The sequence below is a fragment of the Gossypium hirsutum genome, chromosome A02, assembly GCF_007990345.1.
Source record: "Gossypium hirsutum isolate 1008001.06 chromosome A02, Gossypium_hirsutum_v2.1, whole genome shotgun sequence".
NCBI lineage: Eukaryota > Viridiplantae > Streptophyta > Magnoliopsida > Malvales > Malvaceae > Gossypium > Gossypium hirsutum.
The window spans coordinates 3620902-3751039 of record NC_053425.1 but is presented as its reverse complement, the minus strand read 5'-3'; the positions used below and the strand labels follow the sequence as shown (position 1 = coordinate 3751039).

Sequence of the window (130138 nt, the reverse complement as noted above, 5' to 3'; positions counted from 1 at the left end):
AGATATGATTAATAGCGGTTAGTACAAGATGGCCAGTGCTGAAAATAAATTTAAGGTAAAGCATAAACTCGTTTACTCGTGTCGTCGGTTCGGTTTACTTTTTTGTATCGAGTATGTTTTCTTCTAGGACTACCATAGCACGTATGAGTCTAGCTATACATGCCATAATGTTAATGTTTAAAAGGGTGATGACTTCTGACGGTTGAAATGTTTTTGTCTTGATTAGTAAATGGATCCCGGTGAAGAAAGAACCCTAGCGGATGACGTTGAGAGCGTAGCGGCTGCTCCTGCACAAGGGACGCCGCCTGTTGACCTCATCATTGCGAATAATCAAGGTGAGGGGCTAAACAAGCCTTCTTTACCATGATGAATGAGTGGGTCGCGCATATGCCCGAGCCAACCCGGCTGTCCAACAATTCCAATTTGATAATCCACCCCAAGGCCTGTAAGGCCATCAGTCGCTGATCCTGTGAGGCTGAGTAAGCCACCTGTAGACTTGATTAGGAAGCGTGGGGCCGAGGAGTTCAAGGCCATAGTAACTGATGACGCCGAAAGGGCCGAGTTCTGGCTTGATAACACCATTCGGGTGTTCGATGATTGTCATGCACACCCGATGAATGTCTAAAATGTGCTGTATCTTTGTTGCGAGACTCAGCCTACTATTGGTGGAGGACCTTGATTTCCATAGTCCCGAACGAGCGAGTAACTTGGGACTTCTTTCAACGGAATTCCGGAAGAAATTTATTAGCCAACGGTTCATTGACCAGAAGCGTAAGGAGTTCTTGGAACTCAAGCAAGGCCGTATGACTGTATTGAATACGACATGAATTCGTAAGACTAGTAGGTATGCCCGGGAGTGTGTAGCTGATGAGGTTGCTATGTGCAAAAGATTCGAGGAAGGATTGAATGAAGATTTAAGCTACTAACGGGTATTTTGGAAATAAAGGAATTCGTAACACTAGTCGAACGAGCCTGCAAGGCGGAGGAACTGGAAAGGAGAAGAGGAAGGCTGAATTTGAAGCTAGAGATTATCGTAAAAGATCGACGGGTAAGTTTCGTTCTCAGCAGTGAAGAAGTTCAGGAGGACATTAATAAGTCGAGGGCGACTGCGGGAATTTCCATCAGGGCAAGACCATCGATGGCTCCCGAACTACTTCGGTAGCTAGTGTGGGCAATAATCGTCACGAGAAACCTGAATGTCCCAATGTGGAAGACGACACCTAGGTGAATGTTGGGGCAAGTCTACTAACAGGGCCTGTTACGGATGCGGTTCGAAGGACCACTTCATTAGAGATTGCACGGAGCTGGATGAGAAGAATAAGATTCAAGGTGCAAGACCTAGTGGAGTGACATCTAGAGGTAGACCACCGAGAATTAGGAGGCAGGGGTGGTAGTCAGAGGGGGCCTCTGATACGGCCGATCACGCCGAGAACCGTACTCCTGCTAGAGCATATGCCATTCGCGCACGAGAGGAGGCATTCTCCCCCGACGTCATCACTGGTACCTTCACTCTCTTTGATACTAATGTGATTGCATTGATTGACCCTGGTTCTACTCATTCATATGTATGCGAAACCTTAGCAACCAGTAAGACTCTACCTGTTGAGTCTACTGAGCTCGTAATTCGAGTATCAAACCCTTTGGGTCAATGCGTACTTGTTGATAAAGTGTGTAAGAGATGCCTCTAATAATCCAGAATCCTGTTTTCCGGCTGATTTGATGCTTTTGCCATTCGACGAGTTTGATGTTATTCTTGGTTTGGATTGGTTAACCGCGCATGATGCGGTTGTGAATTGCAAAGCAGACTATCGATTTGAGGTGCGCAAATAACGAATAATCCGAGTTGAGTCTGCGGACTTAAGGGGTTGCCAGCTGTATATCACAATGTTGGCCAGAAATATGTAAGGAAAGGGTGCGAAGCATACCTCGCGTATGTACTTGATGACAAGGAGTTAGAAAAGAAACCCGAATCGGTGCCGGTGGTCTGTGAATACCCGGATGTTTTTCCTGAAGAGTTACCGGGTTTGCCACCTGTTCGGGAGGTAGAGTTTGGTATTGAGCTTGTACCTGGAACTACGCCTATTTCGATCGCTCCGTATCGTATGGCACTAACCGAGTTAAAAGAGTTGAAAGCTCAGTTGCAAGAATTGACGGATAGAGGTGTCGCTCGACCGAGTTTCTCACCTTGGGGTGCACCAGTATTGTTCGTGAAAAGAAGGACGGAACCATGAGGTTGTGCATTGATTATCGTCAACTGAATAAAGTGACGATAAAGAATAAATATCCGTTGCCGCGTATTGATGATCTGTTCGATCAATTAAAGGGGCATCGGTGTTTTCAAAGATAGATTTGAGATCGGGTTATTATCAGTTGCGGATTCGAGATTCGGACGTACCCAAAACTGCTTTCAGAACGAGGTACGGTCACTATGAGTTCTTAGTGATGCCGTTTGGGCTCACTAATGCCCCTGCGGTGTTTATGGATTTGATGAATCGGATCTTTAGGCCGTATTTGGATCGGTTCGTAGTTGTGTTTATTGATGACATCTTGGTCTATTCAAGAGATGAGGCCGAACATGCTGAGCATCTGAGGCTAGTGTTGCAAATTTTGCGGGATAAGCAGTTATATGCTAAGTTCAGTAAGTGTGAGTTCTGGCTAAGAGAGGTTAGCTTCTTGGGTCATGTGGTATCCGCATCGGGTATTCGGGTTGACCCGAGCAAAATTTCAGCCATACTTAACTGGAAGCCTCCGAGAAATGTTACCGAAGTCCGGAGCTTTCTAGGGCTCGCCGGTTATTACCGACGATTTGTCAAAGGTTTCTCGATGATAGCCACACCAATGACGAAGCTACTTCAGAAGGATGTTAAGTTCGAATGGACGGAGAAATGTCAGAAAAGCTTCGATCAACTGAAAACTCATTTGACTGAAGCTCCAATTTTGGTACAACCCGAATCGGGTAAAGAGTTTGTCGTTTATAGTGACGCATCCCTACTCGGGTTGGGTTGCGTATTGATGCAAGAAGGTCGAGTTGTGGCCTATGCGTCGAGACAATTGAAACCACACGAGAGAAATTATCCGACCCATGATCTCGAACTAGCCGCCATTGTGTTTGCATTGAAAATATGGCGACATTATTTGTTTAGTGAGAAGTGCCATGTGTTTTCGGATCACAAAAGTCTCAAATATTTGATGACTCAACGGGACTTGAATCTGCGACAAAGACGTTGGCTTGAATTGTTGAAAGATTACGAGCTTGTCATTGATTACCACCCGGGAAAGGCTAATGTGGTTGCGGACGCCTTAAGCCAGAAATCACTGTTTGCTTTGCGAGCGATGAATGTACACTTGTCTGTTCTACCTGACAATGTGTTAGTAGCTGAATTAAAAGCCAAACCATTATTGACTTATCAAATTCATGAAGCTCAGAAAGTCGATGATGAATTGGTTGCAAAACGAGCTGAGTGTGTTCCGAACAAGGAATGGGAGTTTCAGATTGATGATGATGGTTGTTTGAGGTTTAGAAGTCGTTTGTGCGTTCCAAGGAATTCGGAACTCATTCCGATGATCCTGAACGAAGCCCATTGTAGCCGAATGTCAATTCACCCGGGGAGCACGAAATGTACAACGACTTGAAACGTCGGTTTTGGTGGCATGGTATGAAGCGAGACATCTCCGACTTTGTTTCGAGATGTTTAATATGTCAACAAGTGAAAGCGGAACATCAAGTGCCTTCAGGGTTACTTCAGCCGATCATGATACCCGAGTGGAAATGGGACCGAGTCACAATGGACTTTGTGTCCGGACTGCCATTGTCCGCAAGTAAGAAGGATGCGATTTGGGTTGTTGTTGATAGGCTGACTAAGTCGGCTCACTTTATCCCCGTGCGTACGGATTTTTCATTGGATAAACTAGCCGAATTGTATGTTACTCAGATTGTGAGATTACATGGAGTACCTATTTCTATCGTGTCGGATAGAGATCCGAGATTCACCTCGCGATTTTGGAAGAAATTGCAAGAAGCTCTGGGTACCAAGCTGCATTTTAGCACCGCTTTTCATCCCCAAACCGATGGTCAATCCGAGCGGATAATTCAGATACTCGAGGACATGCTGAGATGCTGCATCCTTGAGTTTAGTGGTTCATGGGAACGGTATGTACCTTTGATTGAATTCGCTTACAACAATAGTTTTCAATCAAGTATTAAGATGGCACCTTACGAGGCTTTGTACGGTCGTAAATGCCGTACACCATTGTTTTGGACCGAGCTCGGTGAAAGTAAAATTTTCGGAGTTGATTTGATTAAAGATGCCGAACAGAAAGTAAAAGTAATCCGTGAAAGTTTGAAGGCAGCCACAGATCGTCAGAAATCGTATGCGGATCTGAAACGGAAGGACATTGAATATCAGGTGGGAGATAAAGTGTTCCTTAAAGTTTCGCCTTGGAAAAAGGTACTTAGGTTTGGCCGTAAGGGCAAGTTGAGCCCGAGATTCATTGGGCCGTACGAAATCTCCGAACGAGTGGGGCCAGTTGCGTATAGATTGATTTTGCCCCCTGAGCTTGAAAGATTCACGATGTCTTTCATGTTTCGATGCTTCGACGCTATCGATCTGATCCGTCGCATATAATTAGCCCATCAGAGGTTGAAATTCAAGCCGATATGAGTTATGAAGAAGAACCGATACGTATCCTAGCTCGTGAGGTGAAAGAGTTGCGAAACAAAAGGGTTCCGTTGGTTAAGGTGTTGTGGCTCAAACACGGGATCGAGGAAGCAACTTGGGAACCCGAGAGCTCGATGAAAGAACGATATCCAAACCTATTTACTGGTAAGATTTTCGAGGACGAAAATTTCTTAAGTGGGGGAGAGTTGTGACAGCCCAAAATTGACCCTAGTCGGGAAGTGGTTTTGGGACCGCTAAACTGAGTCACCGAAAGGTTTGAATGTGATGTTTATTGTCTAGAATATGTAATCATGAATGTGTAAAAATTTCAAGCTTCGATTTAGTCGATTGCATGTGAATTTAGTCAATAGGACTTATATGAGAAAATTTAAAAATGTGATAGGTCAATGCATGAGGACCTATTAGTGCATGTGGAAGAAAAAGGGGACTTGCATGTCAAATTCCCCCTCCCTAATATGTAGTGGCCGGCCATGCTATAGGTGGAAACATGTCTCCAACATGTTATGCTAGTGATGCATGTTAAGAAAATAAAATAATAAGCATGGTGATTAAAAAAATGAAAGGAAGGGTGATGGAAAAAAAAATAACATGGTCTCACCCCCCTTGTTGCCGTGAATTGAAGAAAGAAAAAAAAAGAGTTCATTCTTGAACATCCTTGGCCGAATAGAGGAAGAAAGGAGGGGGAAAAAGGCTTGAGAAAATCGGCTATGGTGGTTGCTAGACTAAGGTATGTTTGATGTTGTCTTTGAGATGCATGCATGTTTTAAATAGCCCATGTTTAAACCTTGAATCTTGTTGATAACATGAGCAATCGGTCATGAGAAAGGGTTCAAGGAATGGTTGTTGTTCATGTTATTTGGATGAGAAATGGTGAGTTTTGTTGTTTCATGTTAAAGTTAGGTGAATGATGATAGAGGAGTGTTTGAACTATAAAAAAAATAATAAATTGGCTACCTTGTTATGAGCTAGGGCCGAATGTGGGTTTGGTTGTGTTTGAATATTACATGCTTGGTAGAATGGTGGATGAAGGTGCCGAATGTATGTTGGATTGATAGAGTCTCCAAATTGATTTTATGTGTGTATGCATGACCGAATATACGTGGTCACATGAGTAAGGAAATGAGTTATTTGATATGTGGTAAAAGTTAAGTACTAAATCGAAGGTTGCTAAAATTGCCATTTCTTAGCCGAATATGTGCTTGATCAATGAAGGAATTGTTGAAGAACATAGGTGAACTTGGTGAGGGCAATCGGCCTAGTGTATAAATGATATGAAGATTTTAGGAAATTGTTTTGGTTAGGTGTATGTATGATTAAGTATATTCGGCAATATACTTAAAGTGGGTACATGATATTACATTATAATTATTGAGCTTGAGTATATGGATATGTGTATATGTGGTCATATAATGACATCTTGGTTTGAAAATTTAATGATGTGTGATTGCCGAATGTGATAAATAAATTCATGTTATTGAGTTAAATATTGAATACTCTTATTTGTATTATTTAAGCTCAAGAACCTAAAGAAGAGGCGTCCAACAAGGGGGAATCGAAGGTCATCGAGTAGCCGACTCGGAATTATTTTACCCAACATAAAGTAAGTCATTAAGCATGTAGTGGGTAGTATTTCAAATGGTCATAATGTGTATGTATTGATGCTGATTGGAATGAATAAATATACATATATATATGCATGTACGTATGTGATGATGAAATTGTTGAATGAATGAAAAGAGGTAAGATGTACTGAGTTGTTGATCTCGGCACTAAACGTGCGGGATAACCATTTATGACCATGAGATGGGCGCTAAGTGCGCGGGATTAAATTGTACAGCACTAAGGGTGCAATTTGACTATGTTGCACTCAGTGTGCGAAATGAATATGATGCACTAAGTGTGCGAATTGACCATGCGGCACTAAGTGTGCGAGTCTAACTATGTAGCACTAAGTGTGCGATTTGATTACGTGGCACTAAGTGTGCGAGTTGATTATATAGCACTGAGTGTGCGGGCTCAATATACATTCGTGAATTATTATGGACACTATGTGTGCGACACTATTGAGTCGATCGCGGACAGCGGGTCGGGTAAGTGTCTTGAGTACGTGGCTAATAGGTGCTATGCTTATACTTGGTGTTGAGCTCGGTAAGTTCGAACCTATGTGACTAATATTCTTGAAGTCACATACATAAGTTTTATCGTAGGATGGGTGAAAGGCCGTATAGTCGTTTGATTGTAACGAAAACAAATCGATTTATGAAATTGCTTCAATGTCCTATTGATGAGTATATAGAATGTGAATGCATGAATTGATATGAAATTGAATTGATAAGTTGGAGGAACTATGGTATGGTTCGGTATGGATGGAGTAAATTGTCTCGTTTCATTTTGTTTCCTCTTGTGATAATGTTGTTGATAGATGGTAGTGCATTGCTTATGACTTACTGAGTTATAAACTCACTCGATGTTTCCTTGTCACCCACTATAGGTTGCTTGGACTCATCTATTTTTGCGGGGTCGGGCCGTCATTGAAGTCATCACACCGGATAGCAAGTTTTGGTACTTTCTTCTTAGTGTGTTTAGAAGATCATTTTGGCATGTATAAGCTAGTACGTTGTGTTTGAATTATGGCATGTAAACTTTAAGCCATGCGAAAATGGCACGAATGTTCGATTGAATTGGATCAAGGGTAGGCATGAAATGGACCTAGTTACTTTCGTAACAGATGCTGGCAGCAGCAGTGTCATGAGATTGAAAAATCACTAAAATAGTGGGAGTGGAATTAATTGATGAATAAATTATGTAATCGAAGCTCGATGAGTCTGCTTTCATGAGGAAGCAACGAAAAGATCATATGGGCAGTATATTAAGAGATAATCAGATTTTAGTGGGACAGGGCCAGAACGGTTTCTGGATTCCCTGCTCCGACTTTGGAAATTCATTATAAATTAACCAGAGATAATTAGGGGTCGTACCATATATGTGCAGATTCCTCTCTGAGTCTAGATTTCATAGAAACAAACGGCAACAGTATTGAAGCCCCGTGCAGGGAGATATCCCAGTCGTAATGGGAAAAGGTCAGTGTAGTCGACCCCTGCAACTTGGGGGACTTCGACTAATAAACTGTACTAATTGGCCCAACCAAAAATTCTAGAAAAAAATACATAGATGGGCACATGAGTCTAGTTTCTGGGAAAAATTACGAAACTGATTTTCGAGTTACGAAACTCAAGATATGATTTTTAAAGCGGCTAGTACACAGATTGGGCAGTGTCTGGAAAATAAATTTTGTAAGGGGTTAAAGCCAGTTAACACCTCGTGTTCGACTCCGGTGTCGGTTTCGGGTTCGGGGTGTTACAATCTACTATGGGTAAAACTGTAAATTTTCCACTTTTAAAGTTATTTCAGTAATTTATCTATTTTAGGGTTTTTCATGCATATTCCTACTTTTCACGTACTAACAGAATCACGTACCGAGAGTTCTTACCGAATTGGGTCCGTTGGCCCATCATTTCAATTTTGGCCTGTTGGCCCAAAAATATCGAGGGCACAGAAATCATGCACTTTGCAGTCCAAATTTTGCAACTTACCAAAAACATTAATCGATTTACCTCACGAGCATTCGCACACTTGCAAATCTACAAAATACCGGTTTTCGACATTTCGATATTTTCGACTTTTGCCGATCCAGACTAAGAAAGAGGGTGTTAGTTGCACACCTGTTTGCGACGATATGCTGACGAGATCCACACACGAACCGCCTACAATTGGATTACTAACACGTTAATCTAACTATTCAAATACAAACTACGTATTAACCCCTTACAATATTCGGCCAACCACACCTACAGATCATAGTAAGCTTATAAGAAATCAATAAGCAACTCATTAACAAATTTTTGTCAATGTTTACCATATAATCATAATTTCACTGCAAGCTGTCTTCCTGAGCAACAGTCACTAAATCATTTATAACTGGAGCTACGAAACTCCAAATCAAGTGTCATTAATTTTCCCTGAAAATAGACTCATATATCTTATATCCATAAAATTTTCAGAATTTTTGGTTTGGCCAATCAATACCAGATTTTTCTCAAAGTTTCGCATGTTTCACTGTTTGACTAATCTGACCACTCTTCATTACGAATCAGATTTCTCATTGTACAGAATTCAAAATATGTTCTCGTTTATTTCATTTGAAACTAGACTCAACAAGCTTTAATTACATAATTTATTTAGCTTCTAATTCATCTCCCACAATTTATGGTGATTTTCCAAAGTCACGTTACTGCTGCTGTCCCAAACAGATTTATTACCAAATTCACTCTTTCACGCATAACTTGCATGCATGTTATTTAAACATGTATATCACCAATCAATCATCACATATCTATGATTTTACTTAAGTATAATCTCCATTTCATCATTTTAAAGCACAACATGTTAGCCGATTTTTCCCCTTAGCATCGAAGGCACATGCATGCTTATTTGTTTGGCTCAACTTCACCTATCTTTCATTTTTCATCAAAAGAACATGAAACAACAACCATTTCCTTCATTTTAATTCATGACTAAATGCTCACAACACAACTAAAAACCAAAATATGCTTCAAGAGTTAAGGTAGAATCAATAAGAACTCATGAACCTCAAAATAAGCAAACTACCAAGAACTTACCTTCAATTTTTCTTCCCCAAGTGACCGAACATTCAAGAGCTTTCTCCTCTCCTTTCTCTTCTCTAACTTTAGGCTATGATAAACAAATATGGACAAAACTTTGTTCTTTTCATCCCTTTTTTTTAATAAAATTTCATATTTCATCCATTTAATTCTTTAATACAAAAGACATGAAATTCCCATCATGGAACATTTACCTAACCCATTATCATGGAACATTTACCTAACCCATTATCAATTTGTATCAATTTGTACCATAAATTATGGATATCAAGTGCACATTTTGTCTACAACAACATGAGGACCAGCCACTACATGTAAAATAGGAGATTTGTCATGCAAATCCTCCTATTTTGCACTCCTATTTATTTGGCCACTTCAATTTAGCCTATAGCATTTTCAAACATTTTCACATAGGTCCTATTTCATAATTTCACCCCCTTTTTCTTATGGAACAAAAATTAACTAAAATTTCCGGATTCTATCTTAAGCTTGGGCCTTCTAGAGGCCCACTAACATAATTAAACCTATGCCAACATTCACAGAATTCCCGAAAATTGGGGCGTTACACTTATCCATGAAGAGTTTGATCAAAATGAAGCTGATTTTATTTGTAACATTCCACTGGCCAGGGACCTTATCCGGCACTATGTTAACTACAAGCTTCTTATTGGCTAAAGATCAAGCTATGGACGGCATGGACATGTATGAAGAAAGCTGTGAAACACAAATTGTGCCTAACAAAGTTAAAGCTTTTTGGGTGAAAAAGCTTGTTATGGGAACCTTCCTACTGCTGCAAAAGCTATCCTCATTGTTGCTTAAAGTGGACAGTTCTTGGAAAGGTATGGTTCGAACAGAATGTGACCTCTATTGTTGACTGGTTTAAAGAGGTTGCCCAAGTTTTAAACCAATGAAATGTTTGATACTTTCATTATTTTTAATATGGGTATGGGAGTGTGATGGTAAAATGTAAAGTGAGATCTAGAGCTAGTAAAACAAGTCGAGCTTGAAAGTTTGTTAATGTCAATTTGAGTCTGAAAATGTTTAAACTTAAGAAAATTTAAGTTCGAAAAAACTCGAGATCAAGAAAGCCCAAGCCTGAGTTGATTCTAACTTGAAAAAAGTTCAATTTAAATCCGACCGTTTGCCAACTCTAATGAGATCGAGGTCCTATAGCAGATTAGACCTGTTCATAGACTTGAAGGCCCATTTGAAATTTGAAAGGATTTGAAAAAAAATATTAGGCTTGAAAAATGTGATTGAACAAAAAAAAATGCCTATTTAAAATGTGGGATGAACTCGGGTTTAAACATTTAAGGCCCCAATCTTTTTTTTTTAATTTATAATATTTTATATTATGTTATATATTATATAATTTATAACACATAAAAACTAAATCTATAGTAATATATAATACTATATAATGTAAATATTAAAAAAATGTTAAGACAATTTAATTATAAAATTTAATAAATAAACACTACATAAAATTATTAAATATTAAATTAAAATAATACAAGCCATTTGAGTTTTAGCTCGATTGGCATGGGCTCGAGTGTGTTGAAGTGCATTATTCTCTTATTTATGGGTTGAGGAGTGACTATAAGTTTAGTTCTAAGCATTATATTAAAAAGAGCAGATATAAGTAAAATTTATAATAATATTATTCAAAAAATTTTTTAAAAATACAACATATTTTTTAATTAAAAAAATATTGTTAGATTTAAGTAAAAGTTTAGGCTCATATTCTGGGTCGAGCTAGGTTTGAGCAAGAATAAAATGTGTTAATATCAAGTTTAGGCTCGGCCCTACCGGACCTTAATAGCAAGCTTCATCATATAGATTAATACATAACTTATAATTAGAATTGATGAAACGACTCTAATCGAGATGAATTAAGGTTACAGTTTAAAATTTGAACCTAAATCTTTTCAATAATATAATATATCTTACTATTACATTTAACATTAATTAATTTTTCACAATTTAATTATAAATTAATTATTGAATAAATGAAAGTTATTTCAAATTTTCTTTTAATGTATGAAACATAGTCAATTCAAAATTCGATGACTATTTTCTAAAAGAAAAAAGAGAAAAAGAGAGCCCAATGTTTATTCTAATAGGGGCAAAAAAAGTTCAATCAAGGCAAGAAATAGGGAAATATCGTGCCCGGCCGGTTTTAGATACTACTTTAATATTTTCTTCAAATTACAATTTTGATCCTTCTATTATCTTAAAAATTAAAATTTAATCTTATAACTTAGTTTTACATAGTTTAATCTCATTTTTTTTTATAAAATATCATGAGTTAGAGTAAACATTTTTCTTTTCTAAGTTGATGAATTAACATGAATTTAAAAAAAAATTAACTTTGACCAATGTTTTTATAATTGGTCTAGTAGTTGAATTGATCCGAGCAGTTGGTCCAGTTTGATTAAATAAATTATTAAAAAATTTATTAAAATAAAAATATTAGAAATAGAAAAATATAGTTCAATCGCGATTCAATTGGTTTTTAGACCAATTCACTCGGTCCATACTGGTTTAAAAGTCAATCGATTCAACCTCCTCTGAACTAGTGTATCGACCTATTCCTGATCGATTGATTGATCGATCTGATTATAACAACCTTGATTTCAACATAAAATAAATAGTCCATGTTTGGGATTATGAGTTGGAAAGGATTTTTCTAAAAGAATCCATGACCATATGTTAACGAGGTATTAATTATTCGGATTAATTAATTACATTATATAAATAGATAAACCGAATTATAATAAAATAAAATACAAAAGATGAATCCCAAATTTATAGTATAGTATAAGGACCAAAACTAAAAATTTACCTTCCTTTTCTTTAAGAAGACAAGACCATAACGGAAAGAAAAGGAAAGGAAGGAAAAAAAAAAGCTCCGCTCTTTTTTTGCTAAATCTCCAAAATACCCCTGATCCACACTGTTTCTTTTCAAATCACTGGTCTCATTTCCGATAATAAACCTTTTCCTCTCTTTGGTTTTCCTTCTTGATGGAGCTTCAGAGGTGCGAGGAACAGGGCCTGCAAGAACGAAAGGGGCAAAAACGGAAACTGGAGGAAGAAATTCAAGAGGATAGAGATGCTACTCCGCTACCTACCGGCGACGCCCGCCGTGCTCTCTTGGCCGAAGTCACCGCTCAGGTTAAGGTCCTCGACTGCGCCTTCTCCTGGCACGAATCCGATCGCGCCGCCGCCAAGCGTGCCACTCACGTGCTCGCTGAGCTCGCAAAGAACGGTAAATATTTTTGAAATCTCCAGCTTCCGATCTCAGTCTTATTTACACCTTTTTTTAATTTTGCTCTGTTTTTCACTTTTTTTTTGAATTTTTGGTATTAGATATGACTAGTAAAAATGTAGGATATTCGGTACTATCCGATCTTGTTTTATTTTTGGAAATTCGGATAATGGAATATTTTTTTTTAATTCGAATAGAAGATTTACGTTTTAGATTCCGATTTATAAAATACGAAAAAAAAATTATAGTTGCGGAGAAGTTCGAGCCTTCTCAAGTAGTCTTTATTACTAAAAATTTAAGCTAGTAATCCAATATTAGAAATTGTAATGATAACATTTACTTAAAGTTAAATTGTCAAGCGTAATGAAACATAATAATGTTTTAATAGATACTTAATCCGGAATTATTTTTATTATTTATCTTTTTGTATCTTAGAAGTAGACTGTTGTTAATTATGAGTGAATTTGAACTTCAAATTTCTTTATTGTTTGATTTTATCTTTTAACTGCTTTCTATATTCAAACAGATAATGCTATCTAAATCGGATCTGGATAGTAATACTAATATTTTCTATCATAATGGGATTCGCATACAGATGCTCTAATAGTAAACATCCGAACAGCTGCCATCCCTTTTCAGGATGATTGGTAATAAATGTTTTCTTCTTTTAATATTCTCTTTTGCAGAGGAAGTTGTTAATGTGGTAGTTGAAGGTGGTGCGATTCCAGCTCTAGTTAAGCATCTGCAAGCACCTTTGTCTGATGAAGGTGACCTAAGCTTGAAGCCTTTTGAACACGAGGTTGAAAAAGGAAGTGCTTTCGCTTTGGGACTTCTTGCTGTAAAGGTGATTTTATTGAATATTTATATTTTTACAAAAGTAGTCATTATTTATATAGTTTAGTATTTATTGTAGTTAAAGACTTAAAGTTTTGAATTATATATTGGAAATTTTCTTCTTTCATGGTATGCATGATTTTTTTTTTTTAATTTCTTGTTAGTAGCATTAGTAAATATATGAAGTTTTCTGTAAAATGTTATTTTGGTTAAAAAGTATGTTACATAAGCTGATTTTAAACTTCCAGAAAGTTTGAGGTGTGAAAAGAAAATGATTCTGGTGCATAGAGACGGCATCTGTTCATGCTATTATTATGCAGAAAATACTATCTAGATTTATTGATTTTATTGCTAAGCCACCAAAGCTTGGTTATGTATTTAGTCTTGTAATTTTCTTTGGTTTTACATGATTTATGTTATGCTAGTGACGCAAATGCAAATAAATTTAGCATTCACTATTGTTAATCACTGAATCTGCTATTTATTACCTTTGCTGGTAACAGCCAGAACATCAGCAACTTATAGTTGATTCTGGGGCCTTGTCGCATCTTGTGAATTTGTTGAGGCGATACAAGGATAGTTCTACTTCTCGTGCTGTTATCAGTGTCATTAGAAGAGCGGCTGATGCTATCACCAACCTTGCTCATGAGAATAGCAGCATTAAAACCCGTGTCAGGTTTGCTAAAATTGTGCTGTTTTTATTTCAAGTTATTTGTTTAACTTCATGTTTATTCCAATAACTATCTTGATTTGTTTGACAGAATGGAAGGTGGAATTCCACCTCTTGTTGAGTTGCTTGAATTTACTGACACAAAGGTGCAAAGAGCAGCTGCTGGGGCATTACGAACCCTGGCATTCAAAAATGATGAAAACAAGAATCAGGTAACTGACCTGCCTTTGGAAGTTGAATTTGATAAAATTGCCTTCAATGTTTAGTTAATGGAGTGAATACTATGGCTTTGCAGATCGTTGAATGCAATGCTCTTCCTACTCTCATCTCGATGCTGAGATCAGATGATGCTGCCATACACTATGAAGCGGTAGAATTTTATTGAAACACAAGATAATTTTGCAAATTCCACTGGGTTTTAGTAATTTTTACCAGCTGTAGCGTTAAAAAAAAATCTCGTCACCTTGTAGGTTGGTGTGATTGGCAATCTGGTGCATTCATCACCAAACATAAAAAGGGAAGTTCTCGCTGCTGGGGCTTTGCAACCTGTCATTGGTTTGCTTACGTATGTTACTATGCTTCAGTTTTTTACTTTTCTTTTACTTGTTATAGCATGAGTTTTTAGTTGTTACTTTTGGGCTCTTCTCTTGTGTTGCAGTTTATCAAGGTTCTCCCTTATTAATTAATTTGTTTTGTTGGAAAACAGCTCCTGCTGCTCAGAAAGCCAAAGAGAGGCTGCTTTGCTACTTGGGCAATTTGCCGCAACCGATTCTGATTGCAAGGTGAAGAGTGGATTTTCTTTTATACTTTACTAGGTTTAAGATACTTCTTCCTTGTTGACTCTGAAATTACTTTCCAAACATTTGAAAGAATTTTGCTTTTCATATAATTTCTGCTGTCCTTGTAGTGATTAAGAGGAGCAGTGATCCCCATGTTTACTTAATTTCCCTTGACCATTACTTTTTCATTGTTGCTTCTTTTTGACATGCGCTCTGATTGCAGGTTCATATTGTACAAAGGGGTGCTGTCAGACCCTTGATTGAAATGCTTCACTCTCCTGATATACAGCTCAAAGAGATGTCAGCCTTTGCTTTGGGGAGGTTGGCACAGGTTATTATTGTTATTTTCTTGACCGTATCATTTCAAGTTTTTATCAATGCTGTAAAGGATGTGTAATGGGCTTTATCTTCATACCCTGCTGATCTTTGTCCTTTTTCCCGAGCTAGTAATTTATTTACTCCAAATATTTACTTTTTTATAAAAAAGACTGAAGTTAATTTTACGGATTTTTCCCTGTTTTGAAAAAACTAGTTTACACAAAATTGGTTCCATCAAATGGACTGCTTGTTCTCGTGATTTTGCGGTTGTTATAAGTTGTGCGATGATCATGGCTTTGCAGGAAAATAGCCCATCATCTCAATCCTTGTTTTCCACCGAATTAACTATCCTGCATCTCAAACTTTTCAGGATATGTTTTGCATCTTCCCAAAAGGCACAATCTGATTTGTTTTCTCCATGGTTTTTCTTGTTTAGGCGGTTTCTTTTACACTCAGTGAGGCCTTTTCTAGATGTGTAGGTTTAAAATTTCCAATAATTGTTGTCCTATGCTGCCGAGAAACTTAGTACTCAACTAAAGTTCTTGTTTCTATAAACTGGAACTAGCAGATAGCTCAATCACTAAAAAACAATTTTTGGTGTCAGGACATGCACAATCAAGCTGGTATTGCACATATGGGTGGTTTGGTTCCTTTGTTGAAGCTTCTAGATTCAAAGAATGGATCTTTGCAACACAATGCTGCATTTGCTCTTTATGGTCTTGCAGATAATGAGGTATGGTACCTTGTTATAGTTGTGACCTGGGAAATTTGTTCTTCTTTTTCTTTTTTGGAGTAACACTGTTTTATTATATTTTTATTTGCCATAGGATAATGTATCCGACTTTATTAGGGTGGGTGGTGTCCAACGGCTGCAAGATGGAGAATTTATTGTTCAAGTATGTCAACCCTTTCAGATATTGCCTCATACTATCCCCTTAGTTTTCATGCTGCTAATTACTTAATTGCTGCATTATATCCACAAGAGCTCAAAACTTTCCCTTCCCACTCTGTGTTTTTATTCGTTTTAACTGATTAAATATTGGAACTGGTATTGTTAGGCGACAAAAGACTGTGTAGCCAAGACGTTGAAAAGACTAGAGGAGAAGATTCATGGGCGAGTAAGCATTTTCATTCCTTTAACATCCTTTACCCTTATTTATTTAGTATATTTTCTGTTTGGGCTGTTGAATGACCTAGCTCTTTGTTGCTCTTTTATGTTTTAGGTCTCATTAAATGTGTATCTTTACTCTCTGATGTTTTTGGTTTTAATTATCTTCTGTAGGTTTTGAATCATTTGCTGTATCTGATGCGCGTAGCCGAGAAGCCTGTCCAAAGACGAGTGGCTTTTGCTCTAGCTCATCTTTGTTCTCCTGATGATCAGAGAACTATATTCATTGATAATAATGGTCATATCCTTTTACCCTTCTTCCGTTATCCCAAAATCATTCATTCATATTGCATTAATGGAGCACACATGTTGTGTTTTTGTTGCTTCGGGAGGTTGATTATTCTCTATTTTCATGCAGGACTTGAGTTGCTTCTTGGGCTTCTTGGTTCTACGAACCCTAAACAGCAACTTGATGGTGCTGTAGCTCTGTACAAGTTGGCCAACAAAGCTATGACGCTTTCTCCTATGGATGCTGCTCCCCCTTCTCCAACACCACAGGCAAGTTTGAAAAAGTTGGTTAATATAGTCCCATGCATTTCGAAATGTACTCAGGAACCAAATGAAAAACCAATAATCGTGATTATAAGAGTTCTTTTTACAGATTTTTTTCGATGTTTGTTTATGTGATCATTTCAAACTGCAGAAATGGAATGAAAGCTTTCTGTTAATTAGTTCAGATGTAGGGGAATACTTTATGCTTTTGGAAGTTATATATTAAGCTTCTGTTATATCATATGATTTAATGCAGGTCTATTTGGGGGAGCAATACGTCAACAATGCTACATTATCTGATGTTACTTTCCTAGTTGAAGGTTGTTTAACAATCCGCTTGCTTAAAGCTTTGATACTTGCTATGGAGAAACATTCAATGGTGGAAGAAATACAGCTTTTGTTTTAATTAAGATTTTTTCCTCTTTTCTTTTGCAGGTAGGCGGTTCTATGCGCACAGAATCTGCCTTCTTGCTTCTTCAGATGCATTTCGTGCTATGTTTGATGGTGGTTATCGGGTGAGTTCCCTTCTGTGGTGTTTTAATGTTCCAGTTGGTTGTCCTTCCTCTTCCAGATCGGTGCCTAGGGTTTCTTACCCCCTTGGTGTTCGGGTTAAAATTATGTTCTTATTTTGGACTTTGTTAAAAGTATTAGTACTCTAATTCTAAGTTTAGCTTTGAACTTAAAATGTAGCTGGCTTATTTTGCAGGAAAAAGATGCAAGGGATATTGAAATTCCAAACATTAGATGGGAGGTTTTCGAGTTGATGATGCGGTATTACAAATTCTTCGATCTGGATATATAAACAATGGATTTACTTCATTTTGTTTATTTTGATCATCATTTTATGTAGTTGACTTCGTTTCTTTGTACAGATTTATATACACTGGATCAGTAGATGTTTCATTGGATATTGCACAAGATCTGCTCGGAGCTGCTGATCAATATCTTTTGGAAGGGCTTAAGCGACTCTGTGAGTACACCATTGCACAGGTAAGCTAAAAATAAGGTTGTCTATATATAGATATTTCGAATCCTTTTGCTGCTTTGAAATCTGGAATTGATGTTTGATTACATCTATGCTTGGGTTGAAGGATGTAACCCTGGACAACGTTTCTAGCATGTACGAACTCTCCGAAGCTTTTCATGCTATATCACTGAGGCACACTTGCATTTTGTTTATCTTGGAGCATTTCTCTCAATTGAGCGACAGACCCGGGTATGTATTTCAGCCACATCTCTGCATTTAGCAGTACAAAGAACATCATACAGTAGTTAACTACTTGTTTTTGTCATCATACAGTATTTAACTACTTGTTTTAGTCATCCGTGTGCGTGATAATTCCTTGATAAATTCTTTCAGTCAGTGTAGTACCATCAGTTAGAATTTTGGAATGATAAAAGTGAATTTGGGCTATTTGAAGTAGGGTTGACCGTCATGTTGGTATCGATTTTGTGTTTTTGCATATTAAAATCTATGACCGACAGCTGAAAGTTTTCACTCATGCTAAATATTATCGCAGGCACTCACATCTGATCCAGCGTATAGTTCCAGAGATCCGCAATTACTTCGCGAAAGCGCTTACGAATCCTAACCCACATAACCAGCGGCTGTAGAAGGCTGGTTTTTAACTCATCTCTAACAAGATACGTTGATGTATAGAAATGTAGTAGATGTGGAGCCAATTGAAGGTTCTCTAATTCGTTTCTTTGTAGCACGGTTCGTAATCGTTACCGATGCCCGAGTTGTTTCGTGGTGTTTGTAGAAAACAAGGTGTAAGTTTCTCGTTTTAATTCATTGTCTTGTCTGCATTTAGATGTTTACACGAACAAAAACCTGTATCACGATTTGTTAGTTATTGGACTTTGCTTTATTAACTTCTGTGTATATCCTTACGTCGAATCTGATCGGAACTAGGGCATATATTGTTTCATAAACTAACAAGATCTGTAGCTTTAAAAGGTTTACACACAGTATCTTTGAGGATCACTTTCAAAAGATAGGTGTAATGATATGGTCTACAAAAGTTAGAACCTAAGGTTATGTTATATGGTTTACAAAAGTATGATTGGATGCATATATGAATCTTGTTTTGGAGGGTCGATTCTTGATCGGTCCTCCAACAACTGAAGGTATTGTCTTTTGGGAATTGTCTTCTTATTCTGTTGAGAGCTGGTATGTGGTAAACGATTGTCTTGAGGGTCTAGTTCACAGAGTTGGGAGTGCCTTGACTGTGCATGGGTGTACAGTCACTCACCAAGGGGAAGTGGTACCACCTTCCCCAAAAGGTGACCTATATGATATAGGTTATGGGTTCAAACCCTATCTAAGGGTAAGGCGCTCAAGCCCCCTTGATGGGTGATGGTATGCCTATGTGCAGCCGATGCACTCTTGGCTCTGTGAACCAAGTTTTTAAGGTAGCCGCTCTCAGCACACTAACTATCGATCAAGTACGCGACTATTTTGTGATTTTTTATAATTGAGTGATAAAAAAAAATTTATTAATTGTTAGTGACCATTTTGTATAGTTGTGTGATAAAAGAAAGTTGAAATATAGCCTACTCAAAAACCTTTACGTCGTGTTAAAAATGGGTAAACTACACCCATGATAACTAAACTATTAGTAATCTTATTTTTAGTCTCTTAACTTCAAAAAGTTACATAATGATTATTGAATAATTCAAAAATTTTTATTTAAATCATTAAACTATTCAAAAATTTGTAAATCATTGAGATGTTAAGTTTTATTTTTAAAGACCAAGTAGTTAATTCCAAATAACAATTCAACGATCAGTATAATTGAGTAATTCCCATTGACAAGTAAAGCATATTTTAAATGAATCAAACCGTCTTTTAGAAAAAAATTATTTAAATTTTAATTTGTAAAATACATAATGTTTAAAATTATTTGATAAAAAATTAAACCATAGAAGATAACTTTCAATTGATGGGTGCAAACGAAAAAGACTAACTTATTTTAAACTCAATTATGAGATATTTTTATAATTTCATAAGTGAGAGAGCAATTAAAAGTCGCACCAAATTAATAGAATGCTTAAATACAAATACTAAATTGCATACCATATAAATGCGTCAAATATATCTCAATTATTAATACCATTCATTGACAAGACGTGCCATGTGCGGCCCGCAAGTGAAAAGAATATGTTGAAATGTTGTCAAGTTCCGTTGATTAAATGCTGCACTATTTTTGAGTTCTTCAATACAAAGCAACCTTTCAGTTATATACATTAGAAAGAAAAAAAAAAGTACATTCCATTAAAGCAGCCATCATATAATGGCTAAGGCCTAAAAGGAAGGGCGATAGCAAAATAGAAAATACATTAGGAAATAAAATTAATAAAAAAATTTCACACTAAAAGAAATAAGGGGCTTGAAAATCACATTTAGGGACGGACTTTACAAGAAGAAACTGTGGAAATGGAGTCAAAATCTATGAAAATAATAGAGGTGTTGTCCTTTGTGCGCTGAGTTCTAGCCTCATTCAACATGACTTCAGCAATCTTCTCTGCCAAATTCTCCGTTTCTGTCGAATGTCTCTCCCTCGCCTACACAGTCAATTATAAGATCAGGTTAAAATATAAATTTGTTGTTTCAGTTTCAGGTCATTCAGGTTCGGTTATCGGTTTTTCAGGTCAAGTCATTTCTAATACGGGTAATTTCAGTTTTGAGTTGTTTCAGTCTCAGGTCATTCAGATTTGCCTATTGATTTTCCAGAGCTAGTAATTTCAGGTTTTGGCACTCAAGATTGGGTATTTCGGGTATGAATCATTCCGCCTTCAGATTATTTCAGATTCAAGTAATCTTTGGTTTGAATCTTTTCTGGATTCAGGTTGGGCAGGTTCAAGTTGCTGACTTTGTACGGTTAAATCGGGTAGGAAGATTCGGGTTAATCAAGTTGGGACCACAAGTCTAGAAACTGTATATTGTATATAATGTTACAATAATAACAATAATACCTGTACAACTAACTGAATTGCCTTCTTAAAGCTAACAACATCCCACAATCCATCACTGCAATCAGTGCACAAATCAGATCCACATTTCAACTATGTCAAACAAAATGTCCAAATAATAAAAAAGAGTCCAAACAAGAAAAACACGAGAAGGCTGGTTAGGAAAGGTAAATAAAACAAAAAGGTGTTAATGACAAGCTACAATGGATCATATTATGCGAGCTAAACCCAAAAATGTAGATAAAACATGGCTTTAGTGACAGACTATATTTACCCGGACTCGGAAGTTAATGTCTGTTGAGGGGAGGTCGACTTCTTCCAGAGAAATCTTCAAAGTGTCATCTATCGAAAGCCGACAGCTAAATCAAATGTTACCATGCTCCTCTCAAGCACTTGGACTCTCACTAGAGTCGAGAGATAAAACCCCGACTAGGGACAGCACCAAACCATTGAAGGGTTAGTCGGCTCCCAACAAATGACATCTAAAAGACATTTCCGGAAGGAGATGGCCTCTACTCAACAAATGCTTCCCTCAAGACGACCTATAAGCTATAGGTTGGGGGTTCAAACCCTACCATAGGCAAACGTCCACATTTCCTTTGGTAGGTGACTATGCACTGATTTTGACAAGGTGTCCTGCTGTATGAACCTATCACCTCAGGCACTAGGGCTTTCTAGAGTCGGGAGACAACGCCAACTAGGGGACAATACCGACCCGTAGAGAGGTCCACTGGCTCCCAACGGATGACAATTACAAAACTCCAAAACGAGTTGGCCTCCCCTCAACAATGTCTAATATGGATATCCTTTTGATATAGGTATGCTCAAAATATTTTTATGGGTTTTTCATAGATTTGGAAGATCAATCCCTCTATACTAATGTACAAATCTATGTCAGACACAAATGCTTTAGGAAAAATGAAGAGTCCAGATAAAGTAGATGACAAAATACCACTAAAACAATGGCAATACATTTTAGCGTACAAAAATTCCCAACAGTGACAGATAAATAGAATCACCTTGCCAGTAGTGCAAATGCGCCACTTGATTTTTTGAGATGCACGACTTGACTTATATAAGGCTCGGAACTAAAGCGAGAATCTTGCTGTTTCACAAATTTGTCTCCAAGCATCCTAGCGAGGTTCAAACCTGAAATGGAATGGTCAAATATGCAAATGATGTACCTTAATTTTGCGATGCTGCTGAATCCTGACCGAAATGGCTAGATGCTGAAATTTGCACTTACCACATAACCGTGTTTCCCCATCTTTTAATGGTTCCCCTATTCCTTCAATTCGGAGTCTTTCAGAACAACTCGTTACTTTATGGTCTTCAGTCATCTTAATCTGTTTACCGTCCATGCTGTCATTAAAATTGTATTGGGTCATAAGTACAATAACAGAAGCTATCATCATAATAACCATTTTGTTTTTAAATAGACGATGAGAAGATAAGAAAATTATACCAAAAAATAGAAAAAGGGACAGAATTCTGCACAAGGTAAGACAGAAATAAGATAGATTGACAGTACAAGAAGCATCCGGCAAAGCAATCAAACTACAATTGTCACTATTATCAGTACTTCAATATAAAGGCATGGTTAGATGAATCGGAGACTAGAATGACAGCACTTAAGGTATGTTTGTTTGAGTGGAAAAGAAGGATGAAAACGGGGAATGAAAAAAAAGAAAAGAAAATATACTTTGAATGTCTTTGGTAGGAATAAAAAGTGAGAGAAAATAAAATAAAAGAGATTATTATTTTCTATCATTTTTCCAATTGAAATGATAAGAGGCAAGAAAATGAGAGATGTAAGTTAGTTCAAAATTATACATTTTTCCAAAGTTCCATTTCTTTCCTCTTATTTTTCAACTCTACCAAGCAATGAATGAAAAAAATATACTTTTTCTTTCTATTTTCCCATTTTTCCTACCAAACACACACCAATGGAAAGAACACATATATTTTCTACCTTTCTATTTTTCTACTCCAATTTTCCATATTTTCCATTTTCTTTCTATTCTACCTAGCAAAACCTTAGCACAAGTAGCTTCTAACATATGCCAATAGCTGTCTTTATGAATTGCTGAAAGCAACCCATCCTGTATTTTTAACTTTCAAATCACAATATTCCTAAGAATAGCAGACAACTAATTCTGAGTGAACCCATATTTTACACAATGGAATTTGATCGTAAAATAACAGTCACCTTACAGCTCCTACGACTTGGAATAATAAGAATAGAAACACTTACTTTATAAAACATGCAGAATCTCCAACATTTGCACATTGTGCAAAAAAGTTTTCATCAGCATCAGCCCAAACCAGAAGCAGTGTCGCTGTACAGCCCTGCAAGTAAAAAACTATGATGATATACAAAAAAAACCAATTTCAACGAAGGCAGAAAAAAAGGTCCATAATTGAAAATAAACAATTAAATCTAGTGAAGACCAAAAGGCCATGAAATGTCCAAAGAAGTGAAAATGCAATAGCTAGAATATTTATATTATTATTCAACAATAAAGAGTTCTAGCATAGTACAAACCATTACAAAAAGGGAAAGGATAAATACAACATACAAAGGCGTTCTATGCTACATGCACTCTTCATTTTCCTTAAAATATCTAGGTCTGGTGCCTGCGTTCGACACATTTGGACATGAGTATAGACTATCATCTTCCAAGTAAATGGAAAAACTTCGAAAAAGTTTAAGTACACTTGTGTCGGACACATACCCATATCTGATACCCCCGTGTCCAGGTTAACATAGAGGATATTAAGGTGCATTCCGATGCACTATGAGAGATTAGCCAATGAAAGGGCAAACAGAACCGCAAAGTAAATAAGATAAAACAGGGGAAGGAAAAACCTCATAATAGTTATTCATAGAAGCTTCTGTCTGAGAGAATGCATCTCTGAGAACATCAGAGGCATCTTGTTCTGACACAACCCTCTCTCTTTTTACAGAGTCCGTTAAAATGGTAGCAACCATCTCAGGCAGAATCCTAGACATCAAATTCTTCAAATTTTAGTAAAATAGTTCCTTAAAAATCAAAATAATGGCTAACAAAAGGCAGAATTACTAGTATTTTGTCCTATCAGAAACCTTAGATCTGAAATTCAAAGCTTCAAACTACAGGAGAAGAGCAATACAGGCATTCAGTATGGAACTTGCCAATTTAGAAGAAGCACGAGACAACACAGAAGAACATGTATATACAAGTATCAAAGAGTACAAAAGAAAAACAAACTCTAAAAAATATGAGGACAACATTAATTTTGTATAGCCATAACACTCCATCTGTGGATACGGTGGGAAAACAAGCACATTACTAGTCACAAACCCTGGCAAGAACACACTCAAGATGAGAACAGAAGACTAACTTGCTTGCAGATTTAGCTGCACCAACGCCACCATGTCCATCACAGATACCAAAAACTCCAAACTGCAATATCAGCACAAAGAAAATATCGAATTCTGTTGCTTCTGGTAGAAGCAGAAAAATATCAACTAAAATATCAAAAATTGAAAACCTGATTAATGCCAGGAAGAGGCCAATGATAATAGCAAACATCTTCCATTGGAAGCTTCTTTCCTCCTCGACGCAATGACATAGGGTCTGAAGTCATACCAACTCCAAAAGGGACCAGACGCTCATTGTGGGATGAAATATGGACCTGTTACAGGAGAAAAATAAAAAAGCAATCAGTAAAAATAGCTTCAAATCCAATATGCCATGCATTACAAACAAAAATGGTCATATTATATGCACTGACTGCATAAAGAAATTACTTAAACAACAAAAGAATCCATCAGAAAACTCAAGCAGTTAAGTGAACAATCATGTCCACAATCCCATTACCATAAATGATCTTCTCTTATTGATTGGACAACAATCTATCTATCATAACTGATTTGCACCATTGCTGTTCAGTTCCTCAATTTATCTTAGCAACATAGAAGAATAGTTATGGAACATAAGCAGATGAGAGTTCCTTGGGAATAAATAAAAAAATTTCAACAAATAGAATTAAAAAAAAAGTTAAGTATTTTTAGAATGTCAAATGTATATATTGCTTGTGGCATTTGACACAATTTCTTAAAAGGTACTTAACATTAGTGAGATGATCCTGAGTACAAAAAGGAAAGAAAGGAAGTCATTTCCAAACTCATGTTCCCAGATTACGACAATCTCGTCAAACTGCTAAAATAAAATTTTACTAGTTTGCAAATACTCCAATATCCTGAAGAAGTGAATAAAGAGAAGATCTTGTTCATGCAAACTCCAATACATATAGATATATTACAATTTATCTAGAAAAGTTGACATTTTTAAAAGCAAAAGTGCCAGAACTACAAGTAAATTGAAAAGCAGTTGGCTTACATAAATGTTTGAGGTTGTGCCAACTGTTATTGTGTCTCCACTTGCAAGTTCCACTGGGTCACCCCATAGCCTACTTCCAGGATCAGGATGATGAATTGGACAAGAATTCAACAGTGTTCCATTCAGACTACCCATGTCCACCAGCTCCCATCTCAATTTCTATAAAGTTTGTACACATTTAAAACACTTAGTGAACCATACATACATAATGCAACAAAATGCAAATCATGTCATTCAACTTATAAGGAGTTTACATTTAAATTCCAAGTTATCATTGCATGCTTTCCAGAAACCTCATAATCCTTTAATAATAAATAACTTGGAGGAACTCTTCCAAGGGTCAATGGTAGCCTTGCAGTGCTTGTTGACAGTACAGAACAATGAAGTCCACAAGAAGGACCCGAGACAACCTGAAGAGAGAGGCAACTTCCTGCACTTCTAACAGAAAGATATAATTACATGCTTCACATATTCAGTCTAATAGAAATAGACCAACATATTAATCTCCTTATAGAAAAGGAAAATTACTTTGATCACTGATAGCGTCAGTGTTGGGCACAGACTCTTGTGGTCTATCATTTTCCGTGCCAAATCTCAAGTTTTGACTTTGGTTTTCTGGTCTACCATGTGTTTGCAGTTCAACTAAGTGCTCTGTCACCACTCGACGCTTTAGTGTCTGACCAACCAAAATACCATCTAAAGGATCAGATACATCTCCAACCACGCTATCACCTGTACAGAGCAAAACATTAGCATTCGTGGTTGCCTAAGCCGAATAGTCATAAGTATAAAGAGAAAATTAACAAAAGATGGAGGCATAAAAGTTAATACCCAGAGCCAAACGGCGAGATGCAGAGGAAAGCCGTTGTTTGTGAACAAGTCCCTGAGTACGAGGTGGCCGCAGAAGAGCTGCATTTAGGTGACACTCTCCATCTAAATCATAGTTTCTTGTCAAATCATTGCTTTGATCTTGAGCCAGATCTACATCATTTGATACAAGAGGTCTCTCCAACTCACCAACCTGGAATAAATGTAAACTGTCAAATATATGACGACCATAAGAGTTTCAAACAGAAACAAACCATAAAAGTTTCTGGGTTTTTCCTTCTTTTTTTTTTTGGGGGGGGGGGGTGGGGGGTGGACTAAAAGGAAAGAAAATAATAACGATACACAAATGTTATCACAAGTTTCAGATTTAGATAAAGAAAAACTCGGCAAGTTTAAAGAAAGATCCCAAGTCTTCCTTCCATAACATGCAGTTTGTGTTTGGATTGATAGGAGAAAAGTTAAAGAGAAACAGAGAGAAATCAACTAAAGTGAAATTTAATTTCAATAAAGTTGTGTTTTGATATATGACAGAAGAAATGAAGAAGATGATGAGTAAATTATATGATATCAGGATTGTTGCTCCATCTTTTACTTAAATAAGAGGATATAATTGGAAAATCAGTCTATTGGCTGGTTGGTTTCATTACTTCCAATCCAAATTTCTCACTTACTGAGAGTTCAAAAACGAATTATAAGATAAATTGTAAATGAAAATGAAATTAACCACTTTTCTCTTCTTGCAAGCTTTTGCATCCAAGCAATAGAAATCAACAAAGGACTTGATGGAAAGTGTGGAATGTCACTTCTTAATACTAATGTTTGATAAAAAATTTATTCCTTCCATTGAAAAGGAAAAACACAAATCCTAAACTACCATAATGGATGCATAAATATTTCTAAAAATGATAACTTAAAAAGTACCCTTAGGATAGGCATTTATTCTTAGCAAATACGCATTAAGTGGTCAGTTATTGTCAACAAACTCAGAATGAATGTCATGGATCTCTGAGCATATTACCTACCATATTAAATCCACCAAATTACTTGCCATAACTGATATTCATTGTTGAAATCTACAATTTCAAAACAGCTGGTGAAGAAGAGTACATATCAAACGTCATATCCAGTACTCAAGAATCAAATTGACATTTCAAACAACTAATATAAAACAGATAACATTTTACACATCAATCATCTTTTGATCCACTTGAAAAGTGGATACTCCTCTAACATCAATACAAAAACTACGAACAGGCTGCATTGATTCATTGCACACAAAGTAGCTAACATATGAATCAACCTAATAATCTTCTAGAAAATCAATCTCAAAATCAACGTGCAAGAAAAAAAAACTGTAACCACCAGAAATTATCAAATATGTACTAACAAATAAGACCTCAAAAAAAAAAATACAGCTCTACCTAAGCTCAAAAGGAATGATCCGCAATCTCGAATTTACAATCATACAAAAACAATGCTGATGAAATAACTAATGAGATTTCTCTTAAGATCTAAAGAAAACTTTGCGTCAGAAAAAATGAAATAAATCTTTTGATCCGCTTGAAAACCATATACTTCTCTAACATCAATATAAAATCTCGAATAGGCCGCATTGATTCACTGCACATGAAACAGCTAATATACGAATCAACCTAATGATTTTCCAGTAAATCAGTCTCGAAATTAACTTTTTTTTTTTTAAAAAATTGTAACTACCAGAAATCATCAAAAATGCATATTAACAAATAAGACCTCAAAGAAAAAAACAAATCCAGTTCCACCTAAGCTCAAAAGGCGATGATCCGGAATCTCGAATTTACAATCATTAAAAATGAAATAGATTTCTCTTACGATCCAAAGAAATAACACTTCGCGTCATAAAATTTTAACAAAAAAAGAAAAAAAAAAGAAGGGAAGATGATATTGAGGATGGAAATGAACGGAGAGAAGGAGGTGTACCTTGATAGCGCGACAGCGAGAGGGGTAGGAGAAGAAGCGCCATGGTTTGAAGGCGAAGACAACGATGATGATGATGATGATGATGATAAGGATCAACATAAGGAGAAGAAGGGTGAAAACGACAATGCTTTGTAGCATCGCCATCGTCGTCTCGCGCTCTCTCTCGTCATAGATTTCGGATTGGGCTTCCCTCTTGGCGTGAACCTCGCTTTGAATTGGTCGCCTCCTACCTCACTGCCTCCAATTTCTTTTTGCTTTAATTGTGTTTTTTCCCCTGAACGTCTGTGATAAAAATTTATCCAATTGATATATTTTATGAATTATTTATCAATATGGTTTTTCTTCCCCCACAAACGTTTGTATTTGGATAGGGCTGGCTTTTTTTTTTTTTTTTTATGTTCGGGTCTGTGCAAAAAAAGTAGTTAATATTTTAGATTGATCTGAGATAGCGGTGGAATTTCAACACTGTTAAGCTTGAGCTCAATATTTTACTTGAGTTCGATTCAATATATATTTTTAAGTTTGAACTCGATTAATTTCATTTACAAATTTTTATACTTAAACTCAAATTTAAGTTTTAATTTAAAAATTAAGCATAAAGTTAATTATATATATTAAGCGTATTAATATAATTTAACAATATAAAAATATAAAAAAGTGACTCAATCGATAATTAGAACTTGAGTTCAACTCAATAATTAATTGAAGATTATTACATCTAATAATCTATTATACAAAAATAAATGTGAAATTAATTTGATAAACTTACAAGATCATTTAATATGAAACCGGTTTTGATTTATTGGTATGAGACAATATCACATAATGAAAATTGTCCACTTTTCACTACCTAAATTCTTCATAACGTAGGGAAACATGAATATTAATGGGTTTGGTTTTTAATCCATTATGGGCTAACCCAATTTAATACTTTCAACTTTATTGAGTTGAGTTCGAGTTTTTTTAAATTAAACTCAAGTAGTTTGTATATACTGATATTTCATTTATATTTTTAATTGAGTTTCGTCATAAGAAATGAGTGTAAATATCTTATTTAATATCGACTCAAATTTAACCCGACTCATTACCATATCTAATTGTGATTACTTTGCTATTTTTCTAAAAGCACAAAGTTAGATACAAGTGTTTGTTCTCTCTTAGCATGTTTTCCCATCGAGGCGTTAGTTGCCTAGGTGTCTGGTGGCTAATGTATTATTGAGTTTTGGTCTAATTACTTTTGTGTAAATGAAACACTCATGTTCGTAAGTTATTTAAGATTTATTCTAAAAAATTTAAATTTAATTCGATAATTATTGAGTTGAGATCAAATTATCAATTGAGTCAAATTCAAGCCTACTAATATTTAACTTGCACAGTTCACGACTCTTATCGGATTTTTTTATATTTTTATATTATTAAATTCGATATTAACCTTAATATATTATTAAACTTAAATACAAAATTGACAAACAAATTCAATTTAGCTCAAACTTAAAATAAATGTTTGATTGAATAAAAGCAAAATTGAGTAAAATTTGACTCATATTTTAGATTTAATTAACTTTAAAGAATAGTGAGTTTACTATTATATTTAGAAGTGCTTTTTAAACCAAAAGCAACCATAATTATAATATTATAAAAAAATTGAAAAGGTTGGCTTTTGGCTTGTGATCATTTATTTATATTAATTACAAATTATAAATATAATATATATTTAAATTAAATTTACAAATAATTTATATTAATTATTTAAAATATATTTGAAATTATATTAATATATCACAAATTGTAATATAACTTAAACTGCATATTTGTTAACGAGTTAAAATATATTATAAGTTTTTGTATTTTTTATAAATTTAAAATATAATATCTATACTTTTATTTTTAATTTTTTTTTAGATTTTAAAATTTAGGTACAATTGCTAAATAATGTTTTATCTTGGTTTTGTTATAATGTTATAACGAATATTTATTTTATTTTTTATCATATTTATATTAGATTCAGATCGATAAAAATCAAACAATCAAATAAAATTAAACTCAAAATTTCGCTGATAAAATTATTTTGTTCAATTCAAATTTATTATAATATCTTAAAAAGTATAGAAAAATTAAATTAAAAATTAAATTTCAAATTTAAGGAAAATACTATTTTAACCATGTCCATATCAAAATAATATCTGTACTATAATCTAGTGGCAGTATCACCCCCATACACACCAAAAGGGACCGAAGAAGATGGCGTAAGCCAAGAGGCCATATTATTTACTTTTTGTAAATTTAGATTTTAAAATATATATATATATTTAGAAATTTATTCTATTTATTTTTTATATTTTAAAATTTAGGTGTAACTGTTAAGATTATTAAAATTATTTTACTAAATTTAAGATCATTATAATGTTATTTTTTAAGTTAAATGGCTATTAAGTAATTATTTCTTTTTATTTCAAAATGTCACACCAATAAATTTAAGAAAAAAATCGACAATATTAAAAATTAGACCTGAATTTTGAAAATTAAAGGGATAAATTCCTAAAAATAAATTTATAGGGACTAAATTCAAAAGTTATGAAAATTCTAAAGACTTGTACCATATTTTAACCTTTTCTATTAAGCAGAATTAAAGATAGGAGATAAATGAAAAGTGGTCAAATTGTGCTATTAGTTCCTATACTTTGCACAAACTATGGATTTAATTTTTGTATTTTAGTATGATATGTTTTACTCTCTCTAGTTTTGGAATTAGTCAATTTTAATCTTTATACTTTACGAATTTCAATATTTTAGTTCTGACCCACAATAGCGGTTAAATTCATTTAGTTAAATTCTTCTATTAATCTTGTGCTATATGTAAAGTTGTAGATTTTTCATATTTTTCAATTGGACCGAACTTAGTCCCTACAATTTTTGAATCTCAAAATTTCATTATTGACACAAACAACAACTATTAAATCTATTAACTAACTTTTTCTTAAAGTATTACGTAGATAACATAATGATACACAGTGAATAATATATTTGCCACCTCAACATTTGGAAGTAATCTAACTTATTGAATTTAACCTATATCGTTTAGTCAGACTCGACTTTCAAAATTCGATAACAAAGACTAAATCTACAATTTATATATAATACAAGGACTGATAACAAAATTTAACCTTGGTAAGCAGAATCAAAGTTAGGAGAAAAAGGACACACACACACAAAAAAAAGGCATAAAAAATTAGCCTCCATTTCTCCTTTCATTTTCCCAAAACTTCCTTCTCAACATCTTTCTTTCTTTTACAATTGACCAACTTGGAACTCTGTATAAATCCATATCCATCTTCCCAAAATCTTGAGTTTCATACTCTCTCTTTTTTTTTTCTCCAATTGAAAAAGAAAAGAGCTGTACAAATTTTGATGCTAAGAAGATAGAGCTAAAAACGATGGCGTTTGATCTAGAATCTTTGGCAGAGGCAACATCAGGAGCCATTGGAGCTCTTGTCAGCACCTCCATTTTATACCCACTTGATACTTGTAAAACCAAGTATCAAGCTGAAGTTAGAGCTCACCATCAACAAAAATACAGGTCCATTGTTTTAGATTTTTTTTTGTTTTCGGGTCCCACCTGAAAATTTTTGGATATTTTAATTTACTACCTTTTTTTTTAATGATTGTTTGGGATTTTATTGGAAGACTAAATGATTTAGGATTGGGAAGTTTAATTTTTTGAGAAATTTTTTTATTTGGGTTTGACTTGTTTTCGGTAATTTAATCATAATTTGTTGCAGTTCTAGAATTAAAGAGCTGCTTTGATTTGGTGTTTTGATATATATGCATTGATTCATACAGGAACACTGCTGATGTTTTGTGGGAAGCTATAGCTAACGGTCAATTTCTTTCATTGTACCAAGGTCTTGGGACCAAAAATTTGCAGTCTTTTATTTCACAGTTCATCTATTTTTATGGATATAGCTTCTTTAAAAGGCTGTACTTGAAGAAAACTGGAAACAAGACTATTGGGACTAAAGCAAATTTGATTGTTGGTGTTGCTGCTGGGGCATGTACTGTTATAATTACACAGGTACTGATGTTTTGATTGTTGTGTATATGTGTATATATAGGCATATGTATATATGTATGATCAGAACATTACTTGGGAGTTTGGTTTGCATGTGAGCCATTTAAGAACTTTGTATTCACTAATAGAACTGTGATAACCATGTAATGAATCTTGTTCAGTTATTAGATGGAATTATATACTAAAACCATTGCTTTCTTTTGGAAACCGGAAGTCGAAACTTGTTTGTTTAGCTACCAATGAGGCCTGGTTGTGGTGGCAAAGATTGAGGCCTTGAGTGCCCAAGTTCGAGTGCCACCTTGGGAAAATTATGTGTAAGCTAACTAGCTAGTTAGTTTGAGTTGAATTAAGTTATTCAGTTCAGTGCTTGCAATGATTGATTCTTATCAGAATTGTTGATATAATTAGTTAGTTGTAACTTCGAAAAGGGCGAAAATAATCTTGTTTGTTTAGCTAGAAAAAGGACTTAATCCTTGAAAAAATCAATCCATTCACATTTCTTGAATTCAAAAGGAAAAGGATACATAGCTATCATCCATAATAGATTCTTTAGCTACAATGTATGGGAATTCGTATTTCCATGCAAGCTTCCATATCCTCCTTGTATGTTTTATGGTTCCCTTATTATGCCTAATGAACATCCCAATTTTGTGTTACTATTGGATATTGGGATCTAACTTTAATATACACCAGCCCTTGGATACAGCATCCTCGAGAATGCAGACAAGCAAATTCGGGAAATCCAAAGGACTTTGGAAGTTGCTTTCGGAGAGCTCTTTGAGTGAAGCATTTGATGCTCTTGGCATATCTCTTCTCCTCACTACAAATCCATCTATTCAGGTTCTTGACCATGCCTTCTGCAATATAGGGTTGTATTAATAGCAAGTATATTGAGTGTAGTTGAATTGTAAACCGATTTCAAGATCCCAAATATCGTATCGTTTTAGCATCATTTTGTTTTCAGTTGATGGGAAAAATTAGGATATGACATTACAATGTCTTAAACTTAATTTTCTGCAGTATACTGCATTTGATCAATTGAAACAAAGGCTACTTAAGAGGCAGCTAAAGGAGAAAACCAGTAGAAACTCATCCCCCGAAGCTCTTTCAGCTTTCTCTGCATTTGTACTCGGTGCAGTCGCAAAGTGTATCGCAACTTTCGTGACTTACCCTGCTATAAGGTACTTTGTCAATTCTATCTGGGATCCTCTAGCATGACGTCGAACTGGATAATGTAGACCTCCTTTCTTGGCAGGTGTAAGATCACGATTCAGGCTGCAGACTTGGATGACAACAATGAAACTGAGGAAGCTGAATCAAAAAAACAAAAGACGGTTTCGGGGGCACTCTATACAATATGGAAAAGGGAAGGGCTGCTCGGTTTTTACAAAGGAATAGAAGCACAAATCTTGAAGACCGTTCTAAGCTCGGCATTGCTTCTAATGATAAAGGAGAAGATCTCAAAGACCACATGGGTCTTATTGCTTGCACTTAGAAGGTATCTTTTCATGACCCAAACTAGATTAAAGAGTGCTTAATGAAACTTTTTTAAAGATTCATGTTTCAACAACAATAAGTTGTTCTAAACAGTACAATTGTTTAAAGATTGTAAGCAGCCTGGAAGTAAACTTCGTTTTCTAGATAGCTTCAACTTGGATTATTTTCGATTTTACGATCAATTGTCAAGTTATATACCTACGTTCGAGTACCATCTATGTAAACCAGGTTTAATCGTGAGTTGAATTGTTTGTACGAATTAAATATTCAATTTAGAGCTTATATACCTATGTTCGAGTACCATCTATGCAAACCATGTTTAATGGTAAGTCGAGTTAGTTTTACGAATTAATTATTCAGCTTGAGCTTCCTTGTGCATCCAAGGATAGCTTTTAGTGCAAGTAATTATAACTTTTAAATTCATAATCAAGAATTTGAGGGTATCTAAGTAAAAGTACCATAGAGGCCCTTATACTAGAAGTTAGATTGTATTTTGTCATCTCTTCTCAAAAAATGAGAAAATTAATACATGTACGTTAAATATAAGAGCAAATTTATCATTCTATTAAAAATTAGTCTTTGTATGACAATATGCAATATACGTAGCACGCCGCACGTCACTGTCTTATTGTTTCGTCAGCCATGTTAATTTTTAATAGTATAAATGAGTGAAAATTTTAATTGAAATTACTAGTTTGCTCTTTGATTCAGGGTGCAGAGATTAATTTGTCCACTTTTTGCGTAGTGGGTAAAATGAAATCTAATTCTAGTACAAGAGCCTCTATGATACTTTTACTTAGTATATGAGTATCCCACATCTAATGATGATGATTTTGTGAAAAGTTTTTTGTTAATAATTTTTTTTTCGGATGTAAAATTGAAATAACTCGAAAAGATTCGAATGAAAAATGATTGTCAAAACTTTGTACGAACTTGAAATAACTTGAAAATATCGTAAAACACGTACAAACCTGAAATGTCTCAAACTTAATATGCTTAAGGTCGGACACGAAATAATCCAAGGTCTAAAATATCTCATTATTTTTAACCAGACAAAACCCACACCGAAAACAATAAGAAATTACCTATCTAACCCGGAATCATATGAAAATTTTCCCAAAAAGGGAAAAAAATAATCCAAGCTTATTAGTACATGAAAACATATGATTTTTGTGTAGTCTTTAAAGGATTAGCTGCTCATAACATGTAGAAAGCAGCCATGAGGAGCAATAGAAGGTGATAAATTATGATTATCTCGGAAACTGAATTGGCCGCACTAGTAGTAGCAGTAGTAGTAGCCGTAGCGTAGTTTCCTTCAGCTGTATTGGTTGTTAGGACAACAACTATCCAGTCTCCTTCGGAACCGATCCCGATTCCTGTATACTTGGTTTCATTGAGGTTTTCAGAGTATTGAGACTGCGTAAAATTAGTGAGCACAAGACTAGGAGCCAGGTTCGGAACACAAGCAGGCATTACTGCTCCGTCCCTTGTGACAGAAACATTCAAATGGCATTTGGCTAAAATGTTTGGATAGTTGGCAAACTGTGGTTCGGTGCCTGGGACTGTGTTGGCGCCTGTGGAGTTTGTGCAAGGTTGGTTCTTGAATTCTTCGGCTAGTTCATAAGCAAGGCACTCGGCGTTCTCATTTGTTGTTAGGCTTGTCAAGTTTAACGAAGCTCGGTAACTATTGATGCCTTTAAGAAGATCATCTTCCTCATCTGTTGATTGTCGAGACGAAATCTGATGATTAGATACGTATTGCAGATGCTAACAAAGTAAATGCAAGACAGTGCAACTCATGAAGTTACTCAAAAATCGAACCGATTAATCCATAACAAGGCGAGTCATGTTACAGTATACGAGAAAAACATTTCTTATATCAACATGATTCATTCAACTTCACAAACACTTTCCTCATGAACATCATCTTAGAATGGGGGAACTAGTAACTGTTTTCTGCAGTCAGAGAGTAACACGAAAACTTCTAGTTCCAAGAGAGAACTGAAGGACTGGCAATCTCAAACCCAGATTCTAGCAATATGGCAACACACAACATACATTTACACGAATCAAGAGAAAGTAACTGAGAGAACAATAATAGCAGAACCGACCTTCCGAAGACCCTGACATACACATCAATTATGGCAAAACAAAAACAAGTTCAATCTAGGAGATCTGCTCAAGATCCTTCGAGTGGGGGCCTATATGAACCACAATTTGCTAGTTCATGTTAGCCTATTTCAGATTAGGAGCTCTCTTCAACAAGCTCCATATACATATATCGTAAATCAAAGGTTCTTTACAAGATAAGAACCATAACAAGGGCAAGACATTATCGATAGAAGTAGGTTTTCCCGTGAACCGCCGGAAATACAATCCGTAACTCTTTAACATACTTCAGTTTCAGACAAAACAGGAGAGCTATAAAGATGATGCCGATAATTGCCTTGCGGTTGTTCTCATTAGCTAGATTTTCTCACTGACCGGACATACCCAAAACGGCATTACACTTTAAGTTCAAACCAAGCTTTGAATGTAAATACTTGAACCTATTACCTCAAATCTTCTTTTAAGGGACTGAAATAACACTAAGTATGAACTTCCACAAGTTGCTAAGCCAGTAAATTTCTAACAAAGTTCTAATGCCGGATCTATTCAATGTCGATATAGATCAAGTTTGTCATGTAACTTTATGTTCTAATCCGACGAAGAACAAGAAACAAGTAACGATGACAAGCAGGATGAATTGCAACTATCCATATTCTTCAAACAACAAAAGACCAACAAAGAAAGGCTATAACAGAACACCAATTGAAACACATTTAGGTAAATAATTAGACAAAAAAAAACCGACTAGATGCATCCAAATGGGTTCATAAATATGGATTTGCAAGCAGAACATATAAGAAAAAATGGGAAAAAAATAGCTAATACCTGCATTGAATAACCACTTAAGAAGAGTAAAATTTACACAGATTTCAGAGAAATTAACAAGGTCAATGGTCAAACAACACTGCTTAAGCAACAAAGCAAAGCACCCAGATCCAGAAAGTTAAAAGAAGCAAAAAAAGAAGAAAGGTTACCATTGTCACAGAAAACAGGGGAGATGATGAAGAGAATTGAAAGGAGCAATGGGAAGAAAAAAAAGATCTTTGAAAATGCCATTGCTTGATGATGATGGTGAGGATGGCGAGATATTTGAGATGGGAAGTTTTTGTCTGAAAGGAGAGTGTGTCTGAGGTGGAAGCTGTGTCTGAAAGACGAGGTATGACCAAGAGGGACCGACACAGAGATCACAACAGAGTTTTCAGACCTTAGCCATTCCTTTTGGGGTAAACTACACTCCAACCACTAAATTATTAATAAGTTTACGATTTGGTCATTCAATTTCAAACGGGTACAAAATCATCATTGAACTATTTGAAAATTTTCAATTAAATTATTAAACTATTTGAATATTTTTATTTTAGTAACTAGGTTGTTAAGTTTTTTTTTTTTCAAAATCTGGCTAGTGAGCTCCAAGTGACGATTTGTCAATAGAATCGATTTGATAGTTAGTGTCAGAAATCAGATAAGAAAGTTGTTTAAATTTCAGTCTGCATATTTGTGAATTTTAAAGATGTTTTATTAAAAAAATTGATTAAATTGTAAAAAAAAAAGGAAGAAGAACTTTCGATTGATGCAAGCGATGTGAATAAAGAAGCCATATAACAATAATTTTAACAACTCAATGACTTAAAATGAAAGTTTTTAAATAATTTAATGACCATTTTGTAATTTTTTTAAACTTTAATGATCAACACATAAACTTATTAATAATTTAGTGATCTTAAATGTAATTAAAAAAACCATATATTTATTTAAAAAGATCACATGGGCAGTACTTTAATTTCATTTGTTAGAGATTTACAACAACCTATGAAATAATTCTTTTTAACATTTATTTAATAACTGTAATGTGATTCATTCAAAGGGGTATTCTTCGATCCAATACATATAATTGGGAAGGCTTGGTTTTGCTAGAGACATTGTTCCCTTCTTAAAACGCTCCAATCTGGAGGTGGATGAACCTAGAAAACCGACCATCTCATTTTGTCTCTCAACTTAAACGAGAGTTCGAGTGCTTAAGGTTAGTATGTGACCTTAGATGTCATTTAAAGATTTAAGAGTTCAAATCTTACTAAGGACGTGATGCACGCGTCCTCTTGGTAGGTAGTCGTGCACCACACATGACCTGATCTGATGAGGCACTCTCACTTTATGAACTTAGTCTCAAGTACTCAGACTCTCATCAGAGCCGAGAAACAAAATTCTAACCCAACCTGTTGAACCCAGACATACAACAATTCAAAAACTGCTTTGAATGGAGTCAATCTCTCCCCAACATTCCTCAATAACATCTTCTCTCCGTGTCATACTTCGAGGTTAATAAATTTACAAACCATGGCTTTTTGTTGGATGTTAATGCATAGGGATTCAACATTCAAATTAGCGGGTATTGGTAGCCATTTATCATCTCTAATCCAAGTCATAAAGTCATTCTTAATTCTTCATCTTGCACTATTCAAGAACGATTTTAACATTCCGAAGACTACTCTTAAATAAAAAGGGTTATAGCCCCACTTAAGACTCCATAAAAGAGTTGTTTAAGAAATAGTAAGCTTTTAGAACCTTGTAGTATAAAGAATTCATTTGATGGGTATGTCAGCTATCCTTATTTAGCAATTACCATAAGGTTGAATAGGTATGTTTCTCGAAATCCAATACCACTCATAACTTTTGGTTTGCAAACTTTATTCCATTTGAGCCAATAGATGCCTTTACCCTTATCTTTGATTTGTCACCAATAACCATACACCATCCTAGTAATCTCGACACAGAGTTTCAAGGAAGAGTAAGCATTGTACAGTATACATGAGGATAGCTTGTAAAACAACTTTTATAAAAATTTCTCTTCCATTGAAAGAAAGAAATTTGTCGAACCAACCTCAACTCTATCTCTAACTTTATTAATAAGATTCTTAAAAATACTTTTCTTTTCATGATCTGTTGGGAGTCTAAGGTACATCTCTAAATTAAAAATTCTTTAGACCCGAACAAATTCTGAATCTCTTATGTATACATAAGGATAGCTTGTAAAACAACTTTTATAAAAATTTCTCTTCCATTGAAAGCAAGAAATTTGTCGAACCAACCTCAACTCTATTTCTAACTTTATTAATAAGATTTTTAAAGATACTTTTCTTTTCATGATTTGTTGAAAGTCTGAGGTACATCTCTAAATTAAAAATTCTTTAGACCCGAACAGATTCTGAATCTCTTATCTTTCATGAGTTTTTTTTATTTGAGTTAAAAAACAACATCAATTTCTCATTGTTGATTTTTTATCGTAAGTTATCCTCCTAAGTTTTTAACATACCCATGTGTTTTTCCTTACTAACCTTATATGTTGTAGCAAACCTTAGACTATCATCAGCAAAGAGTAAGTGATTGACCTACAAGCCATTTTGGCATGCTTGACTCTCCATTCATCCTTGAAATCATAATATTTCTTAAGCAAAGACAAGTAAAAAAAAAAAAAAGAAACAATGGGAGGGGATCTCCTTATTTGAGCCCTCACAAACATGTGAAGCCTTCAGTAATGTTGTCGTTAAGGATAAAAGAGTAAACTTTACTCATTTTGTACGTCATAAGCTTTATTCATATCAAACTTTTATAATATATATATATTTTTCTTTTCTTCTTTGATTTAATAAAGTGCGTAAGTTCATAAGCTAACATAACATTATCCATAATTATTCTTCTCTAGAAAAAAGTATTTTGATTTTCATTAATGCATCGTAAAAGAATTGATTTAAGTTTGTTGACAATAACCTCTGAAACAACTTTGTAAATCACGTTACAAAGATTAATAAATTTGAAGCAGGTTGTGTTACAAATATTATCAACCTTTGGAATCAAAAAAATTAAGGTTTGATTGAATCCTCACAAATTAAAGCCCCCAAAGTGTTCACATAATCATTTCCAATGAAATTTCAAAACTCATGATAAAACATAGCATACATAGGGGATCTATTTAAAGTCCCAAAGCGTTCACATAATCATTTCCAATGGAATTTTGAAACTTATGATAAAACGTAGCATACATAGGAGCGAAGCTAAAAATATTTTAGAGACCGAGATTAAGTTATGTGTTTTTATGATAGCTAAAATATATCTCACTTGTTATTAACTCACGTATTTATAACTTTCAAAAATATTAAATTAAATTTTAACATTTTTAAAAACTGAACTATAATTTTACTATAAATTAATTTATAAATTTTGAAGAGTTTTTAAAATAAAAATTTTTCATTTTAAGAAATCATAGCTCCTACCTACCTCTTTATTCGCCTCACCAAAGATAAAAATAAATTGAAGTAATATAATGTTTTCTTTTTAAGATAAGATAGAACATATTATTAAGCTTTTTTTTTCATAAAATTATTTTTCTATATCTATGAAAAATTAAATTTCTTTGTTTTTGCCTTTTTGGAACTCTTGATTTTACATTAAACAGTAACAACAAACTTACATGGAACAAATTTTTAATATAAATTTTTATGAATGAATACATTTTATTAATTTTATTAGTTTGAAAAAAATGTACAAAAATGTATTAAATGACAAGAATTCACGTGGTACATATATAATAATAATGTATATATAAACAAAACAAAATAAGTAAATTACCAAAATCATTTAAAAGACAAAAGTTAAAAACTTCTTTTCCCTTCAATGATTACCGGCAGGTTCCAGGTTGTTGATGGATTGATGTGGTCGGTTCAAAAATTGTATTATATATTGTCTTTTTTTTTTTCATTAAAGCCAAGTATAATTAATAAAAATTGTCCCTGTTAGCTGAATTAAAATAGATATTATTATTAATACAAGGAAATATAAGTTCAAGTATATTAAAATATATTATTCTTTTATTTCAACAGGAAACTTCGTTTTTCAATTGGCCACTGCTTGAGTGGAGGCATTCATCGTGGAGGGGATGCGAGTTCTTCGATAAAAAGAGTGAGAAATATTTCTTGAAAAGGAGTTGAAAATTGATTGTGTAATCTTTGATATTATCTTGATCCTACGAGCAGACATGGATTTGAATATTTGAAGACAGAAAGGAGCTTTAAAATTTATCAAATAATAAATATATTATTTAACTCAAGTAAATTATGAGTAGAGTGACAAAATATTTGCATTTAAGTATAAAATTGACATTTATTTCAAATTTAATTACTTGATAACACTTACATTTTACATTTCATAATAAATAAATATGTTATTTACTATGAAAAACTATCCACTAAATTCTTCAACGAAATATGTCTAAAAATTATTTATTTTATTTATTTTATATATAATTAAAAATTCTATTATACGCGTACGCATATGAAAATCAAGAATTTATAGTATAGATATGTATTTAAAAATAACACATGGTAAACAATGAAACGTATGATTTGAAGCTAATTAATCATAATAATATATGAAATATATATTATATTAAAATAAAAAATATTAAATTATAAGAAAAATGAAATTTAAACACACAAATACATGAGATAAACAATGCTAAATGCAGTACAATAATTTGTAATGGCTTTATCATTAATTGTAAATTAGTGTCGAATTGACTTGTAATACAAATTCAATCAACAACATTATTAATACTAAAAATCCTATCACACACGTATGCATGTGGAAACCATGTATTTAGAACACAGGTGTGTTAAAAACAATATACAATAAATAATTAAACATAAACACAAGTGTGTGTTAAGAAAATTGAAATACTTTACTTAAAAATTATTATTAGTATAACGAAAAAGAATTTATTTATAAATCCATTAAACACGAGTTTAATCTCTAGATATGTTAATTTTAATTCTTTTATTTAGAAATTATAGTAAAGTATGAAAAGACAAAAAAAAAACTATTAAAATGAAGTATATAAAAGTAAAGAAATAATCATATGAAACTTTTACCACTTTCCTATTAAAAAATAAAAAAAATATAAAATTACACTTTCCTATTAAAAAAATAAAAAAAATATAAAATTACAGTTTGATATAATTATTCCTCTTACCCTATATACTCTATTTACATCCTACTAAAAAGCTGTCACAATCATAAAATACCAAATATCACAGCCATTGCACACATATTTAGTGCTCACCAGCTATCAAATCACTAACATTTTTTATTCATTTATTATACAAAATTAATACGAAAAAAAATTAAAAAGAAAAAATAATTACATTTGTTTTTCTCCAAGGATACCCAATTCAATGGTATAAATTTGTCATACAACTTTATTCCCAAAATTGAGGGTCCTTCAATCAAATATTATCTAAAAAAAAAAAGGTAATATTACATTATCTAACACTGCCAAAATGATGGACCAACAACCTGTGATCCTATTCCAAAATTCATTGTAAAAATTTCTTCTATCTTTCTGTATGGGTGATGGTGTATTTAAATTAAGAGGTTTCAACAATGGAGAATCACACGCCTTTGTTGCTTCATAATGTTGATGATGAGTTGAATATGTGATTGGTAGATTGCTTGAGGAACATGGCATAGAGTAGCTCGTTCCATGAGTCGGGCACTCCGGGTAAGCACCAGTGACTGCAGTCTTGCCGATGAATCGGTGCCGGGCTTTCCTTGGAACCTAAATAGTATAGCGACGCGTGCCCGTCTTTCCTTGGTGCTGTCATTTGAGTGATGTTTAATATGTCAAATTTTATTCTGTGGGATGTGTTTGAGTGAGGTGATAACACGTCCTTTACTATTTCGAGAAGTTCCCAAGTTTCCGATGGCACTAATGTTGTTCCCAGCTCCGGCAACGTCTCGAGGTGGCAGCTTCCCCCGGTTTTCCAATCCCCTCCTCTGCAAAAGTCATACGAAATTGCGCCGTGAACTTCACGGTCGATTTTTGACCTCAAATGTTCGATTCTTTAAAACAAGGATGCAAAATAAATAAAACTGACAAACCTGAAATGTACGGGAGCGAAAGTGCGGAAGTAGACCTTGGTCTTACTCATATTCACCTCGTTGCGTAGCCACTGCATCACAGTCTCCAAAGACCTTTGATACGCATGTTCTATGGTCATCTCGGTTTCAATTTTTTCCCCGACTTGAAAGTAACATCCCCTGACACAAACAAATGAGAAGTTTTTAATATAGATTAATTAGTTCCTTCCACCTACATCAACCATACATTAACATATGATTACTACAAGCACCTCAGTTTCTATTCACGATCGGGCCTTCTCCGTCATACCATTCCTCCTTTTCATGTATGGTATAAGAAACAAAATCCAAACCAACATACATTGAACTAATATGCAACCCAAATCAACAACAGAGAAGATGTAGGGTCCGTTGTTAAATGTTGAAATTGTCATTTAAAATGGACCCATGCATGCATGCAGGCCACCAAAGTTCAAAACTACCTTCTCTGTTTAGTTTCATCTACAATATATATGGGACCCTCTTAGATATCACATTGGCACCTAAGATACATACATACATGCATGCATGGTCCTACTAAGGTAGAAGCAGATTTCATACTTGAAAGTATAGAAGAAAAAAAGCTCTTTCCAAAAGCAAAGTTGTTGAGCTGTCACCATACCATGCATTATCATTTCAATTAAAACCCTAAATTTCTCATTCTGAATGTAAAAGTTATCAACCATAAGGGCCCTCCATTTATCCTAATCTACAAAAGCTGCACCCATTCAGTCATTTTCACCATAGCATGCTTGAGAAAGACTCATCTTTAATTGCATAATTTTACTAACATATTAAAGCATAAATCGGATACCAACCCGATAATGTGTTCAATCAAATCAACCTGCTTATAAATAACAATATATAGATTAGAAGATGATAAGGAATATCAAGAGGAAGGAATGAAAATAGTTTACCCTCTAACGGTCTTCTCGTAGTTCCACCAATGGCCGGTGTTGAAGACTAACAAATCGGCATCTTTCCACCTAAATGAATTCCAATCCATTCGATCCAACTTAAGGGTTGTCTTGATGTTTTGCGGAGACCCAGCAGGCGGCCTGCTTTGTACGACAAGGAAAGGAGATCGATAGTACTCAACAGTACAATTGTAATCCTTGAACTTGAATATCAAGAACCCTTTATGCTTTGTAATCGGATTGCCATTCACTTCATATATTGAATCTTTATTAGCAACTGCAGAAGCAAGCATGCAGAGGAGTGATTCCCATTGGTTTCTTCCAATGGAATCGCCCACGAAAACCAAACGCTGGTTCCGCAACATCTCTAACATCACTTTTCCATCAAACCTGCAGTTTACAAAAGAATGCCATTAAAGAGCTTCAGTCAATTAACCAGGAACTCTTGGTGAAGAACCGACACACCCTCAAGGTTTTGTCTCTCGGCTTTGAAGAGAGTTTAAGGGCGCCTCTTGAAGCCATTGAAGAGTGAGAGCACATGGAAATTCATGGCCACTAAAGATCAAGCAAATGGAGGGTGGTTCGACCCCAAGACCTCTAGCATATAGAGGTCTGTATCTTACAAGTCATAGGTTCGAACCATGCCATGTGCTAGGTTTTAAACGGCCATGATACCATACACTAGACGCCCCTAAGCTCTCCTTAGAGCCGGAGGAAAAACATTTCAGGGTGCATTCAACGCAACAATACAATACCTTTCCATAATCGACACGATATACTGTAATCAAAACTAGTATTAGAAAACAAGGTTTAAATGTGAAAACAAAATCAATTACTACACAAATAGAAAGCCAATTTTGTCATCATTGTTTAATTTTAAAAAGGCTATAGATAAGTCCACGATTGAGGCTTATCTACCGTATAAAATGGCCACGAAAACAACATGAATGGAACAAAACAGAAACCAACAAGGATGATATTGATATAAATGTAAAAAGACAAAAACTTTATCAAAAATCACGGGAAACCACATCACAGATTGACTTTACCATCAACCATTTCTTAATCAAATTTGCTTTGCATATCAAATAGGAACCAAATGAAACGGGGGTCATTTTCATTGTGCAGAGAGTTTCTAATACTTCATGATTAAGCCACTAAACCGATAAAATTATTGAAGGAAAATAAGCACTGCATATCAAATAATGAAGAACAATAAGAACCTGGGGAGGTTACAATGCTTAGGCTGCCATCTCCATTTAGTGTAGAACAAATCTGGCCGTCCATTTTCAGTACACCTAAACCCTTCATCAAGAAAGCTACAATCACGAGATTCATAAAGGGGGTACGTTTCATCCCAGACCCAATCACCATCAAACACGTCACATCCTTCACCTTCAAAACTCAAGAAATCAACTCTTTTAACAATCTCACTTGAAGAAGAAGAAGAAGACCCATCTAGTTTAAGCCACATGAATCTATCTGACTGAGTTGGAACCCTATACCCTTTAACCACAGCTCTATAATCCAAGTAAAAGAAACAACAAATCACACAAACAGCAGCAAGAAAGAAGCCAAGAACCCCAACAGACGGCTCAAAGAGCCGTAATCTCTTGAAGCTGGGCATGGGTTCATTGTCTTCCTGCTGAGAAGGACCTTTACACATTTGAAAAAACTAAAAGGAACTTGAATCTGGGTATTGTTTAATTCGAAAAAATGATGAAAACCCAAAGAGAGAAAAGAACAGTCAAAGGGGAAGGAAAGGGGATTAAGGTTTAAAGAGCATAGAAGTGTGCTTTTCAAGCAAAATAGAGCATTTTCATGTCCAATGGTGATGAACCATATTTCTTTTCTTTTTTTTTTTGGCTTTTGGGTTCTCTTTGCTTGGTAGGTCAGTTTTGTTTATAAGTTATAAATGATGGGCAACAACAAAGAGAGAGAGAAAAGGATCAAAAATTTAAAAAAAAAATGGGTGTCGATGAAGCAAGGAAGCATTCATGGTGGAGTTAATATACTTTCTTTATCTTCTATCAGTTTTCTTTTCTTTCCTTTTTTTCAGAGAATCATAAAAACAAGAACTTGTAAGCTACTGGGAAAATGGATTCGTTCGAAATTCAAGAATCAAAAAACAACAAAACAAATTCATAAAAAAATAAAAGGGAGAGAGAGAGAGAGAGAGAGAGAGAGAGAAATTGTTGGTTTAAAAACATGGGGTCTAATAAAGATGGAGTTTTTCTTTTTTTCAGTTTCAATGTTTTTTGAAAGGTTTAGTAGTGGTAGAGAGTGGGGAGTGGGGACTTGATTTGCTTTTATTTCTTTTATTCAAAATATGCCGTTACTCCATATACTTTGGCATAATTAGAGATTTAGTCCCTACATTTAAAAATCAAATTAAATCTTTTTTATTTGAAAATCTAAGTCTAATTGCTAAAATTATGTTAAATTTGCAATTAAAATTTACCAATTTTAGTATATTGATTTGGCTACTCTCATATGATGTAACGTAGAAGGAAAGAAAAGACTTTTTTTTAGAGATTCGAGATAAATTTATAAAATTTTAGTGAGGTTAAAATTAAAAATTAGAAATTTAAATAAAATTAAAATTGAAAGTTTTAAAAAAATTTAGCGTTAAAAATAATTTTATCATTTAACTAAGTGAGCCGAGGCCCCTTGAACAATGAAAATATCAAATATTTCGATGAAAAATATTAATAATTGAACCATAATGTTTATATACAGAAATATGATTATAAGGATTAAATCTTAAATTTTGCTAAATTATAAGGATTAAATGGATATTTAAACTTTATCTTTTCCATTTTACTGAGGTAACGGATAGGATTGAATCCCAGTTTCCACTGAGCACGTGGAGGACAACTATACCTCATTCAATCTTTCTCAGGTTATGTCTCAACATTTATCCTAATTGGTTCGTGGACCGCACGTGCAACAGAGGAGGGTGACAAGTGGTGGCCTCATTACAATGATGGTTAGTCGGTTAAATTACAGTCAGAGGGACGGAGAGACAGACGAGAGAGGTTGCCACGTTGGCATTGAAAAGAAGGCAAAAAATGAGTGTAGAATTTTCTTTGCTAAATGGGAATCTTGTTTGTCTATTCATTTGTCAACAATATTTAGGTATCCTTTAGCCTATACTTACTTTTTTTTTTCTTTCAAATTATGGTTTTAGTACTTTTACTATTATTAATTTTATTTATAAAAAATTGAGATTTTTTTGGTCCTTAATTGAAAATTTAGTGTAATTTTAAAGGTTAAATTTGAAACTAACTTTTATACTAATATTTTTTTTATAAATTAAATAGGATTATTAATAAGAATCAAACTTTAATACTTACTCAAAGTGTTCATAAGTACTTAATCAATTATTACAGTCATTTAATATAAAAAAATATTATGTAATTTCTGATTACCATTTTTTTGAAAGTTTATAAGTATAAATATTAGTACACATATTGGTCATAACCATCCTTATGCCCAATATGTCTCCTTCATTATTGGATCTATTTCGCTAAATCTTAGGGAACAGATGAGTCACTTACCCCAAATAATTAGGTCATTCCAGCAAGACATTCATCTCTTATCATTTACATATCTTGTTGTCTAGTCATTTTATATTGTATTATCGATCTAACAATGAATTGTATAAAGGATCAGCCAGTCAAAGATGATACGTGGTAAGAAAAGACTAAACTATATAAATACTCAGAATATACTTGCTCCTCACTCTAGAACTTTTACTACAGTATCTTATTCACCCTCTCAACTAGTCCTCCGTTTCAACCTCTCTACTCTACTAAAAATTGTATAACTCTTTGCCCAAAGAAGGTGAATCATTGCTTGTCTCCTCTTCCCCACTTTTCGGTATCAACAAACTCAATATAATCATAAGTATAATACAATTGCAAATACATGTATGCAGGGGCGAAGCCAGAACAAAATTTTAGGGGGGCCGAATAAATTTTTTTTATAGTCTATATCTCTATAATTTTTAAAAGATTAAATTAAATTTTTATAATTTTAGGAGGGCTAAAGTGTAATTTTACCTTTAGTAATTTAAAATTTTTAAAAAAATCAAGGGCATAAATTGAAATTTTCTATTTTAGGGGGGCTAGGGCTCCTGCCAGCCCCCCTACATCCTCCTCTGCATGTATGAACAACTATAAAATATAATCATACCGATACAAAACACAAATTAATAAAAAAATAGAATATAATCAAATAAAATTCATACATAACAAGTGTGCATGATGAAATTAGAAATTGACACGTGATGAGATTTGAACCCAAACAGTTAAAAATTGAAAACCTTGACCTTTACTAACAATACCAAAACTTTATTAACCTAATTAAAGCATTTGTGATTGGGATGTTTCTATTAGAGTATTTTTAATAAAAAGAAAATGTTTCTTTATTAATAAAAATTAAAAAGTCATTAATATAAGTTTAATTAACCTACTTTTGCTTTCAATATAAGTTTAATTATATATAGTCAACTTAACTTAGTTGTTTCTATTTGAGTTGTTCATGGGTCAGGTCGGGTCCTGACAAAATTTTAAGCCTGATTGATAGGTTCGAGTTCGGCCCAATCTAAAAATTGGACTTAAATTTTTGTCCAAGCCCCACCCAAATTAAAGCTTGTAATATCGATCCTCAATCAATTTTTCTTTAATTTTCAAATATTGAACCTTAAAACGATATTGATACTAGGCAAGGTATCGATACTTTTGTGAAAGGTATTGATACTTTGTTAAGGTATCCAAGCTGGGCCGGGCTGAGCTCAGGTAAAAAAAAGCTTGCTGGAGACTCGACCCGTTTTTTAAACGGGCCTTATTTTTTTACCCAAATCCTCCCACTTTTTGAACAAGACCCAACCAAACCCATAAACAAGTCTAACTTCTATTACAATTAAAGATTTTCTTAAGTTTTGTTTTGAAACTTTTTAATTATTTGGGTGAAGAAAGTGATGTTTTGGTAGAGTTTTTACTTTTAACATGTACAAGTTAACAAGGTGTACATTAGGTGAGTTGCTATATTTTTAAGGGATTTTGTGCAATAAAATTTATTTGCTTAAATTATAATCACGGAATTAAATAATTATTTTCAACAATCAATTTAATCCAAGTCAACTAACCAATCAAAATAAATTTTAGAGAGGAAATTTCAAAATTCTTAAATTTATTTATAATTTAGTCCTTGAAGTATACATGTGTTGTATTTAAAATTTTTCTTAACCATTATATTTTTTAGTCCCTAATTTAACAGGTATTAAAAAAAATAAGTTTAAGCTATTTTGGCCAATAAAAAAGTGTCACGTAACATTCTCTCATAAAAAATATATTTTTCTTTTTGATTTAATCAAACTTAGAGTTAGAACCAGATTAAATTTTAAATAGGAGCTTAAGGTTGTTGAATTCATAGTAGTTGGTATTATTTTGTTATTGATTGTACGAGTTGATACGAACTTTGAAATGATTAATTTTTATGAATCATAAAACAAACATGAATTTTATATTACTTAAAAAATATTTTTAAGTTTAAAATCATATTATAAGTACCTTGCTATGAGACCACTTAAACCTCGCCAAAAACGATACCTCAACAAAGTTAAACCTCGCCAAAAACGATACCTCAACAAAGTTAAAAGATACAAGAGCACATATTCAGGATACTTGAAATCCCTTAAGAGTTATCTTGCCAAAGACTGGTGTTAAGCCTTACTTTTCATGACTTACACATAGACCTCACTTAGCCTATTTTCATCACATCACTGCTCACCTAGAAGTTATTGTGCCTCCTCAGTGGCTGACCATGATGAGACCTATGTTATACACATGTTAAGACCTCAAGTTAAGAGAATGTCATATGCACCTATAAATTCTTCACTCCAACCTAGAGAAGGAATCATCCTCTTCTTTTTCCTTCTTCAACCTCTTTTATTCCTCTCCTCTCACTTAAGAATCAAATCTCAAACTCTATCATCTTCTACTCACAGCTCTCTAGATGTCATTTGGTGAACTGTCATCTCATTTTTCTCATCTTTTTTCTCATCAATAGATCACAACTTTGATTTTTTTTTCCTAATAGCATGTGTAAATTAATATTGATTGGCCTTCAGGAAAGTCTATTTTTCTTATTTTCTTTTTGAAATATACCAAAAATAACTTAATATAATTTATTTATTTGTAAATTTTGTTAAAACCATATAAATATAATAATATTTTTCTTCTTTAAATAACACACTTGTTAAGAATAAATACAAAAAATCAAAAACATAAGGTTGTTGTCAAAGGTAAGGATTGTAACACCCGAATCCGAACCGATTTACTCCAAATGGAATTGATTTTGTTTTTCTTTTTTTGAAAAGTGGATATAGGGTGGGGTAAGGTGGATTTTTTTTAGACGATGAGTATAGAGTAATTAAGGTTATTGCTTGTCTCGTCTTGCCCTACCCCATTCCACTTTATGAAATTACCATGTTATTCTTGTGTATATATAATTATTAAAAGAGTAAAAATGTAATGTCTTATTGACTGGCTCTCACAACCCTCGTGAACAATGAGAGAAATCAACACTAGTACAAATATAACTATCGTAGCCTACTGCAAGTGTGACAGGTTAATTATAATTGTAGTGTTACAATGGAACATCGTAATATTCTAATGATCGAATTCAAAAGAATCAGCGATTTCTATTAAAAAATGCATGTAAGAAAGGAGTCTAGCAAGCTACTCACTAATTTCTATAGTACAACAATGTATAATTGGATTTTAATTAAACTAACTAACTATCTAGCACTAAAGAAGATTAAATCGTAGAGCATACAAAGTTATAAAACTAACGATTTAATTAGCAAAAATGGTTGGTTGACTTCAACATGGTTGATTAACAATTGAATTAAGGATCTAAATTACGTAAACTCCTCAGATTTACCTCTTGATCTCAGTCTTATCAAGTTAGACAAATTAGTTCGATTTATCTCTTGATATTGTTCGACTAACTTAGGATTAACAAATTGGTTATTAATAAGATCTCCTCTTGGTTTCACTTATCTTAATTTTTCCTTAGGTGCGTCAATCCTAAGTTTTGATGTTAGTCCGATTTAGTCCAATTTATTACAATTTAGTTCCTGACTCAAAAGTTAGATTAGCCACATTTCCATCAACCAACCTTTTTAAGTTTAGTTACCCATACTCCTACTTAAGCAAACAAGAACACAATAATAGCATAAAATGTGCATAAATAGAAAATACAATAAAAATAAAAATAAAAATAAAAATAGGGTTTTTCTCGAAAAAGCTTAAAAGTAAACAACAATGGCAGCAATGGTGAAGTAAACTAACACTACTAAAGAATAGATTTCTAATAGTAAAACTAAAATGAAACTGAGTTACATTGAAACTAAAGAGTGAACTGAATTTACAAAGAGTTTTTAAAGCATTAAATAAGGTCAATAAAGCTAAGCTACATTAACAAATACTTAGTTACAACTAATACCCTAAATCTATATCTAAAATCTTAAGAAAAATAAAGAAGAAAACTGTTCTAACCCTAAGCTAAAGAAGAGAGGAAACCTAAACTAAAAGCTCTACTTTCTTCAATCAATTTTGGGCTTTTTAAAGATGGTTACAACCCTATTTTTATGATCAAAATGTACTTGGACGTTTTTTATTTGATTGGTGCTTCGGGTGAACAAAAACTACCCCTGATGTCATTTTTTGTCCTTTCAAGATTGTGATGTCGCGATACCTAAGTAAGGATGTCGCGACATCGTCGACAGTCTGCAAATTAAGGGTTGGGGGGTTGGATTTTGTTGCTTCATGGGAAAAGCCCTCATCGTGACGTCATGCGTGTTTCATGTCCCGGGAGCTTTGTTCTCTTCATTTCATGTCTGTCTGTGGTATTGCGACTTTCATGCTTCGATGTCGTGATACCCCTTCCTTTGGTGATGTTTTCGCTCATGTTCGGGTCACCATTGAGCTTCTACAACACTCAATCAACCATTAGGGTCCAATTGGTGCATTTGACCAAGTTGGATCTCATAATAAGTACAAAATGCACACTAATAACTTATTAATGCGAAAGGTTAAACTAATTAAAAGCACAATAAAGACATCAAAATTGCTCGAGAATAAGCGTATTAAGTATAATAGAGAACCTAATTTGACATATCAAATTACGACAGATCACTTATAAAAAAAATATTAAAGGTAAGTAGGAAAAAATTAAATTGAAATGAAATGAAGTGAGGCAGAGCTAGGTAAGTAAGTCTTGGTCCTTTGGTCAAAAGGAAAATTTTAATTAATAGTCTCTCTCGAGTATAGATTATTAATTTTAAGCTTTTTATTCATTTGAATAATGGAAAAATTTTATAATTTTGGCCCCTCAAAATTTTAAATTTTTATCTTGACCCCTTGATAGTATGCTAAAGTAAACAATAGGGACTAAATTTCGAATTAGACCAGGAAACAACACTAGAATTTGATCCTCCTTTTTATCGGCGCACCCTGTTTTGTCCGACCCAATCTAACCGCAAATACACAAAAAAGTATACATTACGTGTTAAAAATCCAATTTGAAAAAAAAAAAAATTCAGCTAATAACTGAAGGCTGAAGAGTAAGAGAGAGGGCTGAAGCTGATCCATTTTTCATCCATAATTTACATCTATAATTTCAGGTGAATTTTTGCATAAAGTTTCAATTTTTTTTAATTAAAGTTGCTTTTGATCAGTACTTTGTGAAAATTGGAATTTATATTTGTTAATTTTAATAGCTGATGCATGTATATATATTGTTTATTGTGGTTCACAGTTTAGAAAAAAATAATTTGCAGCCTTTTCTTGATTGCTGATGTTTGTTAAGCATGGAATGAATTCTGGGTTTTCATCTTTAGCTTCATCAGTTGTTTTAAGGAGGCAACAGTTTCTTATAAGATCTCTAAAGGGGTACAGTGTCAGTGACAAAATAAGAATGGAAGCTGTGAAATGCTTGAGTGGAGGAGCCTCTTTAGAGGCTAATGCTGAGTCTGTTTTGAGAGCAATTACCCCATCACTTGACCCTACTAGACATAAAGGCCAAGCTGGTAAGCCCTCTCCAATAATAGGTCACCTCTCTTTTTTATGTATTTGTTTTAGGGTTTAGGGTTTAAGGCCAAGCTGGTTGAAGTTACTTGAGGTTTTAAGAATGTCTTTAATTGAATTGGATTTGATATGGGAATCCATTTCTTTTACAGGGAAGATAGCTGTTGTCGGAGGGTGTCGTGAATATACCGGTGCACCTTACTTTGCTGCTATTTCAGCTTTGAAGATTGTTAGTGAATATATATACCGGTTTCCATTCTAGCATTGTATCTATAAATGAACCTTCGGTTTAATCGAATGTGAATATCTTTTTCTTCCCCTTGCAGGGCGCAGATTTGTCGCATGTTTTCTGTACAGAAGGGGCTGCCACAGTTATAAAAAGTTACAGTCCTGAGTTGATAGTGCACCCTATTTTAGAAGAGTCATATAATATTAGGTGATCTCTGTCTCCATTTGCAAATTAATCTTTCAATAAAAATTGGTTTAATTTCTGACTGTTGTGCTGTTTCAATGTGAAAGTGGTGTTAATGATGAGGGCAAAAGAGATATCTCAAAGAAGATTCTTTCCGAGTTTGATAAATGGATGGAAAGATTTGATTGTCTGGTTGTTGGTCCGGGACTTGGAAGGGACCCATTTCTTCTGGTGTGCTTTTCTCACTTAAGATACATGCATATGCATTTTTTATTTCTAAATACTTTTGAGTACCTTTTCAATCTAGTTTGTAGTTGTGTACGAGGAATGTGCATGTTAGATGGAAGCTTTTCAGTTTTTCCTTAATTCTATTTGGGGAATGTTCAAGTAGTATCGTGGTCATTTTTCCAGCTTGTACTTATGAGAATTTAGCTTTTAGCTTTCATGGATAAAAACATGCGATATATGGCAATACTTAATGGTCCAAATGCTGTTAAAATGCATCTTTTTGTGGAGTTACATTTGTCCATTGATTGTGAACATGTTTGTTCTTTTGTTTAGCTGACCATTAACCGGAATGTATATGACAATTTTGCTTTAACTCTGAAGGGTCATAATACTGTTTGGCTTTGGTCATAGCCGACTTAGTAATGCCATGCTTGGTTCATTGACCGAGAATTGTCAATGCATATGCTTTAAACCCAAGCAAAGCCTTTGCGGAATGCAAAATTCTTATATTAATCTCGAGGAAAAATGGTTTCTAACCCTCCCCCCCTCTAACGTGAAATGAATAAACCTTTTTCTCGGAATATATGATTAGAGCTAAGTGCAAGTGACTTGTTCCTTGACAAGCTAGATATTTTCGATGCAAATATTCTGCAATTGTTCTTGGTGACTGCATGGATTCCTAGGAATAGCTCTTTCATAATCACTTTCATTTTGCGTAATCTTTTCAGGAATGTGTGAGCAAAATCATGACACGTGCAAGGCAATCAAATGTTCCAATAGTTGTAGATGGGGTATGTAATCAGTAAATACGAGTATGCGGCATTGTCTGGTGAAATTTCATGCTACATACCAGTTTCTATCTTGATTTCCTTTTAATTACCGTTATTTCCTAGGACGGACTCTTCCTTGTGACAAACAGTATCGAGCTTGTTAGTGGCTATCGCTTAGCTGTCTTGACTCCGAATGTGATTGAATATAAGCGCCTGGTTCAGAAAGTTCTAGGTTGTGATGTAAACGATCAAAACACTCATGGGGAACTGCTCTCTCTTTCGAAACAGTATATTCCTTTTGCAAGTTCTCTTTTTTCACATTTCCCCCCGTATATGCATTTAAAGCAACGATAATTTATTATTGTCAAGATATTTTCTTTGTCATGAATATATAGGATCTAAACCTTTTTTTTTTTTTTCCTTTGTGGTGAAAGCCTCGGAGATTTCCAGTTATTATTATATCTTCTGTCAGTATATCAACATTGTTCAAACAAACCAGCATGCTTATGGATTTATCTTATAGCTGTCGGGCTGTTGAGATTCACTCTGCATATTGTTTTTATCCAAAGCATTGGTTAGGAAAGAAAACCGATTACGTCCGTAACATATAGTGACAATAGAGAACGTCTCTGCATTTTTCTTAGGTATAGTCAATGTAAGTAAGAGCTATTTATACAAGCAGTGTAGTATATCCCTTTAGAATTCTTTCACTTTTGAATGATGGACTTAGAATATCGAGACCACCTTCTTTGGATTTTCATTTGTAGTGTTGCATTTGCTATACTATGTACTCATGCAATAAATTTTATTGCAATATCCCGAAAATTTTCTAATTTGAAGTGCCCCTATTGGTTAGGATCGGTGGTGTGACGATCTTAAGGAAAGGAAAGTCTGACCTCATTAGTGATGGTGAAAAAGGTATGGAACCCTGACTCATAAATGTATTATTCTCTAAAAACTATGCTCTTTATTACAACATGAGTCAGGAACGGATTTCTGAAGCACCCTATATATGTTTTTTGTTTGGAATGCTACACTTTTTGTTTTATATAGTCCAATCGGTAAGCATTTATGGATCTCCACGGCGCTGTGGTGGCCAAGGTGATATTCTTTCTGGAAGGTAATTGATTCATTACGATTTCCTTTCAGTTTGTGCATTGTACATTCCATTTGATCATTTTGGCTTTTCTACCAGTGTTGCGGTATTTTTATCTTGGGCTCGTCAATGCAATCTGGCCGCCGAAAGGGAATCAACTATCAGGTAGTTCTGGCTCCAGCTAACTCACTGTCATTGCTCTTATCTTCTCTACTACATGTTCGTTGATTGTTTTCTTAAAATACGGTGTCACTACAGTCGAACAAATCCAACCGTGTTGGGTTGCATTGCTGGCTCAGCTTTATTGAGGAAGGCTGCAGCTCTTGCTTTTGAGCATAAAAAAAGGTCAACTCTTACTACCGATATCATCGAACACTTGGGGCAAAGGTACACTCTCCTATCATGAGTATCAGTTTAAAGTGAAATAAAATTTCAATCTTACCAGTTACTTCCGAACAATGCAGCTTGGAAGCGATTTCTCCAGTATCTTGATAATAGACACCAACACAGATATCTGTCCCCGTATGCACTCAGAAGGCTGTTTCGATGACAAAAGTATAGCGCGCTAAAAACTTTTCTTTCATGTAATGGAATATAATAATATTTCAGTGTTTGCATGGAATGTTGATGAACATAATGTAAAAGGTGAGAGGATTCTATTATAGGTTGGAGAGCAATGAAGATCTCTACTATTTTATCTTGAGGTGATTAAAGTACCTTGGTCCTTAACCCGTTGACCATTTGGGTACTTTCACTTTCTAGCGTCACATCGCAAGCCAATATTGTCTTCTTTTGAGTACCTGCAAGTCTCTCAAGATCCCTCCATTCGGTCTGGCAGGGCAGGTGGGTACTTGAAGAAGACAATACCAGTTTGTGATCACTATGCCAACACAGTGCAACTACCCAGGGAAATGATAGTATTAGGTTGGTCGGTGAGTCGTGACGGTTGTACAGGCATGTCAAAAACATCAACAATAAAGATGAATGAATTCACCTATGTTGGTCCGATTTAACATTCATAGTTATAGATATGATTTTCCAAATATATGAAAAACATGTCACTTCGAATTTTACAAAAGCAAAAGTATCTTTGAACTGTTACACTAAATAGATAAAACTAAATTGTAATGCAATATAGCAATGCACTGATATGTTGTAGAATTCAATCACATACTGATGTACTACGGATATGATGATCAATTCACTTGCACTGTCCTTTAAGCTCTTAAGTAGACATTAAGATCACATTTATGAATCCGGAGGCGGTTGCTGCTGCTGCTGTGGCGGCCATACTGGCTGACCGGCATAAGGGCCAGACTTTTGGCCATAAAAGTTGGGATCCATCACCGGCTTACCTACAGTCATACCCGGAGCACCAGCCTGGGGAGCAAGCTGAGGCGGCATGTAGTAGTAAGGAAGACCATCAGCCAGTCCTTCAACTCTCGGAACAGATGCGAGAACCTCATCTTTTATATCCTCTCTCGGGACGATATCAACCAGAAAATCGAATATATCGGTCCTCGTAATTGCTGCTCCGATGTCATTCTTCTGAAGGGTCCTCCTCTTGTTTTCCTCGGTGTGATTCCATGACCTCAGTGTCAACTCGAGAATGAACATTTCACATGCCCTGGCAAACACGACCGGAGCTTCGGCTGATATCATCCTAACATCCTCATCTGCCTTCATGATCTTCTTAATCCTGGCCAACGGTAAGCTATGGTTTTTAAAATCCGTAGCCTGCTCAATTTCTTGATACTGATTCGCCCAAAAGCGCTGGAGTTGTTGTTGCAATTGCTGCTGTTGTTGTTGGTGGATATGCTGATAAGCAAGTTGCTGTTGTGCCAGCTGGGCCGATGAAGCAGAGGGGCCAGCAGGCTGAGTAGGAGGACGGACTGAACAGACTGATCCAGGAGTCGAGGTTCCCATCATTTGATTCGGTTGATAACCGGTTATTCCATAAGGAACTGCCGCTGCACTACCAACTATGCCCATTGCAGAAGTCTGCCCATGGCCTTGCTGATCCATAACCACAAACTGCAGAGAAAACCAAAACTACTTGGAAATACAATGATGGCAGAGGACTGCTTTAACAACAATATAACCACAAATTACTATCCTAAAAGAAAATAAAGTGTATAAAAATGGATTTCCAGAACCTAGAGAACTTGAATAAGAATCACTTTTGATCTTTGATGGAAATCAAATTACCAAAATGTCTTTTAACTAATTCATACTCAATGGTGAAAGAAAATGGTAAGAATAGCAGACAATCAAGAGATTTCCGGTATTTAACAGGTAAAAACTCAATAGTTAGAAATCCTACATCACCATTTGTCAAGTTGCTGATCTGGGTTTAGTTATGTTTTACAAGCTTATTCTTCGAGTCTAGCTAGTACAAATAGAAGGCTGAACTTAAACATATTTAGTTGCAAGTCCTAAGCCTAAAGCATCATGATACCGGAATTAAACACTTGGGACAAATCAGGGAAAAAACATCTATCTTTGGTTAAGCATTTGCCGGTTATAGCTGCAACAATAGATCAATTTTGGACAAGTTAGTTATAGCTAGGACTATGGACTGAATCCGGTATTTAACTACTGACAAATCAGGGAAAAAACATCCATCTTTGGTTAAGCATTTGCCAGTTATAGCTGCGACGATAGATCAAATTTGGACAAGTTAGTTATAACTAGGACTACGGACTGAATCCGGTATTTAAATAGTAAAAACTCAGTAGTAACAAATCCTAGCTTATAAATGCAGTGCGATTGTCAAGTTGCTGAATCTCAGTTTAGTTACCTTTTTACAAAATTGTTCGTTTGAGTGACTAAAGTTTTTGCTAGCACAGATAGAAAGCTGAACTTAGACATATGTTACAAGCCTAAAGCCTCATGATAACGAAGCTAAAGTCCTTATCCATGACAGAAGCCTATCTAGTTGTATGGATTAAATTCAGATGCCGAAAAAGTTGGCTAGATACATTTGACAACAAAAGAAACAATATATTGATGTCAGAGTTAGATTGCTGTCGTTTCCTTGTAAATTCCGCTAATCAATCCTAATTCATAATCCAAAAGCATGGAAACAGTCTAAATATTCTAAAATAACATGAAATTAATTCGAATCATTCAAGAACCAAAACATCAAAACCAAACCAAAACATGCACAGAAGTTATACATAACTACATAAATTATGAATAAAATCAAAACCAAATGAAATTGCTTTAACAAATCTATATTTAAGAAAACATCAAAAAACTAAAAAATTCAACGGAAAATTTAACGATGATCGAAGAAATAAGTTGAGCTATAAAATTAGAACTGTAAAGAAAAAAAAAAGGAAAAAAATCGTACCTTATGCTGCTGCTCGTTGTTTGGCTTTGGATCAGTTGATTTTGTTCATAAATTGGAACCCTAAATGGGAAAAAGAAATTTGAGAGAAAGGGAAATTATTGGTCGATTAGTGGAGAGAAGAAGCTGAAGACTGTGTCATTATTATTATTATTAAAAGAAGTGAGCAACTTTCACTATCTCTCCCACTCACAACGCGCGTTGACTTTCAGTTTGACTTTCTTTGTCTTGCCTTTTTTACCCCTCCTTTTCTTTCCTAATCTAATTATAGTTTTTTTTTTTTTTTGTGAATTGAAAAAATCTATATTGATTGTACTATAAAATGTAAATCAAATTTAGCGCTTAATGTATATATATTTTATAAAATAGCAGAATAAATTGAGAAATTGAATACTCAAATTTAATGTAGAAAAATCACTCCAAAGAGAAGGATAAAAAAACCACGGGTAAAAATAATTTTACTATAATGACAAAAGAACGAAAAGTACAAAAGATGGAGATAAAATAATTTAGACTGATAAGAGTTTGATTAAAACAAATAAACAGAGTTTAACTGAAAGATTATTTCTCAAATTTGATTGAAACAGGAGTCATACTCAACAAATATCCACCTTGACTCATATTTTCACAATGCTATCTTTGCCAATGCTCACCACGAGCCTATCTTGAACTATGCAGGAAATTAACTGAGTCGAATACATTTTATATTTGCCTAAATTTGATATGGCCTAAAATATGGGCTTAAAATTTTGCCTTACCCCCCTCATATTTATAAATAATTAACCCAATCCTATTTTGGACTCACCCATATTATTTTTATAAATAAAGATATATTTATATTATTTTTAATTTAATATTTAATTATTTTATATATTTTTATATATTAAATTTTATTTATATTCATCTTAACACTTTTTAATGTTCACAAATCTATAATAATATTATAGATTTAATTTTTATGTGTTATATATTATTCCAAAATAGGGAGGGATCCACTTAGATTGATGTAAACCTAAAGTCGTTTTACACCCTTTCGTATATTTCTGCAAGATTAATCTTTTAACAATCCAACCGTTAAATTTATCAATATAATTCTACTTATCAATATTAATTGAATAGTTGAACTTTTTTATATAAAACAAATAGTTAAAATTTTGTATTTTACGTTAAAATTAGCGGGCATGGTCCATATAAATGGAATATGAAATTTGATGGTTGGAATATATGAAAGAGTGTAACACGACTTTAGTTTTACATTAGTCTAAGTGGATCTCTCCCCTTACATAATATAAAACATTATAAACTAAATAAATGGGTTGGGTCAAGCCAAGCTCGGCCCTTAAATGTTCAAGTCGTAACTCGACCTATATTTTAAACGGGCTTAATTTTTTTGCCTAAACCCATTTTTTAGGTCTAATATTATTGTTCAAATCCTCCCAAATTTCAAGTGAGCATTTGGGCTTGGGTGAGTAACTCGACCATGAACAAGTATAAATTTATACCTAAACTCGTAAAAGATGGATTTAGAAGTGCATTTGGTTCAATAAATGTAAGATGGCCTTTGATAATAGAATTATTATGTACAATTACTTAGCACATTATTGGGTATTTTAATTACCATATTTGGCTCATTTGATTGAAATTTATGATTTTATTATTTGATTAACGAAATGTAAGATTATCTAAGAAACACATTTTCATAAGCTCTCCTAGTAATAAAATTTATTTATTTTTAAACAAGTTTAGTTCTTTTAATGTTTATTAGTCTCGATTTCCATAAATTTATCATAAATTATGATGATTATTTTTTTATTACAATTTATATATTAATAAGTAAATATATGATGTTGAAATAAATTTATAAATCACAAGTATAACAATTGATGAATCTTAAAATAATAATTTAAAATAATGTAATAATCAATAATAAACAAGATTAAGAATAATGATTTTTATTAGACTTATATTTTATTTAAATAAAAATTAAATTGATTAATACAATAAAAGCAAAGGGTAAATTTGTCTAAAATGTAAGATTCTAGTTGAAATGTAATACAGTCAACCCTCTTTGTAACAATCATATGCTAAAACAACATTTTGTTATAATAGTCAAGTTTCTAGTAGAGCCAATTTTTTAAATTTTATTTTAACCTTCCATAATAGTTTTTCACTTATAACATCAACATTCATAGTTATGAAGTACATTATTTATTAAATTAATTTTCTATAACAACATATTGTTTAAAATTTTAAGTAAAATTATAGCTATTTCATATAAGCAAGCCTATTAACTTTAATTTATTAAATAAAAACGATCTTAATTAAAATATTATTTTAATAAAATGTTCAATTTTCAGATGAAAAGTTCTATTAGTCATATTTTATTAAATGAAAATAATCTTCAATGAGTGAAATTAAATATATCAATTTAATAAACTATTAAGTTCTTTAACATTGATTGAGTCTTAGCTTAATTGGCATCGATATTGTTGCCAGTGTAGAAGGATATGGGTTCGAGTGCGTTGAAGTATATTATCCTCCTATTTAAGAGTTGTAAAGAGACTACGGGTCCTAAAGAATAAGTAGTATTGAGACTACCCTAAATTTCGAAATTTGTCACTGGATATCACATAATTAAAGTTTATCAGCATGTCCCGCGAAAGTATAATTGACTGATAGATTACATAGCCAAAGTTATTCTTAGTGATCTTAATAAATTATCGACTTTTGAAGACTTACTGGATCATGTTGAATCTTTGTATGAAGAAAATGCTCATCAACAAATGGTTACTATAAGCTTCTATCAGCCTTATTGTAGGCAGTTGTTTTCTATAAATAAATAAAAAAAAGGTTATCGGACCCGCCATTACAGCTAAACTTTCCCTCAAAAGATGGATTCCTTCATTGGTTTCAGGATAGAAGATAAACAACTTGTTTTTAAATATACTCATATAAAGACATTAGATATGCTCCAAATTCTTGATTCTATCATGCAACATAAAAATTCCATCCATAATTTATAAGATAATAATAATATTAAAGATAATTTAGGTTGAAATAGAATTGTAAAAAATAATAATTAATAATTAAATATATATAAAAATTGAATTAATAGATATTAATTCGCCAATAAATAATTTTAATAGTTTTATTTATAAAAAAAATGTTGTATTAATTCGACAAGTAGAGTTAAGAAATTGCTACTGTCTCATTTATTTTATATACATTTTTATTTGGGATAAATATATTTTTTTGTTCTTGAACTTGCAATTAGTTTCACTTTGGTATCTCTACCTTTTTTTTTGTCCACGGTAGTACTTAAACTTGACGACTATGTCCATTTTGGTCCCTTAACTTGAATAATGTAAAAGTTTAATGACCGTGCCACATCATCATTTGAAAATTAAATAATTTTTAGTACTTTAATAACCAGATTGGTGGTTGAACAGATCAAACCATATTTTATCGATTCAACCAATTTGATTGGTTCGGACACTAGACCAACAATAATTAAATAAATAATTAAAAATTTATAAAAAATTAAGCTTATTCAATATGTTTAACTATCGATTTTTGTCTTGGTTTTCGATTTTAGTACCCCTTTGTCCAGCTTGTTATATCAATCGGTTCTCGATCCGTCTAATCCAATCCTGTTCCAGTAACACAGGTCACATAATCAAATATTGACAAAATCCAAATTCATGGAATTTTCTTGCTAAGTTTAAAGACTAAAGTGGATCAAAAGGAAAATACATTTATCAAAAGCAAAAATTTATATTATTCTTTTTTATGTTTAATATTTTAATATGCTCGATTGAACACTTATCATCATCCCAACACTGCATGTAAAGTTTAAAAAGTCGGTTTACCAAATATCTTTCTTTAATTTAATTAGTAAATGCATTTCCTTAATTGTTCAAAAGAATAATCATATTCCAAATGCCAATATAACGAGGATACTATCATGGGCCCCCGCAACCTCCTTTATTGAGTCACGACCAGAGCATCTAAGCTAAGAATAATCGCCAGCTTGGTAGGACCTGATGCCACGTGTCGCATCTTCATTCTTTAGATTATTAACGTATGCCTTATTTTTTTAATACGAAAAATTAACCCAATAAAACTGAAAAAATGTCAGAAAAATAAAGAACAGAATCAACGAGATACGTGTTTACGATAATGCCCTCGTTTTATATAATGGTTTAATTTCATCAAACGTCACCCGAAGTCCCAAACTATAGTTGGGCTTAGATTCTAAATTAATTTTTAAACTTCAAAATGTTCTCAAAGTATCAGTATAATATAAATTAAGTCCTTCAATCATTATGATGCAAGCTTGAGTGTTAAATAGACTTGTTCATCACCCAAGCCACCAAAAGGCTCATCTGAAAAATGAGAGAGTTTAGACAAAAATATAAACTCAAAAAAATGGGCTTGAACGAGCCTCAGGTAAGATTTTTGACTCGAGCCTAGTTCGAATTTACAAAAAACAAAAAAATTGCTATTAATTTTTTACTGTTTTGCTATCATTTTTTACTTAGCCCAGAGTAACCCATGAACAATTTTAATGCTAAATGCTAATCTGGATTTGACAATATAATATATTTAAAACACATAGCCATGTTATTTATTACATGAATAACTTAAATATAATATAAAGAACAGTGGCATTAATATTTACAATTTTTTAAACATGTTAATTATAAATTGTTCATGCCATACATACAAATATGTTTATGATTCGGTCCACATGTTTTAAATAGGGTTAATAAATTATTCGGTATTTTAAATTTTTTTTGTCCCAATTTGATACTTAAGCTTGATTTTAATGTTTACTTTGGTACATGGATTTTTCAATTTGATACTTAAGTTTTTCTTTTTGTCCTAGCTAAGTACTTGAGTTTGGCTTCGATATTTTATTTAGTACCCTAGCTTTTTTTTTGTCCCAATTAAGTACCTAGGTCTTTTTATTAAAACACACGCGTCAAACGTTCATTGGGTCACATGAAATCATTTGGTATGATCTAGGCACCAAATTGAATATTAAAGACAAATTCAAGTATAAAATGATATAATTAACCTTTTAAATATGATAGCCCGCAAATCTGAGCTAAAATTTAGAGTTCTTTAGCGTTCAATTTGATGCATAGCCATAGACTAACACAAAGACTTTGAGGATTTAATTAAGATATTTTGAAGTTCAGGGACTAATATATAATTTAGATTAAACTACTGAGGACATTTAATGAAATTAACCCATATATTTGTATTTATTTCCTATAAATGCAATTGCGTCCCCGCCCATTTTTGTTTATTCATTCCTATATTCGAGCTCTGTATAGATTCTTCTAGTTCCGACCAAAAAAAGAATTGCTCATCTTTCCTTCAGAGAATATTTGTTTTGAGTGAAAAAAAAAATGTTGGGAGTATTCAGCGGAGCGATAGTGTCCCCGCCGGACGAGCTGGTGGCTGCCGGTTGCAGGACGCCGTCGCCTAAGATAACGGCGGACGCTCTTGTGAAACGGTTCATCGAGGCAAACCCCTCCACCGTGTCTATGCAGATCGGAGATCATGTCCAATTCGCTTATTCTCACCGTAACGAGTCTGCTTTACTTCCCAGGTAAAAAATATCAATCACGTTGGATCTTGACCATTGGATCATTTAATGATCAATAAGGCTAAGAAACCGTCATGATTTTAATTTATTTCATATGTTTAAGTGAGATTAAGAGCAAAATTGTTCGAATTTAAAAATTTTATCTCTAGCTTCTTAAGTTGATCAAAGCAGTGTTCACTGTTTCAATTAAAATATCATTATTTACAATATAATTTTAGTTACTAATAAAATTTTGTTCATGAAAATTTTCATCTGTAGCTTCTTAAGTTGATCTAAAGCTTCGTAATCCCTGAAGATTTTTTAAAGGAACTGAGAAATTTATTGTGATTAATTTAATTAATCGGAGGCTGACGATTGTTTTCTAGATAAACAAATAGAAAATTATAAGTATTACGTAATGCTTAGCGTTCAATTTATTCTGTTTTTTAAAACAGATTCAACAGCCAATTATATGCCTGACATTAAAATTTTAGCACTTTTCCATAAAATTTGTAATAAATGATTTTTAAATATTTTTGTATGAACTTAAATTTGAATTGATGTCACGTAATAGATGTTAAGAAAATTGATATATACAATATTATATTTATTTAAAAATAAAAATTTAATTTAATTTAGATATTTAAAAATATTAAAATATTATATTATTTTTATAGATATTTTTAAAATATATATTTAAAACAACTGTTATTTAGTTAAACTTTCTATCATTTAGTTAAATTTTGCACATCACACCCATTAAATAGATTATTTTAATAATTTTATATAAATTATTAAGAGAGATTAATGTTATCGTAATAATATTTTTTATTTATAATATATATTAAAATTTTTAATTAAATTGGTGATAAATTAACTCAAATCGTATCTTTAAGTGGAAGATTGATTTATGTTATAGATTCATTTATTTATAAATTAAAATTTAAGAACTTATTAAAATATAATTAAAAAGATTTAGAGAAAAAGTTAAAAATTAAAACTTATTTATGTGTGCACAAATATTTAAGTTTTTTAAAATTTAAAATAATACAATTTAAAAGATTTTCTATTAGTTCAACATATATAAAGTTATAATAATTAGAATAGAATCATTACACGTGTTGATTTAAATAAAGAATTTTGTATGTAGAATAGTAGTTTAGATATTTTTCAATTGAATTGGTGTTCATTTGACTTGTGATACTGATTTAATTAGTAGAGACAAATTTGAGCTTTCAAATGAAAAAATTACCATATAAGTTACTATTAAATGATTAAATTAAAATTAATTTATGATAAAATTGTATTTTGGCCTCCAAAATGAAAAAAATTATGTTTAATCCTTTAAAAATGATGAAATCATAAATTAATACATTATAAAATTATGCTTTGATATTTGAAAATTTTATTATTCAATTTTGGTCCATTAAAAAAAATCTGTGGATTTGCCCATGTCAACTAGGAACTTAAATATAACGTGGTTATAAAAGAAGAGAGAAAAAACATGTAAAAATATCGCAGAGACACTTGTATAAGGAGTTGAATTGCATTTTACTCTTTTTTATTAAAAAGATGAGTAAATTAACCCTTGTATGATAGAAAAAAATGTGTAAATTGGTCATTTTGTTAAATATTTTATTTGTATTGTTGTAAGTGATGATTTGATTTTTTCAAAATAAAATTATGTAAGTAAGATAAATTAAAGGATAAATAAAATTAAAGAAATTATGTTTTCATTTTTCCATTTATCCAAAATTTTTAATATATCATGTTGAATTTTTCGTTTTCTAAAATAAAAATAAATTTCATGTTGGATTTTTTTTTTCACATCATCATTTAATTGTGGATTTTTAACAAAAAAAAATTAATTTATAATTATTTTTAAAGTATAGAGATTAATTAATTAATTTTTATTTATAGTCAATAAAATATCAACAAATTATAGCGAACATAAAATTCATTTTAGTGGAAGTCCTTTTTCCGTAAAACTATAGACTCAGATGACACAATCACATCTATATTTGTTTTGCGGACCACAGAACCAGATAACTCGGTCCAACGTAAAGTCATTATGATTTTTCATTTTCCTTGGTGGGTGGAGAGGGGTCCGGTGATTGGTTTACGTGTGGCCATATGTTGATGACATTGAAATATGGATTTTGAATTGGATTTTTTAGATTTAATTTCAACCATACACGTGTCTAACATCCAGGACATCTGATTGTAACTTATGAGTATAGTCACCACTAGTAATAGTGGAGAGCCAGATGAATTGGTACATAAAATTGCTATTTCTTTATTTTATGATATTGATAGGAATAAAATTTGGATTAGTATCCTATAAGCGAAGTGTTTTCAATTTCCCAAAAAAAACTAATAATTTGATACATAATTTTTAATTTTTTAATATTTATATTATTATTTAAATATTGAATTAGTTTTATAAATCAAAATTATTTTAATTTAATTTATTTTTAAAAAATTAATAAATAATTTGATATATAATGAGATTGAACTCGTGATATTTTAGTAATAAAATTTTAATTTTACCATTCAATCAAACTTTTGTTTTGAAATAGTTTATACATTTTAATTTTATTTATATACTTTATTACCTCCACCAATAATAGTTGATTGAATATTCTTAATTTGAAGTATTTATTTATTTAATTTAATTTTATTCAAAATATAATTTTATTTTTTCATTTAATATCATACATATTATATATATTGTTATTAATTGGTTTCAAATTATATGTTATTTTTTAAACTGCATAATAAATTTTTTGGTCCTCCGACTTTATAAAAAAAATCATTTTAAACTTTCATTTAATTTTTTTATCTCTTTTAGATCTTGAATTTGTATTTTGTCAAATCACCTCAAAATAGATGGAAAAAATTAACATTTGTTAACTTTACTGATGTAGTATATATGTGGATTACTATATAGATGACACACTAGCATTTAATTAATTTTTTAAAATTTAAAACTATTTATTTTTTATAATTTTATAATAATTTTAAAATTTTAAAAAAGTAATTAAATAGTGATATATCATTCTAAATGTATGCAACATCAACAAAGTTAAAGAAAATTAACTTTTTTATTTAGTTTGAGTGATTTGATAAAAAAATTAGTTTAAGAGTTAAAAAAGACAAAATTAAATATAAGGCTAAAATAATTGTTTTGTAACGTTAGAGGGCCAAATAAATTATTATGCCTTTTTAAATACACCTCTATATTTTAAATATGCTGATTTACTTTTTAATTTAATTTAATTTTATATTTATTATATATAAAGTTGTTTTTTCTTTTTCAAATTTCTTGCATGGCAATGACCTGTGGTGGGTGGGGGTGATAAATTGATCTGGATAGCATAAAGGATAAGGTTGCCCAAATAGGATTGGGACCCACGTGGTGGCCAGTGATTTGAGGCCAAAAGGGGGAGTGATATGCTTGTTAGGTTATTGAAAAGTTGAAATTATTTTATCCACCTTTATTATCATATTATTTATTGCATATTTTTAATTATTTAATGATATTTTAATAATTTTTTTATATCATTTATATATAATTTTAGTAATTTTTTTATTTTGAATTCAAATCTCGAATCCAATTCTGAGTCCAAATACTAAACTTGAAACTTAAAACTCTAAACCTTAAATTAACTTTAGAGTTTTAAGTTAAGGTTTGAGGTTTGTATTTGGGGTTTTGGATTCTGAATTCAAAATTTGGGATTCGGGATTGAAAATAAAAAAATTTACCAACATTGTGTATGAATGACATGGACAAAATTGTTGAAATATGATTAAATAATTGGAAAGGAACTATGAATGATGTGGTGGAAATGATTTATAAAATAAATTTTCATTGAGGAGATAACGGTTAGGTTTTAATATAATAATAAATTATATTTAATTATGAATTTCATCTTTTTATTTTATAAAAAAATGAGAAATTGGTCTAATTATCAGTAATATATGAATTTGAACTTCTAACTTTTATTAATTTATTAAGTATAAATTATTAAATTGTTGATTTTTTAAGTAAATAATTTTATGATGAAATTTTAATGTTTTATCCAATGGGACTAACTTTTTCAATTTCATAAAATACGTTAATGGCAGGTCATTCGCGGTGAAAGATGAAATATTCTGCATGTTTGAGGGGGCACTTGATAACTTAGGGAGTTTAAAGCAGCAATATGGACTTGGTAAGTCAGCAACAGAGGTGGTATTGGTGATAGAAGCTTACAAGGCTCTTCGTGACAGAGCACCTTACCCTCCTAGCCATATGGTTGCCCATCTTAATGGATCCTTTTCTTTCATTGTCTTTGACAACTCCACCTCCACCTTGTTTGTGGCTTCTGTAAGTTCAATTACTCTCTCTCCTTAATCTTTAGGTGTTGTTTTAAACCTATTAATTTTGATCTAAATTTTAAAAAAATATTAGATACACTCAAATTTATATACGATTTTACTTAATTAGACAACAATTTAAATTTTTTTAACCTAAATTTAGATTAGAGGCGGAGACAAAAAATTGTTTTAAATGCCTCTTGTTTTTGTCCGTGGTCTAGATTAATTTAATGGTGGACTTGAAGTAACTAAAACATTTAATGACTTGTATGCGTAATGACCTGGCTTGAAACTTTAAAACCTCAAACAAGTGGTCTGAATTTAATTTTAAAATTTACTTAAACCCTAAAGTTGATTAAATCTCAAATTGTTTGAATAAAGATGATTTAATAATTTTTAATATCTTGTTGAAGAGAGGTCGACTCCTTTTCAAAAAAAATTTCAAAGTTATGTCCGTTTGGAGCTAGTAGACCTTTAAATGGGTTGGTATTGTCCCCCAGTCGAGTTGGGGGTTTTATCTCTCAACTCTATTGAAAGCTCAAGCTAAATGTAAGGTTCATAGAGTAGGAGCATTTTATTGAATCGGATGATGCATGGCACATGATCACCTACCAATAAGATCCAAGAAAGTGCTCTTGTTTTATAAACCATACCTTTAGTACTTATACTCTCAATAGAATTAATAGACAAAACCCTTAGCTTGAAGATAATACTAACCCCATGGACAAACAACACTTTAAAATTTTTTCTAAAAAAAGTCCTCCTTTTAAATCCGTTGACAAGTTGGATATTAATTTGAGAAATGTTTGGGGGTGGGATGATATTGGCAGGATCAATTTGGTAAGGTTCCTCTTTGCTGGGGAATCACGGCTGACGGACATGTGGCCTTTGCTGATAATGTTGATTTGCTGAAAGGTGCCTGTGGCAAATCTCTTGCTTCTTTCCCTCAAGGTGGCTCCCCTAAAACCTTTTTTTTTTTTTTTCATTTACAGTGAATTTGACAATCACTAATTAATTAAGTTCATTTTTCCACAGCCTGTTTCTTCTCCACAGCAGTTGGAGAACTAATGAGCTATGAAAACCCTAAGAACAAAATCACTGCTGTTCCTGCTAAAGACGAGGAGATGTGGGGTGCTACATATAAGGTAACATGATTTTATAAATATACATATATATTGCCTCGAGTTTAGGTTTTAATGAAATACTTGTGTTTGATGCATTAATATTGAAATATGACTTTCAAAAATATTTTAAATTATATATAAAAAATTAAAATATTTTGATTATATCTATCTCAGACAAATATTTATGTTCGATACTTATATTTAAATATAAATAATAAAAAAGTTGGTCCCAAAATTTATGGTGTACATAGGAGTATGGTACATGTGATACCAACAGAAATTGGTTCACCAAAAAGGTGGTTTAAAGGTTGAACAAAAAAAGGAAAAAGAAGAAAAAAAGGTGGTTTAAACTTTAAAGCTTCTTATCTTTTGTTGATAGCAGAAGAAGAATGGTACCCTATGAATAAAAGTAAAGGGGCCACTACAACTTGTACTTTACTTGTATCATTATATGCATCACATATATTCCTACGTAAAGGAACCTTTAGTAATGAATTTAGCAATTTTTTTTCAGTTTACTCCTTTAACTTTTTTTATCTATACTAAATTTAAAATTTAATAATTTTTTTAAAAAATTAATCTTTAAATTTGAATTTCATTAAAGCATGTCATGGCACTTTGAGAGTGTATCACCTCATCACTTAATTTTTAAAATAAATAGTTTCTATTTATTGAAAAATATTTGTAACTTGTTTACAAATAACAAAATGGTAAGGTATTATGGAGATCCCTCTAGTATGAGTCGAATTGTATTTTATTTTTTTTATTAGTCTTTGTACGTTAGATCAAAGATCAGATTGATTTTGTTGTTAAAAATTTTATCCGTTTGTACTATTAGAAAGTGACGTGACCGACGGAATAATCAAACAATGACACGTAGCGTGTCATGTGTACTTTATGCTAACGTACAAAGATCAGTTTTTAACAATAAAAATAGACGAAAACTTCAGTAAAAATGACCAATTTATTTTTTGATCTAACGTAAATGGGACAAAAGCACGTGCAGTGTCATGTATATATCATGCTGATGTAAAACGACCAATTTTTAATGGTGCAAACGGATGAAATTAATGTTGTGTGTGTTGGATTGTAAATTGCAGGTGGAAGGGCCAACAGTTGTTGCAGGCACCGAGTCTCCTATGCTCAGTTTCTAAATCCATGTGAGAAATGGTAGTAACTCTGTTTGTAACTATACTTATTATATCGTTGTTGTTGAATATAATATATAGGGTTTTGATCTTCTGTACAGCTCAAACTTGTAGTGTAATAAAAGTTTGAGGGTCCTAAATTTGATATAGACCTTATTAAATAAGAAGACTACAAAGGGACTTCATTTTCTACATCGTGTATCTAATTTTCTTTTTGATGGAAAAAATATTATATCACTTTGTTGTTCTTTTTTTCTTTAGTAGAATATTTTATTATATAGAAAAGTCAATTATATTATAATTATTAACGAATAATCTATTGTATAGATATAATTTTGTATGTCAAATTATCATATAAAACAATATAATCTTATAAAAGGATATTCATTAAAAGATATATTGTTACGAAAAAAAGTTACGAAAAGATATAAAGAAAATTTTCATTAGTTAAATTTTCACAATTCTGTTTGGGGTGTTGGAGGTTTTGTTTTATCTTGGAAATATATTAAAGCTTTAAGTAAAGTGTTTTATTTATCTCAAAATTGTTATATTTTATTAATATTATATTTACTTTTCTTATTTGCATATTAATTTAAATTTAATAATAATGTGAGTGACGCAATAATAATTAACATAATAAGTAGTTTAATATTATTTTAAAATATAAAATATGTAATTAAATTTGAAAAATAAAAAAGATGGGGAAATAAGAAGGGGTTAATGTTGCAATATTCCTATCCTCTTTTGTTGGTGAGTTTGGGCCTTTGTTGGCTGACACTTAACACTCAAATTTTTTTTTTAATTAGATAAAGGAGTGTCGGCCATCAGTGTGCTAGCACTCTAATTTTTTTAAAAATATTAGTATATATTTATACCAATATGATACGGTTTAAAAAAAACATACATGAGTGTTGACCATCTAATGTCTAAAACCCCAAAAAATATTTTTTTAACAGAAAAAATAGTGACACCGACCATCTAATTCCCATAACTTAATTTTATTATTCATTTCAGGTTATTTAGATGATTGTTTTTAAATTAAGGTCATTTAAGTAATTAATTTTTTTGGGGTTATTTGGATAAAATAGCCTAACTCTACTATATTTATTCCTAAAAATACAAAAAAGAATCACCTTATTCAAATTGGATCGAGCTAAACTTACTAAAGTCTAATTTAAAAATGTTTCTTAAAAAGAGGATGAACTAAAATTTTCAGCTTTTAAAAAATGTGCTTTTGGTTAATTTTTAACTTAGTTTGGAAGAATACTTCTAGGACAAAAAATGCTTCTGACAAGTATTCCTAACCCGACCCTAAGTCGATGGATAGCTCAATTCTTAAAAAAAAATTATAAAATATTATTTCCTTGTATTTTATGAAGAAATAAGTTTTATACTCTTTTTCCATTTTTGAGGGAAAATACACATCCCTTGATAGAAAAGGATGTTTTAGCCTTTTAGGCTTTTGTCCAACCACAAATATGAACCCATCAAATTTTAGGGCCAAAAGAAAAAAAATGTTTCAATTTGGTCGTAAAAAATTCTCAAAACAAAAACCCATCAAGGCTTTGGGCATTTGTAATTTTCTTTTTTCTCCAATGGCAGTACTTTGGTCATCTTCTTCAATTTCACTACCGCTTCCCTCCCTTCAGCCTCCAATACCCTCCACAATCACCTCAAAATGCTCCATCTCCAATCCCCATATCCCCAAAACCTTTAGAATAGGCTTCCCATATTTGACCCATCAACCCCTTTGCTGTTCTTACTCCACTTCTCAATCAGAACCTCCTACTTCTCCTTCCACTGGGGTTTTCATCAAAGGTTTAACAAAAAAAGTTTCATGATTTGTGTTTTTTTTTTTTTGGATTTTTGGTTGTAATCATTTCATGCAGCTAACCTGTTTGTGTTTTTGTCTGCCTACATTTTTGTTATCTTAGGATTGCCTCAGTCAACAGCTGAAGGACGTCTCAAGAAAGTGTTTTCACAGTTTGGGGAGGTTAAAGAAGGTGAAAACTTATTAATTTCTTAAGAATGTTACTTAATTTGAATCATTTTATGTTCATCCATGGAATAGTTCTAAATTCTAGGAAAGGTGGTGTTTTTTTTTTCTATCTAATTAAGATTCTAGAAATATATTTTTGAATAGACTCATGTCCTTGAGACAGATTGTTGCTATGTTAGTCCATACATATCCAGACATGGATATGGGGTACGATCTTCCAAATATATGGACAAACTTAGAAAAAAATTTAACATATTCATGTTGAATACGGACCCTTATCAAACACTCATCCTCGAGTCAAAGTGACATAGGATTATTTTGTAGTAGATATTGCTTGAATAAAATGTTATTTATGGAGAAGAACTAGTGGCAAAAGAATTTAGTATAGGCATAAAGCATAATTTTGTTTCTGAATGTGACAGTTTTCCCATTTTAATCCTTGAATTCTTTTTATTTGTATTAGTATTGGAACTTCTGAACTTTTTCCAATCTGATCCCTAAATTTGGATTTCATTAAAAGGATAACGTGACACTTTTAGATTGTACTACATCATCACATGGAAGCTTTAAATTTTTTGTAAAATCTACATAAAGTACAAAAAACTATTCATAATATCAAAATGTCACGTCATTATACCTTAATAGGATCCAAGTTCAAAGACCAAATTGAGAAAAGTTATTAAGTTTTGAGCCTAATGTAGACAGAAAAAGTTCATGGACCAAGGTGGTAAAGGTTGCCAAGTTCAGGGACTAAATGTTAAGCATTGTTATTTTCATCCAGATGGAGATGAACTTCAGGTTCTTTTATATCGTGGCTCTTTCTTCAATTGTTTTGTATGATATTGCAGTCCATGTTGTGAGGGAAAGAGTATCCAAGCAGTCTCTAGGATCCGCTTTCGTTTGGTTCGATAACGAGGAGTCTGTGCGACTAGCTGTTAACGAGTTGAATGGGAAGGTAGCATTTCTGGCAATTATGGTGACACTCATCTCATGGTTCCCTCCCCCATCTCACATTCATCATTACCGAATTGTTTAGTTTTTCGATGGCAGGTTCGTTTCGGTTAAAATTGCTGTACCTGGATTGTCGAAGAAACGGGGAAGGACAACACCGTACAAGTTCTAAACTTTCCATGGATCATTTTATGCCGACAAAATAGCAAAATGGCCTTGATTTATTGACAGATATGGATAGCATCGACAGGTAAGAACTAAATCAAGTGCTCAAGGAGGTGATACGCAGTCTTTACCATTCTGAACACTTGAAGTTTTAGTGTACAGATTACACAAATGCAAAAGACTAGGGTTGGATTAGGGGTCTAAGTGTTGCATTAGGGTATGCTCGATTTATTTCGGGCTATTTTCATATATTTGAAAGATCATATAGCAATCTTGTATCTGTTTATCTGTCTGACATAGGTGTCGGACACGAGTATTATACGAGTAAAAAAACCCGGGTTAATATAACCCTAAAGCAAGGTGAGTTAAAATATTAAATCCTATATCATGACTTTCCATTGTAGAGATAGTTTGTGTAGTACTTCCATTTTCTTTTTCATAATTTCATATCTGAGTTACCTTTTATAATTCCAAATATTTCTTATAATTACTTTTTAATTTATGGTAAGGAAAATTTTTCAGTTTTGTCATGGGAATTTTATGATAGTAAATTAGGTTATTTATTATAATTTATAAGGTTAAAATATGTTTTTCTTGCTTTATGTTCTTTCCTTTTCTGTCTTTTTCCCCTTTCTTACTGGTTAGATCACCTATTATTGATTCGATTAATTTGTCCAGTTTAATTAAATAAATTATTTAAAAAATCATAAAAATTATTACAAAAATAGAAAAAACATGTTCAACCGGTTTTTAATCTGGTTTAATGTACCAGTTCGCGAGTTAATTAATCTAATGCTTTTTTTTTTCGGATTAGTACCTCAATCGATTTCCGGTTCAATCTAGTTTTGAAAATCATGGTGATGACAGACTTTTTTTTCTCAGAACTCAGCCTCTTGACGATGGATGGAGTGTCTTGGTAGGTTGGGTTCAGAGATTTGACCTGTGGTTGGGGATTTGTTGTTATGCTTTGCATTTACATTGTGAGCTTGGTTACAATTGGACTGTTCTTGTAATGTTCTATGCTGGCTTTGGCTACCAATATTATGTGCGTACGCATAAATTATCCTATTTTGGGTAGCTTGTTCAGCTCAACTTGGCCTGACCTAGGCTAAAAATTCTGGTAAAATCACCTCTCTAGTCCTCAAATTTCGATATTAAGCAATTTTCCCATTGTTAGCTTATAATTTATTAGTTTTATTATATTTTTCTAAATTGGGTTAATGTCATTTACTCGTAAAACAAACAAAACTAGTTTAAGCATTTTATTTACTTTTTTTTTAGAATAAATTACAATCACAATTATAATTAGAATGCAATGGGAATAACTACAATTATTATTTATTATCATAATGAATTATTAGACAAATAATCAGAACTCTAAAATAATTTATACATGATGAAACTTTGAACTTAATACTATATTCTACTTGTTGAATTTTTAAACTCTACAAGTAAGATTTAAACGGTGATACTTGTTACATTTAAATGTAGTAAAAAAAATATGTGAGAGTATTTGGAATTTACTTGTAGAGATAAAATTTTTAGGGTAAATTGCACTTAAGTTTACTAGATTATTAGTAAGTTTACATTTCAGTTATTCAATTTCAAAAAGTTACAAAATGATTATTGAAGTATTTGAAAGCTTTCATTTAAGTGAATAGGCTGTTAAAATCACTGCTATAACCGCTTGTACTAATCGAAAGCTTTTCTTCCCTTTCTTTTATGTAGTTAAGTTTTTTTTCATGAAACAACTTTGAAAATCATGAATTTACGAATTAAAATCCAAACAATTTTCTTCTCTAATCTCCAAGACTAACCTTTAGATCGATTTGGATATAAGATATGCCTTGTTACTCGTTTATGGTACTGATCCATCGCACCAATCTTCAAATCGTCGCTTGTAGCTCGCTAATCAAACTTTAAAATAAAACTTAAATCTTAATGACTTAAATAAAAACTTTCAAAAATTTAAGTGACTTAAATGAAAACTTGTGAATAATTTAGTAATCATTTTGTAATTTTTTAAAGTTGAGTGACCAAGAGGTAAACTTAATAATAATTTATTAAACTTGTATTTTCCTAAAAGGTAAATTAATAATTGTATATTAGATCAAAGATTAAATTAGTTTTTTATTAAAATTTTTATTTATTTTTATTATTAAAAACTTACTTGAAAAATTGCAATTTCATTCATAATATAAATAGGGGATAAAGAGCTTTATAAATTAGGTAGAATTGTTCCATTTCACCCACGTGTTTCTAACTAACCAAGCATCACCGTTGATTCAGTTCTCACCGGTATTTTCACCGAATCCCGTGAAAACGACCTAGTAAAACCTTCTCATACCGCCACGTGTCCTCATATGATTCCCTCCTTTTTTTGTTCAGTTTATATACACCAATGAAATAAATTTGAAAAAAAGAGTTTTTTTTTGTTTTGTTTTTGTTTTTGCTGTTTATCGTTCTCTCTTCTGGACTGTTCCCTGGTGATTGAAAAACAAGCCACAATGCAACCGATAAATTCTGTGTTGGTGGCGGGGATGCTGTCGAGGACTGCGACGACGACGGAATCCGTCAAAGGATTGGAATCCGTTGGGGGAGGTTTGCCGTTCGGATCTCTATGGTGGTTCATATACGCTGGCTTTTCTTGTTTTTTCGTACTCTTTGCGGGGATGATGTCAGGTCTCACTCTCGGACTCATGTCCCTCGGTCTCGTCGAGCTCGAGATTCTACAAAGAAGCGGCACTCCCACTGAGAAAAAACAAGCTGGTAGAAGGCATTACTTTTTATTATTATTATTTGAAAATGATGTGAAGAAATGGTTCCGTTTTGAAGTTTTGATTATTATTAGATTGGATTTGAGATCTTGTTGTTGTTGATGATGATGATGATGTTTTTAGCTGCTATTTTGCCGGTGGTTCAAAAACAGCATCAGCTTTTGGTGACTTTGCTTCTTTGCAATGCTGTTGCTATGGAGGTAAAAATTGATTTAACGACTTTTTTAGTTTAATTAAATAAGAATTTAAGTCGAATTATGACCTTTGTTTGTTAATTTATTTCATTCTCTGATGCAATAGTACTTGATTAAAAAAAGTTATCTAATACGAATGATTAGATGTTTTAAATCACAAAATGAATTTTTGAGTTGATAATTGAGGTTAATGTGGTTGCTTTACGTGCAAGTTAGACAAACTTTGCATGTGGACTCCATCAACCCATGTGGTAATAAACAAGGACGTGATTGAATGGAAAGGTTTTAACAGTAAAAAATATAATTATAGCAATAATAGCTGCCGATGGGAACAGCAATGAACAGGGGAGAAAAACGAAATGGGAAAGATGGCATCTGTGATGACTGATGAGTAACACTGAGAGTTAATGGTGTCAGGCTAAAGTTAATATTAAATGGGTTTAATCGTGGGATTCGGCATTTAGGTTAAATTTTATAATAAAAAGAAGGAAGTCCAAAATTTAGGTTTAATCCAAAATTTTTAATCCAAAGTTTGAGCCAAAGTTCTTATTTTTTAATCCAAATTTCAGTTTCCAGTTCATTTGTCAGTTCAAATCGGTTTTTACAATATAGTTATATTATATTGATTGAATCGTGGGATCAGTCGATTTCCGGTTCAACCAGTTAAATCCGATTCAACGAGATTGCCCACCGCCACCATGTACTTTTTGCTTGAATTTGGTTATAAGAATGGGATTGGTTTAGCCTAAAGTTGTTAAGAATTGGTAGTTGGTTCTTTTTCTAATGTTGATATTTAACTGATGTACCTTAGTAATTAGCTTGTTAGAAACATAGGATTGTTGTTTTATTTATGCTTCCAACGGGGGTTGATGCTAGGAAATGATAATGAAGATGCTCTATGAGTAGCTATTACATTTACTGATAATCTTCAAGAATGGTTGACTTTCTTTGACAGCTTTGATATTTCCATTTTGCAGGCCCTTCCTATATACCTGGATAAGCTTTTCAATGAGTATGTTGCTATCATACTTTCAGTGACCTTTGTTCTAGCATTTGGTGAGGTAGGCTCTTCTAACTTTTGTACTACATTAATTTGGCATCAATCCGTGAATCCTTGACTATGACTGTTCCTTTTAACTTTTTAAGGTTATACCACAAGCACTTTGCACCAGATATGGGCTTGCTATTGGTGCAAATTTATCAGGACTGGTGCGGGTCTTAATGATTCTTTGCTTTCCAATAGCTTATCCCGTTGGAAAGGTATGATAGGTTTGCACTCTGTTAACTCCCTACTGTAAAAACTTTATTATACACTAGACTTGAGTATTATGTAGTTTCTTAGAAATCACGGAGCGGATCGATGCAAAATCCATGTAACAGCTTGGGTTTTGCGGAAGGAAAGAGAGAAAGGAAAAAAAGAAGTTTTGAGTTTGAACATAGTATCTATAAGAGTTGATTTGTCTTCTCATTTGTGTATGTTTTCCAGGTTCTGGATTGGATGTTGGGGCATAATGAAGCACTATTTAGGCGGGCTCAACTAAAAGCTCTTGTCTCCATCCACAGCCAGGAGGTAAATACAATATGATACTGAAGAAATTTTCCATTGCATTCCATGTCTCTTTCTTCATATCATGATGTAGATTGTTTCTTGAACTAATTATTTAGGCTGGAAAGGGAGGAGAGCTCACTCATGATGAGACCACAATTATTAGTGGAGCACTAGATTTGACTGAAAAGGTATGCACCTCAATGAAACTAATGTCATTGATGGCCATATGTAATATTGATGACAAAATTAACTAACATAGAATTTTCATGCTAATGTCTGGGATCTGTTTGAAACAATTTCAGCATCTTTTAACTTTTTGGTCCCTGTTTTGTTGTAATTATTTGGACAGACGGCTGAGGAGGCTATGACACCTATAGAATCAACTTTCTCTTTAGATGTCAATTCAAAGTTGGACTGGTAATTTTGCTCCTCAATTCATTTTGTAGTTAATATAAGAAGGATTAATACATCTGTTGGACCTTCGATAGCGCGTTGATATTGTCTTTTTGTCAGCACGATGCTCTAACAACATTAATCCATCATTATAAGTGCTACATTAAGTGCAGTTGTGTTTACTAGCATTGATTGTTGCTTTTGTTTCTCATGCATTCCTAAATGTTTAACCTCAAGTTCAATTTACCTCAGGGAGGCAATGGGTAAGATCCTTGCACGAGGTCATAGCCGAGTCCCGGTATACTCGGGGAATCCCAAAAACATTATTGGACTTTTGCTGGTATGTGTTAATTTGATGGAGTCTCTCATCGGAAGGTTGGCTGATCTTGTTGGTTATTTTTACTCATTCTTTATCTCAAATGTCTTGTTTGAAAATTGGAATAAGGTGAAAAGCCTTCTAACTGTGCGTCCAGAAACTGAGACACCAGTCAGTGCTGTTTCCATCCGTAGAATTCCAAGGTTTGTTAGTTTTCATAAATTCTTTTCTAATTTTCTTTTTATAATTTTTATCGAAGTCACCCGACCAGCAAAAACTCAAATTCAGCTTAACTTAATTTGATCACAAAAGTCAACAATTCGAATCTATCCAACTCAAACCCAAATTACCTAAACTTGAAAAGATCCAACTCGAAATGACTAAAATAGAAACAACCTGAACTTGCAATGATTTAAACCTGAAATTATCAAAATTTGAGATAACTAGAATCTAGAATGGCGAGAAACCCAAATCATCCAAATCTAGAACAACCTGAACTTGAAACTGACCTGAGATAAAATGTCCTTAAGAATTTTTACTTTTGATCTGTTACAGATGAACTTGAACCAAAATAAATCCAACTCACCGAATTGACAAATCCGAGAAACTCAAATGTTCTTGACTCAAAACAATCTGAACTTGAAATTGACCAAAATCTAAAAAGTTTTAGGGTTTGATTTGATTCAGACTTACCTTACCTAAAACCAATCCGATTCATCCAATTATAACTAAAAATAAAAAATGAGGTGGCATCTAATTCATGAATGGACGTTTTCAACAGGGTTCCATCTGACATGCCTTTGTATGATATATTGAATGAGTTTCAAAAGGGCAGCAGTCATATGGCAGCTGTTGTTAGAGGCAACTCTAAGAATGCTTCTGCTACAGTTGATGGAGAAAAAAGTGAAGAAAACAATAGAGTCTCCAATGCAGCAGAATCCCAACTGACTACTCCTTTGCTTCCCAAACAAGACGAGAAGCCAGAGTCCGTAACTGTTGACATTGACAAGTCTTTCAAGCCTCCTTTATGCAAGTATGATGCTGCAACAAATGGACCGTCTATGACATCAGAGGATATTGAAGATGGTGAAGTTATTGGTATTATCACCCTAGAAGATGTTTTTGAAGAACTTCTACAGGTAAATTGAAGTCTTCTAAACTCGAACTCGAAAATTAGATCTTTTCAATTCAATCTGATTTGATAACTCAAACTTATCTAACCCAAATATGAAATCACCCGAACAAAAATTGACAGTCTGCCTAATTTAGATGGATTAGATCCAAAACAATCTGATTTGTCTGATTGATAAGTCTAGTTAATGTTATCTTGTTTTATTCTTGACTGTGTTTAATGTTAATGAGCTGTTGGATTTCTTTACAAAACACAGGAGGAGATAGTGGATGAAACAGATGAATATGTCGATGTGCATAAAAGGTAAATTGGTGTGCTACAACTTCCAATATTCTCTTTGGTTACCTCCAAAAGAATAAAAATGTGTAACAATGGATATGCTATATGTATATTGCAGAATCCGTGTTGCTGCAGCTGCTGCTGCTTCATCAGTGGCACGAGCACCGTCAAGCCGGCGGCTGACCGTTCAGAAAGGAGTGGTAAGCAAACATATTAAAATGCTTTGAAACAAATTATTCAAAAAGGAAAAAAAAGAAAAAGAAAACATTGATGGGTTGATTCTTGTGTTTCTATAGGAAATACAAAGTAAACAAGGACAAGGACATGCCCCAAAAAAGCTTGTGTAAGGTGATATCTTACCCCACAAGGTAATAGGACCAGCTGAGAACAAGTGCCCGAGGTACGAGTTCTGTTTTTAATTTTGGTTTCTAACACTGCAAGGGTGGAAAAAGGAAAAGGAACATAAAAAAGCCTTGTTCATTAAGTTTGGTTCCTATGTCTAGAAATAAATTTCTTGTGCTTAATGGTTGATCTAAATTTACATGCAGGACACGAAACATGTAATTAAAAATCCAAGATTTTATTTATTTATTTTTTTTTGGGTGATGATATATCGAATTGGCCCTTGGGTTACTTTGGTTTGCCTCATGAACTGAATTTACTTGGGTTACTTTGGTAGCGTGAATTTCTCCATTGCTCCTCATTGACTCATTCTTTCAAACCATAATATTGCCTACATATTGGTCTGCCATGTAGGCTTGTTTAAGCTTTAACAATCCACATATATATATATATATATATATACCAAGGTAAGAGAAAAGGGTTATCTAAGTTTAAACTCAAGATCAGATATCAACAAAGACTTAAATAAGGTAAGTCATTTATCACTACATTAGTGGTTAGTTGATCATTTTAGATTTAGGTCAATTTCGAATCAGATTTTTCATTCAAGTTTTTCAGATTTGGGGCATTTTAAGTTTTGTCATCGGGGAACACTCAAATTCAATTATTTTGAGTTTGAGCTATTTTCGATTTAGCCCATTTTTAAGATTAAGTTGAATGGATTCGAATTATTTATATTTAATAATCATATTTAATCCGGTTAAGTATGAATTTAAATTAATATGATTAAATTTTCGATTTAAAATCTAAATTTACAAACATATAATTATATATAAACTCATGAAAAATTCTTTTTTCCTCTTGCAATGACAAAGTCTTCCTTAAACTTTCTTTTCCCAATACAATCGAAGAGGGAAGTGGTTACATATAAAAATTGTATCTAAGTTGGTGATCACTATGGTGCAAACTATTTGAGTGGTAACCAAAATAGGAACCAAAGTCACATGGTCTGTTAGAATGAAAAAGTTAAAAAACAGTAACAACCATTATCACATAAAATGAAGAGAGGAAACCTTAAACTCAACAACTTTATCTCTTTATGAAAGTGTTTCATCCAAACTACCAAAAAAAAAAAAGGGAATTTGTTTGTAAAGAGGTAAAGTAGGCTCAGTTCGGGGGTTCCTCTTTTCATTTTAGATGATAACGATTGAAACAATCGAAGATTTACCTATTTCAAAATTTCCATGTGATATGATTGATTCTTTATAATTGCTTTTTTAACTATTTTTCATTTAACAATTTGTATCATTTTGATTTCCCAACTCTTTAAATAAATAAATATCTGACAATAATATTAATACTAATCGAACTAATACACAATAAAATAAGAAAAATTATATTTAAATAAATAGTAAAGAGTTAAAAAGTTACTAATTAAATGCACAAACAAGTACAAGTAGGTGATCATCATTTAAATCCTAAGAGCTAACACATATGAATTTTTCCATAGGGATGATTGGTGAAGCAGATTACTCATTTTTGGAAAGGGGTTGTTAAGTTTAAGAAAAAAAAACATTCATTCACAACAAAACCAACATGAAAAATGCTAGAAAAGGCAAAAAAAAAAAAGAAAAAAAAAGAAGCATGATAATTTTACAATATATTTTACAAAAATCAGTATACATTCTAGTTTCTAACTAGCCTAAGCCAAAAATTTCAACTCTTACCTCGTTAGAAGCTACAACTTTTAAGTATATAACGCCTGCTGAATCTAAAAAGGAAGCGAAAAAAAGAGAACAACAACAGTAATTTGAGCTTTCCATTGTTGAAACACATAGTTATTAATCCTCCCAACGTAGAAGCAACACAGTGCATCTCCATATAATGTAGAACCTTGTTCGCTGCTCTTTCACCAACCTCGAGCACCTCCGCCATAGCCGAAGCTTAGGGATCCCTGTGACTTTAGGGCTGCAACCAGATGCTGCCATGTTCAAGCAGAGACTCGACATGTATATATATATATGATTATAAAGGTATTTGAAAACTTTGGGTTTATGGTGTTTTTATGATTGTTGAAGCTGGGTTTTGTGTGTTTGTTTATGGGAACATGGGACTATATATAGAGAGAAGGGAAGGGAAGGGTGTGTGTGTGTGTGTGAGCGAGAGAGATGGTATGTACTTTGGGTGATTGGAGAGAGACAAGTGTTGGCTAAATGTGGGTTAAGATGGAGAAGGCCCCTTTCAATCTGTGCTTGACAAATCAACCCTGGAATATGCATTCACTTGTACTATATATGAAATGGAATTCTTTTACCCATACACAGTAAACTATTGTTTGTATATGAAATGGCAAAATTGATGTTTTGAAGTTAATTTGATTAAAGATGGGTTGGATGGACGGTAGAGTGTGGTGTGTTTAGTTTACTTTTTATTTCACGCTACAATATTTAATCTCATTATCACTACTATTTTTATACTAATTACAGGTAAATGCATCATCTATCCAATCTCACTCTAAATATCATTTTACCTTAATTTAATTTGAATTTTAAATTTCTTTTGATTAGTAGATTGAGTCTTAACTCGATCGGCATCAGTATTGTTGTTAGTGTAGGAAGATATAAGTTTGAGTGCGCTAAAACATATCCTTCTATTTAAGGGTTGGGAGGGGTTTTAGTTAACTTTAGACATCGTATAAAAAAACAGATGATAAAGAACATATAATGAATTGATCTTTAGAAAAAAATTATTATTTTGAGTTTGATTTTTTCGGATTTAAATTATTTTAGATTCATATCATATTATTTATATCTTTTATCATATTGTCTTGGATTCAAGTCATTTTAAACCTAGATCGGTATTTTTTTGAGATTAAATAAAGTTAAATTAAATTTAAATTTGAAAAATAATTGTATCATGATTGATATTTTTATTAAGTATTTTAATAAAACATCTATTTAAATATAGATTTGACATTTAATGATAGACAACTAAAAATGGATATCACAGTTTGACTTGATTGTTTTATAACTATTTAAAAGCTATATCCCAAACTTACGTGATTTCTCAATTTAGAATATAAGAAGTTTGGTTATAAAATAAAGGTCAAATCCAGCTATTAGTCCCTTGTAATGTATATAAGTTGTGGATTTAGTCCATGTATTTTAATTTGATCAAATTTTAATCTTTGTATTTTTTGAACTGATCAATTTTAGTCCCTATAGTTTTGAATTTTGAAATTTATGTCATGACCAAATAGTAGTGGTTGAATCCGTTTGGTTAAAATTTGCTATTAGTCATGTACTATGCGTAAAGTTTGTAGATTTACCTCATATTCTTCAATGTGATCATTCTTAGTTTTAATATTTTTTGAAATTTAAAATTTCAAGCTTGATGCAAATGGTGACAACCATTAAACCTACTTATCGACCTTTGTGAGTTATATATAGAAATAACAAATTGACATTGTATTACATTTGTATTAATATGTTTGTTGCATAAAATTTTAAAATTCAAAAAGTAAATGAACTAAAAATGTTCAAATTAAAATATAAAGATTAAATTCACAACTTACGTATAATATTATACAAAGACAAATAATATAATTTAACCTAAAATAACTAAGTCTTGTCGTCAATGATGTGCTCAAGTGGCAACCTCTCGAGTGTTGTCATCATGACCTTGTTGTACAATAACTATGATATCATGTGTTTACTTTTCAACAATCACGATATTTGCTTGTTTAAGTATTACGAGCCACTTTCGCTCAATGAATTTGCTAGGGTTCTTGGCTAGGAAAGAAGAACAATTTTCAATCAAATGCAATATCTAACTCATGTGATGTACCCTTAGCCTGCGAGTCTGTAAGGCTCTTGATAGAATCGAATCACATCAACCGTCAAATTTAGTTTGAAGAAAAGATTACAATAGTATTTAGAATCAACTATACATTATTATATAAACATGACAAATTTACTTCAAATGTTTTTTTTAAAGAAAAAAAAATACTTAAAATGTTAATTAAATACTAATTTAAATTATGTAATTTTTTATTTATTTATAAAAATATATAAAAAGATAAAAAAAAACACCCTCACAGTGTTAGTGTAATTAACTCAGTTGGATAATTTTTGTTAATTTATACATTTATACATTACTTCAATAATTACAATATAAAAGTCTTGACTTGAGTAAACCGGTAGTTAAATTTTTTTTCAAATACTCGTTTTGCATGAATTTAAATTGTGTCACCCTTATTTCCCACCCTTAATATTGTATCGAAAAAATAATTACAACATACAAGTGAAAATATTATGTATTTTTTTATAATTTTTTAATTTAAAATTAATAATTATTTTTTTAAATAAAATATTTTGAAAGAAAATTTAATTGTTAAAGGGCATGGCTCCTAGAGCATATGGCTCCAGCTATGCCTCCCCCTGTCTGTATAACAATTATTTGTCCCAATTACTGTTTTGTAAGTGAACATAAGTAGACCCACCATTAATCATTTTTTATAGTTTGGTTTTTATTATTAATAGAATTTTTATAATTATTTTATGTTTCACAGTAAATAATTTAAAAATGAAAATAAAATTATTATCATAAAGATTATTTATATCTTCAATTATAATAAGGGACGAAATTAGAAATTTTTTTAGGACTTGATTAAAAACCTACCTCATTTGATTTAAGACTCGACTCTTAATATAAATAATGTTATAATATACTTTAAGTTCGTATACTTTTCATACATTTAGAATTTACCTCATCTACGTTTATTTTTAGGAATTTATAGTTCATCTACTTTTTGAATTTAAAAATTCAAGTTTAATTGATAACATCAGTAGTTTTTTTTATTAAATTTGTTGGGGTAGCATTTTGAAATAGAAAAATATTAATCACTTGGTAGTCATGTAAGAAAAAAAAATGACGCGGTGATGAACCTAAATTTCACGGAAGAAGTTTAATTGTGTTAACAATTGGAGGTAAAAGTATCATAGAGGCCTCTATACTAGGAATTAAATTGCAGTTTAGCCTTTTTACTAAAAAATGAGTAAATTAGTCATTATACGTTAGATTAAAAAGCAAACTGGTTGTTTCTGTTAACAATTTCATCCATTTTACTGTTAAAAACTGGTATGGTTGACGAGTGTCACACAATTACACATGGCATGCCATGTGTATCTCATTCTAATGCATAGAACCAGTTTTTAGTAATAGAAATGGATAGAATTTTTAACATAGGATCAACTTGCTCTTTGATCTAATATACAAAAACTAATTTACCCATTTTTTAAGTAGGAAAGAAAAATTATGGTAAAAGTACCATGAAAGCCCTTGTATTAGGAGTTGGATTGTATTCTATCCCGTCTACTAAAAAAGGGGCAAATTAGTCCTTGAATGTTTTTTTTGATGTTTTAGTCATTGTATGTTAGGTTAAAGAGCAAAGGGTTCTTTTGTTAAAAATTTTATCAATTTGTACTATTAAAAACTGGTCCCTCTATGTCCGCATGAGATACACGTGGCATACCACGTTTAATTGTTTGACTATTCCGTTAGTCACGCTAATTTTTAACAGTAGAAATGGATGAAATTTATAACAAAAGAATCACTTTACTATTTAATCTAACATACAAAAACTACTTTACTTAATTTTTTTAGTAAAAGGAACAAAATGCAATCTGACTAATAATATAGGGATCTCTATAGTAATTTTATCAAAAAAATGCAATCTAGCTTTTAGTACAACGATTCCCATAGTACTTTTATCACAATTGGATTTATGTTCTTAAAATTGAAATGTAAATGAACCAAATTCCCAAAAATAAAAGTACAAAAACAAAATTACAAATATATGAATAGTATAAAAATTCAAAAGGTAAAAAGACCTCTCTAGTCCCTCTCAATTTCAAAATCAAGCAAATTGGTCCTTCTCAAAAAATAATCTTTTTTTAATTTCAAAAGTGAGCAATTAAGGACAATTAATTACGACATTAATGTCTTCCGTCAAAAGTTTCGCCCCCCAACTCTATAGAGAGTCATGTACGGTTCACAGAGGCAGGCACCTTGACCATACGTAGACGTACGATCACTCACCAAGAGACTCTCCATGTTGGGGGTACAATACTTTCCGTTATTGAGGGATTGAATCGACGTCCACAAGAACAACAATTTGAATACCACTATCAGAAGAACCGATTCTCCTTAACAGCAAAAGATTAAATTACTTTGATATTTTTTAAAGGAACTATTTTTCTCAATATTGAGGGTAGTAGAGAGATTTTTTTTAAAATTCAAAACCAGTCTTATGTTATTAAGGGCCAGTTCTTCGTTGCTTTTGAAAACTACTTTTGAAAAGTGCTTTTGAGAAGTACTTTTGAGAAGTGCTTTGAAAAAATTTAAGTGTTTGATATTGCTGTCAAAAAGTACTGTTGAAAAGTAAAATGTCCATTTTAGACATGATATTATAAAGTAACAAATATGTATTTAAATAATGTTCAAATTAGTTAATATCATGATATTTTAGTAAAAATATAAAAAAAATAATTTATTATAACTTATTGTTAATATTTTAATGTATAATATTAATTTTAAATATTTCTAAGTAATTAATATTAATTATTTATTAAATTTAATTAGAATATATAAACTATATTTAAATATTTAAATATAATAATTAAATATTTGTAATTAGATATTGACACAATTGTATTATTTTAAAAAATATTTTTTATTTTTAATTAATGCTTTTAACATATTTGTAAAACTCATATTAAATAACCAAGAAAGAGAACACAAAATAATAGCATCAAATACATTTTAAGTCAAAAAGTAAGGTTAAAAAGGTAAAATAACAGCCAAAAGTGCTTTTTGGCTGAAAAAGCTAAAATTTACTGCTTTTTCATCTCTAAAAAAACTAATCCCAAAAGTTAAAAAAGTTGCCCTAATGATATGTATTCTTCATTACTTTTAAGAGAAAAAAACTTATTTTAGAAAAAGTCTATCCCAAAAGCAAGGGAGAACACACCTAAGTGTGAGTTTGGATGGGCGGTGCGTTTACCTGCGGTTAGTGTAAAAACAGCGGTGGCGGTGAGATTAGATACTGTAGCGATACTGTAGCATGAGACAAAAAGTAAGCTAAACGCACGGCACCGCACCCAATCGCCCATCCAAACCCACCCTAAGTCAGATCTGGTTAGATTTCTTTTGCTAACCCAAAATTGTAGACCAAGATTCCACTGACAATGAAGGGTCCACTTCCTAGTTTCTACCATTGGAACACAACAGAATCACGTGCGCAGTTTCTCTCTCATTTTCCCAAGCTGCTGCTTTGATTCAACTTCAACAGTATATACACCTTTTTTATTTTAATCAAATTACAAAAATCTTGCCGGCCATTGATGAATTGATTGCCAAGCTTTTCTTAACCAGTTCTCACATTAAGCTTATCAAACATCAAACATTATCTCCTACAGTTTCCATAAACCCTACATTTTCTTTTTTATCCTTTTGTGAGACCCCCATTTTCTTTAAGCTCCCTCAAGGCCAAAGACAAGATTTGTTGGATACCCCATTGACCCCAAAATTTATTAATTAATTACTCAAATTGTGGCTCATAATATATGCTTCCATGAGAAAGAAGCATTTATTATTGTAGAGTTCCTGGTTGGACCACTAATAGATTATGAATTTTTAACAACAATATTTTTGTTTGGTTGCTTAATTCCATGTATTAGTTTAGGGTTTGAATTTAGGGTTTGAGGTTTAGTGGTAGGGTCAAATATTTTTATTTAGGGTTAAAATAAGTTTTAACATTGTATTAACTTATATTTTTATGATTTTTAAAGTGATTATATTGAAATATTTATCATTTTTTTAGTCAAGGCTCCTACCTTCCTGACCAATCTTTCGGTTTTTATTGGCATAGGTAATTCATGCATTTTTATTTGAAAAATATGGCATTTACTTACTATCCTCAAAGTATTAATATTGTATTAGGTCCTTTCTTCAGCTTAGCTATTAATCTAGGTGTTAAATGTCAGTTTGGATTTAAGCTAAGCATATTTAGAAAATGTAGATCAAATTGTAAACATATGTATACTTATGGCATTGATAGTTTAGATCTAAAAAGACATTATGAATAGATTTTAAAAAGGCTAACACATTAGATACGAGCAACTTATGAAGTAGGTGCACACTTCAGATACGATCTGAGTTGTCATAGAATGCCTAGATTAGTGTCCAGGTTGACGAAGAACTTGATTGATATAATATTAATACTTTAACGATTCAATCAATTAAAATGTTTCGAAACTCTAAAACTAATTTAAAAGATGGATTATAATTTAAAGATGTCTAATCCAATTAGACAAAAAAAAAATGAAATGGCAATGTGCTAAATGCCAATTTCACATATGGATATGCATTGTAGAAGGGTGATTGTCCTCTATCACATTATAACAAATCAAGGCCTTGATAAGCTGCACACTTCCTTTATATCCCAATGTCAAGCTCAAGGTGGATTGTCAATGTTAGTTGACACTTTTTTATCCCTATCTTATTTATACATGATAAAAGATAATGAAAGCTACATTTGTTGTACCCTAACTTTTAGTTTACTGATTAAAGGTGTTCACTTTTATATATATCATAGAATCAAATCGTAAAAAATACTTATTAATTAATAGTGTCTGTGATAATAATTTTTTTTATCTATAAAACTTGAATCTAAAACTTTACTTAAAAAAATTGAACTCTTTGCTACTCGAACTAACTCACATCGAGACATGTTTGTTGGAGTTAATTGGTCCATAAGTGTTATCCTTAAGCTTCAATAATGATTACAACTAAAGATTTAGGGTCACACCCTGATAGTCAAATCATGTCCCATTGCCATGCAAAAGGATAGCAAGGAAAACCCCAATAACCTTATCTTAAAAACCAAAGTATATAAAAGATAAGATCTTTAATACTAACTTATAAAACAATGTGGCCCTTTTTAAACAGAAATTTGATCAACCGAGTCCAGCTAACAATGAATGAGACCATGTTGGGACCTTATTGTGATTAGGCCAATAGACACCATACGTGTGGACCAAAGAAATGTAATACACGTTAGACATATATGTAATCACAATGTAAGCATACATGTAGTGGAAAAAAAAAATCAAGAGATTATGCTTTACTAAAGGAGAAAATCTCCAAGTACTTATTTGTGTTCCATTTTGTTGGGAGATTGGATAGCCAATAATAGGAGGCAAGTGGTTTTTATCCTAAATGTTGAATGTGACTATGTGAGACCCCAAGATAACAACATTCAAATTTTCTCAAAAAGGAAAAATAAATTTTGGGTCCCTTTAAATGGATAGTGCATTTATTTACAATTAGTGTAAAAGTAGCGATGACGATAATATTAGATTATATTATAGCAAAATTATAACGTGAAATAAAAAAAAAACTAAACGCATCATACTAAAAGTAAACGTTCATCCAAAAGAACCTTTCATTAAATAAGAAATTGTACATAATAGAAAAAAATTTAAAAAAAAACTAGAATCCAATAAGCTTAAAAAAATAGAAGTATAAAAGGGACACAAACCTTAGCCTAGTCTCATGAAAATGACATATATTGAATTTTTAAAATTTAAAAGTGATCAACAATATAAATTTTTTAATAAATACAGTAAAAATATTAAGTTAAATTATTAATAATTAAGAACTAAAGTTGGAATTGTACTATTTTTACCAAAGAGTTTTACTTTAAACACTTTGACATGAAGAGGTAAAAGTTTACAATTTTACAGCACCCAATCTTGTAAAATTGAATTTTAACCTATTTATTAGAACCAACATTCAAAAAAACTTAGATTTTACTAAAATGTAGTCGATTGAGTCTTAGTTTGATTGGCATAGACATTGTCATCAATATAGGAGGACGTGGACTCGAGTGTACTGAAGTGCATTATCCTATTATTTAAGGGTTGAAAAGGGGTTATGGATAGTTCTAAGTATTATGTCAAAAAGAGCAGATATGAACAGAATTTATAATGAAATTATTTTTAAAAAAATCCACTAAAATGTAAAAAAATTTAACTTGAATAGAGTAGAATTTAGAATTATTTAAATTAAAAAAACTCAAGCTCTTAAAATACTTTAACCCGATTGAAATTTTAAATAAAAATAATTAAAATTTATTTTTTTCCAAAGAATAAATTTCAGTATCAATCTTAATAATATTTTTAAGTAATTATCTAAAAAATTAATTTAATACTATTTGGTGCTAACAAGTATTTGCTGTAAGTGGGGTGTACAGCCCAAAAATGGTGTAAGCCCAAAATAGGCTCAACTACATTAGAGCTTACTTTAGGAAAGCTCATTGAATATCCAATCCAATTTAAATGATAAAGCAAAATACAACATAAGAGAAAATAGTTTTCCAAAATTAATTTCCAATTATTCAATCCAGTCCAATCACGATAAAACTGTTCATGGGCTAGGCTACTTACCTAGGCCCAAAAGTCCATTTGAAATTTAGAAGGGTTTAGGTAAAAATATTAGACTCAGAAAATAGGCTTAGATAAAAGAATTAGGCCCGTTTAAAATATGGGTTGGGCCTAGAATCAAATGGATTGGTCATCGAATCAGTCGAACGAGGAATCGATTGGGGTACTAGTCTAGAGAAATGAATTAGACCGATTGACGCAGGAACCAAAATGGACTGGTTGAATCGAGCTAAAAATTTAGATTGTTTTTTAATAATTATTTAATCAAATTGGACAATTGAATCGATAACTTGATCAATTCAACCATCCGTCTATTTTAAAAATCTTGGTGTAAATAAATAGTTGGATTTTTTGAGTTAAGTGAAGTAAAACTTTTACAAATGAAATAATTAAAATTAACTACTTAGCAAAAACTACTTGTAAAATTTAAAATTCAATTAATCACGGGAGAAAAATTCAACTAATCAAAGGAGATACATTAAATGATAAGAATCTTTCTTAACTCAAACCGGTGGTCGAGGGTTTGATCTTCTCTGAAATGAAGCTGCTTTAAATTTGTGGCAAGCATGTACCCCTTAATATAAACTTGGGTAATCTATAAAAATAGTCACTTTTGTTTGGCTCAGATTACATTTTAGTCACTTATGTTTGAAATGTTATATTTTAGTCACTTATGTTATTATTTTGTTATGAAGTGATCACTCTATCGTTAAGTTCCGTTATCTCTCTAACGGTAATCCTACGTGGCAGTCTAACTAGATTTTAGGTGCCAACTTGAATTACTAAATGGGATAAAAATAGATTTTTAATTAAAAATTTTAATTAAACCTAAACCTTAACTAAAAAAACTATTCATTTCCTCTTTTTAATTTTTCTTCCTTTTCTTTTGTTCAATGGGTTTTTTTTTTCATTTGACTGGAAAAACTATTATTAAGATCAAAATAGTTGAAATCAAATTGACTGCTTCATAAAGATTCAATGGAGGGTTCAAATATGTCTTCTTTGCATTTTTCTATCTCTTTTACTTAATACTGAAAAAAAATTGGATTTTTTTATTGTTTAATGAAAACCCTAAATTAAAATTTTTGATATTTTCTTCTACTTTTTGAAATTGTTTGTGAACATGAATTTTATGAACTTGAGGAAACGATTCAATGATATGAAATATCTACTCGACCATGATGGATTTACTTGGGATGAGAAGCAACAGATGATAATTGTTGATGACCATCTCTAGGCCATTTATCTGAAGGTGCTGCTTGACCAAATTTTCTTCCGCACAAAATTTGTAATGTCGCTAATCTTAGCTTACATGTGTCTTCTGCAGCAACACCCTGATGCTCGATCATAGCAGACCAGAAGATATACCTGAACCTTCCATTGAATCCATCTTTATGAAGTAGTCAATTTGATTTCAACTAATTTGATCTTAATAATAGTTTTTCCAGTCAAATGAAAAAAAAAATCCATTGAACAAAAGAAGAGACAGAAGAAAAATAAAAAAGAGGAGATAACACTTTTTTTAGTTAAAGTTTAGGTTTAAAATTTTTAATTAATTATTCACCAAAAAAATTTTTAATTAATTAAATTTTTTAAATTAAAAATCTATTTTCATCCCATTTAAAATTTAAGTTGGTACCTAAAATCTAGTTGGACTGCCACGTAGAATTATCGTTAAAGAGATAACGGAATTTAATGGTAGAGTAATCACTTCGTAATAAAATAATAACATAAGTGACTAAAACATAATATTTCAAACATAAATGACTAAAATGTAACCTGAAGCAAACAAAAATGACTATTTGTATAGATTATCCTATAAACTTATATAGAGTAGAGACATTGAGAAATAAAAAAAAAATTCAACTTATTACAAAACAAAATTAACATTAATTAAATAAAAACGTTTTAACAGTTTAATCCCATTTTGTTTAATTTATTTTGAAGTTGATATTAGCAACATTCTAGTTAAAAAAAGAAAACCAGAATTCTCAACTGTTCGTCACCCCTTCTGTCATCTCCCCAGCTACCAGTCAATCATTTAATTTTCCTTTTTATCTTTATTTTTTAATTTCCTAATAATTACTTGAATTCAATTAGTTTTTCCGATTCTTAGATTGAGGGAGTTTGAGAGAGATGTCGTGCTTAGCTTCTTGCTGTGCTGCGTCCACATGTGGCCTTTGCTCAACGGTGGCGTCTGGGATCTCCAGGAAATCAGCCAGGCTTGCTTATTGTGGTCTCTTTGGGCTTTCCCTTGTCGTTTCTTGGATTCTTCGAGAAGTTGGTGCACCTCTTTTGGAGAAGTTACCTTGTAATTTTTCCCTTTCTTCTTTCCTCTGATCATATGACGTTTACCATATGTTTAATTCTTACTTCTTTCAGGGATTTGGGGGTTTCTTTTGGCATTAATTTTTGAAAATAAGAATCGGTTCTTCAAAGCTTTTGGAATTTGCTTGTTGTGTATTTCGAATATTGATGTTAGGTGATAAGTATATTTATTAGAAGTTTGGATAGTGGAAGCTGGGCTATTCATGAATGCAATTATTGACATATTGGAACCTTAGCTTCTAAGTTAAATTTTGATGTAAAAATGATTTTCTCCCCTCATTGGCATTTGGCTTGCTAAGTAGGTTTTGAATTGTGGAGTGAAGAAACAGTGAATTTACTTATTGAATTATAGGAGTTGTGATCTGTAGACAAGTTTTCTGAGTTTTCTTTATATTGCTTTGTATGCTATTACCAATCTAAGCCATTGTAAGCATGACTGTTTTGAGTGTTAAGGATGTGAGTTCATATTGATAGAATTAAATGGGGGCTTTAATGTTTGTATCCTGTACGTTGGCTAATCATTCTTTAGTTGAGTCATTGAACTCTGTTTATTGTTTTTGTTTTTATGATAAATTTAATACAAATAATAACAGAGTATTTGGAAGAACCTGGATCTTGGTTCACTTGGTTCATTTAGCAATCTTCATATAAAAAATTAACATATAGTTTGGATTGCACTGCTTATTCTAACTCAAGTACCAGACAGAATCAACTATGCTTTTATGCTATCTAACTATTTGGACATCATTGTGTTGATATTCTGATATTGTACAATTGGTCTCATCTTTTATGTTCTATTGGGTTCTTGACATTTAATAAACTATTTTGTATTAATAATTACCCTATTGCTCCAAAAGATCATAACAAATCAATGCGCTATCTCCTGAATACATGAATTTTTGGGTACGTTTAACTACTTTTTCTATTCTGTGTTGTACAAGTAATATATAATCACATGTTTTCTCATGTTTTCTTGGCAGGGATAAACAGTTCTACTCAGACAAAAACATGGTATCAAGAACAGGCAGTACTTCGTGTCAGCTTGGGGAATTTCCTGTTTTTTGCTATACTAGCTCTAATAATGATTGGTGTCAAGGACCAAAATGACAGACGTGATTCATGGCATCATGGTGGATGGATTGCAAAGATGGTGATCTGGATTTTGCTTGTGATCCTTATGTTCTTCCTTCCCAATGTTGTCATCACAGTCTATGGTTAGTTTTGCTCCTTAAGCTCAATTATTAAAATCTTCCTCAATCTGGAGGTCTGTAAGTTCACGTAGTTATGGAGACACTCTTTTTTCATTTTTTTCTTTTAAATGGACTTTGTTGTTCCTTATTTTCATACACTAATGGCATGTCTGGCAAGTAAGGATAGCTAACTCTTCCAAGACCCAACAATGCAGGAGGCTCATGCAATGGATTGCATTGAACCTGCCTAATAACATGCTGCAAGCTTGTGTTACAAAGAACTTTTTTTTTGCTCTATGCAACTACATGAAACAATATTTAGGTTTTACTGCTAACTATTTCCCAGCTTTGCGTAGTGTTATCTGTTATAAAGATAAAACTGATTAAGATTATAACATAAGAAAAAGACTGTTCTTTTGGAATGTTACATGAATTATCAGTGTGATCAAATATTATGTCTATGAAGTAATTATCCAGAATATATGTGTTTTTAAAGGCATAATTAATCACCAAAAATTTAATTCAATAGGATTAATTTGAGAGGTGCCATTTCTTATGTGCCATTAAATTCCCAGATTCAGAAAGAAAGGGAACAAGGCAGGCATATCTTCTTCGTTTCATTGAATTATGATGCTTTCTCTTGGGGCTATGTTGAATTAAATTTCTTGACTTCTTAGTCTTTTATGCGTGTGTAAATATTTTCATAAGATATGATACTGAAATTCGCAACTAACCTGGTAAACTTGCTATACTTTCAGAAATACTATCAAAATTTGGTGCTGGCGTGTTTTTATTGGTTCAAGTGATTATATTACTTGATTTTACGCACTCATGGAATGATGCCTGGGTTGAAAAAGATGAACAGAAATGGTTGGCTCAGTTCCAGTGGTTCATTATTGTTCTCCATTGTTTCTGTTATTGATTACTAAGGTTTAAATTCTATTCCTTCAGGTATATTGCTCTACTTGCTGTATCAATTGGTTGCTACCTTGCAGCATTTGCGTTCTCTGGCATTTTGTTTATATGGTTCAACCCTTCTGGTCATGACTGTGGTCTCAATGTCTTCTTTATTGTCATGACAATGGTTCTGGCATTTTCTTTTGGAATTATAGCTTTGCATCCTGCGGTAAGAATAAGCTTGTTTTTCTATTTATTGCTTTTACATGATCAACTGACCTGCTGCAAACAACTTGAGTTGATAAGACAAATATATATTTATTAAATCATTTAAAGAGGAGGTTACTGTAGAATGACAAGAAAATTGGACATTATCTGGTTAGCTCCTTAGGCTATCTCCTAGTTTACTCAGTTTTTGAAACTTTTATCTTTTATAATTTTATAATAAGAAAAATGGAGCTATGATCCTCTTGGTAAAACTACCCAAGTCCCAGATTTCTTAACTTTCAAAGCTATTCATTATTATGTATACCAAGCCTCCAAGGGACAGTTCACACCATAAATACGAAAAGCTTGCTGCATAAATCTTCCGTTGGAAAATTTGCATATACATGTAAGACATAACAGCGTAACAAGTCTAACCTTGGGCTTTGGCAGGCTTGTAGTGTTTAGTGATATTGAACTTATGAAAATATTTTAGATTTTTGCAACTGACAACATAATTGCAATTGAAAATCTTTAACAGGTGAATGGCAGTCTTTTGCCTGCTTCTGTGATATCAGTTTACTGTGCTTATGTGTGCTACACGGGTCTCTCCAGCGAACCTAGAGATTATGTATGCAATGGTCTCCATAATAAAGCCTCAGCTGTTTCACTTAGTACTCTTATTCTTGGGATGCTCACAACAGTTCTCTCAGTTATCTATTCTGCTCTTCGTGCTGGATCCTCAACGACATTTTTATCACCACCATCTTCCCCAAAAGCAGGTACTCAAAATAATGCAATACTTGTAATCTTTTAAAGTCCTCTGAAACTGCGTAAGTCGAAGATATTTATACAAGTATTCCATCTATTTCCTGAAACTTCCCTGCTGACATTTTCAGATGCCTAAGCTAGTGCATTCTATTTTTTTTTTACATGATTCATTTTTTTTGACAATTATGTTTTGTTTTCTATTCCCTTGGGTGAAATATTGTGATACTCAGAAGTAGACTTGAGAATAAGGCCAAATTGCTATTGATAGATCATTTAATTATGCTACAATTGACCATGTATTGAGACAATAATATAAAGTGGCTGCTGAACTTGCTTATCTGGTACCTTTTTCTGAATACCAGTTGTTTTGCTATTTTTTTTTCATATGACATTTAATGCAAATTTACTAAAACCAAGTGGCTATATCTGCAGTTTATTACACTTCAACCAGTTATTAATTCACAATTTTCTTTGTCTGTGCTTCTTGTAAATTGTAATTATCACAAGATATAATGCTTCAAACGTAGAACCAATGAATGAAGGTAGATTCCACCCTGTTTTCAAGATGAATTAAACAACAATTTCCCTGCAGCCTCTCGATGACACTATCTGAACAGGCTATAACCTTGAATGCCATTTGATAAGCTTCTGCATTTCAAAAGGTAGAAAGTAGAAACCACTTTAATTAGGAGATTAAAACCTTGTGGTGCAGGTACAAAGAAACCGCTTTTAGAAGGGGACGATGTTGAAGAAGGCAAGGAAACAAAGGAGAAAGAAGCTCGACCAGTTAGTTATTCCTATTCATTCTTCCACCTGATCTTTGCCTTGGCAAGCATGTACTCTGCTATGCTTCTTTCCGGATGGACCAGCTCATCTGACAGCTCAGATCTTGTAGATGTTGGCTGGACATCAGTCTGGGTTCGAATCTGCACCGAATGGGTTACTGCTGCACTCTACATTTGGACCCTTGTGGCACCTTTGATTATCCCCGACCGTGAGTTCCTCTAGGCTTTTATCTCAGCAGCATATCTAGCTATTCTAGAAGCTATTAGCATCTAAATAGTATATAAAGCTACTCATTTCTTAGAACTATCAAATGTTCTGTTGACTTTCCTTCCTTTTGTTGGAAAGCAATGGTTGTAGATAGAAGCTAGGTTTATTTGTTTGTTTGTTGTATCCTGCATACAAAATCAGCATGATGAATGTCTAAATACAAAATTGTTATTGTAGATTAGATTCCTCTCTTTTAGCTATTCTTTTTAATCAAATTTGCTTTCAATTGGTTTAGAACGGGTCTCATCTACTGAATTGGTTTAATCAAGAATCGATAGCTTATTTAGTCTGTTCAAATTAAAAATCGGGATTTGTTAATCAAGTTGAGCAGGTAGCTTGACTTTTGAACGAATCTAATTATAATTAAGTTTTTAAAGTCAAGATTGATTATTGAATATAATTATATTGATTAGGTCGAAATCAATTTTTGAAGTTTAGACTCGTTTCAATTTAAGATATATAATATTTTTATTTAATTTTAAAATGTACTAAAATTTTTAATATTTTAATATTTTTGAAAATTTTGCAGCCACTAGCAAAAATTTTAATAACTCAGTTCATAATACTTATTATTTATGGTGAGAACTAACAAAGAAATGTTTTGCTGTAAAAATTTGACCCTTTAAAATTCATCATGCAATTTTGTCAAAAAGCATTATGAAGAATCACTTAAGTGTTACTTTCTTAGCCTAAATGATTGGTTTTTATGAGACTCTTTTGCCTTTTTTTTCTTTTTTACTTTACATTTCATTGAAGATCAAATTAAAAAGGGATAAAAAAACATCAAGATCACTTAAACGAAATGTTCGTATAAATTGTTTTCCTCTTAAAGGTGAACGATCGATCGAATCGACTGAAAAGATTTTAAATTAATCAAGTTGGCGAGTTCTATTTTATTATTATAACTCGGTTTGAATTTTTTTTTTAAATTGAGTCGAGTTAAATTAAATAATTAAACATGTCGAATTAAAATTGTATTTCAATATAACACTTGAATCATTAATTAACTTATTTAGGTCTCAAAATTATTGTTTCAAAAAATTTAAACTTTCTTTATATATTCTTTAGAGTTTTTTAGAAACTATTTTACTTTTTAAAAATATATATAAATTTTGAAAATTTTATAAATATTTTGAATTTTTGAAATTATTTTGAATGTTTTTTTAAAATTTTTGTTGAGAGAGACCAATTTGCTCATTTTTAAAATTGATAGGGACCGAAGGGGTATTCACAATTCAAATTATTCGAATTTTAAAATTCAACTCAATTCGAACTCAAAACTTGAATTACTTATTCAAGTTGACTCGAATAACTCAATTCGATTAACTCGAAATTCGAATAGGTAAACTATACATAAGTCACTAAATTATTAGAAAGTTTAGGTTTTGGTCACTCAACTTCAAAAAGTTACAAAATGGTTATTAAGGTATTTGAAAGTTTCCATTTAACTCACTAAAGTATTCAAAAGTTTTTATTTAAGTCATTGGATTGTTATTATTACTATTTTTTAAAAGTTAAGCTAGCAAGCTCTAAGTGACTATTTAGAGATCAATACGGTGGATCAATACCCATCGATTAGTAGAAGAATAATCTTTGATCCAAGTCAATCTGGCGGTTAGTGTAAGAGATTGAAGAAGAAAGATATTTGGCTTTTGGTTCATATATTTGTGACGTTCAAAGTTGTTTTATGAAAAAAAAAAAGATCTATAGAAGAGAAGAAGAAAGAGAGCTTTCAATTGGGGCAAGTGGTGTAATGAGAGAAGGCCATGTAACAATGGTTCTAACAACCTAATGACTTAAATGAAAACTTTCAAATACCTTAATAACTTATTAATAGTTTAATGACTTTAGATGCAATTTACCCTAATAATATTGTATTAAATGGAATATAATATAACAGTAAATAATTCATTACGAAGTAAAAATTATTTAAAAATCGAACTCGAGACGTAAATCTTAAATATAAATATTGATAACGGGTAACAAATAAAAATTTATTGATAACGGGTAACAAATAAAAATTTATTTAAAAATCGAACTTGAAACAGAAATCTTAAATACAAATATTTTGATATTTCACCTGTGATCCAATAGATATCTCTTAAGTATGATTTAAAATTAAATGAGTCCAAAGCTTTTTGCTACGTGAGAATGAAGAATGTGCAGAATAAAAACTAAGAAAAGAAAACCGCACATGAGGACGACACCGTTTCAGACTCCTTATGTTAGGCAAGGGCAGTGTAGAAATATAATGCTAAGTACATAAATCCAGCGGTGACTTAAACACAAAATAACTTTTAGATGAAAAAAGAGTGAAGAAAACAGTGTGTAACGTGAAATGCAAATTTATATTAGGCAGCCTCATATTAAACAAATTTTATAAAACAATATTCTTCCAATACAACCTAGTCTTTTATGTACAATATCACTCTACAAGCATCTTCCATCAAAAGAAATATATTCAATCGCGACAAGTCTGAGATTCGAATCCTAACATCTGCAATCCCTTCCCCTATTCCAAACTATGCCCTCCATTATATCGAAAAAGAACTATTGTGAGTCGATGAAATACTAGTGTACAACCGGCATCCTACACAAAATGTGGGAGTTTCAAGTTAGGAGTCAAAGTGTTCAATTATGAGTTCAGCAGCAGCACCCATTGTACCAACCCCACCAATGCCAAGCAAGGCCAGAGCAAGCTCCTCCTCATGCCATTGTCTTAATCCCTTGCTTAGCCTCCTTAACACGTCTACATCCACCTCTAGGACCCAATTTGGGGTGCATCCAACCATTAGACTTACGAATCCCGACACATAGGCATGCCATGTGGCTCCATCACAACCGAGCGATATCTTTCCATCTAGTGCACTTGCAAGGAACTCCATGTGTGAACCAAGGATTTTGGGTCTCCGCTTTGATGCTGATGAAGAAGAATCAACTCCCCAAGCAAAAGCACCACAAAGCACTGTGAAATATGCAAGTGCATATCCACCGAGCATTGCCACGAGCCCTGATCCTTGATCCCGGTCAGACCTATGAACGGATATGAACCAAGAAGGTAAAGTTTCCTTTATCAATGATTGAACCAGACCATGGCCACCAGACAACCATACTATAGAAGCAGCTAGGGAGGCTGCAAGTTTCACCCTTGTCATTGCTGCAGCAAGAGAAACCTGCCCGTATTTCATTCCATTCTTGCTTCTCTTCAGCTTGTCTAGTTTCTGTTTTGGGAGACCACTGCATGCTATTTCTCTCACGGAATGCATCAAGAGAGAAACCACCTCTTCTGTTATGAACACAATATCTCTGATGGAACGGTAAACACGTAGATAGAGAATCCCTGGAGCAACAGGAGAAAGCCCACCACAGAAATGTGATCCAAATCCATGGCCAAGAAGAGCTCCAACACCACCATTGCTGGAGATTGGTGCGATGTTCAAGCCAAGGGTGGCAGTGAAACAGCTTTTAAGAAGCTGGACGATAGCATCACTGTTATGGAGAAAAACAGTGCGAGATGCAGAAAAGACAAGGAAGTCAAACCACCGCTTTGCCTTTTGAGTCCATAGGGAAGCCACAATTGGCATGCAAGGCCATGGACAGTCTGCTGCAAGGGACTCCAAAGCTGGACCAGCCAAATTGAGAAATCTTTCCGAGGTTTTGTCGATTTTATAAGTAATGGTGAGACTTACAAAAGCAGCCAACGGTAGTGGAAGAGTAGCTGGAGAGCTACCACCTGTTATTGCATTATGCATCAGTCATACAATCACAAAAATGCCATTGCCATTCAGTAAAGACATAGGAATGAGTAACTACAAATGCAAGTCCAGATCACAATCCGTAAACTTTAATGTTATAAATAATCAGAATTTAAGATGGCAACGTTAAAAACCTGCAGAGAGTCTAGGGACATCAACACCGGTGGCTGCTAGAATTTTTTTGATATGCTCTTCAACATTGGACAAATTTGCAGCAGGGCTTGGCCAGTCCATACCGTTCATAACAACAGGTTTCCATACACATCGACTTACTTCAGCAGAGAAGTAGCTAACAATGGTTGCCAAAGATGCAGGAAGAAAATCAGCTAAATCCTTTAGCCCTGAGACATTAAAAAGATTCTGGTTATAACAATATTTATTTATCAGACCTAAGCATCATATCTAGGTGTCACATTAATTCACATAAAAGTAGTTCTTTTCCACTTCTCCCCTTTCCTATGCATCCTCTTCCCCCTCTTTTTACATGGTTCAACGAGTCAAGTTTACTTAGCCATGTGGAAATCAATCTATGATTTCATCCTACATCAAAACATATAGATGGAGGGGTGGCATTTAGCCCAAAAGGCCTCAACCATTATCGTTTTCCCCCAAGAGAAACAGCTCCTTGCTAAATGACATTTGTCCTGAACAGCAATATGTATGACTCTCGTCTTCCTCATTATGCATTAGTGCATAAAGACAAAAATGAGATACGCACACCAGACTAACCTGTAGCCAGCTCACGTGGAGAAAGTTTTCCATGAGCACATGCTGTTAAAGCAGCATCAACAACATAAGGAACAGCTTCCAGGATATCCCAGGCAGGCAACTCTGGTTTCAGAGAGTTATCCTCGATTCCAGCACCTGATGAACTACTACTTCCAGAAGTAACAGAAGTTATCGACTGGCTTCCTTTATTAATCTTTCTGAACATCATGTTAAGAAGTCTATCCACTGTCTGATGAACAGTAGTTCCATGAACAAGGCCGGAGAGTGTTGCAGCTATACATCTTTGATGTTGCCGATACCAGACCTTTAACTTAGGAAATGAATCCAGAAATACAGGCTCCGGGGATGAGGAACTCGCAACTTCTGAGAGTCTCCTTTTGTTTCGGTCCTTGTGGGTGTTTTCAGAAGACAATAAATGGGAGTTCCGGACTAATAAAAGGTATTCGGGAGTCAGCTGGGATCCAACTGTTGGTACATCACCAACTCCATGTTCAATAGGAGGATGATTAAACCTCCATAGCTTCAGAAGAAGAGCAAATGCATTAGAAAAAACTGCATGAGGAGAGATTTCTTCCCCTGAGGGGAGAGTCCACGAGAGATTAGGCACACATGACCCAAAAACTTCACATATCGGCATCAATGAACAAGCAAGCTGTGGGACCTGGCAAGACAGAAGAAGAAAGCAATAAAATCTACCTAATAGCTCAAATAAAGGTCTTCATCGATAAACAACTTACATTCATGAACAAACAAGAATATGAATTATATAAATCACATTTGTTATATAAAATTTGTTTGTAGTTTACATATATGGGAATTTTGCTTGGAAGGAAACTTCTAATCCTCCTATATGTAAGTAAAGCTAAAAGGAATAAATAGTGTTCAGATTAGAATTGCCTTGATAATATAGATGGCACTGCCTGTAATGATAGACGAATGAAAGACTTTCTCAGAATTTTTATTTATCCACTTCATATTTTGAAAATGGGTTGGTTGAATTTAAAAATACTTTCATTGAATAAGGAAACAATCCAATCCAATGCTGACCCATTTTCTCATTGAGCGAGGGGTATGAAATAATTTAGATTGATTTTTCAATCAAAAGCACTATGGTCATTATATGTTTATTTGATGGTGTGACTAAAATAGAAAGAGCATAAAAAACTTTCCATCAAGATATACATAACTTTAACCAATTAACCGTTCTAGTTTCAGATCATTTTGAACCAGTAGCAATGTATCATGGCCAGTAAAAGAGCCCTGATTCTACATTAAAGCATAAGCTGTCATTTCTAAAATCTAAGTTCGAACGAAAGAATTCATTCTTGCATTCTACTTAAATTAAAACTGCTTAGAAACTTAACAATTTAGCTCCCAAAGGAGATGCTGGTATTCCTCGAAGAAGTCAAGAATATCTTTGAATTCAAAGTATTACTGAGGTAAAGAAACTATATCAATGTGACAGATAAAGATATACTATTATTCATTCATGAAAGTTTTGTGAAACTAGAAGCAATATCACTCATTAACTGTGGAAAGGATATGCTTACGTAAGTTAGCAAATCATACCAAGCCATGTAGTGAGAAAATCTGGACACAATCGACAGATGCTATTCCCACGATTAGTACATTCAACATAGGAGCATAATCTATCAAATGGCTGTCACTTCCAGTGAAATCAGCAGGAACCGGAGGAGACATCAATCTAGTTATAAATTGAACTGTATATTCCTGCATGCATATATAACCAACATAATTAGAAAGCAAGGATAATAAAAAGACAATATAAAAAGCAAAAAAAAAAAAAAAGAAAAGGAGAAAACCCAAAGGAGAAATGGGAAGAACCATTCAGTGTTACAAAATATGCAGTTACATGAAAGATTACGGCATCTGCATAAGGGTCACAAATGAAATATGCTAAAATGAAAAGGAATATTAATCTTATTACCTGTATATTCCAGCCACGAATTAGAGAAGCTCCACAAAGAATTGTAGCAGCAGATATCTTCTCATCTTCTGATCCATTGACCGCAATCTCAAAAATTTTCTCCAGCTCTGCTAAGCTTCCATCAAATCCATGAGCTTAAATTCAGTTGCTTTACCCTTGGTAAATTTACAAAAAAGAGCAACTGATATACCTGGCTTCAGGAAAGAAAAGGAATAACTGAAGACCAGGTCAAATCAACAAAAACTAAAGATATTTGAAAACTTGTATATATCAAGATCACTCAGTTTTGCATTTGAGAATCCGGTTTAATGTTATTATATTGTTTTGCATGCCAGATCTTTCCTCCTGTTATTGATTCTTACATTTGAGATTTTATCACTCACACAGGTAATATATAAAACTTTTCCTGTAAATATGAACTTCGATCCAATGCACAATATGATGCATAGACTTTGGTTTACTGCAATTGTATGCATGAAAATTTGATTTTGATTCAGTTTTCATATACCACTAACACTATCACCTACCTAGCAGTACATGCACAAACAACTATTCACTCTAAGTTTCATCACAATTGCACCAAATCAAAATTCCTGTATCACATTATACATTGAATCAAAGTTTATGTGTAATTTTGGGATCTATCCCCAAAAAAATATCGATCTATCCCCAAAAAAAATATCCATACACATAAAGCGAATAACACCCTCCAACCTAATGCACACTATAACGCTCTCCTCAACCTTCGAATATACAGTAAGGGAACTAGAAGTTGCACATTGGTAGTAGTCGCCTATTTTATGTGTGTGGAATTGATACCTATAAAGTTGATAATTCCCTTCAACCTAACAAGCACTACAAAGCCTTGCCATTACTAAGTAGCATAGGACAGAAGCTTTTTGGAAAAAAAAGGAGAGTATGAAAACAAAAGCATAATTTAAGAGAGATAAATATGTATACCTGGAAGCTGGGCTTGAAACAAGAGCATTAATCATTACCGAAGTAAGTGGGGCCCCCTTCATGAATGATGACCAACCAGGTGCCTGAGCTGGCACACTATAAGGTAGTTGGTTAATCCGTCCATTCACATAACCTGGCCAATAATATGCTGACGTATCTAGTAGATTTCTTGCAATACAAGCCTCAATAATCAGATGGCGCAAGTTTCCAGCTGCAAACAAGTTCACAGCATAAGATTAGAAAGTGCTAAAAATGTAAAGCCAGAAGAATAATAAAAAATAGATCAAATTTCATGATAGGAACTTGGTGGTAGAAATCAATTTCAGAAAATTTCAAAAATGTGTTCTAGGTATTAAAGGTTTCTGGTGCAGCACAAACCAGAACCAATGGTAATACTTGACTATTTTCTTTAAATGACTGCATTACACATATGTTCATCCATCCAATGCAACAACTTTTTCTGGGGAGAAAAGGATTACTTCTTCTATTTCTTTTCTCTTTAGTGTTTAATAAGAAGCTGACACAGTGCCCCAAGAATTAAGGAACCCTTTTGGAATCATCAGTCATCACTTTACCCTGAAGCTCCAATGCTTCTTGACTTCTGATGATTTTAAGTTACAAGATTATACTCTGCTATGTTTTTTCTTTTCTTTTTCTCTGGTCATACAATAGTGCAGACAGATGCACATTGCAACATAAGTACCAGTGAAGCAAGAAGTTGAACCAAACTAATAAGTTCAGTCTCATCTTTCTAGGGGCTTTGCCATGGTTTGGATCCAGTGGAAAGCAATTAAGATGGTTTTGTAATAATTTTACGGCAGATCAGTTGGGAAAGTAAAAGGAACCTCCGACTGAACCAATTATATATCTTACAAGAATGTAAAAGAACATATTTTTAAAATTCCAAGTTTTATAAGTTTAGTGTTAAAAGAACTGAACCTAACTTGGTAAAATTTTCAACATTGAAACCATTCCTAGAATTTTCCACCCCCATCCCTGCAAAAGGTTTGGCTTCCCAATTATCTTCTCCGGTCGATGTCTAACAGAAAAGGAAACCACCTACGGATTTAATCACTGCCTATTAACATGTGCGCACGGATTAGACTCCAAACTTGTGACAAAAAGTGGTCAGCAATATCGATCAATAGAACAAGATATTACTTACAACAACTGAAAGGCATGTCTTTGATATTGACGCACTCAAAGTATGCACTCCCAACATTGATTCCTGACACAAACAGCATTGCTTTGGCAGCTGCCTGATTTGCTGCAGAAACAACAAACTTAGGAGGAGCTAACAAGCCTTGATAATCACCAAGTACTTGTAGGCTGGAGACCAGATCGGCACGACGTTTCCTGGGAAACTTCATTTCTTTCCAGTGATTGGTGGAGCCGTATTCTGTTTCATCAGTTGGCGCACCCTCCTCCTCCTCGATAAGATCAGCAACCACAAGAGTCATAATAGAAAGTAGCATGCACAAACGAGTATCTAACCGGGGCATTGGACCTTCAATGGGATCTCTTTCCTAACAGTTAATTAAGAACTAAAGGTAAGATACATCAAACGGACTACTTCATATACCTGAAAACTAAAGAATAATATACCGCTGAAGAATACACCTACAATAGATTCAGAGTGAATGTAGTGTTTGTTATAAAAAGAAAGAAACTCAGTTGGTCAAGCAAAGCAAGAACTTTTTTCCTTTTATATATTCTAGGCTTGAAAGCATAAATCTTTTAACAAATTAGTAATATTACTATTGTGAATTTAAGTACACCAATACCAGATAAAACTTTTACACTTTTAAGAGCAATAAAATTTAAGGCAATTTCGGAGCTGAAAAGTTACAGGGACAGAGGTCTTCATAAATTTTGGAATGCTTTAAGAAGACTTCAGATTCTCTGTTCAGAATATAGTAATCATTCAGAGAAAAAAGTGCAGAAAATTTCTGAACATTAGAAGAAGTTCTAACCCTTTGAACAAGCCGAAGTGATGCAATCCAAAGGCCTAAAAAGGTGTCATGCCAGTTAGTGCCATTTATTGCTTGAAGAGTTTTAGTAAGACCTGCACAGTACGAAACTTAATTGTTTACATTCTGGCATATCGTTTTTGCTACAACAGGCTACCTGCCATTTTGAACTGAAAATACCATCTTCAACCAAAGAAGATATCCAACTTTACCTGTTATAATTTCAACAGCACTTGTTGTGTTAACTAGATAACCATCCATAGCATCTTCTAATACCATATCAAGAGGGAGCCAAAGATCAGAGCGACTAGCTCCAGGGCATAGACTGACTGAAGAAGCTAGAGATCCAAAAGCCATAACAGCATGGAACTTTTGCCGCGAACTTGTTTTGCATTCTCTAGACAAAAAAATGCGACTATCTGATGTCAACTCTAGAAGAGCCTCAGAAGGTAAAACCTTCGAGTTTTTCAATGCTGCTGAATTTGCCCCAAGAAGCTCCAAACTCTGAATGAAGCTTACCCAATGAGAGGACCTGACAAGTGGTGTAAGATTGATAAGCGATAATCAAACCAAAAAAAAGGGTTATGTTTTGTTCAAATAGAACACGCTCAACAGAAAGGAACCTGAAAGGATAACTGACCTAAATTTACCAAACAAATAATTAAAGAACTTTCTCTGATACACATACAGAAGCATGCATGCATACACACCCACCTCGTTGAATGTATGCACTTACAGATAAAACAATGAGGAAACAGTATCCAGTTTATTCCTTTGAGATTAACTAAGATAAGAACACTTACCACTCCAATGCTTGGAAAACTAAAATGCACTGGACAAACAAGAACACATAAAAGTCAAGAGGGGTTGTGAAAGTTAACAAGATACATACATGTTTCGCCGTGCCAGGTAAAGAATCCTAGAAGTCACTTTATTTTGCAGAAATTGTCCAATTATCTCAATAGCCATTGTAGTATTGAAATTCTGCAACCTCTCACGATATGCGATATTCTTCTCGTCATACATATCATGACCATCTATCTCCATTTCTTGAGGTTTAATTGCCCATCTAGACACCTTTTCCTCAGTAAGTTCTAGCAAACCCTCATCATCTAATGATGCATCTAACAACTGCCACACAATTGAAAAGATGAACTCAACCACCAAAATGGCAGGTTCTGTTGTTTGGAGCCCAAAAATCTCGGAAAGATGAAGAGTAGCATCTATTGATTCCATGACCCTGTATGAAGGGAAAGCACAGAAATTACAAACAAAAACTGATAATAATTGGTATAATCTAAAATGGTCATTTTAATCAAAAGCATTTGAATGGTGTTGAAGGATCAAAGCTCATCATAGACTTAATAATATCCAACACAGGAACATAAAATATTTTAAAAGTGTCCCCATTGGTTACTAAGGTCCAAGAGTCATATCTTTAAAGATTTGAAGGCATCTAATCGATGTCCAACACGGTTATATTAGGGTAAAGTCAAATCTGCACTTAACATAGATTGGAACAACTTTTAACATATAAATTTCCGTCTGGGAACTGAGTTCATGTACATCAAAATTGCAGAATAATGAAACCTTTTTTTTTTTTGTTCAAATTAAGCAATCATAAGAGCCAATACCATGAAGTTCTTGGGTAGCAAACCTACTTCTGCATTTTCCAAGCCCCTGCTATTCTTCTTTTCTTATTCTATATGGTTCAATGAGCCTTAATTGTTCTAATACAATATTGATAGCCATTATATTATGGTCTAAAATGTTCTAGAAAGGTCAAAGTTGATGAGATAGTAAAAGGTATTCATGGTTGAAGTATTTTCCACAATGTCATAGTTAAAATATGTCATGAGAACAAAATCTAAATAGTGCTTTTGTAAATTAAGCGAACAACCCTTTGGATTTACCAGAACAACCATGAAAGGCTCTGTGTAGTTTAGCAAGAAACTAGCAAGTATAGCCTAAAGAACACTTAGGAGTTAGTTATGATACTAACACATCTTCAGATATTAAAACTGAAGCACAATGATCATGTTGAAGACAGAATCTGGTTATTATAATGCACGTGAAACAAAATTAGTTAGTTCTGATAAAGATATAGTGATATGCAATAATACATTATAACAAAAACCGTAGAGCTCATACTCATTCGCAAAGACCTTTTCTGTAATGTAATATTCAAAGCTGCAAACTAAACATTTTTTCCTATCTTCTTCTCTATACCATCTTTTGCAAGCTGAATTTATATATGTTTGATTTTTTTTTATATTGTTTGTGTGTGAGTGTGTGTGTGTGTAGAAGTGTGTCAAATAATACATGCAATAAGAACTCGAGGAACTCACTCTTGGTAATCAAGTCCATTAATTTGACACTTGAGTGCAAAAGCATGTCTTTTAAGAAGTTCCAAGTAAAGCCTATAAGCAGCTGGATGGGAACGCCGACTCGGAATTACTCTGTAGAAAGAAATTTACCAACAAAGTGAGAGAACTAGATATGTAAAAAATATAGCATCGGAACCATAAGAATTCCATCACTAACTAATAGCAGATTGAAATTAGAAGACAATATTATTTGCATTGCCCACCTGAAACTCAAATTTACATCCCTTATCCAAAATATAAGAAAATAAGTTGAATAAATACATATAAAGAAAAAAATAAGCTCCGATAGAGTTTCCTACTGGATAATGTATTTCTTTTCTTTTGAAGTACTAGACATTTTAATTAATCAGGCATCACAATGGCAAGCATCCAATAGTTGAGAAAACTAAAAGGAAAAGAATGAAAATAGAGGCCATTAGAATCAAAAACTATTTAAGTAAAAGCTTAAGAACAGTTAAATAAACTGTTTGACTTTCTAGTTGCTGACTTTTCTTTTTCCACTATAGTTGATGGAATTTGACTTTAAGCCCAATGCTTTGTTCTCCACTTATCATACCTTTCCCCTTTTCTTATCAAATCTCTCATTACCCTGAATAACAAATAAGGAAGCTACATAATCACTAATAAAGAAAAAAAAACCTATAGAAAATAGATTACTACGAAGATCATCTTCAGATTGTATTTAAAGAAATATAAAACGATAAATCTTTTAGTTTTTAAATTATTTTTCAAATCTATCTAAATCTCCAAGAAACTGAAATATCCAATTAAAACTCTAGAAGGGGGGGACAAGTGAGGGACTTGAAATGAATCAAATTTACCATTAACACACATCGAACTATTCATCATCCATGAACAAATATCTCACAACTTCAACAAAAACCCAGAATCTAAAACCTCTCAAAAACCAGGAACACCCAAGAAAGTAAAGGAAAAATACACAACCTTTGTGAAAGCAGAGCAATAACAAGCAAAGGAGGAATGATCTTCATCATCAAAGCTTTATCCAAAAACTTCCATAGAATTGGGATATTGTTATCCCAACAAATGTAGTTAACCAGCACGTGGGCCAACTCAGTTGAAGGCAAAGCAATCCCTGAGGTACCCAAACTTGAAGACACTTGTAAAGCCCAAAGCAAAGGATCAATACCCTTCTCTTTTGCCACCTTTGTTTGTTCCACCACCTCTTCCCACAGCCTGCTGCTTTGCAAGCTAAACTCCATTGGTCTAAAGCTCCACAATAAGCAGCCACCTTTGGCTCCTTTCTGTTTTTGTAATGCAAAAAAAAAAATCACAGTTTTGAGGAAAAGAGTGGTGGAGTTTGAGGGAAAAGGCTTAAGAATGGAGGCCCCTTTTTTTTATAATTATTTTTGAAGTTATTTTTCCTTGTCCTTTTTTGTTTTTCCTTTTATTTTTGGATTTTGAGCAATAAATCTGGCATAATTTGAGAAAGTCAAATAGGGAGAAAGGCAGTGGTGGTTATTTTAGACAAAGACATTTCTTAAATGGGTTATTTACATAATGAGTCCCTTACTATAGTTTATACGTTACATTGGTACTAACTTCAATCATATTAATTAAATTCCCAAAAGGCATAATAACTTTTTGGACCCTCTAACTTTATAACCAAATTACCCTAAAATAAATTGAAAAGTTAACTTCGTTTAATATTACTGATGTGGCATCCACATGTATACCACGTTAGCAATTAATTATTTTTTAAATATAAAAATTATTTTTATACTCTTTTTAAAAAAAATTAAATTTTAAAAAGTTTTTAATTGTTGATGTTGCATCCACGTGGCAATCCAAGTGCATGACATGTCAGCAAAGTTAACATACGTTAATTTTTTTTTTAGAAAAGGCAAAAAAAAATTTAAAATAAATGGCTAAAATAATTTTTTATAAAGTTAGAGGACCAAATAAGTTATTGTACCTTTTTAAAAAATATAGGTATCGTATTAATCAAATCCTTCTATTAGCCTAATCGATAATTTAGGATTCAAAGTCTAACTTAAATTTAAAGTGGAACATATTTAAAACAAATATATTAAATTTTATATGTACTTTCTGCATTAATAACTTATATTTAACTCCCTAAAAATCGCCAGTGTTCTTAAAATTTATGATTATTTCAGTTTTTTCAACAAATCAAATTCATAATTGTATGTGTCACTTACATTTTGATTTTTGTGTTTTAAATGTACATTTTTGAGGTCTCATTTAACATTTGAATTGATGGGCTGGGTTGATAAAAGGACTAATCGATATGAAATTTGATCTTTTAAAGATTCAATTAAAATGATTTAAAGTTGAAGGACCAATTCAAAATCTTAACCACGATCTGGGGTTGTCGAGAGAAAATTAACCCTATAAACAATACTAATTAAAAAAAATTGTAAGGACATAACCTATAATTTAAACATTTGATAATGTCATTTTTGTATAAAACAGTTTTTCATAATATATATCTGCTCTTTTTTATACGATATTTAAAATGATTTATAATATCTCTCTAACCTTTAAATATGAAATACCCTTCAGAAATATATTTTCCACCATTTTAATAGTTTTTCTTTCATGATAATTTATAATTTCCATAATTTTATTCAAAAATATATTTTTTGAGTTAAGCTATTAAAATTCAGTTAATAATAACTGATTTTATCTTTTTAATGTTATTCTATGTATTTAATTAATAAAATTTTAATAATAAATATTTGTAATATTGGATAAATTTTTTACATATAATCATATAAATATATTTTTTATACAATTTCAGATAATTTAATTTATATTAAATGATAATTAGAAAAGAATTTTAACCTGCACTCCATATCGAGAAATAATATATATATATATAAATTAGCAATTGAATGGATCTCTTAGTTTGCAATATTTTATGTTAATATTAAATAATAATAATAATAATAATAATTAGGTCAATATATATGTTATTCTAATAATGTTTTAATTTCATTGCTTAAATCATGGGAGCAGTGCCCACATGGTATGACTGTATTACAGATTTAAATAAAGAATATTTTTTTTTGAGGAAATTTAAATAAGAATAGTTCTTTTAATTAAAAATTGGTATTTAAGAGGGTAAAATTGTCCGCTAAGTAATTTTGGACCAACCCCCTAAAAATATAAAATCAGATTTCATTAATATTAAATTTTGTTAAAATCTATAAATAATATTAAGATAATGTCCAACGATGCAGAAACATCTTTATAATAATATTTGTTATTTTTTAAACAGGTTAACTTTTTAATTATTTTATAATTAAATTAGTATTTAGTTAGCTTATAATAATAACTTAATTAGATATTTAAATATAATATAAATACATAATCGACTAAATCATTTGAATTTAAATATTTAGTTGACACAAATCTCGAGTTTGATTCTTTATTAATCTTATCAAAAATAATATAATAAACACAACAAGCTAAGATTTAATTAGATATTAATTAACATAATATAGTTTTTTAATAATCTCATTATAAGTTCTAATCATATTTGTTTTGTTTTTACTTCATATCTAAAACTACTTATAGTCTCTCCCTAACCCATAAATAAAAGTATAATGCATTTCAGTGTACTTAAACTCACGTCTTTTTACATAAACAAAAATATTTATACTAATTAAGTTATGATTAAAATGAAAGGGAAAAGGTAGGGGTTAGGTAGGAATTTGCATGAACAGATATTGTAGGGTTAAACCTTTCTTTATTAGATAAAATTAAGTTTAAGGAATCATAAAAACTCAAAAAAAAAAAAAGGACCCACCGCTCACCACACAAAATGGAAGACTTACAAACATCCAAACTCCTTTATATGTTTGATACCAAAAAACTATTATTGTGTATACTTCACACTAACCCCCAAATATGTTGTCTTCTTCAATGGAGGAAATGGGAAGGAAAAAATCGATTGGAGGTCTAATTTTGTATTAAGTCCCTGTACTCTTCAAACATTTCAAATTTTAATCTCTTTTGGTTCTGGTTTTAATTCTAGGAATTTAGTTCTCTATTTTTTAAATTTCAAGTCTAATTGTTAGTACTGTTTATTTTTTTTGTTTAAAAAAAAAACTCATTGTGTGGTAATTAAGAAAAGGACATTGTAATGAATCTGAATTTAACAAAATAATTTTAACAATATTAACAATTGAACCTAAATTTTGAAATCTCAAAAGTATAAGAATCAAATTCTAAATTTACAAAGAGTACATGGATGTATGACATATTTTAACCAGTTATAATTTCAAATTCAATTCAACAAAAATCCATTAATCACACGAGAGACTAAATTCCTAAGAGTTTGAAGAAGATAAGTACTTAGAGTGAAATTAAACCTCAATTGGAGTATAAAGTGTACTTTAAAAAATTAAAAAAAATAAAAATAAAATAAAATAAAACTCTAGTGGTTAGGGTAGGTAAAGACGATGACAGGGGGATGAGAATTGGCCCCTCAATTCCTACTCCTTAAGTGATAATCATAATATTGGCACATATTAGCTGCAGGAAAGGAATTGGAAGGTGGAAAAAAGAGAGAACCTTATCTTTTTTTACATTGAAATATAACTTTTTATATAAAATATATAAATTTCCATATATTAATTATATTTGTATATTCATATCATCCAGCAGATTGTCTATATAAAAATATAATTTTACTATTTTAATAGTCTATATTTTTGTCGATTGAGTCTTAACTCTATTGGTATAAGCATTGTTGCCAATGTAGGAGAAAGTGGGTTTAAGTGTGATGAAACGTGTTATTCTCCTATTTAAGGATAGAGGAGGAGCTATGAGTTAAAAAGAACAGATATGATCAGAACTTATAATGAAATTATTTAAAAAAAAAAGTTGATATCTTTATAATTTTTAAAAAATTAAATATGATAAATGATAAAAATAAATTTTACTATTATCAATTTAAAATTTCATAAATTTTAATATGTTATGAAACTTTTCATTTTAAGATAGATCAAGACAACTCTCTAACTCCGCCCCTGATTCAAGCATCATGAAGGTGGTAGGTAAAGGACGAAGTGGAGGTGACTTTAATCTGTTAGGGCTTATTAGTTAGGGGAAAGTGATGTATTGGGGCCACCCTATCATTATCCTCGAAGTCTCAACAAATACGGTTCAACCCCCTCCACCTTCACCATTGACATTGACATTCACATAAAATAAGTAATTAATTGATATGAAAAATAAATAAGAAATGGCAGTGGTAGATCCATAAAATCCTCCACTTTGATGCTGGTTTTGGCTTTGTGAGATTGTGCTTTTTGTTTAAGGAAGAAGAGAATATGTTGTTTTGTTTTGTTTGTTTCTCGGGAAAAATTAATTATATAATAATACAAGGACCTGCATATTTAATGCCAGAAAAAGGAATCTAAGACACCGTTTTTGGCTAACTCAGCACCAATCATCTGCTAAACTACTAGTTTATGATCCTATGAATACTGTTACACCTATCGATTTAGATCTGAAATTGAAAATTTGATAAATTTAAATTCAAAATCCATCTATTAAAATGATCAAACTAAAAAAAACTCTCAAACACAAATGAACCAAACCCAAAATGATTCAGTCAAAAATTATACAAACCCAAAATTGACTCAAATCTAAAATAATTCGAACTCAAAACTCCAAACTAAGGTTTTCATAATTAGATTGGTGGCCAAACCAATCAAGCCACCGGTTCAATTAAATAAATTTACAAAAAATAAATTTAAAAAAATTTATTTCAACTGATTTTTTTAACCCGATTCAATCAGTACGTATTGATTTACAAATCAATTGATCTAACATCTCTCTTCAGACTAATACTCGATTGGTTCCTTATCTAAACATTTTGATTCAAATAATTATATTTTAAACCGAAATGACTTAAAAATTTTAAAACCCGTTTTCAACACACAAAAACCAACACCAACTCAAAGGAATAAGTTAGGTGAAATGGTCCACTCACCACTATCTGATCTCATCAGGATAGATAAAATGAAGCAGGGTTGTTAAAAGTGGTAAAAGAATAAATATCAGAGAATTCCAACTATTTTAGATGATGATGAGTATCCACGTCCTTTAATATAATTTTGTCAAATTTTGATATTTATATAATAGAAAAGGGGGTGCCTAACCCACACCCCAAACCACCAAAACACCAAGACGGCAAAGCCAAGCAAACATAATTGAAAAACAGTTATGTTCATAATGATGAAACCCAGTAATATTAAACAAAAAGGGTCTAAATGTATAATTACATCACTGTTCTTTGCAGCTAAGCTGTCAAATCTCCAACCTCTTTACACTTTTTTTTATTACAAATTCATTCTTTTACTCAATGTAGGGAAAAAAAACAAAAACTGGAGTGACCGTCCCAACCCCAAATTCAGTAAATTAAATGCATTTAGACCCTTCATTAATTGGTTTTTGCTATTTTTTGTGCCTATGATGTTTCATAACTTAAATTTCTTCTATTTTATTAGCATTACTAACAAGACTAATCACCGGTGTAGAGACAAATAACTTACATCGCTCAAGTGTTTATTGACATCAAATCTCGAGTCTAAATCTGGACACCCCTCATCTTCCCCTACCCTTAATACTAATAATAATAGTAAACAAGACCATTATTACGTGTTTACTAACAGTAAAAGTACTATAAAGACCTTTGTACTAGAAGTTAAATTTTATTTTACCTCATCTACTTAAAAAATGGATAAATTAGTCCTTGAATATTATATTAAAGAGCAAATTGATCCTTGAGTTAAAAATTTCATTCATTTCTACTATTAAAAATTGATTATTGTACATCAATATGAAGTACGCGTGACATGCCACTATTTGGTTATTCCATAAGGTATGTCAGTTTTTAACAGTACAAATGAATGAAATTTTTAACAGAAAGGATCGGTTTGCTCTTTGATCTAATATATAGGGACTAATTTGTCCAATTTTTTAATAGAGAAATAAAATGCAATCTAACTCTTAGTACAAAGGTCTTCATGATACTTTTACCTCTACTCGCTACTTATGTAGTAGCAAATAACCTGCTTTGTTAAGTCCTTGTTAACATCAAGTACTGAATTCAGATCTAGACAACCCCTCCCCTTCGCCCTACCCCTTAATAATAATAAACAAGACCATTATTGACTAGGATGACCCTCAATGCCTTTCATCCTTGCTAAGCTGCAAATACTAAAGTTTAAAAATCAAGGTTGTGCCTTGCACCACACACTAAAAGGGGCAAAAGGAAAATAACATTTCAATTAATTATTTGAACTCTTCAACTCTCATACTATTTTATTATTATTATTATTCAGGTTTCATATAGTATGGAATTGGCAGCCACATATGCATTATGTAACTTACCTAGTTTGATATGTATTGAATAAATATTTTAGTGAATTGAAGTGGAAGTAAGACATAAGCAATTGCAAAGTGCAAACTAGATAATGATAATATAGACTTTCCACCATATGAAAGCAAATAAGGGAATAAAAGATACGTAGTACCTCTTGGAATATGACAGGCACTTAAAAATTTCGATAAGGGACAACAATATGCATCCAAAATGATTATTATTATCGCACATGGTAAAAGTCTAATAATGCCATGGCATAATATACATACATACATGATTTAAGCTTTTATTGTTGCAGGCGGTGAACTGATGTTTTGGAATTTATGGCATAATGAAACGATATTATAGACAAACAGACCTACTACAAAGAATATTTTGATACCCATAACAGGCAGCATCTATATAATACTTGCAGTGTGCAACAAAATGGAAATTAGATCGATGGGGGTGATTTAGAAGTCTTCGTCTAGTTTGAAAACGTAGTTTTTACCTCCGTTTTGAAGGCTTGACATAACAGATGCTTTCTGATAATCACCAACCCTCCTCTCAAAGAAGTTAGCTTTTCCTCTGCGAAGTCAAAAACACGTTTAAGAAGATTAAGACTCTAAATATGTCATAAACGATAATATAGACCTAATCACCATAGGTTATGCACACACTAGAATACAAAATGCAGCAAGTCAACAGTTGAATACTATCATTACTCACACAGCTAAGCTTGACAAGCACTTGCTCTCAAAAAAAGGGGGGGTGTTAACTATATGATTAATCAATACTCGAAAAAGTCAATGACTGTTACAATCCCTTACCACACAAATTCCTTACCTATATGTTATCATGGTGATGTTAGAAGGGAAGACTTATATAGACACTCACATTTCACATACATGTCTCATTTCTGCAATAATTCCTTTGGGACCAATGTTAGATGGGTCCCGTCAAGAGCAAGAATCATTCAAATCAAAAAGTTCAAAAAAGGGAACCAAATATGGTAGAAAGAATGCCACTGACAAAAGGGTGTCTGTGTCTTAATTAGGTGTAGTAGAGTCCAACTTCAGGACGTCAGCTTAATAAAAGATGTTGCAATTGACATTACTTTTATATAATCCAATAACTTAAAACCAAAAAAATGCAGCAATATGGGCTATTAATACTTACTGTAAAGATATAAATTCCATCCAATCAAAGGGATTTTCGACGCTGTACTTTCTTTGACAGCCCAATGAAACCTGCAAATAAGTGGGAAACAAGTCACTAATTTAGTTCTTTACACCCAACAAAGCCATTTCAACTATGAAAGATATCTTTTTAAGTTCTCAAAAAATCATTTCTTTTAATCAGGAAAATCATCCTGCAAAATCATATATTTCAGAATGGTAATACACCTTTTTCCTGTCAAATCCCTGAAATTTTCTTTAAAAAAACAGATTAAAGATTTTATAAATGTAAACTAGATTTCTTTACCCACTTGAAGTTAAAATTTTGAGCAATTCATTCATGAAGAAATATAATTTTAAGGGAAAATCTTGAAGCAAATATACAAATGATCCTATTGATGATACTAGTAACATTTCATGATCATGCAAATATGTTTTTGGATTTCAGTGTATTACATCAACAAAGAATGATCAAATTTGAAAGTCAAATGATCTATTAGTCACGTGTTAAAACATCTCTTCTTATTTCGGATAAAGTTATATCAGTTTAGGATTAAGAAATAAGATTACAAGTTATATGGAATTAATATAAATGTGTGTTTTGGTGTATCCGTATAATATTCAAATATGAATTTGTTAAATATTTTTCATTCTAGGTGGTTCAAGATATCAAGCTAGAATTATCAAAATGAACTGTTAAAAAATAAACAAATTAACAGAAATATACCAGAAGACGATCAGCAACGAACTTAATGTACTGGCTCATGAGTGTCGAGTTCATGCCAAGAAGTGCACAAGGAAGAGCTTCACACACGAACTCAGTCTCGATTTCCACTGCTTCATGAACAATATGATGGACTTTTTGCCATTTAAGTTGCTTCTGCAGCAACCTGTAAGCAGGTGCATTCAAATTCCATATCTTCTTAAATACAACCCACATATCCAGCCAATAGGGTTAAGATTCACTCCATTACTTTTTCATCCATTAACATCCTATACAATGATCATCACCATTCAAATGTGTAGGACCCATGTAAGATTCATCTATTAAATGTGAAAATCAACTTGTGAATGGTGATTAAACATGCACTGGATATTAATGAATGAAAAAGTAATGAAGTGGAGCCAAACCCCAGCCAATGGTCCCCCCCCCCAAAAAAAAAAAAGTAGCAGCAAAAGTTCTATTATCGTTTTCAAATATATTTTAATAAAAATAAAAAAATACAAAGCTACCCGTAAAGAAGGCAAGCAAAGTCACAGTGAAGCCCCTCATCTCTAGATATAAGCTCATTTGAGAATGTCAAACCAGGCATCAGTCCCCTCTTTTTAAGCCAGAAAATGGCACAAAAGCTGAAAAGCTCAATGATTAATCAATAAAAAGGAAATGTTAAAAAATTAAATCAAACTTCATAGTAGAAAAGTATAAGAAACACAAACTCTAGAAACAGAAAGAACCTAATGGATAAAGAAAATTAAACTTCATAGTAGAAAAGTATAAGAAACACAAACTCTAGAAACAGAAAGAACCTAATGGATAAAGAAGATTACCTTCCAGAAAAGAAGATTCCTTCAATACATGCAAAAGCCACAAGTCTCTCTGCAAATGAAGTGGAACTGCATACAGACAAAACCAAAGAGACCTTTTAAAGAAAGAAAGGTACTGCAGTGCTTTGACTTAACGATAGCTAGTTTAAACTGTAAATACGCTTGAGAACCACAAAGATGCTGACCAAACAAATTCCAGCTATTCAATGGTGCAGAAAGGAGCCAAGGCTACTGAGCTCAATATTTGATCCATACATGATCATTGCAAATCAAGTTCTACCATATCTAGGACAAAAATTCTGCCTTAAATATATCTAACAGGCACAATGATCAATTAAAGCTAGAAAAACCTTGGTAAAAATGTTCTATTGAACTTCTAGTCCAACATGTTGAGAATTCTTTAACCAAATTTCTCCTTTGGCTTAATATATTAAGTCCCCAGAGAGCAGGACATGAAAGTAATACCTCTGAATCCAATCCATAGCCCATTTAGCCTTCTTACTGACGCAAGGGATGCTTTCAATAGCATTGAACAATCGATGTTTTTCTTTGGAATCCTTGATATATGTCTCCAAAAGCAAGCTGTACATTTCTAACCATTGGCAGCAGAAAATATTCTCAATCAGGTAACTCTAATTCAAGATACTGGGAAATCATCAGAAAGACCACAACTTAGTAAATGCTTACTAGGCTGCAGTCTTGTGTTGACAGTTAAGGCCAAATAAGTCTGACAATCTAGCCCAACCAACAACTGACTCTTGAAGGTTAAACCAAGCCCTAAAATAACCTAAAAACGAGTTTGACAACCTCAATAAAGATTAACTGGGACCAAGACTGAACAAGAGGCTGGACTCATCTTTACTTTTCAAGCACCAAAAGTCATTTGTAATCATTAGAGAGGGCTTTCTCCAGAAGTCTGAAATGTGGCTGTAAGCTAGATTATACCAAAACCTGCAAGCCCTTGACAGGCTAAATTGGCCAAGAACTTTCTTGTAGTAACATCTAAATGGTGGCACACATTAGATGTGAAGATAAACAATTCTAGTAAATGATCAATTTTCTACCAGAATGGATATTCTCCATAGCAATTTGAAATCCGTAGAATGCCCGGGCCTGAGAGAATGGGAAACCTGATATTAGATTAAAAAAAAAACTTGAAAGAACAAGGCTGATTACTGGTTTCCAAACAAGTATCCCCTACCTTAATGTAAAACAAACTGGTCATTAACGGCCTTTAAGTCTAAAACTAGCTAAGCAGGCAAAATCATTAAGAATTAAACAGAACATTATCCTGATATTACCCACCAGACCCAACACCGTTGCAATATGATTCTCCTATTATAGTCATTCATATAAGAATGAAGTTATCCTAAATTGCAAAACCAGACATGAAAAGTATAATTAAAGATACTAGTCCCATCGGTACTCACAGGCATTCATAGAATAGCCTGCAAAACAACTTAACAAATACCTACCTCTGGAATTTGAACATCATTTAGGAATCTTGCAGCCAAGTTCTCCAAAACTATCCCATCAGATGCAGCAAAAAAGGCCAGCACATGGCTTATGAAGTGTTTTTCTGAGCTAGACAAGGTTTCCCAATGCTGCACGTCTTGTGAGAGATCAACCTCCTCAGCTGCAATAACATTAAAAAATGATGAGAATGAGGTCAAACCAAGGGGAAGGAAATTACTGGACAAGGTAAAGAAGATATGAATAGTAATACATAATAGGAAGTCGGTATACACAGATAAAAGATCCAAATTAAGGGGTAAAAAAGCTTACAAAGAAGAATGGAAAAAAGGCTCATTGCACTATTTATACAAGATTGCTAAGGTTAAATTTCCTAAGAAACATCAATCAGATTAATTGTTCTTTAAGTTTGGAGGTCAACTTCTATGCAATAAAAATTCATTTCAATTAACCAATAATCCTTCCTGCATGACTACATTATAACAAAACAATGAAGGAGCGTGATAAGAGAAAAAGAAAACAGTTCCAAGAACATGAAAAGAAGTCTATATCAACATTTACAGAAGGTAGCTTTTCGTTATCTTATTTGGAGGGATAACTAATGGTTTGAATGCTTTTTCTCATGACTGCCAGCCAACAAAAATTTAAAAAAAAAAATTCAAAACCATTACAACATATGAACAGTATAACAACAATGATGTTGATACCAAAATTGCCAATGCAACAGTCAATTCCAAAATTCAACCATGCAAACAACCCACTTTTCTTTAACCCTCTGCCTCCAGCCATTAATTTGACTTCCCATTCCATTCATACAAAGCAAAGTTCATAAAATCTAAAACAAACCCAACTTCAAACAAACAAAAACAACATCAAAATCCCAAGTTAGAGAAGAAAAAAAATAACACAAAAAATGACCAATAAAATTCTGAAAACAGAGGAAAATAGGTAGTACCAGTCCAAAAACTAGCCTCAGCCTTCTTGTACATCTCCCAAAGTGGTTGATAGGTAATGGGAAACATACAAAACCTTTGGTTTTGTTGTTTTAATATAGGCTCTTCCTCTTCCTTCTCTTCTTCTTCCACTTCTTCTTTTCCCATTACTCTCTGTTCCTCATCTCTCAACGAACCCATTTTCTCCCTTTTTTCCCCCTTTTTATCGTTACTTTCTACAGAAATTGAATGAAGGAAAAGAAGAAAGATATAAAAGAAAATGAAAAACCCTACAAAAACCCTTCCGTGAAATGAAAACGACAGGTTTTGTATGATTGGGTGGTACGAGAAGCAGATCTTTTTGGCATTCGTTCTTTTCTTTTTGTTTCGAGTGTCCTTCGGTTGCATGCTTTGTATTTATTCGTTACGATAGAAAACGGCGTCGTTAGCAGCTTTTCTGCTAGTTGTGGTGTTAGGTGCATGATATTGGGTTTTCCATGGTAAGGTGGGCCTTATGCCACCATATGAAATTTATTATCACAATTTACAAATTTTTTTTTTGGCCAACAGTCACAAATTACAATTTAGTGTGATATATGAAAACTATATTTTGCAAAATTTAATATCATTAAGATATGGATGCACACCGATAAGTGATCGAGTGTAATAGTAAAATATATTACATTTTCATGGAGAAAATATAGATTTGAATCTTGACACAACATTGATGAACAACTAAAATATAATTACTAAATGATCAGAGTCCCCAAAAAATCATCTTCAAATAAATGATATGATAGAATACGATTAAATACAAGCCACTCTCCCCCATCGGTTTAATCGTGGCCCCTATTAACGGGCGCTATAGCTCAAAGAGAGTACATTCCATGGCATTAAATTTAACGGCCCTTTCTCTCAAAAACTTATCCACAAGGTAAAATCATAGTTGATTTCATCCCCCACTCCCAATATCTCCATCAAGCACAAGGTCAACATTCTCTTTCTCATGCAAAGATAGCCCTTGCAATGTCTCATCCATCCCCAACAAAATCAAGAAGTGACAGAACCAATCAAACAAAACAATAACTTTCGCTAGCAACTTGACAAAGCAACGGCAAACTTGCACTCACAACCTTAGCCGCAAACCGCGAAAGGTAATAGTTTAGAGATAGATTTCTTCACAATAAGTGATTAAACTTTTACTTGTATAAAAAAACTACGGAAATATTTTCTATTTCTTTCATAACTTTTTCAATAAAATCAAATTAATTTTTTTTTCTAAAAAAGATATACATATACATTTTTGTTTTTATTGATACATTGACAATATTTAATAATATAATAAAATGATAATCATATTTAAAATTTAATTTATAAATTTATTATATCATATTATCAAATTTAATATTTTTTATTTTTATTTTTTATTTTTAAATAACAGCCACAATATTCCAAATGTCGAAGAAGAAGGACAAAATTAACTTTTCTATTCATTTTAACACTTAGAATATTATTAATTAAACATTTATCTTTGCAATTATTTTAATTTTTATTTAACTTTACATGCTTAATATACTATCTAATACAAAAATATTACATCAACTGATTTTCGTAAAAAAAAATCACAATAACCTTCTTATTATAATAATCATCACTTGAAAGAAATATTTTGGAAAGAAAAATATAAAACTAATATTTATCACTTTAACTTTTAGGGTTTAATGGTATGAAAGAAAAAAATTCAATTAAATTCCTTTGAATCTTTTATACTCAAATAAGTTCTTAACAGTGATGAAGCCCGAGCCCATAGTTTAAACGGGCCTATTTTTTTCTAAGCCCATTTTTTAGGCTTAATACTTGAATCCTCTCAAATTTCAGGACAGCTTTTAGGTCTGGGCAGGTAGCCTGACCCATAAACAGATCTACTTGCCTCCTAACATAGAAAAATTTTTATTTAGGCTCTTTAAAATTTATAAATTTTTAAATTAGTAATGGTAAAATTACACTTTGGCTCCCAAAAATGATAAAAGTTTGATTTAATCATTTAAAAATTATAAAGATATAGGTTATTAAAGTGGTGAATTGCATTTTTACTATCGTAAAAATATAAAATTTAATTTCGCTCCCCAAAAGAAAATTGGCTTCTCCCCTGGTTCTTACACCAACAAAATTGATATGTTAAGTGTTTTGATCGTTAAATCCTAAAAGTAAAAAGATTTCTCCAATCCCTTTCAATTTTAAAATTGAGTAAATTGGTTTCTTTTAGAAAAATCGGAGTAATTAAGGACAATTAATTACGATGTCAATATTTTTCAATTGTACACAATTTTGATTGGTATAATAACAAATTTATCCGTCAAAGTATACATATTCAGTCAATTTGGTAATAATTTAACAAACTTAACCAACAGCATTTATTCAAACGTGTAAATATTGAGACTAAGGCTTAGTTTAGATGGGCGATTGGGTGCGGTGCGATGCATTTAGCTTACTTTTTGTCTCAGGTTACAGTATCACTACAGTATTTAATCTCACCGCCAGCGCTGTTTTTACACTAACCGCAAGTAAACGCACCGCCCCTCCAAACTCACCCTAAATTTGTTGAATTTTTTAGAATCTAGACCAAATTGACAAAATATGTAAACACCGGAAGCTAAATTTGTTATTATACCAATTGAAATTATGTACAATTGAGTGAATATGTTAATGTTGTGATTAATTGTCCTTAATTGCTCACTTTTGAAATTGACAAGGATTAAATTGCTCTAAAAAATTTTAAAAGGACCAATTTGCTTTTTTTCAAAATTGAGAAAAATTGGAGAGATATTTTTACCAATCCTTATATTCTTGTTAAGGTGGCTTTCAATGATCACTAAGTCCCTTATCAAGATGCTAGCGTGACAATTTACGTCAATGATTTAATTGGTTGAACTATTCTCTCGTAGGGCCAATAAATTTTTTTTTATTTTAAGATACATATTGAATCGGATAAATGATCGTGTCTATATTGAACTGGTCTAATTAGTCGGTTTAGATTTTTCAACCATGATTTGACCTATTTTTCTTTTCACTCTATGATTGAATTTTTATATATGAAATTAGGGCTTGTTTAATTCGCTGAAAACAACTCCGGAAAAAAGATTTATAGAAAATTTAATATTTTCTAGTATTTGATTGATTCTGAGTAAATTATTTTTTGCTGCTTCATAAATTTCTTAAAATCATTTTATAAAAATTTAATTTAAACACAAAATAAACATCAAAAAAATATTTTTCATTAATTAACTTAAAATTTTAAATTTAAGTTTTAATTATAAATTAATAAACAACATTAATTTGGAACCTCCTTTTTTATATATAAAAAATTATTTTTTTCTCAATAAATTTTAATTAAAAAATGCACTCACCATTGGGTGAGGTAAGAAATCTTAGTTCTGGTATCTAATCTCAAGCTCGCTAATCATTTTTATATTTTTCTTCTCACAAAACATTAATTAAAAAATGCACTTGTTATTGGGTCAAATCGTAAGAAATTCGATAAAATTTTAAAATTTACCCCAAAATAGAAATTTGTTCTAGCTCGCTTTTATATTCATTCGAACTCAATGTAGCTACTGAACATCGAAGAATTTCAGATAAAAAAATTACAACAATCTTTTTTTTTAAGTCCAAAATTTCTAACTTGTGATGAAAAACATGAATCATACAAATTATAAAAAAACATTAATTATTATTATATTAATATAGTATACTAATACAAAATTAATATAAAGTTTTTGTAGTCTTTTATTTTAATATACTCTAAGCCGGGAAGTAAAGTTTATTGGGTCGGGTTGGGGTTGGATCGATGCAAAATTTTAAGTACGCTTTTTAGGTTTGAGTTCGGTTTGATTTGAAAAATAGGTTTAAAACTCTATTCAATCTCGACCCAGATTAAAAAGGTTAAGCTCGACTCGACTTGTTAGTATTAATTTTTTTAAATTTTTTACATATAAATAAATTTAAAAATATAATACATCAAATACACTAAAAATATTAAGACACATCCTAATAGATTGAAAATGCATTAAAAGTATTTATACTTAATTAATACGAATATAGTTACAACTTAGTATTAATAACAATAAAATAATAAAATAATAATAAAATTAACAATAAAATAAAAATTATATAATATTTAAATAATAATAAAATAGCAGCAAAATGGCAATAAGATAATAACGAATTAATAAATGTTGTACAACTACAGCATGTTTGGTTGGGTGTATTGGCATCGTGGGCCCCACTTATTACGCCTCTAATCCGTTGTTTGGTTCAATGTATTGCTATTACGGGGCTAAACCATTACTGACCTAATCGGTGAAATCCACCGATTTCTAATACCTCCCTTTTGCTCCGTTTAGGCGATCCTTCAGTTTACCCTCCCTGTTTTACCCTCCCAGGCTTCACCTTTTATTTTATTTTTCTTTACAACCGATTTGCTCCTTCTCAACCTTTTCTTTTCTTTTTGTATCATTATAGCTCCAAATTTTTGTTGTTTGATCGAATCCAAAATATTAATCTCAGTTTCGCACAAAAACTATAAGTCAAATACCTTTCTATCAGCAGTTTATTTCTTTATCGTTTTCGTTGAATTTTGCTGCTCGTTTAGTTATTTTTTCTGTCGAATCTGTGATGAGTTATGAATATCGGATATATGTTATCATTATCTTTATTTCTCGTTGTAGTTCCTTGAAATTTTTTTTATTTTGTTGAAACCAAATGAAAAGAATCAATGGAGGGGCTGATAAAATACCCTAAAATTGAACCAGAAGACAACCAGTTTCAATTCTTATCTTCCCAGGTAATTCTTATTATTTTTTCTTTCTCGTGTTAAATATCTGTTTGGTTGCATTGAAAACCAAGGAAAAGGAACTGGAAAGTTTGTAAATGTTGTTTCTCTGCTTTTTCTAATTGGGTTTAGCCCAGATGGTTGAATGAATAACCTTAACTAAGATGGAATACAATTTTCTATTGTTTATTCTTTTTTTCTTTGAAAAGGGAGCATCTGTTAGTTTTAGTTTTCTTTTTGTTTTGGATTAATTGTTATTTAGCTTCTCCAAGTAGAGGGTTGTTCTTAGTATTTCTTTGTATGAAAAATTTTGAAGGTTCTTATTGGATGCCTGAGATTGATCGCACGAGCATTGCTGCATTGTTAAGGATAGTCAGTAGCTGTTAGTCAAGAGTAGCTGTTAGTCGAAGCTGTTATACAATTGGTTCAATTGTAACTATTTGCTATCCATTATAGTCTGCTAAGGAGTTAATAGTAGCTGTTAGTCGAAGCTGTTATACATATTCTTGTATGAATAGCTATAGAGACTTTATTGTAAAGAGATCATCTTTGCAGATTGATGGTATTTCAATATCAGATGTCTTCCTTCTTGTATATTTAGTGTGTATCTTGATATGCATTGATGTGATTTCCCAGTATTAGAGCAAAGTCATTGTTTAAATTGTAGGTTATTTAATTTGATATGGATTTTAGTATGGCAGCAAGTTTTATGTCGAAATGTACCTATAGGCTATAGCATATTTTGCTTCTTCTTTTTTTCTTTTTGCTCGCATAATATGCTTATCTTTGTTCTTTTAGTTTGTGGTTGCAAGCAGTTCTGTGTTTGCTGCCTGTTGTTTAGAGGATCTTGGGAGTGTCATATTGGGCATCCTTTGTCATGTCGTTTTTTATTTCTATTTTTTGTTTCTCCTATTTCTCCTTATGTCTGACCTTGTTTCCATTCTTGTTTATTGATGGATATTTTCTTCCATAATGGTTGTTTCCTTTTACTGTGGTTTTCCTTGTTTCAAAAAGACCAGTTCTATACTCTGGAATTAGTGATTCAGCCTGGAGGAATTTCAGACTTCCCCATCAGGTATTCTTTCATCCTTCACCTCTTCTTCTTCTCACGGTCCCCATTCCTTATGCATTTGACTTGCTTTTCCTCAGATGATGTCCCCAGCAAACAATACTGGGCCTTCATCTGGCTCACAGATGGATTTCTTAGCTGAGTTTCGTCGTGCAATTCGAAATGGCAATACCGGCAACTGACTACTGACAAAGTGTGATAATGGCAGATGTGGACTTATGAAGAAATTCATGAACTTTGCACTCGAAGTACCTGTTGTATGTGTTCATTAGTTACTGAAATCAAATGCTACTTATTTGGGCGATCGTGTTATTCAGTGTAAAGCATGGTCCAGGCATTTGTTTATGTCATGGTCCTTGGACATGTAATTTAGATGAAAACGTTATGAAATATGTCAGCTATACAGTGTTATATTATTACTCTGGAACTCTAAGGTGGTGTTTTTATTCTCTTTCCTTTTATGAGACAGTAGTAGGGGAGGGGTATTTTGTTGCCAGACCTGTATGGATTTTGATGAATGCAAATCTCTATCTAGTAAAATTGAGCTGTTGTTCTTTTTAAGACTGATAATTCATATCTGTGTTTTTAGGGAGGAATGACTGCTAAAGTGAATCAGAGTTGTATTGTTAATTCAAATCTTAAAGCTGCAGTGCCCTTTTTACTCTTTTGTTCAACCTAAAGGTTTGACATGATGATGGGAATTGATATTTGCTTTTCTAACATTGCCCTGAATTAAGCATCTAAAAAGATTCATTTTTCAAATTGTAGAACAATTATGAATTGGAAAATTTTGTATGAGAGCATTATATTCAGACATGAATAATATATAAGAATATTAATTATTCTTATATAAGAATATCACAAGCAATAACAGTCATATATTATGATTTGAGTAAATTCATATAAGAATATTGATTATTAATAATATTATTAAATTATATATTTTAATTATAATATATTTAATAATAATTATGTTAATTTATATTTTATAGTATCATATATTATGATTTGAGTAAATTCATATAAGAATATTGATTATTAAGAATTTTATTAAATTATATATTTTAATTATAATATATTTAATAATAATTATGTTTAAATATGATTAAATTATTTATTATTGATATTAATAATCTTATTAAAATTTAAATAACAATAATAATAATCATTTACCAAAACAAATTTATGGTAAGGGTATTCTAGTCATTTTAGTTTTTTCCATTATGCTATTACACCTCTATTCCATTCAACCAAACACAAGATTACTATTACGCCTCTAGTCCATTACATTCAACCAAACAGTTGATTTGCTATTACACCTCTATTCCATTACACCTCTAATCCATTACACCTCTAATCCAATACAGCTCTAATTCAATACAGCGAACCAAACGTGCCCCTATTTTTTTTTTCTAATGGACAAATCATCTCATTTGACTTTTGTATTATAATAATAAATGCATTTGATTGAAATTCATTAATTAATAAATTAATTTCAATAATAAATTTAGTACATCTCTTTATATTTTTTATGGTCTATCTTCACCTTTCTCATTGCTTCTTCCGTACTAATATTAAGTGTATAGAATAAACATGATTAAACAATAAATAAAGTGAAGAAAATAAGAATATAAAAGATCAAACACGTAAATTTTAAGTGGAAAATTTTTTTAAAAAAGGATAAAAAATTACGAGTAACAATAGATTTCATTATAATAAATGAGAGTACAAAAGACTGGAGAAAATTAAAAGAAAACTTGAAACCCCACAAGAAAAAATCCTTTGAAACAAATAACAAAATTCGCTCAATCTAAATATTTTTGTTGTATAAAAGCTATGGAATATTTCTTTTTTGTCTTTGAATTTCATGGAAAGTCAAACACTGGTGCAAATTTAAATAATAAAAAAATTGAAAATACTATAAACATTGAAAATAATTTTTAACATAAATTTTAATTAAATAAAAAAAAGTTGAAAATACTATAAACATTGAAAATAGTTTTTAACATAAATTTTAATTTACATGTTTACGTATTTTTTAAAAATTATATAAAAATAAAAACATTTTCAACATAATATTTGTTTATTTGTAAAAGTAATGCGTTTTTAATAATTTAACAATTGAGTTAAGATTAGATTAGTGGGTGAAACTAACTTAATTAAACCGTAAAAAATTAAATTAAATTAGTAACAATG

The 130138-nt window shown here is 32.3% G+C and overlaps 13 protein-coding genes across 20 annotated transcripts; 7 read left to right on the top strand and 6 right to left on the bottom strand.

The window, feature by feature from the left end:
• The first annotated feature begins 12243 nt into the window (after positions 1-12243).
• On the top strand, positions 12244-18765 carry LOC107942831 (ARM REPEAT PROTEIN INTERACTING WITH ABF2). The gene is made up of 19 exons (XM_016876552.2): positions 12244-12629; positions 13316-13473; positions 13967-14139; positions 14225-14345; positions 14429-14503; positions 14604-14698; positions 14840-14915; positions 15136-15243; positions 15835-15963; positions 16058-16126; positions 16289-16348; positions 16513-16636; positions 16757-16896; positions 17147-17210; positions 17326-17405; positions 17597-17661; positions 17763-17880; positions 17982-18106; positions 18411-18765. Exons 1-19 carry the CDS (start codon positions 12386-12388, stop codon positions 18502-18504), a joined length of 2118 nt encoding a protein of 705 aa, XP_016732041.2. The 5' UTR covers positions 12244-12385; the 3' UTR covers positions 18505-18765.
• A 1289-nt stretch (positions 18766-20054) lies between these two features.
• LOC107942836 (protein phosphatase 2C 70) lies at positions 20055-28433 on the bottom strand. 2 transcript variants are annotated; one of them, XM_016876561.2, is made up of 14 exons: positions 28038-28158; positions 27101-27151; positions 26082-26271; positions 25779-25982; positions 25505-25680; positions 25251-25409; positions 24400-24543; positions 24250-24311; positions 23735-23870; positions 23120-23214; positions 22112-22227; positions 21885-22014; positions 20869-20923; positions 20055-20457 (listed from the first exon to the last, which is right to left on the bottom strand). In XM_016876561.2, exons 2-14 carry the CDS (start codon positions 27101-27103, stop codon positions 20296-20298), a joined length of 1632 nt encoding a protein of 543 aa, XP_016732050.2. In that variant the 5' UTR covers positions 27104-27151; positions 28038-28158; the 3' UTR covers positions 20055-20295. The 2 variants fall into 2 exon arrangements, with proteins under 2 accessions (XP_016732050.2, XP_016732049.2); XM_016876560.2 differs by lacking the exon at positions 27101-27151 and having other exon boundaries at positions 28038-28433.
• Positions 28434-31242: 2809 nt separating this feature from the next.
• On the top strand, positions 31243-33903 carry LOC107942827 (peroxisomal adenine nucleotide carrier 1). Of its 2 annotated transcripts, none has more exons than XM_016876545.2 (5): positions 31243-31614; positions 31878-32109; positions 32800-32946; positions 33127-33287; positions 33362-33903. In XM_016876545.2, the coding sequence occupies exons 1-5, from the start codon at positions 31472-31474 to the stop codon at positions 33642-33644; spliced, it is 966 nt and encodes a 321-aa protein (XP_016732034.1). In that variant the 5' UTR covers positions 31243-31471; the 3' UTR covers positions 33645-33903. The 2 variants fall into 2 exon arrangements, with proteins under 2 accessions (XP_016732034.1, XP_040944863.1); XM_041088929.1 differs by having other exon boundaries at positions 31253-31614; positions 32001-32109.
• Positions 33904-34515: 612 nt separating this feature from the next.
• On the bottom strand, positions 34516-36926 carry LOC107942829 (uncharacterized GPI-anchored protein At3g06035). Its single transcript, XM_016876548.2, has 2 exons — positions 36687-36926; positions 34516-35321 (listed from the first exon to the last, which is right to left on the bottom strand). Exons 1-2 carry the CDS (start codon positions 36766-36768, stop codon positions 34801-34803), a joined length of 603 nt encoding a protein of 200 aa, XP_016732037.1. The 5' UTR covers positions 36769-36926; the 3' UTR covers positions 34516-34800.
• A 4959-nt stretch (positions 36927-41885) lies between these two features.
• LOC107942835 (protein trichome birefringence-like 10) lies at positions 41886-45859 on the bottom strand. Its single transcript, XM_041088922.1, has 4 exons — positions 44801-45859; positions 43578-43967; positions 42643-42801; positions 41886-42537 (listed from the first exon to the last, which is right to left on the bottom strand). The coding sequence occupies exons 1-4, from the start codon at positions 45241-45243 to the stop codon at positions 42171-42173; spliced, it is 1359 nt and encodes a 452-aa protein (XP_040944856.1). The 5' UTR covers positions 45244-45859; the 3' UTR covers positions 41886-42170.
• Positions 45860-52058: 6199 nt separating this feature from the next.
• Positions 52059-56178, top strand: LOC107942832 (ATP-dependent (S)-NAD(P)H-hydrate dehydratase). 3 transcript variants are annotated; one of them, XM_016876553.2, is made up of 12 exons: positions 52059-52272; positions 52407-52677; positions 52828-52904; positions 53002-53111; positions 53195-53318; positions 54044-54106; positions 54209-54372; positions 54942-55003; positions 55139-55205; positions 55281-55346; positions 55440-55568; positions 55646-56178. In XM_016876553.2, exons 2-12 carry the CDS (start codon positions 52446-52448, stop codon positions 55671-55673), a joined length of 1122 nt encoding a protein of 373 aa, XP_016732042.1. In that variant the 5' UTR covers positions 52059-52272; positions 52407-52445; the 3' UTR covers positions 55674-56178. The 3 variants fall into 3 exon arrangements, with proteins under 3 accessions (XP_016732042.1, XP_016732043.1, XP_016732044.1); XM_016876554.2 differs by having other exon boundaries at positions 52113-52272; positions 52429-52677; XM_016876555.2 differs by having other exon boundaries at positions 52114-52272; positions 52489-52677.
• Positions 56179-56180: 2 nt separating this feature from the next.
• On the bottom strand, positions 56181-58690 carry LOC107942834 (nuclear transcription factor Y subunit C-3). The gene is made up of 2 exons (XM_016876556.2): positions 58537-58690; positions 56181-57215 (listed from the first exon to the last, which is right to left on the bottom strand). The coding sequence occupies exon 2, from the start codon at positions 57204-57206 to the stop codon at positions 56430-56432; it is 777 nt and encodes a 258-aa protein (XP_016732045.2). The 5' UTR covers positions 57207-57215; positions 58537-58690; the 3' UTR covers positions 56181-56429.
• A 5142-nt stretch (positions 58691-63832) lies between these two features.
• On the top strand, positions 63833-70952 carry LOC107942826 (stem-specific protein TSJT1). The gene is made up of 5 exons (XM_041088904.1): positions 63833-64153; positions 68258-68498; positions 69319-69439; positions 69524-69633; positions 70713-70952. The coding sequence occupies exons 1-5, from the start codon at positions 63951-63953 to the stop codon at positions 70764-70766; spliced, it is 729 nt and encodes a 242-aa protein (XP_040944838.1). The 5' UTR covers positions 63833-63950; the 3' UTR covers positions 70767-70952.
• A 1218-nt stretch (positions 70953-72170) lies between these two features.
• LOC107942830 (transformer-2 protein homolog alpha) lies at positions 72171-75095 on the top strand. Of its 4 annotated transcripts, none has more exons than XR_001695921.2 (5): positions 72230-72578; positions 72695-72763; positions 73608-73714; positions 73810-73960; positions 74758-75095. XR_001695921.2 is itself a non-coding variant. In XM_016876549.2 (4 exons), exons 1-4 carry the CDS (start codon positions 72239-72241, stop codon positions 73880-73882), a joined length of 603 nt encoding a protein of 200 aa, XP_016732038.2. In that variant the 5' UTR covers positions 72171-72238; the 3' UTR covers positions 73883-74322. The 4 variants fall into 4 exon arrangements, 2 of the variants coding, with proteins under 2 accessions (XP_016732038.2, XP_016732040.2); XR_001695920.2 differs by having other exon boundaries at positions 72233-72578; positions 73796-73960; positions 74758-75088; XM_016876549.2 differs by lacking the exon at positions 74758-75095 and having other exon boundaries at positions 72171-72578; positions 73796-74322.
• A 1012-nt stretch (positions 75096-76107) lies between these two features.
• Positions 76108-81148, top strand: LOC107942828 (DUF21 domain-containing protein At4g14240). The gene is made up of 13 exons (XM_016876547.2): positions 76108-76644; positions 76776-76852; positions 77824-77907; positions 77993-78106; positions 78333-78416; positions 78512-78583; positions 78745-78812; positions 79041-79128; positions 79234-79307; positions 79886-80243; positions 80493-80539; positions 80634-80715; positions 80812-81148. Exons 1-13 carry the CDS (start codon positions 76383-76385, stop codon positions 80860-80862), a joined length of 1461 nt encoding a protein of 486 aa, XP_016732036.1. The 5' UTR covers positions 76108-76382; the 3' UTR covers positions 80863-81148.
• A 12147-nt stretch (positions 81149-93295) lies between these two features.
• Positions 93296-97986, top strand: LOC107927773 (serine incorporator 3). Its single transcript, XM_016858882.2, has 6 exons — positions 93296-93673; positions 94671-94904; positions 95639-95750; positions 95832-96006; positions 96523-96763; positions 97465-97986. The coding sequence occupies exons 1-6, from the start codon at positions 93499-93501 to the stop codon at positions 97758-97760; spliced, it is 1233 nt and encodes a 410-aa protein (XP_016714371.2). The 5' UTR covers positions 93296-93498; the 3' UTR covers positions 97761-97986.
• A 2183-nt stretch (positions 97987-100169) lies between these two features.
• LOC107943551 (mediator of RNA polymerase II transcription subunit 33A) lies at positions 100170-110981 on the bottom strand. Its single transcript, XM_041088885.1, has 12 exons — positions 110500-110981; positions 109516-109626; positions 108060-108407; positions 107380-107699; positions 107171-107262; positions 106363-106723; positions 105198-105408; positions 104238-104352; positions 103859-104020; positions 102290-102950; positions 101695-101901; positions 100170-101538 (listed from the first exon to the last, which is right to left on the bottom strand). Exons 1-12 carry the CDS (start codon positions 110775-110777, stop codon positions 100421-100423), a joined length of 3984 nt encoding a protein of 1327 aa, XP_040944819.1. The 5' UTR covers positions 110778-110981; the 3' UTR covers positions 100170-100420.
• Positions 110982-117135: 6154 nt separating this feature from the next.
• On the bottom strand, positions 117136-122426 carry LOC107943553 (ribonucleoside-diphosphate reductase small chain A). The gene is made up of 9 exons (XM_041088879.1): positions 122066-122426; positions 121113-121273; positions 120702-120750; positions 120103-120229; positions 119641-119706; positions 119326-119442; positions 118820-118982; positions 118094-118164; positions 117136-117502 (listed from the first exon to the last, which is right to left on the bottom strand). The coding sequence occupies exons 1-9, from the start codon at positions 122241-122243 to the stop codon at positions 117388-117390; spliced, it is 1047 nt and encodes a 348-aa protein (XP_040944813.1). The 5' UTR covers positions 122244-122426; the 3' UTR covers positions 117136-117387.
• Between the last annotated feature and the right edge of the window lie 7712 nt (positions 122427-130138).

Bases quoted from the DNA above. Each gene is read 5' to 3' on its own strand.
- LOC107942828 (XM_016876547.2), top strand. From the start codon at position 76,383: ATGCAACCGATAAATTCTGTGTTGGTGGCGGGGATGCTGTCGAGGACT. The intron at 78,584-78,744 runs GTATGCACCTCA...TTATTTGGACAG, and splicing joins CACTAGATTTGACTGAAAAG to ACGGCTGAGGAGGCTATGAC. The intron at 79,129-79,233 runs GTATGTGTTAAT...AATTGGAATAAG, and splicing joins ACATTATTGGACTTTTGCTG to GTGAAAAGCCTTCTAACTGT.
- LOC107942829 (XM_016876548.2), bottom strand. From the start codon at position 36,768: ATGGCATTTTCAAAGATCTTTTTTTTCTTCCCATTGCTCCTTTCAATT. The intron at 35,322-36,686 runs GTAACCTTTCTT...GACAATCAACAG, and splicing joins CCCTGTTTTCTGTGACAATG to ATGAGGAAGATGATCTTCTT.
- LOC107942831 (XM_016876552.2), top strand. From the start codon at position 12,386: ATGGAGCTTCAGAGGTGCGAGGAACAGGGCCTGCAAGAACGAAAGGGG. The intron at 16,349-16,512 runs GTAAGCATTTTC...TATCTTCTGTAG, and splicing joins AGGAGAAGATTCATGGGCGA to GTTTTGAATCATTTGCTGTA. The intron at 17,211-17,325 runs GTTGTTTAACAA...TTTCTTTTGCAG, and splicing joins TGTTACTTTCCTAGTTGAAG to GTAGGCGGTTCTATGCGCAC.
- LOC107942832 (XM_016876553.2), top strand. From the start codon at position 52,446: ATGTTTGTTAAGCATGGAATGAATTCTGGGTTTTCATCTTTAGCTTCA. The intron at 53,112-53,194 runs GTGATCTCTGTC...TCAATGTGAAAG, and splicing joins GAAGAGTCATATAATATTAG to TGGTGTTAATGATGAGGGCA. The intron at 53,319-54,043 runs GTGTGCTTTTCT...TAATCTTTTCAG, and splicing joins GAAGGGACCCATTTCTTCTG to GAATGTGTGAGCAAAATCAT.
- LOC107943553 (XM_041088879.1), bottom strand. From the start codon at position 122,243: ATGGGTTCGTTGAGAGATGAGGAACAGAGAGTAATGGGAAAAGAAGAA. The intron at 120,230-120,701 runs GTAGAAAATTGA...GCCAATGGTTAG, and splicing joins TATGGAGAATATCCATTCTG to AAATGTACAGCTTGCTTTTG. The intron at 118,983-119,325 runs GTAGCTTTGTAT...ACCTGCTTACAG, and splicing joins TTTGCTTGCCTTCTTTACGG to GTTGCTGCAGAAGCAACTTA.
- LOC107942827 (XM_016876545.2), top strand. From the start codon at position 31,472: ATGGCGTTTGATCTAGAATCTTTGGCAGAGGCAACATCAGGAGCCATT. The intron at 31,615-31,877 runs GTCCATTGTTTT...TGATTCATACAG, and splicing joins CACCATCAACAAAAATACAG to GAACACTGCTGATGTTTTGT. The intron at 32,110-32,799 runs GTACTGATGTTT...AATATACACCAG, and splicing joins GTACTGTTATAATTACACAG to CCCTTGGATACAGCATCCTC.
- LOC107942836 (XM_016876560.2), bottom strand. From the start codon at position 28,181: ATGGCGATGCTACAAAGCATTGTCGTTTTCACCCTTCTTCTCCTTATG. The intron at 24,312-24,399 runs GTTTTCAATTTT...CTGATATTGCAG, and splicing joins CTCTTCCTGGCATTAATCAG to TTTGGAGTTTTTGGTATCTG. The intron at 22,015-22,111 runs GTAAGTGCAAAT...ATTCCATTTCAG, and splicing joins TGGGGAAACACGGTTATGTG to GTTTGAACCTCGCTAGGATG.
- LOC107942826 (XM_041088904.1), top strand. From the start codon at position 63,951: ATGTTGGGAGTATTCAGCGGAGCGATAGTGTCCCCGCCGGACGAGCTG. The intron at 68,499-69,318 runs GTAAGTTCAATT...TGATATTGGCAG, and splicing joins CCACCTTGTTTGTGGCTTCT to GATCAATTTGGTAAGGTTCC. The intron at 69,634-70,712 runs GTAACATGATTT...TGTAAATTGCAG, and splicing joins TGTGGGGTGCTACATATAAG to GTGGAAGGGCCAACAGTTGT.
- LOC107942830 (XM_016876549.2), top strand. From the start codon at position 72,239: ATGAACCCATCAAATTTTAGGGCCAAAAGAAAAAAAATGTTTCAATTT. The intron at 72,579-72,694 runs GTTTAACAAAAA...TTGTTATCTTAG, and splicing joins CACTGGGGTTTTCATCAAAG to GATTGCCTCAGTCAACAGCT. The intron at 73,715-73,795 runs GTAGCATTTCTG...CGAATTGTTTAG, and splicing joins TTAACGAGTTGAATGGGAAG to TTTTTCGATGGCAGGTTCGT.
- LOC107943551 (XM_041088885.1), bottom strand. From the start codon at position 110,777: ATGGAGTTTAGCTTGCAAAGCAGCAGGCTGTGGGAAGAGGTGGTGGAA. The intron at 107,700-108,059 runs GTATGTATCTTG...ACCACTTGTCAG, and splicing joins TACCTGGCACGGCGAAACAT to GTCCTCTCATTGGGTAAGCT. The intron at 101,539-101,694 runs GTTTTTAACGTT...ATGCAATAACAG, and splicing joins TGTCCCTAGACTCTCTGCAG to GTGGTAGCTCTCCAGCTACT.
- LOC107927773 (XM_016858882.2), top strand. From the start codon at position 93,499: ATGTCGTGCTTAGCTTCTTGCTGTGCTGCGTCCACATGTGGCCTTTGC. The intron at 93,674-94,670 runs GTAATTTTTCCC...TTTTCTTGGCAG, and splicing joins TCTTTTGGAGAAGTTACCTT to GGATAAACAGTTCTACTCAG. The intron at 95,751-95,831 runs GTTGGCTCAGTT...CTATTCCTTCAG, and splicing joins GAAAAAGATGAACAGAAATG to GTATATTGCTCTACTTGCTG.
- LOC107942835 (XM_041088922.1), bottom strand. From the start codon at position 45,243: ATGTGTAAAGGTCCTTCTCAGCAGGAAGACAATGAACCCATGCCCAGC. The intron at 42,802-43,577 runs GTAAACTATTTT...TGTTTGTGTCAG, and splicing joins TACGAGAAGACCGTTAGAGG to GGGATGTTACTTTCAAGTCG. The intron at 42,538-42,642 runs GTTTGTCAGTTT...TGACTTTTGCAG, and splicing joins TTCGCTCCCGTACATTTCAG to AGGAGGGGATTGGAAAACCG.
- LOC107942834 (XM_016876556.2), bottom strand. From the start codon at position 57,206: ATGGATCAGCAAGGCCATGGGCAGACTTCTGCAATGGGCATAGTTGGT.